Here is a 120,671-nt window from a genome sequence, read left to right on the forward strand (position 1 = left end):
TTGAAAAAAAAAATTATCTTTAAAACACTCTTAACTTCATAACGAAATTGGCACAAATTAAAAAAAACAAACCACAAAATAATCAAAAATTTATGAAAAGCAAATTAATTTAAAACACTCATATCTTTAAAAAAATTTATAAAAAAACAAAAAATTTGTGTTTGAACCACTCTTAACTTTAAAACAAAACCGGCACAAATTAAAAAAACTAACCACAAACTAATCAAAACATTATCAAATTAACTTAAAAGACACTCGTATTATTTACAAGACACTTGTATGTTTCAAATTTTATTAAAAAAAAAAAAAAAATTGTCTTTGAACCACTTTTAACTTTAAAACAAAACCGGCACAAATTAAAAAAACTAACCACAAACTAATCAATACATTATCAAAAACAAATTTCTTTACAACGGGTGAAAAAATTATTCCTTTTTTTTACACTGGTAGATTTACCATGCTCACAACACAAATTTAATGATGTCTTCAATTCATGCTACATTTTGTACAGCCATATTCGATGAGAAGCAAGAAGCAGTGTTTTCCTGACTCGTTCAAAACCTCTCATATTTGAAAGGTATTCCTCGCAATCTGTTTCCCAATGTATGGTGTAAAAATAATGCATGTTTATAACTTTTTCACCATAGGCATATATTGGAATTCTCGAATGTAATTAATTTAATTTTAAATTAAGCTGCATTACAAATTACTTGCTACTTTGAGAGTTAATTGTAATTTATCTTGTAGTCGAATTTTGTCAAAACATTTTACTAGTAGTCCCCCTCAATAGTCAATGTCCCTCGTAAATGCCAATTGTGTCTATAAAAAAAATATATATATACTTTCATAATTTGCATCTTTGTCATTAGGGGGAATATAGAAAATGAAGTGGTAGTTCGAGAGGTTATGTAAAAATTTGTCAACTTCATGTTCATTTGGTTGTGAATTTTTCCATACGTTGTTACTATATCAAATTAATGACCCTACCTTTCCTAACCATATTAGAGAAAACAAGGCGTCATGCCAAAAGGAAAGGGAATTGAATGGATTCCCGAAGAAGATGAACTTTTGCTCGAACTTCTTCTAGACTGTGTGCATAACGGTACCATTGTTAGAGGGACCGTGAACCAAAAAACATGGGTAGAGCTGACCAATAAAATGAATGCGAGGAGCGATAGGGTTTTTACTCCTAGCTAGCTATCATCAAAGTACAATAGGTTTCGAAAAGACCACAAAGACTTCTCAGGTCTGTTAAATCATGAAACCTGCTTCGGGTGGGATCCCATATTAAATACAGTCAGTGGGACCCCTACACAATGGGAGCGTGCGAAGATGGTATGCTCTATCCCCAATGATCTCGATGTGATCAATCTTTTATATAAGTCATGGAAAACAACAAATTTAGACTGATTACTTTTTTCGGGTTGTCGTAGGTGGATGACAGAATCACACGCTTCAAGGCAAGGGGGTGCCGTAACTATGAGCAACTAGGGATCCTTTTCGATCGGTCCACTGCAACTGGCATTCTCCGCCGATCCTCCGCACAGTCCCCACCTGACACCGATGAGGAAGAACGTCTGATGCACCGTATGCAGACAGAAGGCATACACGTGCACAATGGTGGGGCAGGTCGTACAGGTCGAGCAGAAGGTAATCCGTCACAGGCATTTGTTGACCTCTGCAGTCCGGATGATGATCAGGTCGGTGGACCTTCATTTGGTGGAGGTGGGCACAGGGGGAAAGAGCCGATGGTGGAGGATTCATGGGGTAACCTGGCGCGGGATATTGGACTAGGCGTCACATTGGGATCTACACGAAAAGGATCTTCAGGTAAGAAGTCATCTAGGCAAACAAAGAGCGCGATGGTGGCTTCGAAGCAGGCTTTGTACGACGAGTTAAGGGAGATGGCGAAGGCAAGGAAAGACGTCTTGTTTCGGCGGAGTCTGCCGAATATGAGTTCCACACAACAACACAGCACTGCCAAATCCGCACTCCCGATAGATCGAGCTCTCGACTTGCTGGACGAGTTGCAGCATGAGGTTAATGACGAAGTTTACGTGGCTGCAACAGTTGCCTTGATGGATGAACAACTTCAAGCCGCGTGGATCCGCATAACAAGAGAACGCAGATTGATCTGGCTAAAAAAGCAGAAGCCCCTGGACTGACAGGCAGGATGAGATTGCAATATGTTATTGTATTTTTACTTAACTTTGAGGGTAATTTATGTTTGTTTTGTATTTTAGGTATTAGGTATGAGACAATTATATTGGGATGCAATGTGTTATTTTATTTTCACTTAACTTTGAGGACCAGTTATGTTAGTTTAATGTACTTTCGGTATTAGCTATTGCAATGTGGTATGATTGGTGATATGTGTTTTACTATGTGCATATGTGACAATAATTGATTGTGTGTTTGCTGGTATTATTCATGAAATTATTTAAAGCTGTATTAAACTCAAATGTGTCCGTTGGTAGGATGGATGGATCTAACATCCCTTTCGACTCCATGGATGAGGATAGCGAGGAGGAATTTGATGACGAAATAAATTTGATATTGGTCGTGCTAGACATATCAGATGACGATGAAAACACCAAAATGCCGGCACGCAACTTGGCATTACGAGGGGCCATGTATATAACTTGCATGCTGAACGATAACCCAACGTTGTTTAAGGAAATGTTCCGTATGGAGCCACCACAGTTTTATAACTTTTTGTATTGAGTTGAGGGAGTGCCAACTCATGAGGAGTACAAAGTACCTTGATGTTGAGGAAAGTGTGGCTATATTTCTTATGATTATTGGCCACAGCCAGGGGCAGCAGGTCGCGTCATATCGCTTTCAACATTCCACTGAGACAATAAACCGCCATTTGAAGATGGTGCTTGGTGCAGTGGGTCGTCTGGCAAGGATTTACATTAAAGTTCGACACAGGACTTGGGTGCACTCACATGTAAGCGGTAATCCTAAATACTATCCTTGGTTCAAGGTGAGTTCATGTCCTTTTGTAACACAAGCCCCGATTATATTAATGACACCTTTCAAATACTATACGCAATGCCCCGATTTTAGGATTTATTATTTTTGTTATTTCTATATTTTTATAGGATTGTATTGGTGCGATCGATGGCACACACATAAAGGCGGAAGTCTCGGTCGAGCACCAACGCCTATTTTGTGGCCGAAAGAATGAGTGCACACACAATGTTATGGCAATATGCGATTTCGATATGTTATTCACGTTCGTGTACGTTGGCTGGGAGGGAACAACCAACGATAGTCGTGTATTTAAGGATGCTGTTACAGGTGACAATAGTCTTGAGTGGCCCACAGATGGTTAGTACCTTATAGTCAAAATGCCTTTAATTTATATCGGACATTTTCTCGTGTCCTTTTCTATACTGATATTTTCACTGTTTTATTTATGAAGGACACTATTATGTGGCTGATTGTGTGTACCCATGCACGCGGGGTTTTTTGCCTCCATATAAAGGGGAGGGTACCATCTCAACGCTTATCGCAACAGGCCTTTGCCACGTGGGTATAGGGAACTGTTTAACTTCATGCACTCATCGCTGCGAATGATCATCGAGAACTGCTTTGCCAGATTGAAGAGGAGATGGCGTATATTAAATGGTATCCCTGGGTACTTATTGGTGCGTCAACTTAGCATTATAATGGCATGCTGCACGCTACACAACTTCATCGGGGTACACAATCCGAATGATGAAATCTTCAACGGCACTGATGCAGCAGAACCAGAAATGGACGTCGATCAGACAGAGATGAGTGAGCAGCCAGATGAATATGGCAACAACGATGAGGCAGGCCCATCAAATTCAGGACATTATGACTTCTCCCAAGCAGCTTCCGTTGAAATAGCCCAATTTAGATAAGGCATTGCACAAGCAATGTGGGAAACCCGTCATGGACACTACAATGCAGATAATTAAAAAAATTGCAATTATGTTGAAGAAGTATTGTATTTTGTTTTGGATATGCATTACATATGGTTGTGGTTTTACGCATGTGTTTGGTTAATTTCAAATTAAATATTCTCTTATGTTAGATTTTGTTTCCGTATTTATTTTGTTTTACGAGTTTGTTTTTATTTTTTTTACCACATTACCAAGTAGACATGGACGTCAAGGTGAACTGTACATGTGGTGCTGGACCCATGAGACTCCTCGTTTCAAGAACAGAAAGGAACTACATGAGGCGTTTTTACAAGTGTCCCCTAGGCAAGGTATGAACTCGTAAAAAAACACTGGCCTCAAATTGAACCAACATTTACATGTTAATGATTTTTATGTTTAAGTGTATGTAGCAGTGGCAGTCTCATCCCGTTTTAATGTATTATTGTAGAATCATCCTGGAGGTTTCTACTGGGAAGATGAGTTGATGCAAAATTTTGCTGAACCGGTACACGAGGACCCCGCTGTGCACATACATGTGCAGGGCAACACATCGGGCATGCCGTGGATTGTCGGGGGCATTATGTGATGCTGTGATATTATATGGATTTGCGTCCTTTGTTTGTTAGGGTTATTGTTTTTGTTGTTCTCATCTCTGCCTAAAGTGGTTTGGTTTGTAACGTGAGTGGTTTATCATATTATATATTTTGCTTTTACTGGTATTGGTCTATTGTATAATATATGTCGGATATTCCTAGAGATCGCTACTTGAACCTTTTTTATTTTCAGTACCGCTCATGAACGGTAATGGAGCTATGCATTTGACTGAATGCCAACCTTTCTTCATAATGTACCTATCTGTTTCTTTTTTCCTTTCCATAGAATTTTTTGTTTGCTTTTAGTTTCTTTATTTTATGTTAGATATATATTGCTCAAATTAATTTGTGGTTGAATATGTCGATAATTACGGTTTATAATTTTGAATTAAAGCAGATAATTAATTTAATTTTAACGAGAATGAAATAGGCATTTTTCACGAGAAATGAGAAGGAAATAATTTATATTAAACTCAAAAAAATATTCGTTACTAAATAAAATTAATTAAAATTAATCATAAAATTAAAACAAAAAAACGTGTTTATCTTAGATTTAATAAAGCAAAATAAATTAAAATCATTAGTCCATAAAATTTAATACTCAATTTTTAATTAGTATACAATGAATATTTCAATCATTATCAAGATTAAAGGAAAATTACAGTTTAGTCCTCCAAATTACCTCCCGTATTGTGTCTAGCCCCATAAATTGCTAATACTCCGACTCCGGTCTCTCAAAGGCTCAAACTACCAAAACCTTTGAAAAAATACCACATTGGGCGAGATATGTCCATATTACTCATGCCACGTGTCATTATGGAATTTCTTAAAAAAAAAAATACTAAAATCCAAAAGCAAATATATATATATATATTTTTAATTTTTTTTTCAAAGAAAAATAGGAAAATGGGGGTAGCTCGTAGGCCACCCCCTCCCAAAGGGATGGCTGCCACCTATATTTTCTTTCTTTTTCTTTTTTTTTTTTTTTAAAAAAAATAAGAATAAGAATAAAAATGAAAATAAAAATATAATTTTAATTTTTTTAGTTTTTAGTTTTTAATTTTTAATTTTTTAATTTTTTTGTTTATTAATTTTATTATTTTTTACCATACCAATCATTATGCACAACTTTTCATACAAACCAATCATTTCCTACTATTAAAAAACAATTTTTTTCAATTTCTAAAAATTAACACTTCTTTTCATAACATCAATCATTATACACAACTTTTCATACAATCCAATCATTTCCAACAACTTTCTACCATTATAAAACACTTTTTTTTAATCTTCCAAATTCAACACCCAAACACATATTCGAAAAGAATCTGAATTATATTCAACATCCAAACACATTTTCATTGCCTTGAAATCCGTGATCAGATTCAGAATATTATTCATATTTGATACCCAAACACACCATTAGATATTCAAACAAAAGTTATAGAGAATAATTTATTTGATACCCATGACAAGAAAGAGTAATATTAGAAACAAGACTTTTGTCCCTCCGAAGGTGACGTGGCTTTTAAAATTATAATTGTATCAAAATTCAATAGTAATTTATTCAAAATCTAATGATAATTTTAAAAACTATATCATATTTAGAGGGACAAAAGGAGAACAAAGGTCTTCATTCTAACATTACTCCAAAAAATTATTTGTCGTTTCAAAATCTCGTGAAGCTATTTGTCACGAGCAATGGTATAAGGAGGACTAAAGTTCTCATTGTATCTTCCCAAATGTCATATGACTTTAAAATTATTATTCATCTCAATTCAATAGTACTTTTAGAAATCACATAACATTTGGAATAACACAAGTAAGACTGTTATAAATTTTAATTGTACTCGCAAATGCACGAATTGTTTGCAGTTAATGGATTACAAGTACAAGGTCAATCCCATAGGGAATTGTGTTTTTTAAATAAAAAAATTTATGTATAAACTAATTAAATCTTAACCTAGTTCCAAACAATGTTTGATTTTGGTAAATAAAATAAAACATAAATAACATAAAATAAAAAAAATAATACTAAGGTTTAGGAATCCACGCTCACCGAATCATAACAACATACTTCATGTTCATCAATATTAATCTGAAGTTCTCACAATTAAAATCTTAGGTACGTTTGACTATACTTCAAACAGTTAATCAAAATCATCCCATGTATCAATTCTTTACACAAATTACAAAATAATCAAATTCAAATCAAATTATCAATTGTATCCGTAGAACAAATCACAAGGGATATCCAATTGTTTTATAAATAAAAACCAAGCAATCAATTATGTGAAATTATCTTAAATTATCAAATGTATTCTTGAATCACAAAAAGATATCAAAGAATTATTACACACATTGAAAAGAAGTAAAATAATGGAAAAATTAAACAAAATAAAATCGGATAATAAAGACTTACATGGAAGTATTGTTGGTCTTCATCGATGATGTTTCATTCTCAACGTTAGTTGATAAATTAGCTACACATTGATTATGAAAATAAAACTTACACCTAAAGAAAAACTAAACTAAAATGGATAAAATATGTGAAATTTGTTTATGGTCTCCTACCTCATTTTCTTGAGGCTCAACAATCTATTTATAGGGAGCAAACAAACCCTAGAAGCCCTTGAGATTTCAGAAAAATTGTACTTCAATATCTTAATCAAATTTGGAAGCAATCCTAGTACAAATCAGAATAGGTTTCGTTCAAATTTGCGTTCTTATATTGCAGAACTTTTTTGGTATAGTAGACGTCTGAGTTAGGAAAATCTTATTTCACAATGATTTGTATTATTTTGAGTTAGCTACTTAGCTTTCCAATGCAGCTGATTAATCCGATATTTGAGCGGAAAGTTATAATCAAAATACTATGATACGTGCAGAATCTGAAATTTAATCCAATCAAATTTCGACTCTAACTAGAGAAATTTCGATTTAATCATTTCATTGATTTGGTTAAACATAACCACATCAACTACGTCTTATTAAAGTATGCTTTGTTCCAAACTTTGCATTTTCTTCTTAAATCTGCCGTTTTCCTTTACTAACCTACAAAACATTAAAAACACAAATCTGACACAAAACATTAGATTAAGACACAACTAAAGAATTAACTAATGTAAATTAAGGAATTTAAATATACAATATTTAGCACTCATAAAGACTCTAGTTTTTTCTTATAGAATTAATCATTTGTCACAAGATCAAATTACAAGACCAGTTTAGTAATTTTGTTTTTCTTCGAGATTTGCATATCACAATGACAAGCATTTTCAGCAATATGGCGTCGTTTTGAAGAGGCCAAAGCCGTGAAACGTTGCGTTTTAGTCCAACCCCTAGTCCCCCGACTTTCTGCAAAAGGTAAATCAAAAAGGCAAGCGGTCCGAGTTCAGTCGTCCGACTCTTTTTTAAGTTATTGAAGTAAATTAGCAAAACCTCACAGCCACCACCACTTCCCGCGCTACCATTTGAGCTTTCTAGGGTTTAAACACCCGGCGAGCTCCAACCCACGGAAATCGTTGGGAAACGACGTCGTTTCTAAGCGGAAATGGAGGTCGACATGGACACTTCTCCCAGCTACTTCGACCCCGAAGACCTCTCCGTCAGAGAGCGATTTCGCCGATACGGGTACGCTTCCACTTTTTTCTTAGTTTTTGATCCAAACAAAACTTGTTCGGGTTTCAAATGTGAGAGTCATCCTCTCAGTTCCTGAATTGGTTAAAAAGGAAAAAGATTGAGCATGCAGACTGTGATTAAATTCAGCATGCAGACTGTGATTAAATGCTTCTGGGATGTATGGGATCTGTATGCTGTACAATTTCGGGACCTGTTAGGATGTTCCATGGTTTTTTCAATAATGGCTATATATTTGTATTTTGATGGTCCTCTTTAATGCGATTCTTATTGGCCTGATGGTTTTGATTCTTGAATTGCCCCTTACTTACTGATGCACTTGTATACAATATGCTGCATAGAAGATGAATGTGGGCCATGTGGCCATTCAAATTCCGTGGGAGTTTTATCACTTTATACAAGGTCCTTATAGTTTCTCTGTGTGAGTGGCAAGGCATTTTAGGATAAGTAGTTTGAGTCCGTTTCTGTGCCTTTTTTATTTATTTATTATTTTATTTTCCTAAACTAATTTCTCGGTGCAGCTTCCTTTTGTTTTTTGATGAATAATAATAATTTTATTGAACAAAGGGAAAAGCCCTCGTACACAAAGAGTATACAAGAGAGTCGAGGCTCTATCTGGACTACAAATCTAGAAAACAAATCAGATCTACCAAATTCACCAAGGGAAAATTAGGAACATATACAATAGCTCAATCCAGAAGAGATCTCAGAAAAGAGAATTTAAGGAGAAGCGCATTGGTATTGCTATTCTCAAAGAGCCGTTGATTCATTTCTCTCCAAATGCTCTACATTAAGAAAGCAGCAATAACTTTCTATATAGCCTCTTTGGGATGTCTACGCCCTTGAAATTTCCAGCAATAGAGAAGCTGCATAATGTTACTAGGCATGACCCAAGAGATCCTGAAGTTGTTAAGAACTAAGTGCAAGATGTCAGCGGCATACTCACAATGGAGGAGAAGATGATTAATAGTTTCCTCTTCCTTCTTACAGAGGCAACACCGGTTAACCAGCTAGAACCCCTGCCTTCTGATATTATCCACTGTGAGGATTTTACCCAAAGCCGTTGCCCATAAGAAGAAAGCAATGCGAGGAGGGGCCTTCACCTTCTAAATGCTTTTCCAAGGGAAAGACTATGCTCACTTGAATGTAACATCGTATAATAGCTTTCACTACAAAACCATGGCGGCTAGAAGGAGTCTACACCATACTATCCACTTCTCCCGGATGGGGATTCATGGAGTATAAAAGAGTAGGAAAAGAATCCAGAGATTCAATTTCCGAATCATGAGCTACTCTAATGAAGTTAGGATTCCAAAGGGTGTGGGGACTGGAGAGATCCAGTGTAATCTGACACCAAAGCCTCCTTGTTACGAGCTAAGGAACAGAATTTTGGAAAATATATATATATATATATATATATATAAAATTTTATTAAAGAAAGCGTAAGATGCCCATAATTACACAGGAACAACCAAAGCTAACTCGCAAAAAACACGACAAAACCCACAAAGCCTAAACCATAGAACCCGACAAAGAACACCCAATAACAACCCACATAAAACCCAAACAAAAACACAGGGAAATAAACCCAAGGACCCGAAAGACAACCCACAAAAACCACCAAGGCTCACAACCCTACAACATGTGAGCCTTGCCTTTCCTACACTTAGGGGAAGCTTTAATAATGCCATAATTGATGGAGCTTTACTAATTCAGAAGCTCCTTCTTGTCTTTGGACTTCTGGCACGCTATCATCTTGTCTCACTGAAATTCTTCTTTCATGGCATCCCGAATTGCCAAAGCCGCCTCCCCAAAATCACCATCCACCGCCCAATCCAAGGTCAAGCCATCCCAAAAATCAACGTCCTCCCAAACCACAATCTCCCCGTTATGATCAAAACTGATAGGCCAATCTCGAGATTGTGAGAATCCATTTCTCTCAACGGATGAAGGAATGAAGCAATCTCTTGGAGGGGAGGAAGGTCCTACCACCCCAACATCGTTGACCTCTTGAGGCGAAATTGGAGTGACTATCACAGTCAGACGAGGGTTGAGGAACCCCTTCCTAAGAAGGCCCTGCTTCACTGGAGGCTCTGCAACCTTCTTCGCAGAAATCTTTTCTGGAGGCTTTGCACCCGAATCCTTTTTAAAAGAGCCGACAAACGTCTTTGAGGCTACTAGGGAGTCTGCTAGTAGCACTTCATTCCACTTCACGGAATGCCCTTTGCTGAGTTCTTTAGCCCTCCTATAATAACTCTGAAAAGGCTTAGTAGACTGCAACACGGGGAGAGGAGAGCGTAGCTTCTCTCCCAACTCAGCCGCCCCAGAGGAAGAAGGAGGAGCAAAACAGGGTTGAGAAGACCCCACGGGAGAGGATTGAGGGACCACCTGAGCTGCCAAAGTAGTAGCACTTGATCTGCTCGGCAGAGGGAAAGAACTTGGAGAAGCTGCCAGGACCACTGGAAGCAGCGACTCCGGTGTCGACGAGGGGGGAAAACCGAACGGCTTGGATGTAGGTTCCCGGCTTGGAGCCACTGGAGCCACCTGCAAACTGCTAGACCCTCCCTCGGAAGAAAACAGAACCAGAACCACCCCTAAAACCGTCGGCGACGTGGACTCCGGCTGAGGTGTTCACCCAAGAAAGACTGACGAAATGTCATGCCAGAAGCGAATGCGGAAACCATGCCCAACTTTATAGGAAACAAAATTGGAAAAATCTCCCCAATTTTTCCCTTTTGTTTGGAACAATAAAATTGACATGACACTAATTTTGTTCCTAGGAAAAGAAAAAAGAAGAAGAAGAATGGAGCTAATTTGAAAATAGACGTATTGTAAATCACTTTTCCCAAAAGCTTAAGCTAATAGGAAAAGGTAAATCTAATCACTTAATCAATACTTCAATAATCCCCCTCACGTGTGGGTTCAAACTACATTTTTAATAGGTGAAGTTCAACACGTGGAATATAATTAAAATGGGTGAATGACGGAGTCAAAGTTCGAACTTAGGACCTTTGGCTCTGATATCATGTTAAATCACCACTTGTTCCAAAAGTTTAGGTTGATAGGAAGAAGTAAATTTAATCACTTAATCAATACTTCAACACTTATATCGTAAGATTTAGATTTTGGTACATGCATCACCTGTTATTGCTCGTTGCACGAATATTTACCGGCCCTTATAAGTAGTGCCTTAAAGAGCTTCACTTTTAATGTTATATTGCATTTTTTATTTTTGATTTTATAGGTATTCTCACCTTTGTTCTTGTATTTTATGCTGCTAAATCTTGGTATTGGTACTTTCTGGTATATTCCTTTTGCTATGTTTGTCTCAGTAGTTAAAGTAAGGGGGTTTACCTTTCTGGGGTTATCAGAACTCCAAATCTCATACTTACTTTTCAGTTTCATATGATCATCCTCGATAACATATCAGTGATTTATTCTGGCATAAATTGAGCTGTGCTTTCTTTCATGCATATACCAGCATTAAAACACATAATATGTGCAGGAAAAGGCACTCAGCATCCAGCATATCGCCCGGTCAAGAAATTTCAACATCAAAGTTCAGTGAAGCCAGGCTATTGTATGATGGACAGAATATCCATAGCCCAACTAATGCTGCCCTTCTTCTTGAAAATATTAAGCAAGAGGTTGAGAGCACCGATGCTTATCGTTCAGAAAGAACACCTGCAAGGACACATCCTGCTTCTAAAAGGAAACCATCTATTGATAGTTATGGAATGGCAGATATGGATGCTGGTGTTGATTCACTTCGTTATTCACTAAAATCTTGCAAGCATGAGGAGGACTCGTTGGCAGATGGTGGAGACACTACTTTTACTCTATTTGCATCTCTACTTGATCCTGCTCTTCAAGGTGCTTGAAATAAGCTTTTTATATGATAATGCAATTGATGTAGGAGCAGAAAATTTAGAGAAAAAGGGCTACTGTCCATGTCACTGCAGTGGTATTGTTTACAATACCTCATGGCTCTGTGACAATTTTTTTTTTTTTTTTTATAATGGTTTTATGTCTTTTTGAATCCTTTTATTTAGGTTATTTTGGTTGGTTGAAATTTTATTATTTTCAAGGGCTAGGATTTATTTTTAATTGGAGTTTTTGTAAAATCACCAATTGTCCAAAAGCTTAACTTGATAAAAAAAAGTGAATTAATCATTTAATAAATTACTTCTTTATGTCTAAGCTCAAACTCTTTGACAAATGAAGCCTAACGTATGACATATTTAATTGAAATGGGAAGCCAATTGTTGAGTCAAGTTCAAATTTAGGATATTTGCTCTAATAAATCAAAATTTATCCTAAAAACTGAACCTGTAAGGAAAGAGTGAATTTAACTATTTACTTATTATTATAACATTATTTCACGTGTGAGCTTAAACTCTTTTTCAACAACAAATTGTGGAGACATAGTTAGAACTCAACACTTTTGCTCTTATACTAGTTAAATCACCAATTTGTCCTAAATTTTAAGCTGATATGAAATGGTGAATCTAATAATTTAATTAACATTTTTTTAGAAGTCATTTAATTAACATTCTAATGACTCTTGCTTGTGTGTGGCCTTAAACTCCTCTTCAATTAGTGCGGTTCAACATATGGAATATTTAACTTAAATAAGAGATATAATGTGGAGTCATGGTTTAAAATTAGTATCTTTGCTCTGATTCAAATCACTGGCCATCACAAAAGTTTAATAAGAAATGGTTAAACTTTAATTATTATTCTAGTAGTTTCTATGGTATAAAAGTGTGCTTAAGGGGTGTAATTAGACTTGATAAATTTTCAGCAATGAAAGTTATTTTCTTTTTTTTTTCCTGGCTATCTAGCCAAGAAGATCTGCCAGTTGGCGGTGATTTTGATCTCTATGCTCCCGCTTCGATCTCTTGGTATCTCTAGTAACAATCAGCTATGCTTTTGTGGGCTTTCCTATATCAGTATTATTCAAAATTATTCAATCTTATTTTGATTATATATACCTTGTACTTTTGGACTACGACTTATGTCCACCCTTTGTCTTTTAATTTTGCTGTCTTTCTCGCTTGCTTTTCTCTTTCTAATTATGTGTTTCCTTTGTATAAACCCAGTGTACCAAGTGGCGCCTTACGCTTTTTTAATGAGATTGGTTTCTTCCTTATATAAAAAAAAACTATATCATCATTTTCAACATTTTTCAATAACGTTGTTACTATTTCATGGCCCATAATTTGTTATCAGAGTTGCTATTTTATTTGGATGGTGGCCTCATCGGGGCTGGGCATGAAGTAGTTATTGATTCAGAAAGTGTTCTCAGTGTGAATTGTCATATAACTTAAAAATATTTTATTGAAGTTGATGATGTTTGAAGTACCATGTTGTACCTTTCATGTTAGTTCTATGGTGAATTTTCTTTGCAGGTTTGATGTCTATTCCTGATCTGATACTAAGATTTGAGAGATCTTGCCGAAATGTTTCAGAGTCAATTAGGTGTGTCCTCTACTATTGAGAATATTTATGAGCTACTATATGCATTTTAGTATGCCAATGCACAAAATTCACATATAGTTTGATGTCTGAAGTGTTAATTTCCTTTAATTATTAAAAATAAAAAATCATTTACCTTTTTCCATTTGTTAATGTAGTGATGTGTGCAATGACTCTGTAGTAGGTCTAAACTTTTAAGTTTGGACCAGGGTAATTTTTATTTTTTATTTTTAACTGTGGTGATCAGGCTTTTTTGAATCTAGTGTAATGTCTCTGTGATTCCTTCTTTCTCCATTCGTTTAAGGGTATGGTATAGAAGCAAATTTTGTATAATAAGAGATAGTCTTCCCATAAAATCAATAAAACAAAAGATGCACATAAAAAATGTAACATCAGAGGTGTCAAAAGGGGGAAAAAGAAAAAGAAGTTGCGGTTTTAGTAAAATTCGATTAGTGAAGCATGTAAAGAAAGAAAAAGACTAAACAGTGAGCTCAAAGCTGTCTGCGAGTTTTAGTTCCTAAATCTCTCTCTCTTTTAATAGAATTTTTTCTAAATATTCCACAAATTTTATAAGGTTTTAACATCTAAAAGTGAATCCATGCAAGTGCAATGTCTAATCTTCACAAAGTGATAGAGAACTTTTGCTCTTCTTGGCTAGATAACCCCAGATTGCAGAAGCAAACTAATTGAGGAGAAGCCATTGTTTAATATCCCTGTGATGCTTGGGCCATACCTAAATGGACACTATTCTATATCTTGGGTGATAATATGATTGTAACTTGATCTGGATATTGAATCAAGCAGCCTTGCAGTTTATCCCTACAACTGTTCTTACTGTGGTTGCTTGAGTTACCCTGTCTTGAAACAAAGGATGATACTATAAAACAATACTAGTTGGTATCAGTTATGCCTGACTTGGAGTCTTGGACATGCCATTAGAATTCTAACATATGTGCAATTTGAAAATCATAAATATTCTTTGTTCTTGGTATAATATAGGTAATATCAGTTTCTTTGGGATCTGTTTGACTTTTTTATGTGCGTTGCTTCCATAGGTATGGGTCCAGTGCATGGCACGGGGTTGTAGAGGACCAATTGATGAGGCAGAAGGCTCAGCTCCTGCTTGATGAGGCTGCTTCCTGGTCTCTTTTGTGGTACCTTTATGGGAAAGGAAATTAATCTTTAACCTCTTCTATTTCTGATGCTTCTTGGGTTCGGTTTGTCAAGAGTTTGGTAGGAAATGTCTGTACATGTCTGTGTATGTGAAATGTTGCATGTATGATAAATGTAGATTACTGAGACTGCTCCAATTTAAATATTGTTTGAGAATTAGGATATTTTGGATGTGTTTGCGACTTGAAATAGAAGGTTGTTAAACTATGGTTTTTAACAAATATTTTTTTTTTTTGAATATCTGGGCAATAATAAATATTTATTATGAGTTATACTCTTTAGATTCTAACCTTTCTATATGGATAGTGTATACATTAAAGGGGTCAAAAGAGAGGGGTGCGGCCCCAGTACACCTCAAGACACAGACAAACAACCCCTCCCTATGGTTTAGTGCATCCCACAGATGCAAAAAAGGAAGAGGAGAAGAACAGATTGAGTATCTATGTACTCTAAAGTTTCTATGATAAGCTCTGTGTGGCTATGTCCAAAGCTTTGATGTGTATGTGTGTAGCCTCTCTTCCCTATCCCCACAGGGTCACTCACCAAAACAAAAAATAGGAAATAGACCAAACCTTCATTAATTTTTTAAACTGCATGATTTAGTTCTTCTTTGTTGTTTCTAAAATTACAAAGACTGCTCCATGAGAGTGACCAATGCGTAATTCATTGTAGCAGTTGCTTTTTAATATGCTTGCCTCAACCATGATTCAAAAACAATATTATTGTCATGTGGCCTTTTTATTCTGCGGCAATTGTGTTTTTTTTTTGGTTACATTAATGGTGTTCTCCTTATCTTATCATCATGCCTTCTAGTTGGCTTTACATTTAGGATTTAATGGGAACGACATTATTTATGGTGTAGTTGTTTTGTTGTATTATTATTTTGGTTGGTTTTGGTTGTTGCCAATCTTACCCTATTAAGTTGGGTTTAGTGCTTGATGATTTTTGTTCTTCATGCAGTGTCTGAAGAACTCCCGAAAGAGTTGATCCTGGTGATGCATTTTTCTTGCATGTGCTACTTCATAGGAAAATAACCCTTTATAATTTGAACCAGAAAAATGTTCCTTTTTTTTTTTTTTTTTAAATGATGAGTTTATTCTCATTTTAAGTGATTTACTTATGACAGTCTCCCCAAACTTCGCATTTGGAGGCATGCCAGTTTGTTGCAGATGATCATACAGCACAATTATGCCTCCGGATTGTTCAATGGCTTGAAGTTTTAGCCTCCAAAGCACTTGACTTGGAAAGCAAGGTGATAAGCTTTGTGTGTGTATCATTTTTAAAATATATAAATTGGTTAAACGTGTTATTGTTGATTCATTTGTCAGTGGGCTGCTTGCTAGACAGTATTTCTTGTCTTTCTTGTTGGCTGAGTAATTTTTTTTATCGTGTCTTTAATACAAGTTTCTGCTATTATTATTAGTATTATTATCTTTTCCATTTTCTTCTTTTGATAGGCCTTCTGTTGCATCTCTAGATATTGCTAGGTTTTATAGGATTTCTGGTCCCCTGGGTAAGGACCGCCATGCTGTTGAGCGTCTCAGTTGCAGAGGCTGTGTCTGTTGTTCGGCGTGCGTGTCTGGGGCAGCCGATGTTGAGGGCGACTCTTCACTGCAAAGGGACAGCGTGTCTGGAGTGTTAAGGCAGATTGTGAAGATCCTTGGGCGCCTGTCCAAGGTTTTGCGGTGGGCTTGTGGGTCTTCGCATAGATTGGGCTTGAAATCCTCAGTTCAGCCCAAAAGTAGGTTGGGTTTTGTTGCGGGCCGGATGCTTAAGAGGTGCAAGCCTGCTTTCAAAGGGTCCCGGTTTCGGGCTGGGGCTAAGGTGCCTAAGCCATTTGAGAGGGCTGCGGATTCGGGTCGTCGAGGTCTGGTTCAGCTTTCTTCCCCACCGGAGGCGTCGAAGTCGGCGGCCATTTCCGTTGAGAGGCCTTTGGCGGCGTGTCCTGTCGTTTAGCGATCTCTCAGCCCGGAGGCTTTGGCTCCGGCGCCCTCTGTTGAGTGGCCGTCGGCGGCAGATTTTGCAGATCCCGTACAGTCGCTCTCTGCTCCGTTCTCATTTCCGGTGTCTTCTGGGCGGGTCTCTTTTTCTCCAACGCTTCCTGGTCTTGCTGCTCCGGTGTCTCCTGTGCAAGGATCCTCTTCTGTTCTGACGGAGAAGGTCTCTCAGTCTCCAGGTTCTTTGAAGGGCTCAAACCTTGCAGTGTCTAGCGAGGCTCCTCCCTTTTGGTCGGCTGTTCCAACTCCGGCTGGGATGTTAGCGAGGTCGGTTTCTTCCGGAAGCTCGTGTAGTTCAGAGCTTCCCGTCCTTGATGCTGCTGCTTCTCTCTCAAGGGCTTCTAAGTTGGGGGTGAAGATTCGTTCTTCCCCCCCCCCCTGCTGCATATCAAACCTTTCCAGCATTATATCAGGAGGGCTAGGGAGCTTAGGGTTGGTCATTCAGTGAAGTGGAATGATGGGTTATTATCGGACTCTATGGAAGCTTCGAAGTTGTCTGCTAGCCTTGCTGTCAATAAGGTATTGACGGCTGAGCCTCCTGCGATAAAGGTTGTGAAGTCTCCAGTGAAGCAGGGCATGCTCAGGAAGGGGTTTCTCAACCCTCGCCCGATTGATTCTGGCCCCTCCGCTTTGCCTCGAGAGGTCACCGATGTCGGGGTGGTAGGTGATTCCTCCCCTCCGAGCGGGTGCATCATTCCTCTTTCTGTTGAGAAAAATGGATTATCCTAATCTAAGAATTGGCCTGTAGGTTATGATCATATCGGGGAGATTGTAGGTTGGGAGGAGGAAAATGTTTTTTGGGATGGATTACCATTAGATTGGGCGTGGGATGAGGATTTTGCGTTGGCTGGGGACTTTGGGGAGGTAGCTATGGCAATTCGAGATGCCATGGAAGAAGAATTTCAGCGGGACAAGATGATTGCGCGCCAAAAGTCCAAAGGAAAGAGAGAGCTCCTGAACCTGCATAGCTCCATCAATTATGGCGATGATTTTATTCCTGCCAGGCGTAGGAAAGGCAAGGCCCACGTGAAGTAGGCTTTGGCGGGTTGTGGGTTGTTTTTCCGGTGCTTTTTGGTATTGCTTTGTAGTTCGGTTTCGGCTGGCTTGGGTTTTTGGGGTGTCTATTGTGGTTTAGGTCGTCTTCAATAGGCTTGGTCTATGGGTGTCTCTGGGTTTTGTTGTAGTGGGTGTTTTTTTTTTTTTTTGGGGGGGTGGGGGCGTTTGAGGGTTTTGTGGGTGTTGTTAGGGTGTTTTGTCTTTTGGGCTTGTTCTTGGGCTTTCCCTTTCTAGTTAGGTGTCTCCTGTTGTATACTTCTAGTGTACGTAGGGGCGCCTTACGCTTTTAATAAAACTAATCTTACTTATCAAAAAAAAAAAGTATTGGGGATGCTTACAAGTTGACACTAGTAAAAAGTGACTAATCATAGATGACTACTATCATAGAATCTGTCATGTGCTGTTTTATTTGGTGCTATCACAAATTGATTAGAACGATTGACCAGAGAATAATGCTGTCACATTTATGTCAAAGTTGTCTGTGTTGCTGTTTTAGATAAATGCTGTGACAACTTTTAGGTTGGGTTCAGGTCAGCTCTGGTCTCCTTGAAACGACATGTCTAGTCAGTGTTTTCATGCATTACAAAGTTAAAGTTTGGGTATAGGTACTGCTAATGGTCTATGTGGTTCTGGTTGAGTTTAAAGAGATCAGGATTCAGGGAGTTCTAATGTAAAGGTGGGTTTTTTTTTTTTTTTGAGCAAAAATTCAGGAGAGGGGAAAGGGGAAATGTAAATGTGGTTGAAGGCATGGAAATTAATATATTAGGTTTTGAGCCAATGGTAGAGATAATTATAGACTGAAAAGCATAAGGCCAGAAAGAATACTTGTGGTTGACCATATTAGTTTGGATAGCTGTTGAGGAAATCCTTTGATGCTATAGTGTGTGCTGGATCTCTTGTATATTGTGAATTATTTAAATTCTTTACATGAGAGTATAAATCATAGGATACAATCTGTTGGGAAACTATCACACTGGTTTTTATCTTTTCTGACTTTTACCACCGCTCGCACCTGTACTTCTATTGTCCTTTGAATTGGTATAGACCTTTGAACAAGTTTAACATATTAATTAGTCTTTTGAGCAAATGTTACTCAAGCTTAAGTTCCTATGGTGGGGCATGGAGGTGTCTTGAGAAGAAGATTTAGACTCATAAATGGATGCAGCATGGCGTAGTGGGAACTGAATCTACAAGCAGAATAACTCACAACTCTTCCACAAATCCAAGAAAAATCAAGGAATTGTAGGAAAACTGAAGAAAAATACTCTCTACTTGTTTTTTATTGAGAAAACTAAAAAAATACAAAGTTTGTTTGGCCAAACTGTCCTTATTGTGCCTAATTAAAACTAGGGTTGTAACCTTGAAAAGCAAAATACGAAACTACTCTTATCGCAAGTTCGATCAATCAAGCGAGCTAAACATCGCATTTTAGATCGATTGAACAGCGATCGAACTCGCGATCAAAGCTATTTGGAATTACTACTGAACATACCTCATCACTTCGATCGATTGAACTAGTGATTGAAGCTCTTAGTAATTAGTACTAAGCAACATCTCATCCTTTTGATAGATCGAGCCTTGACTCTTGATCGATTGAACTCTCCCTCTCAAACTTCTCCATGAAATTATTGACAAGCTAGTCTACATCATCCTCCTAGGGTTGGAGAGAATTTGCCCTCGAATTTGCATCATCATCAAAAGAATTACCAATGTAGGGAACTAGATGCTTGACATTAATTTCATCGGACGTCTTGATGTGACTCGGAAGCTTCAACAATAGGCATTGGGATTAATCTTTTGAACTATCTCCAATGGTCCAATGTTCTTGATAGCAAGCTTGTTATATTCACCCACGAGGAACCTATCCTTGGTCAACACAATCCACACAAAGTCACCCACATCAAAATCCAAAGTACGCCGCTTTTTATCCGCATTCACCTTATATTTAGCACAACCTCAGGTCTTGACGCTCTATGGCCTTTTTCCAGAAGTGTTGAAAGTTGTTGATAGAGGACATCATTGAAGTTTTCAAGGAGTTTCATAGCCGAAGGAAGTTTGAAAAGAGCATTAATGCTACTTTACAACTTCAGGCCTTGACGCTCTATGGCCTTTTTCTAGAAGTGTTGAAAGTTGTTGATAGAGGACATCATTGAAGTTTTCAAGGAGTTTCATAGCCGAAGGAAGTTTGAGAAGAGCATTAATGCTACTTTTGTGCCCCTTATCCCTCTAAGAAAACTGGTGCGGTGGACAAATTCTGGATTCAGTCTTGATAGCTAATGAATGTCTGGAGAGGTGCATTTCTTTTTTTTTTCTTTACTTTATAACTCATCAAAAGACCTCTCTTCTCTCTCGCTCTCTCCCTCTCTTGGCGCGTGAGAGCACGTCAACCAGGAGTTCGCTCTTTCCTTTCCGTCAACTAGCCTCTCGTTTGTTCTTCGGGGCTAGAACTTTGTTATGTCCCATTTTTTGGGCCGCGCTTTTCTGTAGAGGCATAAGCCAGTTACCATTCTGGTTGGATGGGTTTTTTCTTCCGGCAACAATGTGATGCCTTGACGTGGCCGTTTTGTGTTTTGGGTGTGTTGCAAGATGGATAAGCGATTTATAGTAGAAGCCAAGATTTTTGTCTTTTCGGTTTTGGATGGGGCGTCAGTGTTGAGGGTGGAGGAGAAAAGAAAAAACTTCTCTGGCGAGGTCATCTTGAGCTTCTAGTGTTCCGAGTGGCTTGTGTTGATGATGGAAGGGCTTTTGGGTTCCCCGGTAGAGCAAGATTTTGTCAAGTCATTCAGGGAAGGGCCGAAAGTCCTGATTGCTCGGATAGGTGGCAACAAAGCTGGCCGGTTTTTAGAGGCGACAGTTTTCGGGATGGGTGGCCGAAAAGGTTTCATTTTAATCCCTGAGGCTAGTGGAGGATGGGGATGGCACAAGTTCTTCGGCGAACTGAGAAAGGCGGCAGATTACCTCTCAGCCATGGTGGGATGCAGGCTCGGGTCATCGTTTGCGTTGGAACAGAAGGTTGGGAATGTAGAAGGGACAAGTTTGGGTTTGGCTACGAAGTGGATTGGGCTCTCTTTTGCGGAGGTTTTGAGGTTGAACCCGATCACTGCCGTGAAGAAGGTGTCCAACGTGGGGGTTCTTCCTTCCAGATTGAGGGATTCGCTGGCGGAGTCGTGTGATTTTCTTCCGGTGGGGAGGTTTGCAGAGGAAGACTAGAGAACGGCGGTAGACTGCTATTCCTTGGAATCTCCCCCGCTGGATCCTCTGGACAAAGACCAGAATCACAGACCGCTGGGCAAGAAGTCTCTCCCAAGTTCGAATTTGAATTTCAAATTCTCAAACTTGCGTATGTGAAAACAGCTGGTAATCAGTTTCAAATTGGCCATGGGCCAAGCTGCTGGGAAGTTTATGGGCCAGTTTTTCGGGTCTGGCCTGGGTTGGAAACACAGGTATTGGCTTGGGCCGGTTTTTGTCGAGACCCAGAGCCTCCCGTTCGAAGTCAGCCTCTGGGAAGATGTTGGGTCTGCATTTTATTGGGGGTGGGTCGACATGGCGTTTGAGGACTGGCCCAGGCTTGGATTGGAAATGCTCAGGTTGTCTTTTGGGCCGGTTTCTGCCAAACTCCAAAACTGTCCGTCCGACGAGAATCATTCCGGAGATGTCACCGGAATTAGCTTCTGGGGAGTTGTTGGGGTTGCATTTTACTGGGGGTGGGTCGACAAGGTGTTCGAGGACTGACCCAGTGGGAGTGGGTCCAGTGTTGCTGGTCCCTTTGGGGTGTTCTCTTCGGTAGATACACTCGTCGTCGACAACTAGTGGGATGGCTCCTTTTCTGTCTTCTTCCGGGGGTGGATCTAGTGGATTGCAGGTGACTCCGGTTCCTTCAAGTCCAGCCTCTACAGTCTTCAGGTTTCCTCCATCGCCGGCTCTGGATCCTAATTTTCTGGCAGTTCCGGCCCATTCTCCGGCTGCTGTCTTTAAGTTCATTCCGTTGAGGCCACTTCAGATTTCTCAACCCGGTTTTGCCCCTTCGTCTCTTGATGGAGCGGCTAGGTTGGGTGAGAAGTTGCGATCATCCCTCCCTGTGGTGGTTTCTAAGCCTTTTCAGTGTTACTACCAGAGGGCGAAGGAACTAAGGGAAGGGCATTCTATGAATTGGAATGATGAGCTATTTTCGGATTCCCTAGAAGCCATGAAGATGTCTGCTGGCTGTGCTGTTAAAAAGGTTACGGTTGCAGAGCCGCTAGGGAAGAAGGTTATAGAGCCTCTAGTGAAGCAAGGTCTAAGAACGGGATTTCTCAATCCTCGCCCGAAGGTGCCAGTTATTTTCACATCGCCGTAGAAGGTCGTCGAGGTCGGGTTGGTTGGACCTTCCTCCCCCCCGAGAGGTTGCCTATCTCCTTTTCCGCTGAAGGAAATGGATTTTCCCATTCTCCAAATTGGCCTGTTGGTTTTGATCATAATGGGGAGATTGTGGTTTGGGAGGAGGACAAAGACTATTGGGATGGTTTACCCTTGGATTGGGCTTTGGATGGTTCTTTTGAGGAGGAGGCCTTGGTTATTCGGGACGCCATGGAGGAAGATTTTTTGCGAGAGAAGATGATAATACGCCAAAAGTCAAAAGGCAAGAGGGAGCTACTGAATCTGCAAAGCTACATAAATTATGCCGACGCCTTAGTCTCCTCTCGGCGTAGTAAAGGAAAGGCCCGCATGTTGTAGGGTTGTGTGCTTTGGTGGGTTGTGGGTATTCTCTCGGGTCTGTGGGTTTTTTCTCGTGTCTGGTTGGGCTCTTTTGTGGGTTTTTTTGGGCTTTCTTTCTTGGGTTATGGGGTTCTTTTTCCGTTTTCTGTCAGTTGTTGCGGGTTAGCTTTTGTTGTTTCTTGTGTATAGTTCTTATGTACTAAGGGGCGCCTTTACGCTTTTTTAATAAATCTTTTCTTACCTATCAAAAAAAAAAATGTCTGGATAGTTGGATTAGGTCTGGGGAACTTGGAGTGTTGTATAGTTTGGATCTAAAGAAGGCTTATGATCATGTTAATTTGGAGTTTTTGTTATATTTGTTGAACGATGTGGCTTTGGGAGAGATGACGAGATTGGATAGAGCATTGTATTTCTAGGGTGCGGTTCTCCATTCTTATTAATGGTTCTCCTGGTTTCCTTAGTAGTTCACGTGATTTAAGACATGAGATCCGTTGTCTTCATGATTGTTTGTGGTTATGGAGGCACTGAGTAGGATGATATTTGTTACAGTGGATAGGAGACTCTTATAAGGATTTTAGGTAGGGTTGAGGAATAATGAAGAGATTATAGTGACGCATTTATTGTTTGCGGATGATACTTTGATCTTTTGTGAGGCAAATTGTGAACAATTCCGTCATCTACGGTGTCTATTCTTATTTTGTGAAGCGGTTTTAAGGCTAAAGTTTAATTTGGCTAAATCCGAGCTAGTTCCCATGGGCGATGTGGGTGATGTAGAAGGTTTGGCTTGTATTCTTGGGTGTAGAGTGGCATCTTTGCCGATGAAGTACTTTGGCCTTCCTTTGGGAACTTCTTAGAGCATCTTCAACAGTTGGAGTTAAAATAACTACTCAAAAAGTACAAATCTCTACTTTAACCACTGGCTATCTTAAAAACACTCCAACAATAATCTCTATTCCACTCTTCATTTTCTTAAAATATTGTTTTTTAATCTTTTTCTTTCTTTATTTATTTTTTTTCACTTCTCCCTCTCACTCTTCGGTCTCCCCCAACCCCAACCCCAACCCCAACCCCAACCCATCTCCCCCAAACACCAACTTCCGGCCAAAACACTTTTTGGTCACTCCTCCTCGCCGGTGGGTTCAGTAGAATTTCACACCCAATTAACTTCTGGCCAAAACAACAACAAACACAAATTCTTACAAGGTTGATTACATGGCCTCAGGCTGTGTGAGTTACACTGGCAACCCATTGATAGTCACGCCAAGATCGGGCTCAGCCTGAGCCTCCGACGACGCAAACACCTTGAACCCAACTCTCCTGGGCCGAGCCCAGCTCGTTCTCAGGCGAGTCCTGGCGAACTCGGGCACCGAGTTCTTGCCCCTGAGATGAGTCAAACTAAGAGACGCCATGGATCAAAAGCTCTCCGAGAAATCTTGCACTGAAGCTGGAAGAATTATTAAGAAGAAGAACAAGGAGGTGGCGATTGGTTGAATCTGAGAGAATGTGGAATTATTGAAACCGTTTGCGTCTTCAAGCATTTGGGTTAAGAAAAGCTGAAGTGAGGGAGAGGGTGAGAGAAAGAGAAAATATAATAAAAAATTAGATAACTGATGAACAGTGAATAGCCAGTAGTAGCTATTCACTGTTGATGAAGTTAAGAAAAAAGTTAAGATGACTACTCTGCTGGAGGAAGAAAAAGAGAAAAATAGCCAAATTTGACTTTTTGGCTAAAGTAGAGCATCTGCTGGAGATGCTCTTACAAGGCTACTTTTTTTTTTTTTGGATAAGTAAGCAAAATTTTATTGAAGAAAAAAACGTAAGGCACCCCTAAGTACACATGAACAATCACAGCTAATCCACAAGGGCCACAACAACCCAACAAAACCCACAAAACCTAAACCCTAGAACCTGAAAGATACACAAAAAAACAACCCGCAAAGGAACCCAAGCAAAAACGCAAGGAAAAAAACCAAGGGCCCGCAAAACAACCCACAAAACCCACCAAAGCTCACAACCCTACATCATGTGAGCCTTGCCTTTCCTACGCCTAGAAGAAGCTTCAACGTCGCCATAATTGATGGAGCTTTGCAAATTCAGGAGCTACCTCTTGCCTTTGGACTTCTGGCGCGCTATCATCTTGTTTCGCAGAAAATCTTCTTCCATGGCATCCCTGATAGCCAAGGCCTCCTACCCAAAATCATCATCTACCACCCAATCCAAGGGCAATCCATCTCAAAAATTAATGTCCTCCTCCTAGACCATAATCTCCCCGTTGGGATCAAAACTGATAAGCCAAGCACGAGATTGGGAAAAACCATTTTCCTCAACGGATGAGGGAATGATACAATCTCTCGGAGGGGAGGAAGAGCCTACCACCTCGGCATCGATGACCTCTTGAGGCGAAACGGGAGTGACTGATGCAGTCGGGCGGGGGTTGAGAAACCCCTTCTTAAATAGACCTTGCTTCACTAGAGGCTAAGGCTTTGTTGCTTTCTTCTCTGGAGGCTTAGCACCTAAATCTTTTTTATCAAAGCCGACAGACATCTTCGAGGCTACCAGAGAGTCTTCTAGTAACACATCATTCCATTTCATTGAATGCCCTTCCCTGAGTTCTTTAGCCCTCCTATAGTAAACCTGAAAAGGCTTAGAAACCTACAACACGGGGAGAGAAGAACACTGCTTCACTCCCAACTTAGCAGCCTGAGAGGGAGAAGGAGGAGCAAAACAGGGCTGAGAAAACTCCACAGGAGAGGACTGAGGGACCACCGGAGCTGCCAAAACAACACCATTACTGCTCGGCATAGGGAGATGATTCAGAGGAATAGCCAGAGACACTGGAACCAGCAACTCTGGCGCCGGCGAGGGGGGGAAGCCGAATGACTTGGAGACTGGAACCTAGCTTGACCCATCTCCCGAAGAAGACACAACTTGAACCGCCTCTGGAATTACCGGCGACATGGACTCCTGCTGAGAAGAATACCCAGGAGAAAGTCGACGGTGCCGGACCCGCAATCTCTGTAAAATCCGGCTGGAGAGAAGCTAAAGGTTTGGGTTTCGGCTAGAACCGTCCCAACCTAACCCTGCTGCGCTTAGGGCCCGAACTGGGTCCAGCAGCACGGCCCAAAATCTTCCCAATAGTCTGGCTCATAGCTAAGTTATAACCGAGAAACATCTGGAACCACGTATGCAAATTTGAATTCAAATTACCTGGAATTGCGCCTCGGATAGAGTGAGAAGCATGAGACTTCTTCCTCTTACCCAACGGATAAAGCAACGAACCCAAATCTGTGGGATTAGACGGATAGCAGCGAACTGGAGCTTGTTGCTTGCCCGGCGGAGAACGAGATTTGTCCATGACCAATGAATCAGCCAGAGGGAACTCCAAAATTGAACAGTCCACTGCCGTTCTCGGAACCTCAGGGACAACACTCCTTAGCGCCGGAAAAAGATCAAGGGCACGCGGTTCAGCCAGTGGAGCCCTCAACCTTGGGAGATGACCACCCTCAAAGGTCAACTCCTTCGCAACAGAATCCAAAGCCGACCTAAGCACTACAGCATATGACGGCCCCTTCTGCTTAACCGACGCATTTGAGGAGATGATCCCACGATCCATTGAGGCTGAGAGAGAAGTAGAAACCAATCTCAACTCGCTGGAAAACTTATGCCAAACCCATCCTCTGCGACCCTCAGGGATCAGAATGAAACCTTTTCGACCACCCAACCCATAGACTGCCGCCTCTAAGAACCGGCCAGCTTTATTTTCACCTCTACGGGCAATCACAAGTTTAGACCCTTCCTTGGAGGATTTGACGAAATCTTGAACTTCAGGGAAATCCAAGAGAGTCTCCAACGTCGACGCTAGCCAATCGGAGCACTGGGTGCTCAAGATGATCACGCCGAAGAAGTTTTTTCTCTTCTCCTCCACCCGCATAGTCGAAGCCCCCTCCAAAACCGAGATAGAAAAGGACTTCGACTCCACTGGGAAGTTCCTTTCCATCACAGACACTCCCGAACTCAGAAGACCAACCCAGAGAATGAACACATAAAGACCGGCGAAGAAGACCACCTAGACACAATACCTACCGGCAGACACCCTGGCTACATCTTTTTGGAATGACATTATTAAAAAAAAAGGAACATCTTTGGCTGGTTGGAAGAGGCTTAATTTGTCTAAGGGAGGTAGGTTGACTTTGATAAAAAGCACTATTTCTAATTTGTTGACGTATTATTTGTCTCTCTTCCCTATTCCCATAGGCGTGGTTAACAGGTTTAAAAGCTTTAAAGGATTTTTTTTTTAATTTTTTTATTTATGGTGTGGACTTGGGGATGAGTTTAAGTACCATTTAGTGAATTGATCAAAAATTTGTACTTCGATAAAATCAGGAGGTTTGGGGGTAAAAATTATGATTCAGTTTAATCGAGATCTTTTGGGAAAATGGTTATGGTGTTGCCCTATGGATAGGGAGGCTTTATGGAGATTGGTGGTGGAAACTAGGTATGATAATTTGAGGGGAGGTTGGCGTTCTAGGGAGGTTGCGGGGTGCTTTAGAGTGGGAGCGTGGAAATATATAAGGAAGAGGCGGGGAGTTTTTCAAAGTTAGGTTTTGGCATGATTTATGGTGTGGGGAACAACTCTTTGAAGATTTTTTTTCGGACTTGTTTAGTAGTGCACATTGTAAAGATGTGTAGGTGGCGAATCATATTTAGTTTTGAAATGGAAAACTTCAATGGAATGTATTCTTTACTAGACCAGTGCATGATTGGGTGGTGGAAGTGAGTAAGGCAAGGAGGAGAAGACAGAATTTGTTGGATCCATTCCCAAAGGAGAAAGTTAGAAGTGAAGTCCTACTATCATGTGTTATCCATTCTTGCAAGTTCCCCTTTTCCTTAATAGAGTATCTGGAAAGTGACGTTCTTTGTGTGGACGGTGGCATTAAGGGAAATCTTTAGTATGGATAACTTGAGGAAGTGGAACGTCATAGTGGTGGTTGATGTTGTATGTGCAAGAAGAGTGGGGAGTCAATTGATCACCTTTTGCTTTATTGTGAAATAGCAAGAGACTTATGGAGTTCGCTTTTCCATTTGGTTGGTTTTGATTAGGTTATGCCTAGAAGGATGAGAGAATTGTTGGTGAGTCGGAGTAGGGGTGTGCAACCAGTTGCGGTTGCGGTTATTCTCTCCTAACCGCAGCCGGTTTAGGCGGTTATTCATTTTTAGATAACCACAACCGCAACCGCTAGGACGGTTAGTTGTTAATCGCAACCAGCGGTTATTAATCGGTAACCGTTTTTGATAAGAGTTCAAAACTCTTATTTTTTTTTTTGCCATAAATTGTTGTACCATTTCAGTTATTTTTTATGATGAATAATAATAAGTTTAATTGAAGAAGGCGGAAAATCCTCGTACATGAAGAGTATATAAGAAAACAAGAGCACCAAAGAACTAGCTGCTATACAAGAGAAACAAGAGCACCAAGAACCAGCTGTTGTTACAATCTAGAAAAAAAATCAGATCTACCAAATTCCCTGAAGAGATGGTAGGAACATGAGTAAGAGCCCAATTCAGGAGAGATCGCAGGAAGGAAGATTTAAGAAGTAGCACATTGGACTCACTATCCTCAAAGATTCGACGGTTCCTTTCTCTCAAAATGCTCCACATTATGAGGGCTGGAATAACTTTCCAGATAGCTTCTCTAGGATGTCCATGTCCAAGGAATTTCTAACAATGGAGCAGTTGAGGCACGGTACGAGGTGTGACTCAAGAGACCCCAAAGCTAATAAGCACTAAGTGCCAGATATTCATAGAAAACTTACAATGGAGGAAAAGATGATTAATAGTTTCCTTATCCTTCTTACAAAGGCAACATCGATTAATCAGTTGAAACCCTCGCCTTCTAAGAAAAGATGATTAATAAGTTCCTCATCCTTCTTACAAAGGCAACTTCGATTAATTAGCTGAAACCCTCACCTTTTAAGATTGTCCACCACGAGGATTCTATCCAGAACTGTGGTCCATTAGAAGAAAGCAATGCGCAGAGGGGCCTTTACCTTCCAAATGCTTTTCCAGGGGAATGAACCAGGCCTTTCATTGCTATTGCAGTTATTTTTTAATTAACTTAATTTAAAATGCATGATAGCACGAGGTTCTGGTTGTCATGTTAGAGAAGTAATGGAGATGTTGAAGTGTACAAGCGCCTTGCTGAAGTATGGAGCAAAATGAAAGGGGTTAGGATTTCTGCCCGATCACGAAATATGAATCTAAAGCACATGCAGAACCAGATTTGTGGCATGGATGTCTTACAAAAGCTTGATGAAGCAAATGTGATAGGTACAAAAGATATGATGGGGATGTTGGGAGGTGGAGATAAGTAAATTTTGTACATGAATAACTTTCTCATTTCTCATCAGCCCAAAATGCACCACCCATTAGTTTAAATGGATCCAAAACATTTTAAACCTATCATACACCCCTATCGGAGAGGATAGGTGGGAAATAATGTTTTGGAAGTTTGGAAGTTGACTCCTTTGTGTTTAATGTGGTGTGTATGGAGAGAACAAAATGCAAAGAGTTTTGAAGATGGAGAGATTTTGGTGTTACAGCTGAAAAATATTATGTTTAAATCCCTTTACACGTGGATATCAACATTCAATAGTTTGCCATTTTCTTGTTTTCTCGTGTTTTTGGATTTTTGTCCTTTTTTCTCCATATTAGGTTTTTCTTATATACTTCTTATGTACTAGGGTTGTGCTCATTTATGCTTTTTTAATGAGATTGAATTATTTATATATATAAAAAAGAATCTTGCAAATGCTGAACAATAGCCTTATGAACCTCTTGAACTTGAGCAATCAAGTCTTCTACCTTAGTGCCAACCCGCTTCAAATCAAGACATGAGCCAAATCTAATGGTGCACGAGGATTATTCCCATAAACAACAAAGAACATGCTAAATCTAGCAAACTCTGCCTGAAATAACTTCTGGTCCTAAGACTTGAGATGATTACCCACCAAATCAAGAATCAAATCTCCCAAGGAACTGTTGACAACCTTTGTCTACCCGCTAGTTTGAGGATGATGAACACTACTAAAGTCAAGCTTGATATTTGATAATCGCCACAAACACCTCCAGAAGTGATTAAGAAACCTAGTATTCCGATCAGAAATAATAGATAATGGCAATCCATGAAGACAATAGACTTCACGAAAATACAGCTGAGTCGCGTTGACTGCATCTGAAGTCTTCTTACAAGCAATCAAGTGAGCCATTTCTAGAACCGATTCATCACAACAAAGATAAGAGTCATTACTCGTTGTGTCCTTGGCAACCCCAAAACAAAGTCCATGCTCACATTAGTCCAAGGCTGATAAGGAGTAGGAAGTGGCATATACAATCCTGCATTAGTAGCTATACCCTTGAACAGGTGGCAAATCCGACAACCCCTCACAAATTTAGCAACTTCATCATGCTAGGCCAGTAAAATTGAGCCAACACGAGCTTCAAAATTTTGACACGTCCCAACCTTCATTATGTAGCTCTTGAATAATCTTCAAGCGATGATTACCCTCAGGAACATATAATTGATTTCATTTGAAAAGAAATCCATCGTGCATGACATAGTCCTCCCGCTATCCTGTTGCCAAATTAATCACATTGGGACTAAAATATGGGTCAGTAGATACTGATTCTCTAAATGAATCAAACCTGAGTACCTTAGTCCCCATGGTAGCCAACAAAGATGCCTTCCTGCTAAGTGCATTTGCCACTTTATTTAAGACTCTAGACTTATGCTTGACGACAAAGGAAAATTGCTGAATGTATGCTGCCCAAATTGCATGTCGGGATAATAGTTTATCCGTGCTATGAAGATGCTTCAATGCCTCATGATCTGAGTATAAGATGAACTCATTGTGTGCCAAGTAGGAACTCCAATGTTTCAAGGCCTAGACCACCGCATAGAACTCCACATCATACATACTATAATTGAGCTTAGAACCACTCAACTTCTCACAGAAGCAAGCCACATGCCTACCTTGGCTAAGAACAACTCCAATCCCATCATTGGAAGCGTCACACTGTAACTTGAATGGTTGAGAAAAATCTGACAATGCAAGTACAAAAGAGGTAGTCAACTTTTCTTTGATCAACTTGAATGTTGTAGTCGCCTCATCAGTCCATGAAAACTTTTCAGCTCTCATACAATCTGTGATCGGTGCCATGATAGTGCTGAAGTTATGGATGAAATGCCGATAGAACGATACCAACCCATGGAAACTATGCACCTCATGAACTATAGTAGGTAATGGCCATTACTCGACAGCTGCAACCTTTGACTCATCCACTGAAAGACATTCCTTTGACACCATGTAACCCAAGAATAGACTGCATCTTTCATGAAAGAACATTTGGCCTTGGCAGCAAAGAGCTTCTCCTTGCACAAAACTATGAGCACCTCTCGCAAACTCGAAGATGCACACCAATGTCAGCACTATGAATCAGAATATCATCACTGTCAACCATGACAAACCTGCCAATGAATGGGTGGAAAATCTGGTTTATCACCCTCATGAATGTGATAGGGGCACTAGACAACCCAAATGACATCACTAACCATTCATACAACCCTTCATGCATCTTAACAACCACGATAGATTCGAATTTGATGATACCCACTCTTCAAATCCAGCTTTGTAAACACAATGGCACCACTCAACTGGTCCAACAAGTCATCCAACCAGGGACTTGGAAATCTATACCTGACTGTGGTCTTGTTGATGGCTCAACTTTCCACACACATTCTCCACGACCCATCCTTTGGCATAAGCAAAGCTAGCACTGCACATGGGCTAAGACTCTACTTGATGTGACCTTTAGATAATAAGGTCTCTACTCGATGCCTCAGTTCATACTCCTTAGGGCTCATACAGTAATGCAGCTGATTAGAAGATTAGAACCAGGCACCAAATCAATCTGATGCTGTATGTCTCTCAAATGTGGTAACCCATCTGGTAGATCCTTAGGAAGCACAAAAAAACTCCTCCAACAAACTTCTCACCGGCTTGCGTAAGAGTCCTCCCTTACTACTCTCCTTTCCCAACAACACAAACACCAGCCCAGAAAACATCTCATCCACAAACTCTTTCCTTGCCAAGAGATTTATTTTTTACCTTCCTCCTTAGAGGGTTTGGGCTCAACCTCCTTTTTCAGTAGGAGTACAATCTTTACCTTGTCAAACACGAAGTTATAGGTGTTTTTCCCATCATGAATAGTTGCCCTGTCATATTGCCACAGTCTACCCAACAAACGATGACAAACATCCATAGCAAGCACATCACACCATACCTTATCCCTATACTTTGTTCCAATAGAAAAGGACATTAAACAACATTTAGAGATTGTTATCTCGTTTCCTTTCTTTAGTCACGCCAAACAGTAAGGATTGGAGTGCTTGCTCCAACCCCAACTTTTGCATGGCCTCTTTTGACACTATGTTTTCACAACTCCCTGAGTCAATCTCAAACCTGCATACCTTACCCCCAATAGTACAAATAGACTGGAAGATATTACGACCCCAATCATCCCTTTCAGATTTATGGGGTGTAAAACATGCTCTCCTAACAATCAACAAGGGACCCTCATCACCCTGGATAAGCTCCTTCTTACCTTCCCCTCCAACATCATACTCAGGACTCTGATTAGTATCACCCACAACATCTTCAACTGACTCGCCGGATTCAATAAACAACCCCTTACCATAGCGATCACCCTTTCTACAATAAACCATCTATGTCCAGGTTCAACGCATTTTAAAAACATGTTGGGGCACTAGTCAAAGCTGCTTGTTAGGCTGCACATTTGCTTGCCCTCTATTTTGTGTAGGTGGTGGAACAACATTGCGTACAGGGGGTGTGGGATTGGGTAATTACTACCTCCAATATTCTCTCCTACTACTCCCAATGGCCTTCTAGACACCGTCTTCTCCAAATGCAAGGCCCTCTGGTGGGCTTTAGATACATTACTAGGGTCAAAGAAATTGAAAACATCCTGAAATTGTTGTCTCATATGTTCAATGTATCTCGAAACCAATTGATCATCCAACTCTACAAGATCAATGCGTGCTGCCAATCTATAGAATTCCACAGTGTAATCATCCATAGAACATGTCCCTTGCTTGAGATTTTGAAGTTGTTGATACATCGTTCTCACATAATTGTGGGGGCAAGAATGGTACTCTTATGTATTTCAACAATTTCTCCCAACTATTGATCTTGGTCTTTCAACTGCTGCCACCACACAATGGTTCTCCCCCCTTAATTTGGTTGCCATCAAATGAACTCCCCTATCATTAGGGACATCCTTGAAATCCAAGATTTCCTCCACAGCGGCTACCTAATCCAGAATTTGTTCAGGTTGCAAGTAACATTGAAACTTTGGAAGGTCAAGTTTGAACCTCGCCTCCCATTTGACAGCTTTGTTTGGAACCAAAGGATGATCCCTCCTCGCTCTATGCTTTGCAAACGTATTAATGGGCTCATCCTCAATGCTTAACTCATCATCCTCCTTCGCAAAATGCGGATTTGGTTGACGGCGACGCTCGTTAGCAATTCCCATGGCGGCAAATTGTTTAGTTAGTGCATCCATCCGGTCTCCAAACTGCTCAAATTGGTCACCAATCCGATAAAATTGCTCCTCTAATTGCTGGAAACGTGTTGTCAGTTGCTCATCATGTGCTATCTCATTGCGTTCACACATATCGCCAATAGTTGCATGCATGTCTTCTTCCACGTGCTCTTCTGCGTGCCATGGTAGCAAGGAAACCCAGGCTCTGATACCGACGCTCATTAGCAATGCCCATGGCAGCAAATTGTTCAGTTAGTGCATCCATCTGGTCTCCAAACCGCTCAAATTGGTCACCAATCCGATCAAATTGCTCCTCTAATCGCTGGAAACGTGTCATCAGTTGCTCATCATGTGCGTCTCATTGCGTTCATACACATCGCCAATAGTTGCATGAATGTCTTCTTCCACGTGCCATGGTAGCAAATAAACATGGGCTCTGATACCAACTTATGCAATGTGGCGTAGTGGGAAGCTGAATCTACGAGCACAATAATTCACAACTTTTCCATAAATCAAATCAAGGAATTGCAGAAAAGCTAAAGAAAAATCATTCTTTGAGTGTTTCTTATTGAGAAAACTGAAAAATACAAAGTCTAGTGGCCAGACCGTCCTTTTTTGAGCTTAAATAGAAGTAGGGTCGCAGCCATGGAAAACAAAATACGAAACCATCCTTTTTTTTTATAAGTAATGTTTATTCAATCAAAGCGCAAAGGGGCGCAACCTTAGTACATAGGGAGTATACAAGAGAATTCCTAAAATATAGAAAAGGAAACACATAACTCCAAAAACTCATAAAAATTAGAGACATTCACACTTTTCCAGGCCGCTTTTCATGTATATAGGGATTGTAGCATCATCTTCTTTATCTCTAGCAAACCACTCTCACGATCTTCAAAACTCCTTGTTTTCCACTCTCTCCAAAGACACCACATTAAACACAAAGGAGCCAACCTCTAGATTTGCAAAGTATGACGAGTTCCCAATTGTTCCCTCCAACTTCCCAACAAATCACTCACCCTTCGAGGCATAACCCAATCAACAACAAACAACTGAAGAATCAGAGTCCACAATTAAGTTGCAAATTCGCAATGAAGGAATAAATGATCAATAGACTCTCCATATCACTCCATTTCAATAACATTCCTCTTTCGTAAATTATCCAAAGTTAAGGTTTTCCCTAAAACCACAGTTCAAACAAAGATTGCTACTCTCGAGAGCGCCTTAACTTTCCAATTACTCTTCCAAGGGAGATTGAACCTTACATTATTAGATAATACCTGATAATACGACTTAACTTCAAATCTTTTCCTTTTAGATGGAATCCAACAAATTGTATCCTCGCCTCCATGCCTTACTCTTTGAGAATGAAACATCTCAAAGAACCCAGAAACCACTTCCGCCTCTCAATCATGCACCATTCTAGTAAATATAATATTCCAATGAATGTTTCCATTATCTAGCTGCATATCATCCGCCACCCACGCATCCTTACCACAAGCAATTGTGAATAATTCCAGAAATGAGACCTTGAAAGGTTGCGCCCCACACCAAACATCTTGCCTAAACAACACATGAGATCCATCTCCTACCTCATATCTCACATAATTAGCAAAATTGTCCCATGCCCTCCTTATACATTTCCACACGCCCATGCCATATGGCCCCCCAACCTCATATCTCACATAATTAGCAATACCCACTTCAACCTATTTACCATAACTTTTAAAATGATTTTGTACACCCCACCCACTAATTGATAGGACGAAAATCCTTAATCTTCTCTGCCCAAGCTTTCTTAGGAATAAGAGAAACAAATGTAGCATTAAAACTCTTCTCGAATTTTCCACGTCTATGGAACTCCTTAAACACCACCTTAATATCCTCTTTTAAAACCTCCAAACATTTCTGGAAAAAAGCCATGGAAAATCCATCAGGTCTTGGCGCGTAATCTCCATTATAGTTTCTCACCACCTCCATTACTTCAATTTTGTCAAATTCTCTTTCCAGCCAAGTTCTCTCCCCATCATCAATTGAAAGAAATGAAAGGTCATCCATCTTTGGTCTCCACATATACTGTTCAGAATATAATTGTTTATAGAAGTTTACAATGTGATCCTTTATTACTACTGAATCGTCAATCATATTCCCATCAACCATTAAGGATTCAGCCGAATTATTTCTCCTATGTGAATTTGCCAAACGATGAAAGAACTTCATATTGTTGTCTCCCTCTCTCAACGAAAGAGCCCTTGACTTTTGTCTCCAACTCACATATGCGAAACTACCCTTATTGCAGAATCGATCAATCGAACATTAATTTCAATCAATTAAACTAAACATCGCATTTTAGATCGATCAAACAATGATCAAACTAGCGATCGAAGCTCTCTGAATTACTATTGAACAGATCTCATCGCTTTGTCAATCGAACTAGCGATTGAGGCTCTTGGGAATTAGTACTAAGCAACATCTCATCCTTTTGATCGATTGAGCCTTGACTTTTGATTGATCAAACTCCCTTTCAAACTTCTCAATGAAATTACTAGCAAACTGGTCAACATCAGAAATGAAGGGTGGATTTTCTGTTCTTTTTTTAAAATGCAAATCTTTTAGTTAGTATGATGGGATAATGGTATGTGTTTCCACTTTTCTGTGGTAAAGAGAGTGTGCCTTTGTTTTCTTCATAAAATTCCTATTACTTATTAAAAAAAAAAGAATATGATTATAAAGCTTCACAATTGTCGCATTGATTTTTTTCACTAAGAGTACGTAGTTTTTGTATGACATGGAAATTAATCAATATTTGCAGGTGCGAGGATCTCATGTTGGTACCTATCTCCCCAGCTCTGGTGTTTGGCGTAATACTCAACGGTATCTTAAGAAAGGAGCCTCCAATACAAATACAGTTCATCACTTGGATTTTGATGCTCCAACACGCGAACATGCTCATCAGCTACCTGATGACAAAGTACTCTCTATGTGATCATATTTCGAATATCTGTAAAACCTGTTTACACTCTACACTGTCATCTTCCAATGCTAGCTATGCTTACATTTAAATTTTATTTCCTTCACAATTTATTGAATGCAAATACGAATATGTTTGAATGATACTATGGAAATTGCGTTAGGAATTGCATAATAGACCTTGTGTGATCTTTCTGTAGGGCACATGACAATTCTGAATTCTGGTGTCTACACTGACAGTAGTTATTATCTTAATACAATTTTCATGAATGCAGAATTCTTAGAAAGTATTTGAAACATACAAGTCTGAAAGTGTATTTATTTTCCTTAAATGCGCCAATAACAGTCTTAGCTAAACAGAAACAAGATGAATCTCTTTTAGAAGATGTCTGGACGCTTTTAAGGGCTGGAAGACTGGAAGAGGCATGTGATCTTTGCCGGTCTGCTGGGCAGGTAATCAGTCATCTTGATTAATTAGGTTATGGTTTATGCTTCTAGGTGCTGTTCTCATACATGTTAACATTTGGAAGCCATGGAGAGCTGCAACATTGTGCCCATTTGGAGGGTTGGACCTTTCTCCTTCTGTTGAAGCGCTGGTGAAGAATGGAAAAAAGAATAGAATTTTGCAAGCCATTGAACTGGAAAGTGGCCCAGGTCACCAATGGCGTCTTTGGAAATGGGCTTCCTATTGTGCATCAGAGGTAGGGTTGAAAGGACCCCATCAGAGAAATTTCTTGCATTTTCACGTCATGCCGATACATGTTTGATTCTGATTTCTGTGCTCTATTTCTCTTCATAAGATTATATTTTTGGCTCTAGTTTCTTTTAGAGGTAACATTCCCCGGCATCTTTTTTGAGAGTTTGAAATGGAACTACAAACATTTTGCTGGGGAAGCTGTTCAGAACGTATATGTTTTTATTATCTTTTTTGCCTCTATAACAAGAGATCCGTGCCTTCAATAGATTCAATAAATGCTTAGCTTAATAATATTAGCACTTATAAGTTCTCATATATTCAATCATTTTGTGTGATGCATGAGGTTAATGTACAATGTTTTATGAGTTAATGGATCTTGGCTTTTCTACCTTTATTTTTTTGAAGAAAATTGCAGAGCAAGATGGTGGTAAATATGAAGCAGCTGTATATGCAGCCCAGTGTAGCAACTTAAAGCGTATGCTTCCAATCTGCACAGACTGGGAGGTAGTTTTTGTCCCCTGATGAAGCTTGAATATCACTTCTTAATTGCATTATGTTTATGCATTTTAATAGGTTTTCTTCTTTTTGTTATGGCTGTGTGTGTGAGAGCATGCGAATTTGTGTTTGATAACAGCCAGCAGCTTGCTTATGTTTTCTGTTTAATGGTTCATATTTCAGCTTCTTAATTTCAAAGGGACCAATGGTTTTGTAGCCTTACAGTATTTCACTTCCCTGTTAAGGGAAAGTCTGAGGTTCGACCTACCATAAGTGTGGGATTTTTGGGATTTATTGGGTAAGGGAACTTCTACTGTTTGCAAAAAAAGAAGTAGGTAATATTTGAAACTAAGCTGAAAATTCCAAGCTGGTAGCATTGACTATTGCCTCACCGTTGAACCCTGTTAAAAGAGTTTGTTAGGGTTTGTGGGTATTTTGACGTGTGGTGTGGGGATCGGTCATTTAGCATTGCTAATATTAAGGATGCTTATGTGACAGATCACTTGGAGTTTTCTAGTAATTCTCATTAGTGGAATGTTAATTTTGTTAGAACGACACAGGACTAGGAGGTGGATCTCTTTACTTTGTTCTTCAATCTGTTTTACTCCTTCAGATTTAGATGGGGCAGCAAAGACAAGCTCAGTTAGGCCACTTCCAAAAGAGGGTTGTTTGATGTTAGATCGTTGTATGATGTCTTATCTCCCCATGATAGCACTCCTTTCCCTTGAAGGAGTATTTAGCGGGATAAGGTGCCCTTGAGAGTGGCATTATTTGCTTGGTCGGTGGCGTTAGGGAAAATCCTCATTATGGATAATCTAAAGAAGCGGCATATCATAGTGGTAGACTGGTGTTGTATGTGTATGAAGAGTGGGAAATCTGTTGATCGTCTTTTACTCCATTGTGAGGTTGCTAGTGCCTTATGGGGTTCTATTTCAGTCTTTTTGGGTTAGACTGGGTCATGCTTAGACGAGTGGTAGATCTATTTGCATGTTGGAGAGGTTAATTCGGTACTCTTCATAGTGCAATGTTGTAGAAGATGATTATGCCCTGCATAATGTAGTGTATCTGGAAAGAAAGAAATAACCGTAGCTTCAAAGGCCGCGGGAGACTGTGGTGGAATTGAAGACTTTTTTCTTTAATAGCCTGTACCATTGGGCGATTGCCTATGATTACTTTCGTTTTTCCAGTTTTTACAATTTTCTTGCTATTTTTTCTTTTTCTGGTTAGGTGTTTCACTTATATACATCCAATGTACTTGGGTTGCGCCCTTGTGCTTTTAATGAAATTTGACTACTTATAAAAAAAAATACGTTGGATGCTTTTTTGAAATTTGTCACTCAATACATTTGCAGTCAGCATGCTGGGCGATGGCAAAGTCATGTCTAGATGTTCAGGTGGATTTGGAACTAGCTCGTATACAACCAGGGAGAATGGATCAAATTAACAGTTTTGGAGATGTAATTGATGGAAGTCCTGGACATAGTGATGGCACCCTTCAGCCTTCAGATGGACCAGACAATTGGCCAGTCCATGTTCTGAACCAGCAGCCAAGACAACTTTCTGCTCTTCTTCAGAAACTTCATTCAACGTATGTTGCACTTTTCATTCAAATATTAGTTCTTTCTGTGTGGTATTGTTTGATTTGTTAAATCTTTTTTTGATGTATTCCTGATTAGGGAAACAGTACACGAAAGTGTTGCTCGGGGATGCAAGGAGCATCATCATCAAGTAGAGGTACTCCTGAAGACAAAAGTTTAGTTAATTTAGCTGCTTGGGTTTCCACATTTAATTGTTAGGCGGTTTCACAATTAAGAGAAGTGTATTGAACATTCATTTAGAATGACCTGCAGCTGGGTGTACCTGGACAACCTCTATTAGGTTGCAGCACAGAGATATATAGGAACGATCTGCCTGCTTAAGATATTTACTCATCAATTTTCTTTAATTTAAGATGTAGCACTAAAATTAGTACACAAAATGAAAAGGGAAAAGTATTGTTGTCTCCCTCATCAAGCATGAATTTATGTTAAGGTGTCTTGTAAGTAGTTGCTAAAGCAAAATAAAATAATTGAAAAATTGGTGTTTTATCCAGGATTTTACTCAAGTGAATTAGAGAAGAAATGCCAATGGAAGATAGCACTTATTACAACCTATTTTCGATGTGCTCTGTGTAGTAGCATCTTGATGCTGGTCATCTTTCCTATGTGTGGCAAATATTTATAAGATACATGTGGTTTGAAATTTGTGTCTTTCTTCGCTTCCATGGATGTCAAAGATAGCATTTAAGTCAGGAGTGCCTTAATTCTGCAACCACACATGGGCTCCTAATTGCTTAGGATAGCTCTCTCTCTCTCTCTCTCTCTCTCTCTCTCTCTCTCTCTCTCTCCCTCCCTCCCTCCCTCCCTCCCTCCCTCCCTCTCTAGCGATGGCACGTGGAGGCGTGTCACGCTAGGGCTTTGCTTCTTTCAGCCTTTTTGGCGCTCAACGTCTAGCGGTGCTTTCATCGGAGCTTCCATTAGTGCTATTCTGGGGTAAGTTTTCTTCGTCTTCACCAATGGGCTAGAGCTTTCATCGGAGCTTTTCTGGGTCAGTTTTCTTTCATCTTCTCCAACAGGCTGTTTTGCGGGTATGTCTCCGTGGTGTTTCTTTTTAAGGCTTTATAGATAAGGCAGAGACGGAGCGTCGCTTCCTTGTGGAAGCCAAAGCTTTCTCCTTTTCGGTGAAGACAGATGTGTCTGAGATTCGCTTGGAGGAAAGGAGGAAGGGGTTTTGTGGGTATATCTTTATGGGTTTCCAGTGTTCTGTGTGGTTGATGGCCACAGTTGAGGAGGCGCCAAAGGCACCAGTGAAGAAGGATTTTGTCACGTCCTACCTCGAAGATGTGAAAGCCTTGATGGTTCATGGGGGTGGTAACAAGGTCGGCCATTACCTTGAGGTGGCTGCCTATGCTGAAAGTGGTCATAAAGGGGTTATTTGGCTCTCTGAAGGCCGTGAAGGATGGGGTTGGTCTCGGGTTGTGTGTGAGCTGTGGAAGATGCTTGTGTTTCTCAAATCTAAGGCTTGATCGCTGGTTACTGAGGCGCCTTCATCGGAGGGGAAACAGAAGGGGGGTGCTTCCTCCGGCCATCTGGGTGGGGCTTTTGCATCCTTCGTGGAGGTGGTTCGTGGGGAAGTTGATTTTCCTGTCAAGCATCGTGGGCCACAGGTTTCGAAGATAGAGTTGCGGGATTTGCTTCCGAAGGTGTGGTGTAGGGTTGTCGAAGACGGGAGAATGGCGGTGAATTGTTATACTTTGGAGGAGCAGCCGCCTGGGTCGACGGAGAAGAAGAATCAAGTGGGTAGGATGGTCATCATACTAGGCTGCGGGATTGCTTCTTTACCAGTGAAGTATCTTGGTCTTCCTTTGGGAGCGTCCTATAAGTCTACTCATATTTGGGACGGGGTAATCGAGAAGATAGAGCATCGACTAGCCAGCTGGAAAAGATTATACCTCTTCAAGGGTGGAAGAGTTACCCCTATCAAGAGTACCCTAGCCAACATACCCACATATTACTTGTTTCTATTCCCTATCCTTGGGAGTGTTGCTGCTCATATTGAGAAGTTACGATGTGAGTTTCTATGGGGTGGGATTGGTGATGAGTTCAAATATCATTTGGTGAGTTGGTCGAAGGTTTGTACCCCAATTTCAGAAGGGGGTTTGGGTATAAGGAACTTGATGATGTTCAACCGCACATTGCTAGGTAAATGGTTATGGAGGTATGAAATTGAGAGAGATCTTGGTGGAGAGTCGCGGTGGATTCCAAGTTCAGTAGTTTATGGGGCGGGTGGTGCTCCCTTGAGCCTGTAGGTGCCTATGGAGTGGGGTTGTGGAAGAACATCAGGAAAGGATGGGAGACTTTCTCTGGTTTTGCTAGATTTCAGGTGGGGGATGGGGTTAGGACAAAATTTTGGTACAATCTGTGGTGTGGGGATGCGATTCTGAAGGAAGTTTATCCTGGTCTCTTTGGTATTGCTCGAGTGAAGGATGCCTTAGTTGCGGATAATATGGAGGTTTTGGGCGGTTCTACTCAGTGGAACGTGAGCTTTGTGAGAGAGGCACGTGATTGGGAAGTGGGTGTCTTTGCTTCCTTTTTTCAAGTGTTGCACTCAGTCAAGGTGAGTAGAGATCGTGCGGATAGGCTCTGGTGGGTCTCTTCCAAGAAAGGTTTGTTCAAGGTCAAGTCCTTCTTCAGATCCTTAGCTTGCTCTGATAGTAGTGGTTTCCCTTGGAAGAGTGTGTGGTGGACTCAGGCTCCTTCGATGGCGGCTTTTTTTGCGTGGTTGGCAGCCGTTGACAAGATCCTTACTGTGGACAATCTCAGGAAGTAGCATATCATCATTGTGGACAGATGTTGCTTGTGCAAGAGAGATGGGGAATCTGTGGATCATCTTCTTCTTCATTGTGATGTGGCTTACGCTTTGTGGACTAACATTTTTAATCATTTTGGTATGTCTTGGGTTATGCCGAGAAGAGTTATTGACTTGTTTGCTTGTTGGTGGAAGTCTGGAAGGCCAAGGAGTACTGCGATTTGGAAGATGGTGCCTATTTGCATCTTTTGGGGTGTTTGGAGAGAAATAAATCTCAGATGTTTCGAGAATTTGGAGAGTTTCATGGAATATATTTTAGCTTTGTTTTTTCGTACGCTGTATCTTTGGACGGTGGTGATTTTGTTCCCACTGTCTATTAGCTTTGCTGATTTCCTTGTTCGGTTTTCTATTCCTAGTTAGGTGTTTCATTTTTTATACTTCCAGTGTACTAAGGGCGCCTTATGCTTTTAATAAATCTAAATTTACTTATAAAAAAAAAGAAGAAGAAGAAGAATCTAGTATGCTTCCATGGTGGCAGCGAGGGTAGGAAGAAGAAGTTATGGTTTTCTCGTTCGTGGAAGAAGTTTCTAGAGTGGCTTTGGGCTGCTTTGGACCTGGTTTCAGTTTTCGAGTTCAAGCGTGTTGGGTTGAGTCTGAAGCCCAAACAAGGAAGTCGGGCTAGGCTTAAGCCCATGATGAAGAAAATGGATACTGTGGGCTTTGGGTTTTCTTCAGTAGACTTGGATCCTGGTTTTTTGGATACTTATGCTGGTTCGGATCCTACTCAGCCTGAGACATCTTCGGTAGCTTTTTTAGGGGCGGATTTGGGTCTGTTGGTCTCCAGGGGCTTTGCAGTTCGGCAGTTGGGGTCTTCTCATGAGTTCATGAGTCCTGTTGAATCTAGGTTTGTTTTTCCTCCCCTGCGGTCACCGTAGATGCTGTCTTTGGCGTCTCTGGATGCTTGTCCCAGGTCCAAGGGGACTTCTCTGGCACTGGTAAGCAATGTTGTTAGGTTTATTTCTTTGGGTGCCTCTCCATCGGGTGTTGCTTGTTCGGCTCCTCAGTCTAGCTTCGATGTGCTGCCTCTGCAAGAATCTACTTCTCAACCCTTCATCGCCTCTTCACAGTTTTTTTCAGGGGCGGCTGAGTGGAAAAGGCTTCGTTCCTCTTCTCCTGTGTCATTCCTCTTCTCCTGTGTCTTTAGAATCCAAGCCTTTCCAGAAGTATTACCGGAAGGCTGGGGAAGGCAGAATAGTGCATTTGGATGAGAATTTATTTCTAGAATCAGTGGAAGCTTTGAGGCCAGTTTTTGTCAGTGGGTTCTTCCAGCCTCCTCTCGCCGGTGACGCCTCCGCAACAGAGCCGACGATCCTTTCTCTGCTTCCGTCTATCAGGGCTCTAGCCGAGGAAGTGGTTGCTGTGCTTCCAGTGCTGAATTCCGCTAGTGTGGCAGTTCCTGTGAAGGATAATGTTAAGTTTCCTTCTTCGGTCAGAGGTTTTCTTCGGCGGGGGTTTCTCAATCCGAGCCAAGTTGTGCAAGTTAATCTCTCGCATAAAGTGTCGGTCGTGTCTTTGTCGACTCAAGTTGTTAAGGAAGGTGGGGTGGTAGGGGCTTTCTTACCTTTGAATGGTTGCGTCACTCCAACAGCTGTAAAGGGTGAGGATTTCAGGGTGAATGGTTTGACCCAATCTCAAAAGTGGTTAATAGGTTTTGGTTTGTCTGGGGAGGTGTTTGTGTGGGAGCAAGGTGACTAGGTATGGGATGGGGAGGATGGAGACTCCCCTTACCCTTTGGGTGTTTTATCTCCCGACTTGGCCTTGGATTGAGAGTTAGATAGTGATGAGGACGTGGATCCGTCCTTGGCAATTTTAGAAGCCATTGAAGAGAACTTCCATCGAGGAGTTAAGGCTGTGCGTCCAAAGACCAAAGGTAAGAGAGAGGTGTTGAATCTGGTAAGCTCCATCAACTACAGTGATGCTAGTGCGTCCTCCCGGCTTAGGAAAGGCAAGGCCCACGTGTAGTAGCATTGAGGGCTTGGGTTTTTGAGGGTGGTTTTTTTTTTTTTGTGGGCTGCTTTGGTTGTTTCTGTGTACTTAGGGGCGCACGTCAACCTTATTACGCATAGAATGATACAAGGTCTTATGCTTTTTCCCTATTTTCTCCATTTCTTTAAATTTTTTCTGAAAATAACTATGCACTGCTCTTTTATCATAGAAACAGGCAACGGATCCCTTCCCTTTTGTTGGGTTCTCCTTTCAAATTTATTCTAGATATTTGCACATTTTGGATGGGTCCTTAGTTATGATATTCTAATTTTCAAAGGGAAGAGACAAATTTTGTTTCTCATTTCGATTTAACTTCCATCAGCTGCTTTTTTTAACCATACAATTCTTCGCAGATGATTCTAATGTTAGGGGATATACCGCGCCTTCTGGACCTTATATGGTCATGGATAGCACCTTCAGAAGATGATCAGAATGTCTTTAGGTAATGCCATGTTAGTGGCCTTTATCTGCTAGGTTTGTGTGGAAATGGTTTGGTAATATCCCTTTGTTTTTCTCTACCTATCTATTAATATGAACCTTCAAACTTTTGGGGACTTTTTGTATTGCTACATCTGAATATGATATGGTTTGGTCTCATTACTTCCCACTACAAAGTCATATCTAATGATGGTTAAAACAAGATGAAGTGTTTTGAAGCAAATTCTTCAATAGATCATCATGATTTTGTAATGTTAAATCAATGTATATTGGTGATTTCTCTTACCTGAGGTTTTTCACAGAGTGAATTTTCTGTTTGGGTCATTGACGGGACATGATTTTATGGTGTGTGTCTGGGAACAAATCTTGTTCTTATAGACATTCCTAGAATAATCAGTAAATTTTCTGCCTGTTTAGAATAAGTTGTTTAACCAATGGGTATTGTGGTTTCTGTCAGGCACCATGGAGATCCTCAAATGATTCGTTTTGGTGCACATCTAGTGCTTGTACTCAGATATTTACTTGGCGACGAAATCAAGGATGCATTCAGAGAGAAAATAATGAGTATTGGTGATCTCATTCTACACATGTAAGTATAAATTTATGTTTCTAACTCAATTGTGTTCTGTTAACATGTATAAATTAATGATCAATCTAATAAAATGAACCTTATAAGCATGATGCTGTATCTAGGGAACATACAACCGGAAAGGAGATATATTAGCAGTAAAACAAATATGAGGTTACATGATAGTAGGACATTTTGCTAGGTTATGACAAACCAAAAATATAAAAAATGTTCTTTGTCTTGGATGAAGGGTCATTATGTTTGTGGTAATACACAATTTTGTCCTGTTCATTGATGTAATTGGCTAATCTGGTTTCAGGTATGCAATGTTTCTTTTTTCAAAGCAACATGAGGAGTTAGTGGGTATATATGCTTCTCAGCTTGCTTGTCACCGATGCATTGACCTCTTTGTGCACATGATGGAACTAAGGCTGAACAGCAGGTAGAAATAACTTGTTATTGGGTAAATGCTTCTCGTCTTTGTTCTTCTCCTTATTTTATTTCAATTTTTTTAAAATATATAATTATTGTAACGAGATTTGAATTTACAGAATGGATAATAATATTATCGAATGAAAATTTAAGGGTATTATATTGAAGAGTGTCATATATCCTTTTCTAAAGGGAGGAGATGTGCAGTGTCCTTTTCCATTCTCTACCTGTAAGTTGCTAGGGAATCTTCACTAACCAACCATAAGAACAGTTACGCAGAAGATTAAGGATATCAAATGCATCTGATACCTGTCAAGAATAGATTCTATCAGGGTTATTTGAAACCTTTTTTTCTTTTTCCAACCAGGCCATGAGGAGAATAAAGTGGGATAACTAGTCTCATCTTACATGTGAACAATTTCTGTGGTATTATGATTGTTATTCAATATTTACCCTTTCCTTTACTTTGCAAATAAGATATGTTCTGGTTTCCAAATATGAAAACATCAGATTCAATACATATTAATGGTGACAAACCTTAAGAATAGTCATGCCACATATTTGTCCCAGTTTTGGAGGTAATACACTGTGTAAAATGAGTGAATCAAGATTGTCTTCCACAGATAATGTTCTGACATGACATGGTTGACCATCACGCATATCCACCAAATAAGATGCTTGGGTCTTTGAGATTTTAGTTATATTTCTTTGTCGTGTACTTTTATGTCTGCACAAACAATATATGTTTTTTTTTTTTTTTTTTTTTTTTTTTTTTTTTTCATGTTTCTGTATAATTAAATATTAAGAAATAATAAATGTTGTGGGCATTTGGTATAATTATAATTAAATGCAAATGGAAAACTAGAATTTGTTTGATATTACTTTCACATCTTATTTTTTTCCCCCTTTGTGTGAATGATATTTTTTCCTTGCATAGAAAATAGAGAATGATGGCAAGTACAAATTAATAATAATTGTGCTTGAATTGATTTTCTGACACCTTAGTTTGTTGGATCATTGCCAGATGCCATTCAACTTCAATTAGAGTACTCTCAACAGCTTTCTTTAGTTTCACCCTAAATGTAGGGAATCAAACTATTTTTTGCTTCCGTATTCAAATACACTTCACAATAGTTTTCTTCCCATAGTTAGAGCACTATCAGCAACTTCCCTTAGATTTTCCATAAATTTAGTGAACCAAACAACTTTTTACTTCCCTATTCAAATAAACTCAACAATAGCTTTCCTTATCCTTTTCCTGTACCATTTAAAGTGTGATTCGTGGCTCTTGACAAGATCTTTACCTTGGACAACCTTAGGAAGCGGCATGTTATTGTGATAAACAAATGCTATGTGTGTAAGAAGACTAGGGAGTCCGTGGATCATCTTCTTTTCCATTGCGATGTGGCTTCTGCTTTGTGGAATTCTCTCTTTAGTTGTTTCGGGATGTCTTGGGTTTTGCCCAGACAGGTTGTCGACTTGCTTGCTTGATGGTGGTCCTTTGGAAGGTCAACGAGCGCTGCGGTTTGGAAAATGACACCTATTTGCCTCTTTTGGTGCATATAGAGGGAAAGAAACAATAGGAGCTTTAAGGATTTAGAAAGTACCTTGGAAGAGATTCTATCCTCGTTTTACCTTTGTACTTTTGGACTGCAGCTAATGTTCACCCTTTGTCTTTTACTTTTGCGGACTTTTTCGCTCGCTTTTCTCTTTCCAATTAGGTGTTTCCTTGTATACTCCCAGTGTACTAAAGGCTACTTTATATATATATATATATATATATAAATGTTAGGGGAAAGAAAGAGGAAAGATAAAGCTATTTAATAATTGTTTAGAATAAATGTTAGAGGAAAGTGAAAGCCTTTTTATATTAAAATAATGGTGAGGGTGACGTCAGCTGTTGAGGGTGACGTTTCTCTGCAAGGGGATGGCGTGTTTGGAGTGTTAGAGAAGGTTTTTGAAATTCTGGGCCGCTTCTCCAAGGCGCTAGTTTGGGCCTGTGGCTTTTCGAAAAAGGTGGGCTCTAAGTCTTTGTCTTATCAAAAAAAAAAAGTCTTTGTTTGGGTTTAAACGTAGGATGGGTTTTGTGGCGGGCCGGGTGCTTAAGAGGGTTTAGTCTGTTTTTAAAGGGTTTCGGGCTGGGGCTAAAGTGATTAAGCCCAATGCCAAGTCGGACGCTGTTTCGGGCCATAAGCTGTCTACGGTTTCTTGTGCGATTTCGGGGCGGGGATCGGGTCCGGGGTGTCTTCAGCGTTCGGCGGAGGTCCATGGGAGCAATTTTCGGCCGGACATGACGTCGGCGGCAGATCATGGGGTGGATCTGGGTCTGTCTCATTCCGGGGCTGGTTCTAGAGATCGGCAGCTCGTTCCAGTGGTCGAGTCCGTCAATCAGGCTACCGTTCTTCCCCCCGTTCCGGCGCCGGTTTTGCGTCCTCCGGTGCTTCTGAGTGATCTTACTTCTGGGGTGCGGTCTTCTTTGGTTTCAAGTTCTTCCGGTTCAGGGCTCTTCCATCGGCAGGCAGTGGTTCTTCCGTCGGCTGGCTCTGTCTTGGTGAGGTCGGGCGTTGAGGAATTTCAGTTTGGTGAGCTTGGTGCCTCGTCTGGCGGTGCTGGGCATGCTTCAGTCGGCGTTGCTTCTGGTGCTCCTTCAAGATCTCTCCTTCGGCAGGCAATGGTGCATTCGGATGCCCCTGCCTTGGTAAGGAGTTTTGGTGGGGATCCTCTTTTTGGGAAGTTTGGAGGTCCTCCCGGGGTTTCGGCTTCCATTCCCCCTTTTCAGTGGGTCTTGTTTCCTCAGTGGCCAAGGCCGTTCTCCTCTGTGTTTGGGTGCCCCCAGTTACCTGGTTTGTCGTCTGGGGTCTTTGTGGTGGGGGAATCTTCAAAGGGGATTGATCCAAAGGAAAGTGTTGTTGTTTACCCCAGGGTAATGGAAGATAGTAGGTCGTGTTTTCGCATGATGGGGGTTTCGTTCGTGGGATCTGATCAAAAGGGATTTCTAGATTTTTTGGCTTTGATTGAGGATGAGCGCTATGACTCTGATTCCCCTCCTAAGAAGGAGAAGGAGATTAAAAGGAAAAAGGGGAAAAGAGAGGTCAAGAATCTAGAATGTTCTATTAATTTCGATGCTAGGGGAGTGGGTTCTAGTCGGGTTAGGGGCAAAAAGTTGGGGGTTTGATATAGTATTTCTTCTTTTGGGTTTTTCGGGTGTTATTCCTCTGTTTTTTTTTTTTTTTTTTTTTGTGGTGTCCTTTTTGTATACTTCCTGTATGCTTAGGGGCGCCTTTTACGCTTTTTTAATGTTATTTTGTTTATTACCTATAAAAAAAAAAAAGGGAAGCAAAAGTGCTACCCTAGTTTTGGTTCCTTTGGGTTTTCCTTGGTTTAAGGAACACCTAGGGAAGCTGATACAGGGGTTTTTTTTAGGAATTTTCCCGACATTTAGGGAATGAAATGGGATTTAAGAAAGCCATTGCTAGTGCTCTTATAAAGCCCAAGTCCCCAATTGCAATTAGGAGACATTCTTCCCATAGTTAAATCGCAAAGCATTGAGAGAAACGATGGCTACAATTCAAACACCTAGTAAAGAACGTGAGATCAAAACCCTGTAAAGAACAAACGATGGCTGCGATTCAAACACAAGAAACATAATTCTCTGTGAGAAGACCAAGAACAAACACACGTAAATTTCATGACCTAGAAAGACCAAGAACAAACACACTAAAATTCCACGACCAAGAAAGGCGAAGAACTACCAAGACCAAAACCCAGTAAAGAAGAAACACAACCCAGAAAGAATTACACGTAAATTTCATGAAAATCGAATGTGTTATCGGAAAGAAAATTTGCAAACTTTGAGATCACGAGTGGGGCTTTGAGATCTGTAGCAGAGGTTGGTTTTGGGTTTGATGCAGACTCTCTCTCTCGGCCGCGAGCTCCTGCAACAACAGGTGAGTCCTTTGCTTTATGTGGGTGGAAGAGAGAGAGACAGAAATGAGTGAATAAAAAACAGAATGGCAGAAGAGAGATGAGTTTTTTTTTTATTTTTTTTATTTTAAATAAAAAATAAAATAATGGATTAGCTACAGTACTACTTCAAATCTTGGGTTGCACTGTAGCTCAAGGTTAGTTTAGGGAACCCTTAGAGAATCTACTGCAAGTCAATTTTTGGGGGTTTTCCCTACATTTAGGGAAGGGAAGAGGATTTAAAGAAGCTGCTGAGAGTGCTCTTATTGTAAAGCACCTTCAATCATATGGTACAGTGGGTTTGGATGCCAATTCTTATGGTTAAACCCAAAAAAAGGCATGGGGTCGGGGGAGGAAAAAGATGATTTGGTGTATAAATAATATATTTGATGCTAATACACTCTAGTCAACTCCCATTCCAATCGAGGTTGAGAGAGAGGGTGTGAGAGGGAGAGGAAAAAAATTCCTGAAGCAACTGTTCACCATCCATTACAATTGTTTATGTTCTGGTTAAATATGCAAATGCTTGAGTGGTCTAAGAATGAATATCACTGTACCTGTTGTTCAGTTACAAGTAAAATTGCACTAATAAATTTACTTAGCACTTATTAGTATATTCTTCAAGGGATGATATATTGTGCATATCAAAGTAAAACAGATATTAAGAGAAAATCACTTTTCAATGATTAGGATTATCATCTTATTAATGATGTATCTAGCTGCAATCTTAGATTTTATTGTATTTTTATTTTGTTTGGTGTTAATGTGTTATATTATGGTTTTTGGCCTGCCAACAGTGTCCATGTCAAATATAAGATCTTCCTTTCTGCCATGGAGTACTTACCATTTTCTCCTGGAGATGGTTCAAAAGGCAGTTTTGAGGAAATCATGGAAAGGTATTTGTATCACTTCTTCGTCATATTCTTGTAAATCTGAGGGTACTAAGAGTGCAGATTATGTTATTTCTATACAAATCTGGTTGACTTTTTAATTAACGGTTTAAACAGGGTTTTGTCAAGATCTCGGGAGATCAAAGTTGGTAAATATGAGAAATTATCAGATGTATTAGAGCAGCACCGGCTGCAGGGTCTCCAAAAAGCTATGGTTATCCAATGGCTCTGCTTTACACCTCCCTCAACAATTACTGATGTTAAGGATGTTAGCACAAAACTTCTTCTGCAAGCACTGGTACATAGGTAATTGATTTCTGCGAATATAGCCGAACTGTACAATTGCATTTTTTTGGAAAAATTTCTGATTAGCGAATGGTGAGGCCCCAGTATACAGGTTATATGCTATGATTAATAGCTGTGTGATAGAATTCGTAAATGAGCAACTTTTGTGCTGGCTGGCACACAAAAACTGATTCCTGGTGAATTGTGTGCCTTTTGTGTTAATTAAATATGAGAATACGGTAGGAGAATCACATTATTTTTGGTTTATTTCTAGAAGATAGGTCTTTCTTGCTATTTTCTAGCTTGTTTGACAAAGGTTATTGTTATTGTAGCTTTGTATTTAAACTCTATTTATGATTTATTAATCTTCTAATTCTTGACATCCCAGTTCCAGGATGTCTGTCTCTCTCTTGGTGGCATTGTTGTCATACATGATTGTTGAATTTTGTTGCAACCTTTCTTGTTATTTTGTGTTGTTTCTTTCTTGATGTGCTGAAATCTAACCTTTGGTCTTTTCAATAGCAATATATTATTCAGGGAGTTTGCTCTGATTTCTATGTGGAGAGTGCCAGCAGTTCCCATTGGTGCACACACATTGCTTAGTTTTCTTGCTGAACCTCTGAAACAGCTTTCGGAAAATCATGATACCATGGAGGATTGTAATATTTCTGAGAATCTAAGAGAGTTCCAAGACTGGGTATGCTTAGTTACATATCTATCTGGTTAACTTTTCCTTAAGCTTTTATGTTATTCAGCTTAATAATTATAGTTCCACATGATAATTTGTATTCTAATATTAATAGAGCGAGTATTACTCCTGTGACGCAACATATCGCAATTGGCTCAAAATTGAATTGGAGAATGCAGAGGTGTCTCCCCTAGAACTATCATTGGAGGAAAAACAAAGAGCAGTTTCTGCAGCTAAAGAGACACTAAATTCATCTCTGTTACTGCTACTAAGTAAGTTGAGTTGACCATCTTTTTTTTTTGTATGCAAAAGCAGAGACCAACCTACTTGTCTGGGATTAGGTAGAAGGTTCTTTGGGATTAAATTTTCATTGAGAACGGTGGGTTTAGGCCCATCATAGTTACTCTTTTTTGTGCATAATAATTTTTTTGCTCTAGCTTATAAATGATTTATCTATTTTCTCTAGGAAAAGAAAATCCTTGGTTAGCTGCAGGTGAATATCATGCATATAAATCAGAAGAACCTTTATTTCTAGAATTGCATGCCACTGCAATGCTCTGCCTACAATCTGGCGAATGTATGTCTCCAGATGCCACAGTGTGCACCACTTTGACGAGTGCCCTTTACTCTTCAGTGAGCGAGGAAGATGTGTTAAATCGGCAACTGATGGTATGCTTATTTCTTTTGCTCTGTTTGGCTGTTCAGACAATGGAGGAAAAAAAAGGTTTCCTTATAAACTTTTATTGATCATTATCAAAATCTTTTATTGAGGCATGTTTTCTTCACAATGGGGGAGACGGGCCAAGGGCCAATTCCCAAACCCCCCCCAAAAAAATAAAAATAAAAAAATAAAACAAAAAATTGAGAGAAAAAAATTAGGGCTTTCTAAACCTAAATCCCACAGATTGCAGTGTTGGTCCCCAAAAAATTTCCAAAAAAAAAAAATTACTTGTTAATGTTATTCTATTATATGAGTCACTTTCGGCTTCCACAACTCTTATTTTTCTTCCTTTTCTATCTTGTTTTGTTATTCTGGTCAATTAGGCCGAAGACTCTTCTTCTTATTATGTGATTTTGGGTCACTTAGGCCACGGCCCCACATTCCCAAGACCACTATAATGGCTTGTGTTTTCTAAAAACCAAGAGTCATGATTAGCAATATTAATTAGTACTTGGACTTTGTTATGATTAGATTGAGCTTGAATTTTGGATTGCTTAGGAGTTGGGCTCCCATGGCTACACTTTTTTTTTTGTCTCCCATTTCACTCTTTAGTTATGAATTTAGATTGAACTTACTTATGAATTTTTGGTTACTTAGCCTTGCCCCCCCAGAAAAAGGTCCTGGCTCCACCACTGCTGTTAAAATTTATTGTCATGAATATTTCTTATTGAGGTGTGATATACGACAGTCAAATTATGGCTTATTCCAATAGGTCCTATATTACAGATAGAAGGCTTGCAGCCTCGTCCTATTATAGGTGGATTTTTCAAGTGAAACTATTACTTCAAATGATAGAGCCAGGGATAAGGAGCAGAAAAGGTTTGGTTCTGGGTTAAATTTTTCGAAGTTGAAATAGTCTTCTGTAGATTGAGATGAAGTACCAATTGTATAAGAAAGACTGAGGAAAAAGAAGATCTACTTTTGAGTATAAAGAATCCATTTTGGCTTAATTTAGATATCAAATTTGTTTCTTTTATTTATCCGGTTAATTAATTACAAAATTAAAACCTTTAAAAGATGTCATGGGGGGTGCAACCAGATTGCATAAGGCGTGCACAAGGGGTGAACCATTGACCAGTGATAAAGACCGGGACCCTATACTTTCAGGTAAAGGTAGGAGAGAGTTGTTGAATCTAAAAAGCTCCATTAACTACGGTGATGCAAGCGCGTCCTCTTGGCGAGGGAAAAGTAAGGCTCATGTCCTGTAGCCTTGAGTGCTTCATGTAGGTTTCGGGTTTGAGGGCTTTAAGTCCTTGTGGGTTTGTTAGGTTTCTTTTTGTGGGCTAGTTTGGTTATTTCTATGTATTTAAGGGCGCCTTACACTTTTTTTAATAAAATATTTCTTACCTATATTAAAAAAAAAGTCTGGGACCCTATGATAGGCTTAATTGTAGTCCTGTCTATTCAACTTCATTCGCACTTTGAAGATGTTAAAACTCGTGTAATACTAAACCTCATGAATTGTAGTCTTGTTTCAGAAAAATGAAAATAGATAGTCTTTACGCTGTCAGACATTATAAATAAAACAAAGGATAGGGATCAATGCTATACTTTACCTGATATTTATAGAAATTGAATCCAAGAATCTGTTCCTGGCCCTTTATCTCTCAACTTGTAAAATGTAATCCATACTAAACCGAGACTCCACATAAATCCATATTGACCTTTGGCAACCAAATTTGTCATGCTTCAACGTTTCTATTTAAATTTCTTCCTGCCATATTTGCCTTTGCTTACATTCTGAAATTTTTTGGGCAGGTGAATGTCTCCATATCTTCAAGGGACAAGTACTGCATTGAGGTTGTACTTCGCTGCTTGTCAGTAGTGGGTGATGGAATTTGGCCACACGAACTGAATGATGGTGGTATACTTGCTACTGTTATGACCGCTGGCTTCAAAGGTGAGAGACATTATAGTAGCTACAGATATAGAAAGCTTGCATGTGGGTTGCAGTTTTGTTGGAGTGAATTCTAAAGATAGTGAATGATCAATCTTGTGTCTTTTGTGCTCAATTAAAAAATTTCATGTGTTCAAATTAACAGAAGGGTCAGTATTTACCCACATTAAATTGTATTGAGCACAAAAGACGCTAGATTTCAATTTAATGTTTGAATCTTAAGGGGATAACTTGAATATTTTCATTCTTAATTTCTTCAGTCCTTTGAGAAATCAAATATGAGCGTAGTTTGTCTTTTTACGAACAATGGCAATATAGACTTTCTGTCTTCTTGCTCTAGGGGCATCTTGAGGTTGATAACTCTGCATATATATCTCAAATCAAATCTGTAGATGTGGGAGGGTGGGAAGGATTACAATTTAAGTTTTCCTATTATTGTCAGAAGAAGTGTAGTATAAGAAACGGACAAGTTTTCTTTACAAAGAAAGAATGGGGAAAAGAACAAAAAGTGTGGAACTAAAGAGAATTTTGCTACGGAAACAGGCCTATGCTCTTTCCATTGCTAGATCAGAACATTTACTATGTAATAGAAGTGAAAAAGTTCTGCAAAGGTGTGTTAATTGAAGCAGTAGTGACTGAATGGATTGTTAGCTAATGCAGGTGAGCTTCTTCGATTTCAAGCTGGAGTTACAATGGAGATTTCTCGATTAGATGCTTGGTATTCAAGCAGCGATGGGTCGTTGGAAGGCCCAGCAACGTACATTGTGCGGGGTCTTTGTCGTAGATGCTGTCTTCCAGAAGTCATTCTTCGATGCATGCAGGTAAGCTTCTTCCCTTTAGAGAAGTCTCTACTTTGTCTGTCTTTAAATTATCCAATCATAATGCAATCGACCCCTTGCATTATTTTCATTTTAATAGGCTACTGTTTCTAATTTCCTTATATCAGCAGATTTTAGTGATCTCTTTATCTCATTTGTAGGTCTCAGTTTCGCTCATGGAGTCAGGTGATCCACCTGAAAGCCATGATGAGTTGATCGAATTAGTTGCTTGCCCTGAAACCGGGTTTCTTCATTTGTTTAGCCAGCAACAATTGCAGGTAAGCTAATACATAGTTTACTCACTCGTGCAAAGAAAAAACAATTTGTTTCTTCCTTGCTTGAGGCTATAACCATAATGACGTTTTAAACCTTTCTCCCTCTGCCTTAACTTTATTGGGTAGACCGTTCCCTTTAAAGGAGCATGACACTTGGAGGGGGTTTTTGTTTTTTATTTTTCTAGTCAGGAACGGCATATTCTTCCTCAAGTGGAGCATTTTTATCTTATTATTGTAAACAACTTAATTTTTTAACCACTAAGATGGGATTTTTCCGTGGATTAGCAATGCCCTCTACTTAATAATGTTTCTTTCTTGGCTTTCATCTTATCAAAGATGTGACTTTGCATTCTCAAGAGCATCAATATTGCGATCTTTATACGAGCGGTTTAATTTTGGTTTGTAATTCTTTCGAGGATTCTCTTATATACTCTTGGGGACTTGAGCTTCTTCTTTTCTAAATGAAACTATCTCAGAAAATAAAAGAGGGGAGTATCATTACTGGCTCAAATTTTGTCAAGATCATGTGCAATAGATCTGATAATTAGAAGCTTAAGGAATAATTATCCATGTATTTGAAGACTGCAGAACTTCCTCATTTACCTTTTTTTTTTTTCTTTCTTTTTTTAAATAATAACAATAATAATAAAAATAAAATATATTGTTGCCTTTGTGGAATTCTTTCAGCTGACATTATTTTATTGCTTTTCCATGTTCAGGAATTTTTGTTGTTTGAGAGGGAATACTCAATATTCAAAATGGAGCTTCAGGAGGAACTTTCTTCTTGATGATTGCGATGGGATAGAATCAAGGTCTCTGGTTCTTACTTGTTAGTACAAGGCTTGATAGTTTTGTAAAATGGATGTGTTTTTCTGTTTTTAATTTTATTTTTGTAAAGTGGATGACTTGATGTCTTTTTTCAGTGATGAAAGTCTTTTTGGAAACAGTACTATTGTATTGTTTTAACATTTGGATTTCTTCTCCCAATTCGTCAACTAAAAAAGGGTCATATCATCTGTAGTTTGTGCAATTGGATCCTATAAAACGATAAATTCAGGTCTTCGTCATTAAACCAGTGTCAAGTGTAGAAACTTACATTGGAGTCGAGCCTCAGCAGCTCATTTATGCTGTCAATAATAGCGAGGAAAGCTTCATTGTGGATTACAAATAAAATAAAATAAAATAAAAATTCTTTCGCACTATATCATGTCAAGAAAGTTTACAAAAGAGAGGCCTAGGATCTAGGGGTGTGCACGGGGCGGGGCGGGGCGGATTTCCGCCATTTTTGGTCCTGCCCCGCAACCTTGCGGGTTTAGTAAATCCAACCTGTGAACCGCAGTAAATGAGAAATATCCGTACGGGACGGGGGTGTGCGGTGCGGGGGGTGTGGGGCGGGGCGGGGGAAACAGAACAATACCACAAACAACAAAAGAAACCAAATCGTTAAGAAAACCCTAGATCAACCACCAATAATTGTTGATTCATAACAAAATAGAAAGCAACCAAACAAACAAACCCTAATTTCAACGCCTCAGTGTGCGGTGCGGGGGGTGCGGGGCGGGGCGGGGGAAACAGAACAATACCACAAACAACAAAAGAAACCAAATCGTTAAGAAAACCCTAGATCAACCACCAATAATTGTTGATTCATAACAAAATAGAAAGCAACCAAACAAACAAACCCTAATTTCAACGCCTTAGAATGAGACTCGTGAAGCTCTGAAAAATGGAAAATACTAGCAAACCCAAACAAAATGAAGAAAGAAGGGACTAAGGATGGAAGGACTCGGGGTTTGCACTTCGCAAGGAGGGGTTTTGTTAGGTCTTGTCATCTTGGACTCTTGGTGCAGGGAAGGCAAGACTTGGTCTGTGTGCAGCGCAGATGAAAAAGATGAAGAGCGTCATAGATGAAGAAGATGAAGAGCAGCGTAAATGAAGAAGATGAAGAAGTGTGTGGCGAGGTGAAGAACAGGGGAAGGGACGAAGGGTGAAAGAAAATTGAAAGTGAAGAACAGGGTAGGAGATGCGGCGCGAGGTAAACATTTTAGGGTTTTTTACACTTTTCTTTGTTGTGCGGGGCGGGGCGGGGCCCCGGTTTTTTTAAAACACCAACCTGCGCCCCGCCCCGCACGGATATACCCATTAAAAACCTGTACCCGCAAATTTACACTTAAAAACTGGATTCTGCGGGTCGGATCGGTGCGGTTTTGCGGGTCGGATCGGATCCTGCGGTTTTTGCCCACCCCTACTAGGATCTCTTGCTCTCTGACCCTAACAAATACCCCTAACCTTATTGATACAAATAGGTTTAGTGGGCTTAGGATTGAGAGACAAATAAGTTGATGTTATCTACCCTTGGTTACAGTTCGAATCGAAGAGGTTATCGATCCTTAGATCCTTTTTCTCATAAGGTTTGTGTCAAAAGACATGTTGTATTTATGCTCCGTTTGTTTCGGCGTAAAATGATTTCTGGAAAATAATTTCGGCATTCTCCGGTGTTTGGTGGGGGCGAAAATAATAGTCAACCGGAAAATAATTTCTGTTTGACAAAAAATGCTTAGTAAATTTCGGAAAATGATTTATGCTTTTAAAAAACGTAAATCATTTTCCGAAGACGCCAGACGCGGTCAATCTATTTTAAACGACACAGTCGACCTTCACGTTCAAGCAGCCGACCACCATCGAAATATTGCCGGTATCGGAATCCGACAACATCCGGTTAATGTCGCCGGAATCTAGCGACGGAATTCGGCCACCTTCGCCGGAATCCGGTCAGTCCAGATTCCGGCGACCAATCTGGCCGGATCTGGCCAGACCGGCCGGATTCCGGCCATCTGATCGGATCAGGCCAGAAAGGCCGTATTCCGGCCATCTAGCCAGACAGGCCGGATCCCGGCCGGCCTTGGCCAGAGACGCCAGATCCGGCCAGCCTGCCGGGATCCGGCCTCTCTGGCCAGAGCGGGCCAGATGGTCGGAATCCGGCCGTTTGTGCTGGATTCCGGCGAAACTGTTGGAAATCCAGCCACTTTCGACGGAATCCGGCTATCCCAGATTCCGACGAAACTGTCCGAATTCCAGCCTTTATTTCGAATTCTGGCTATATTAGCCGGAATCAGGTAAAAATGGTCAGAATCTTGTCGGTCAGTGACCGAATCTCGTCATCGATGATTTTTATATTATTTTATATTAATATTTTATATGTTTTGAATAAAAATTAATTTTTATAGGTTAAAATGATTGAATGAAAATATGAAAAATATTTGTGATTTTTTGTACGCGCCAAACATCGAAAAATGCTTTCGGCGAAAAATATTTTCCAGAAAAATGACTTCTTTGAAACCATTTTACGACGGAAACCATTTTACGTCGAAACAAACGGAGCATTAATGAAAAAATTTTTCCTGCAAAAGAAGGTGTACGATCGATGTCCCCTACGCCTTCCTCTGTTACAACACTCACGTTACCCACTCATCTCTTAACGTCTGCTTCATTTGATTCTCAGCTAATTGCTTCATTCCCCTCTACTTCTCTTCCTCCCTTTTGTAATTATTTCAACACTGTTTTAGTTTGGTTTGAGTTCATTATTGGGGAGCCTACTCCTTTTTTGTTTATAGGATCGTTCACTTCTTCTTTCTTTTAGATAAGGAGTGGGGAAAGATCCTCCCGAATAAGTATTTCCTTATACAGTTAAAAAAAAGAAAAAAAGAAAAAAGAATTCCATTCAGCCCTAGCGTTCCGCTTCTTCTAAGCCTTCTGCTACTACTACTACTGATTTTTCATTTGCGTCTTCTCCCTCTACACTGCCAGCTCCTCATTCATGGAACATTTCATCTAACACAGTACCTCGCCAGTACCTACCCATACCATGGTCACTCGTTCTCAGACTGGCCACTTGAAGCCTCATTCTTTTGTTGATTATAAGCTCTATTTTTCTTCGAATCATCATGTTTGTGCATTACACAGTATTTAAATTCCTACTAAATCTACGTGCTATTCCCAAGCTGTTATGTCTCCTGAATGGCGTTGATGAGAATCAACATGCATCATTAATGGATGCATTGCATGTTTCAATTGGGCTTATTACTAGAACAAGATCCAAAAAGATTAAAGAAGCACTTAATGGGCTGATTTAAGAGATTTGGAGTGATTCTAAAATGGGGCATGCATTAATACTTGTAATTTCCTAAGAAATGATGTGGATTAATTGCTGATTATGGCTTGATTGAGCGTGGAATTAGAAGGAGAAGGTGACTGATTACTCTCTCATTCCAGACTAATTAATTGGCTGATTGACTTGTCTATTTCATACTATTAATTGGCTGATTGACTTGCCAATTCTATACCAATTAATTGGCTGATTGACTTGTCTATTATTAGTGCTAAAAATTTTAGGCTCCTATGTTTCTAGTAATTTTTTTTATTTTTATTTTCGAAATACGTTAGCTTACTTTTCCTTATAGTAGGCGTGTAGGGCTGAAAATGTTATAAATAACATGCATTCATTGTAATGAAGCATCATTAAATAGAAATAAAAGAAAACGTGAGGTTTGTTTCCTCTATTGGTTCTTCAGAGAACTTGTGAACTTATAAAAGATTCTTCCTTGTGGCATTTAAATTTTATACCTTTGGTTCGTGATTCAATTATAATAATTGGGTCGGGGTTTGTTACTTTATACCTTGGTTCGCGTTTCATTTATAAACATTGAGTCGGAGTTTTCTATCAAAAATCTGAATTTTAGCTTTCTTGAGGCAAATATTCTAATATTGTTTGTTGGGTCTCAAAGCGTGTCGGTTGAGGTTCGCATCATTTGGTATTAGAGCCTGTTTTAGAATCACCCCAAATCTCTTGGATCAACCCATTAAATGCTTCTTTAATTTTCTTGGATCTTGCTCTAGTAATAAGCCCAATTGGAACATGCAATGGATCCATTAATGTAATACTCGGTATTACCACATGCTTAAGTGTTAATTTGTTAATGTGAAATTATAGCATGTGTCAAGAATGATAGTTTTTAATCTTTGACTTTATAAGTGATCTTGTTATATATATTCCTGTATTCTGAGCCAACCAATGTTGATTGAGCGACATTAGATTGAAGTCGATCAAACGGAAGTCGATCGATCGATTTAATATCGATCGAGCGAATTCACTTTCGATGTCGATCGAGCGACTAAAATGTTGATTGAGTGACTTTCTACTGCAGTGTGATGCAGTGTTCTTGTAAGCGACATATCACGATTTTAATTCTAAAATATCTTCGAACTCACTTGCTGTAACTGCATTCAGTGGATCAAAAACGTGTTAGTTAAGTTGGTTAGCAAAGTTTAGTTAGTTTATAACTAAGTTAGATTAAGATAAGATTTATAAAATCTTAAGATTAGAATTTATTCGTTTAATGATTTCAAGTGCCAATTGCTTCAAATCCAACCCTTGAGGACGTGAAATGATGGGATGATCTCAACCATTGAAGCCCTTATATAAGCCATGCATGGGTGCAACGGGAGGTGAAGAGAAAAACCAGAAAAAATGGAGGGGAAGTGCTGCTGTTTTTAGTTTATGTTCTTCTTCTTTAAGTGCTGAAACTTCAAGCTTAAAGCTTCAATACTTCTCTTTCATTTCTAGTGATCCTAGAGCTAAGTTTGAAGCTTTAAATCGTTCTTAAACCTCAGCAAAAATAAGCTTTTAAAACCATAAAACAGCCCATGTTTTTGAATCCAAAAAACAGAGGATTTATGGACAGCAACTCTCTCTTTGGTGTGGATCATTTCTGGAGTGAGTTCAAGGGTCTTCTGATTTGTAGAACAGCAAGCCAATAGGTAAGGATCTTGATTTATATTTTTACTTGATGAATAAAGCATTAGAACAACTTTTTTTTAGATAAAATATGTATATATGTGTTTATGTGTATATATATATATGTGTGTGTGTGTGTGTGTGTGTTTATCTATATAGATGTATTTATATGTATATATGTATAGATATAACTTGTTGTTGGGTGTTTGGAGTGCTGTGTGTGTGTTAAAGAAGAGAACAGATGAAGGTTAGGCTGCTGTGTGTGTCGGCTAGTGTAGGGAAGAAAAGGTTTTGGGGGCTATAAGAGAAGAAAAGAGAGGAAAGGAAGGAGAGAAGGGAGAAAATATATATGTATGTGCTTTGGACAGTGTAGGTGTGAGAAGAGGAGAGTTTTTTTTGTGCGGTGTAGTGTGTGTTTTGGAGTTGGACAACAGGGGTGCATGGTGAAGGTAACGTGTGTGTTGGATGTGAAGTGGGTGTGATGATGTTTGTGTATGTGTGTGAGTTGGCAGTGAAGGAGAAAGTGTGTGTGTTTTGTGGTATGGCAGTGAGTGAGAAGGGAGAGTTTGGTGTGGAAATGAGAAGGGAAAGAAGGAGTTAGTGCAGTGTCTGTTTCGGGTAGAGAGAGAGAAGTGTGTAAATGGTGTATAAAATTTGTATGTATGTGTGTTTAAATATGAAAGAGTATGTGTTGAAAGAGAAAAATGATATTTGAGATATTTATTAAGGAGGTATAATTGTATGTATAAATATATATGTATTTAATGGATATATGTATGAGTGTATATTCATATGTATGAATATATAATGATGCTTCAAAAATAAAAGAGAAAATATGCCTATTGGAAAAAGTATATCTTTATAGCACTATTAGGTTAAAATTAATATCTAGCATTTAAAACAATAATGCTGTTATTCTGTTTAACTCAAATAAACAGAATAATGATATTTTATACCGTTATATTTATTTATGTATAAGGTAATTTCTAAATATCAAAAGAAGTTATATTTATATCGATGACTAAATAAGACATTAGTAAATAGGTTCATTAGGTATTGCTTTAATTAGTTTATTAATGCATAAATGTAATAATGCAGTTTCTCGAACTTACTTTGCGAACAGAACTGTAAGTATTTCTATACTTACTGAGGGATGTGAACCTTTCATTGATATCATGTTTACTATGTTATTTATTTGGTTGTGCATGTGATTTTACATATTTTATATTTTAATTAAACTGCTTAATAACGAGCTGGTAGGTAGAGGGGGTTATAGGTCAGTGGTGGGACTATTAGATCCCGGTTGAACTTAATAAATAACTTGACGTTGGGACCTTTGGCTTTCAGTAACAAACAACTAAACGTTAATGAGGGGACGGTAATTCCTGGTGAACTCGCTAACGCCGGACCTATGGATTCACAAACGAGTGGTGTGTAAGAAAGATGATTATAATTAAGACACTGTATTAAAACTATCGCATTACTGTTTTATGATTATGTTTATGTACAATTTATGTCTATGCTTCGCAACGTGGATTATACATTGCATGTACATGTGATCATGAAGTTATTTATTCATTGTGCTGCATTTTATAAATAAACTAGCATTCATGTTATTAATGAAAACAGTTGACTCACTTAGTATTTTCTTCTATATTATTCTTCTCCCATGTTAAATATTAATACAGGTCTTGAGGATGAGGAATATCAGGATTTCCCTGAGGGCTGGGCTGATCTTGATAGTAGGTCTTGAGAATGTGATGTCTCCAGTTTTGTGGACTGCTAGGTGGTAGTCCATATTATACTTAAGACGGATATTATGTTCAAATTGTAATAACAATGATACTCTAGATAACTTAGTTATTTTATTCGTGTCCTGCGTGACACAAGACCTATCTTATGTGTAATGACTTAATTACACTTGCTTTTATTATATGAGGTATTTTTATTAGAAGCTCTGGTGTGTTGGCTATGTTCTTAACCTAGATGTTTTTATAATTATATTCTGCTGCTAAAATATGCTCTGATGACGTTAGTGTTGATGTCTTAACGATACGTGGAAATTCGAAATTTTTTACTTACGTCTTTTTGTAAAAGTTGGGTCGTTACAATTAATGATGCATGTTGATTCTCATCATATATGATATATATATATATATATATATATATATATATATATATATATATATATACAAAATCTGAAACACTTCTATATTTTAAGGCGTTAATGGAGAGATTGTAATGTATATATGGTTTTTTTTTTTTTTGGTATATATGGGGGTTTTTTTTTCTTCTTCTTCTATATATGGGATTCTATATTACACATATAACTCTTGATTCTATAAATGGGTTTTTAAATACCTTATTAATACATATAACTCTTGATTCCATATATGGATTTTTAAGTAAATGTATTAACATATAGTAAATAGACTGGTTTAATTTTATTTAGAAGACCGGTTCAGTATTTAAAGGACTGGTTTAGTCACTAAAAGGTATGGGGTTCATGCCACGTATCGCCATTCTATGTCATTCAAAGGAAGAACTCAGCTTTTATATATATATATACAAAATCTGAAATGCTTCTATATTTTAAGGCGTTAATGGAGAGAGAGAAAGGGAGACGTGTGTTTATTGTAACGTATATATGGGTTTGTTTTTGGTATATATGTGGGTTTTTGTTTTCCTATATATGGGATTCTATATTACACATTACTCTTGATTCTATATATGGGTTTTTAAATACCGTATTAATACATATAACTCTTGATTACATATATGGATATTTAAGTAAACGTATTAACATATATTAAATAGACCTGTTCAATTTTATTTAGAAGATCGGTTCTGTACTTAAATGACTGGTTTACATATATGAAATAGATCGGTTCAGTACTTAAAGGACCGGTTTAGTCACTAAAAAGTATGAATTCATGCCACGTGTCGATATTCTATGCCGTTCTAAAGAAGAACTCAGCTTATATATATATGATTGGTGTGTTGGACAATTGGATGTGTCTAACGCTTTTTTGCATGGACATTTATTGGAAAAGGTCTATATGGAACAACTTAGAGGTTTTATTGATCCTCAATTTCCATCACATGTTTGCATATTGCATAAATCTTTGCATGGCCTTAAACAAACACCTTGTGCTTGGTTCACACGGCTCTCTCGGTCAACTCTGGAAGTTGGGTTTGTTCCCTCTACCGTCGATAGTTCTTTATTTGTTTTTCATCATGACAATGTCCATCTCTTCTTCTTGGTTTATGCGGATGACATTCTTGTTACTCGCACGCATTCTTCCCATATATTTGTTGTTATTGCTAAGTTGCAATAGGTTTTTAAGCTCAAGGATCTCTGTGACTTGGGTTATTTTTTGGGAATACAAGCAACTTGGCCTTCCAAAGGCTTACATCAGCGGCAAGCAAAATATATTACTGATCTTCTCTCCAAAACCAAAATGTTGGGTGCAAAGCTTTATTCCTCACCATGCCTTGCAGGTTCTAAGCTTTATACTGCAGATGGTGAACCTTTATCTCCAACTGAGGTTACTACATTTCGTTAAACAGTGGGGGCTTTGCGTATTGTACATTCACGAGGCTTGATATTGCATTATCTGTAAATTAGTTGTGCCAACATATGCATAACCCTTCTACCCATCATTGGACAACAGTTAAGCATGTGCTTAGGTATCTTAAAGGGACCATTGATTATGGTTTGTGGTACATAAAAGTTCTTCTTACTCTCCAGGCTTTTTGTGATTCTGATTGGTTAGGCAATTCTGATGATCGTAGGTACCTCTACAATTGGTTTTGGGATATTTTTGGGATCTTCTCTTATTTATTGGACTACTTAGAAGCAATTTGTGGTTGCGCGCTCAACTATCGAGACTGGATATCGTGCTATGGTAGTTGCTTCTATTGATATATATATATATATATATATATATATATATATATATATATATATATATATATATTTTACAAAAGTTGTTTAAGGATCTTTGTATTCCTTTATTTTCTACTCCAATTCTCTGGTGTGATAACATTGGTGCTCTTGCTCTTATATTTAATCCTGTTTTTCATGCTAGGGCTAAGCATAGAAGTTGACTATCATTTCATTTGGAAAGAAGATGCTTAATCGTGACATCTCTATCAAATTGTTGATATCTTCACTAAGGGACTTAGTCTAGCTCGGTTTGGTTTTCTACGAGACAAGCTTATGAGCTGTTTTGCTCCCATCAGCTTGCGAATGGATGTTAATGATATATCTGCCAAGTCATCCAACTCCTCCACCTCAGCAGATAAGCCTACCACAAACTCACATTTGGTTACTTGAAGCTGTCATAGGAATTCTGTAGCAACTGTAATTCTGCAGTAGCAGAGTTCTCCATTTCCAACTCTTGAACCTAATGTGATGATGAAGAATTGTATTCAAATAATAGATAGCATTAGTTGTTACTTTACTTATAGGGGTGAAAATGTGGGCAGTTAATAACTGTTTACTAACCGCCCAACCGCTATTTTAGGGGGTTGGAAAAAATCGCTAACCGCCTAAGGCGCGGCGTTTAGCGGTTTTAGGGGTAGGCGGAGGCGGTTACTAACCGCTAATTGCCTACCCATATATATATACAAAATGATGTCGTTTTATATGGGGTTTTAAATGACACCATACATTCAAAAAAAAAAAAAAAGCCTAAAAAACATCTAAAATAAGCCCAAAAAGAGGTCAAATTAAGGCCCAACACCAAAAAATAGGCAAAAAATGCTCAAATTTAAAAGTGGTTATGCAGTGTGATTATAACTTTAAATAACCGCTAATTGCCTAAGGTAGGGCGGTTGCGGTTGTAAAAATCGAATAACCGCTTAAGGCAGTTACGATCAATAATTAAAGGCAATAATTGCTAACCGTAACCCTATTTTCACTCTATTTAGTTACGTTTATTTTATAATTCAAAGGTATAGATACATAGTCATGTTAAAGCATTTCCAAGTACATAAATTTATTTTGGGGTTTGAGAATGTTTTAAATTGAAGGTATTAAAGAGCTTTGAAAGAAGAGAGTCACACATGAAAAAAAGAGAAAGTCAAATTGGCATTTAAAAGGCCCAACCTACTTTAAGTATTTGCTTTAAAGTAATGCTTGGTTGTATGCATTTGTGTGTATACTTTAATATGATGCAAAACATCGATCATGCACGCGTGTGCATGATAGTAGGCTATACGGCGCTAGTGGTGCCTTGATGGCGCACTTGGCACTTAGCATCGGAGCTTGGAGCGATCAGATCATGATCTTTTATTTTTGGATGGTTATGATCATTTGATTTAATGGTTTGATATGGACCATAGAATGCTTTTAAGGTAGATCCAACAATTGAATTTACTGGACCGTTAGTAAAATCAACAATAAGATCAAATTAGGTTTGATCTAACAGTTAAGATTAAGTGATCGTTACTAACAATTATGATCTAACGGTTATAATTAAATACCCGTTGTTAATAATTTAATCTAATTGTCAAGATTAAGTGTCAGTTAAGATCTGATGGCTAGATTTTAATGATTGTTATGGAAGCAGTTTATTACTGTTAGAATAGCAATTTGTTACTGTTGAAGTATCAGTTAATTTCGAAAATTAGATGTTTGTTAGTGAATAGACATTGCAGACATTAATAATTGTTGTTTTAACACCATAAGTAGTCTACTGCAGATAAGTTTTGAGACACAGAAAATTCTCTTTTCTTCTGTCTCTCTAAAAACCTTGTGTACTCTTTAAAATTTAAGTCTCTCTATCTTGCTAGAGTAGAAAAATCCGAGGGTTTTCAGGTTTGGTTTTGTTTGTGCAAAACTTATCCTAACTATAGAGATCTTTTCTGGGCTCCACTGTATCGTGGATAAATATTTGTTGTAACCCTTTACATACCAATTATGATATGGACAAAATCAAGGCAGACTCGATACATTTTTAGGCCTAAGGCGACAAATTTAAGTGAGGCATTTTCTTTATTTTTCAATATTTATTTTCTATTAATATTATATTTTTATTTAAAAATGATTTCTCTCTCTTTTTGGGATGCAACATTATTGATTAAGTTTCTATATTCAATTTTTTTTTTTTTACATTTCATTTTCAATTGATAATATGACTAATCCATTAATCTTTCTTGTGACATTGTTTATTTTAGGTAGGATTTTATCAATAAAATAAATTTAAAAAATAGAACAATAAAACTTGATTTGTCAAAGGAATTATTTCAAATTCACTTTTAATACTTTTCAAATTGAATTAAATATTTTAAAAACTTTCCATTTTCTTAGCATTTAATTTGTTTTTCCATTTTATTTTGAACGTTGGACTTGTGTAGCATAATTTCTCTAATTTCTATCTTTTTAATGTTTGGAATAAATTATATATTATTAGCATTGAATGTTAAAGTAATCTATGTCTATTGCAAATGATCCAATTGGTAGTTGAAATCAAATTTTATTGCTATTCCTTTAAATTCATATTGGAATTTAGGTTGCTCAATGCTCATCACAAGGTCCAAAAATATCTCTATCTGCAACGTAATTGAATATTATTATTATTTTCAGTCTCTCCATTATTCTCAAGAATAGAACGTTTAAAGTTGGAGGATGAGTTTTATTTAAGAATGTCTTTAATATAATTTGATTATCTTATTTAATACTATTAATTTTGTAAGACTTATTTCAAGAATGGAAGGTTGGAGAATTAAGCTTTTAGGAGAATTAAATGATATTAATACTTTTTTAATTACTTATTACTATAACAAGGGGCTTAATTAAAGAATATTAACTATAATTAAGCCTTTAAATATTTTTTTAATAAAAAAATCCATAGTATCATATATATATATATAAAAGCCGAGTTCTTCTTTAGAATGACATAGAATAGTGACACGTGGCATGAACTCATATTTTTTAGTGACTAAATCGGTCCTTTAAATACTGAACCGGTCTATTTAATCTCTCTCTCTCTCTCTCTCTATTAATGATACAAGTAGCTTCTTTCTCTCAATTAATGATATAAGTATGACTCTTTGGTATTTTTATATTTTTGGTTGAAATCTAAATATGTTTCCATTTTGTTTGTGAAATTTGTGGTTGAACAATTCTTCATTTGAATATTTATGAGATTTTTTTTTGTTCATTTGCTTTTTCGAATGTTCAGAATTATATAGGATTGAAATATAATAGGTATCACATCGACATTAAAAAAAATTCTTGCTAATTTTCTATTTTATATTTTGATAATTAAAATCGTGGTTTTCTTCTTGCTATTTTTCTTCTTCATACTTATTTTCATTATAAACTACACCTATGAGAACAAATATTTTAACATGTTTTAATTTATATATGAATTAAACTAAAAATAAGGGTCTTATGTATTAATTCATTTAAATGTTTTATGGGATATTTGTTTTTTCTTTTATGTGATTTTTACGATTTTCACTTATTTTTTGTAAGTGTTATTCTACTTTTGAAAATAAAAAAGGCAAAATTTTATTTGATTATTGTGCACAAAAGGAATATAAATGCTTGTAAAACACTAAAGAGTTAATTAAGCATTAAATTTGAAATGTTTTTTTTTTTAATGCTCAAAATTATATGGATTTTATTTTTATTGAAACATATCTCATATATATATATATATATATAAACCGAGTTCCAACTTAGAGTTGGCATAGAATTAAGACACGTGGTATGAATCCATACTTTTTAAACATTGAACCGGCCATTTGAGTGAAAAACTGGTAATTTAAGTAAAACTAAACCGATATGTATATTTTAAGTAAAATAAACGGTGCATTTAATATGACTAATTAACTCTCTTATATTGAATAAAAAATGAATAGAAATGTCAATTTTTTTTTTTGTCATTTCCATTGAATAGAAAATGAATAGAAACATTTAATTTTGTTGTCATTAAATTCTCACTAATTTCTACGTCTCTCTCTTCCTTTAAGTAAAATCTTTTACTCCAACACCGCTTCCCCTCCCACTAAATATTCGTTACAAACTAAACCTCAAAGAGTCAAATGTCAGTTTTTTTTTTTCTTTAGAAAATGTCAAAAGTCACTCTAATATCTCTCGCTTTCTCAAATAAATATATGGAGAAGTAATGGTTTGTGGCTATGCAAAACTGCAATGTTGTTTACATTATCGGAGAGTGGTGCTCCAGGCAAAGAGAACAAAGTTTTTGTTATAAATGCTCAAATCAAAAAGGGTAAAATTTTATTTGATTATTGTCCACAAAAGGAATATAAATGCTTTTAAAACACTAAAGAGTTAATTAAGCATTAAATTTGAATTTTTTTTTTTAATGCTCAAAATTATATGGATTTTATTTTTATTGAAACATATCATATATATATATATATATATATATATATATATATATATAAAAGCCGAGTTCCAACTTAGAGTTGGCATAGAATTAGGACATGTGGTATGAATCCATACTTTTTAAACATTGAACCGGTCATTTGAGTAAAAAACTGGTAATTTAAGTAAAACTAAACCGGTCTGTGTATTTCAAGAAAAATAAACGGTACATTTAATATGACTAATTAACTCTCTTATATTGAATAAAAAATGAATAGAAACGTCAAATTTTTTTTTGTTATTAAATTCTCACTAATTTCTACCTCTTTCTATTCCTGTAAGTAAATCTAGAAAAAAAAAAAAAAGAATAAAAAAAGAAGGTAATATTGAATTGCTCCATGTATTTCAAATGAAATAAACGGTGCGTTTAATATTCCTAATCAAATCTCTTCCATTGAATAGAAAATGAATTGAAACATTTAATTTTGTTGTCATTAAATTCTTCCTAATTTCTACCTCTCTCTCTTCCTTTAAGTAAATTCTTTTACTCCAACACCGTTTCCCCTCCCACTAAATATCCGTTACAAACTAAACCTCAAAGAGTCAAACGTCAGTGTTTTTTTTTTTTTTTAGGAAATGTCAAAAGTCACTCTAATATATCTTGCTTTCTCAAATAAATATATGGAGAAGTAATGGTTTGTGGCTATGCAAAACTGCAATGTTGTTTACATTACTGGAGAGTGGCGCTCAAAGCAAAGAGAGCAAAGTTTTTGCTATTGTTGGAACCTTTTTGTTTGTAATATTGCTATAGCCTTTTTTTTTTTTTTTAGTTTGCCTTTCAAGTTTGTTGGGGTTGTGTTCAATCGAATTGTAAATAATATGTTTGTATTTATTTTATGTGTTTCTGTTTTTCTGATTTGATTTTCTATCCTTATTTTTACATTGATAATTTATATTATTTTTTTATTTTTGTTGAAGAAGTAGTTTCTTTTACGCTATATATAAGAATGATGGTCGAATTATAAAATATCTATCTGACCGTAGTTTCTTCCTATACCTATAAATTTCTTTGGAACTGGAAAAAATATATAAAAAAAATAGTTATTTTCTATTATATTAGTGGTTATCATTTTACATTTTTTTTTACTTTATTTTCTATGATTTTTTTTTTTCTTTACATTTTTTTTTTGTCCCTATTTCCTAATTTATATTATTTTTTTGTTTAAATTGCTTTTTTTTTTTTTTTTTTTTTTTTCTTTTCTAAATTTTACATTGAATTCAAGGAAACTATGGAGAGAGAGAGTTTACATTAATTGTTGTTTTGAGTACGAGGTATGACGATTTTTTAATTTACATTGTTCACTGAATTTTTTTTTTCTCTGTATAATGCACATTTGCTTAATTGATAGACAATATTGATTTTCAAAGTTTCATATGAACCGGAAAAGCATATGGGAAAGAAAACTCTACTTTATTCTATTAGTATTTTTTATTTTTTACTTTTTGTCTATATTTTCTATGGTTATCTTATTTTGTTTCCTCTCCTTTTTATTTTTTATTTTTTTTTTATTTTTAATGTAATTAATATATTATTTTTCATTCAAATTGGTTATTTTATCTTTTATAAATTTTACACTAAATTCAAGAAAATGATGGTGAGAGAGAGTTTCCTATGGTTGTTTTTTGTACGGGGTATGATGATTTTTTTAGCGTATTATGTTTATTGAGTAGTTTTTTTATTACTTTGTGTAATACAAAAAAGATAACACTATTATATGGATATAAATTTCGTACAAATCGGTTTGTAGGAAATTTCTTACAATCCACATATAAGATTGACATGTGTCATTTGGCATGTGAGAAGCACATGTTATTTAAATAGTACATGCTTTTTTAATAGCATTAATAAAACAACATGTGTTTCTCACATGTTTAAAGGATACATGTATTTTTTAAATGTGAATTGTAAAAAATTTCTTACAAACCAGTTTATAAGAAATTTTTGTCCCTATTATATTATATTAGTATTTTTCAGTTTTCATTTTTTATCTATATTTTCTATGATTCTCTTCTTCCTTTTTTTTTTTTTTTTTTTTTTTTTTTATTATTATAAAACTAAATTATAAGGAAGAATCCCGTGCATAGCACGGGTTATGAGCTAGTTATTTATTAATTGGGGGCCTTAGGCAACTGCCTAATTCTCCCTATGGTAGAGCCGGCTTTGGGACAAATATTTTTTTAGAGAAAGTGACTTTGTAACGCATTTTAGAAGCATTTTGATTTCTTGCTTTCTATTATTTCTCTAACAAGACAATTCCCATTTTCACAAAAAAAAAAAGAAAAAAGAAAAAAAGAAAGACAATTCCCCGTAATTTAAACTTAGTTAGAATCACCATGTGACATGTAACATTGCTTTTAAAATTATCATTGGATCAAAATATAATAATGATCAATCTCAAATCCAATGGTGATTTTAAAAGCCATGTTACATATGGGAGGATAAGAGGGGAATATGAGTCTTGCATATAGCATTACTCGTTTATTAATATGAGAGAAGGGTTTGAACCATTTTTTATTTTTCTATTTTTTATTTTGTCATTATTATTAAACAAAAAAAAAAAAAAAACAAAGCACAAGGAAGAATATGATTCGCGAAGCACCATTTTTTTTCTCCAACTTTTTAAGCTCAATAATTTTGCATTATGATAAGCTGATAGATTAGTTATAGAATGACTAGATATCAAAATATGTTTGAGCAAGGAAGTTTAGCATTTCTCTTAAGCAATACTATTCTTCACACTAATTTTTCACATTCATTTTAGAGTTAAATACTTTTTTTCCCCTTGGGTTTTAACAACTTTATTTTTTTCTACATCGATTTCACATTCGATCACATTCGATTTCATCCATTTGCCGTTAAAAAAAAAAAAAAAAAAAAAAAAAAAAAAAAAAAAAACTGACGAATTTTCACGTCAAACCAATCAAAACTTGCCACATGTCCTATACTTCATTCAAAAATAAAATCTAAAAAACTTAATTTAAAAATCAAGGAAAAAATAAAAAATATTAGAAAAAATATAAAAAAAAACTACAAAATAATAATAATAATAATTAAAAAAAAAAAAATCCAAAGGAGCCACCCTCCAGGGCCGATCTTGGGGTGGCTGAAACCACCCCCAAGGACCTTGGGGTGGCACGGAATGGGCCAAACCTCAACTTTTTATTTTTCTTTTTGGCAGCCACCCCAAGGCCCATAGGGGTGGTTTCTGCCACTCCCAACGGTTGGTCTGGGGGTAGCCGAACCACCACCATGGTCCATAGGGGTGGTTTGGTCACCCCCAAAGGATAAAGCCCTAACCTTTTATTTTTCCTTTTCGGCCACCCCCAAAAAGCCAAATCCCAACTTTTTCTTTTTCTTTCTGGCCTTTTGAGGGTGGTTCGGGTCATGGAGGTGGTTTTGGCCACCCCAAAGGGGCCAAACCCCAACTCAGCGGACAAAAAATATTTAACCCTTCATTTTATATTAGTTTATGTGTCTTTTTTTAAATAAATAATTTTTTAAATGATTGAGATGAAAAGTCAAAGGTTAATCCTAACCCTGCCCAATTAATTAAACGAGTCAAACTCCTCAACCAGAACCCTCTAATTTTATATTGGGTTCGTGTCGGATTCGCAAGTCATCTCCAAAATTGACCACCATTATGTCACTTGTCAGGTTTAAGTCATGTCAAAATATGTGTATATTATATTGGTCAATCGTAATCCGGCCCATTTAATTAAACTGGTGAGACTCTTCAACCATAACTTTTTATTTCGTGTTAAGTTTGTATTGAGTTTACGAATCATATCAAAAATTGCCGGCCCTATACACAATCCTCCAAACAACAAGTAACGTCCTTGCATCAGGCCACCCCCAAAGGGCAAAACCCTAACTTTTTATTTTTCTTTTTGGCCCCAAGGGCAATGAAGATGATTTCGACCACTCCCAAGGAGTCAAGCCCCAACTTTTTATTTTTGGTCTTTTGGAGTGGCCGAACCACTCCCAAGGGCCAAACCCCAACTTTTTTTTTTTTATTTTCTTTTATTTTCTTTCCGGCCACCTCTTAAGATTTTTTTTTTTTAAATTATTATTTTTCAGTATTTTTTAAAAATATTTTCCTTGATTTTTAATTTTTTTTTAGGTATAGGACACATGGCAAGTTTTGATTGGTTTGGTGTGGAAATCAGTTAAATTTTTTGACGACAAATGGACAGAGGTACCATTTTCGTATATGTCTATAATCGAGGAACTGCTTGTGATTAAAAGTGAAACCCATGTTGAAAAAAATAAAGTTGTTAAAACTCAGGGAGAAAAAAAATATTTAACCCTTCATTTTATATTAGTTTATCTTTTTTAAATGATTAAGATGAAAAGTCAAAGTGTGAAATGAGCGTATAAATGAATATAAAGGGTAATATTACTAAAAAAAAAAAAAAATGTATGAGGCTCATGATTTGCTTTACATTGCCACACAGCTAGGAGTGACAGTTTGTGTGTTAGGTTTAGATCGTGTCAAGACATGAGAATAAAACTATATAAGTTAATGATAATTCGACTCATTTAATTAAATGGGTCAAACTTCTCAACCTTAACCCTCTAATTTTGTATTGAGTTTGTGGGTCATATAAAAAATTGTCTGTCATTATGTCACTTGTCAGATTCAGATCATGTTGAAGCATATATATATATATATATATATATATATATATATATATATATATATATATATATATATATATAGCTCAATCCAAATTTAACCCATTTAATTAAACTGGTCAGACTCTTCAATTCGACACAGATACGATGCAGACCTATTACCGAAATTTTTTTTCCTGTTTCTGCATTTTGCTTTCTAAAGAACACAGGGAGGCAGTGAAAAATTGAAAATGGGTTTTCATGGCTTATTATAAGACAATTAAATAAAAAATTATGTTGTGAATGAAAAAATGTTACTTATATATTAATTCGATTATATGAAAATATAGGAAACAGTTAGTGATTTTCCGAATCATTTTCAGAGTTACAAACAAACAGTAGAAAAAGAGCCGGGTGCTATATACCTCACCATTATCTCCATGAGGTACATTCCAGACTGCTTTCCCTAACCTAAGAAGGCGAGAGTTCTCTTGAAACACGATTCAACTATATATGTATGTGGATGACAACGGATCTGGGGCCTAGACTATAATGCCACAAGAAGCACGGAGAAAATTCGCAACAGTTTTCAGAATGATCAGTGTGATCACCAGATCTTTGTTTTGACCCAGAAGAGGAGGAAGACAACTCCAAACACAATGGCAACAGGGGCCCACTTCCGTATTAATGCCTAAAAAAGAGATGCATAAGCAGTTAAGTAAACTTCATCTTCCAAAAATAATCAGATACACGAGAGAGACAATTCAATCTTGAAAAACACATGGCAGCCGAAAGGAGGGAGGCTAATAAAAGCAAATGTCATGACTGGTCAAAATGAGACAAACATAAATATCATAAAGAAAATTTCTGTAGTAAAGACAACTGATAGGTGTACGTACTCAAATGGAAATTACTCAACGAGTATGCATATAATTGTATAAATTTAGCGTGTAATAGATGGCTAAGACCATGGATAGTCAGACAGTCCCTTTTATTATCAGGAATCTTTATTAGGAAAGGTGGAAGTGTAGGTCTCATCTTTCCGAAAAAAAACTTAAAAATGATCTTGTCTTTATATTCACATCAAAATAAGGCAAAATGACTCAATGAAGCTGGAGGCACAAATAATCAACCAATGCCAATGCAACCATTAAGCAATGCCCATTGCCCATACTCTAGTGGGAGTCCTTACAATATCTATTAAGATTATATTTACTGCACATAAATATGTTTTCATGCTGTGAAGTACCATAAAGGGAAAAATCACATTACATAAGAAGTTTTTCTTTCGGAAAAAAGTTTCATAAGCAACACAAATGTAGCTTCACAAGCATGTCTGTGCAGCAAAGAGATTGCAACTTCAGTCAATACATTTAAGTATGCACACAAGGACTCCACATAGCAAAGAGTTTAGCTGGAGGATTCTCATGTATTTCATGCATTAATAGGATGAAACTAACCTGTCGGTTTAAATCTCTTGCCTTATCAGCATATATACGAGATTCTGATGTTAATCGACTTGACATTTCACTGACCTCTGCAAAATGGAAATTTAAAAGAGATTATATGACCTTTAATATGGACGGCATTTACTTTATGAAGGAAAAAGTAAAGGGATCTACCAGCCCGAAGAGAGAGAGAGAGAGAGAGAGAGAGAGAGACATTACAAAGTAAATTCTACTGATATTTTAGAAAAATCTAGAGACACAGAAATGTGTGGCATCTACAGAAAGAAGAAAAAAACATGTGACCTGCATAAAAATAACGAGAGGAGTGTGGCTACAATTTTGTGTTGACATCACATAATTTAATGTCACAAACACAACTTCACATTCAAGCATGTGTTTCAACCAAGTGCAAGTCTGCTACATAGCAGTTTCTTAAGAGACTGTAGCAAACAAAAAAAATTGATCATAGCTTGTAAATCCACAGACCTGCCTTACCAGAATTCTAAAGCAAGTCTGGCTTTGCTCTTGTTGGAAACGTGACTCATATTCCATCTCGAGGCTGAGGCAAACAACACAAAGTATGGGATTCCCAAGGTGCGGGAGATTGCTAGGGAGAGGACTACTAGATCCAGAAAAATGGAGTTGCTAGGCAACTAGGGAGAGCAACCCAAGCTAGGAGCTGCTCAGCAACCCAGGCAGGGGACGTTGCTTGGTAACCAGGGAAAGCTACCCAGGCAGGGAAAGTTGCCCAGAGAGCCACTCCGGCAGCGAAGTTGCCCAGTAATTAGGGGAGAGCCACCCGAGTGAGGAAGTTGTTCAGTAGACAAGTGGGTATCATGTAATAGGTTGGGTGGGGCATAGGTAGTGCGTCAAGGGTACATTGGGGATTTCTATCTACTAGATTAAGGCTTCAAGGTTGATGTGCTATAAATATGCACTGTTGTAACCCTACTTGTGGAATTTGACAAAACAATTAAAAGTTGCCGCTCTCCTGAGGATACAGGAACAGTAGCGAACCATGTAAAATTTCCATGTTTGTTCTCCCTTTACCTTCGCTTCTTTCTTTTCACCAATAACGGCTCAGTGCCTCAACGGATCAAATTAACAAGTAGTATCAAAGCTGTTGGCCGTACAATGGTGGTGAATGCTTTTGTTGCTAAATACAACGTAGTAAAGTTAGAAGGAACAGGAATCCTCAATCTGTGGTAGCAGCGAAGGGTGAAGGATCTGTTGGTACAACAAGGTTTGGGGAAAGCATTGTACAGGAAAACAAGGAAACCATACAGTATGAAGGACGACGAATGGGAAGAGCTTGAGATACCATTTGACGTCGCCTAGCGGATGAGGTGTTGTATCACGTCATGGATGAAGAGTCACTCGTAGGGATATGGGCAAAGCTGGAGAGTAGGTTCATGTCAAAAACCTTAACAAATAAGTTGTATCTGAAGCAAAAGCTATAGGGACTTACGATGGCGGAGGGTACCCATCTGTGCTGTGGACGGCGGAGGGTACCCATCTGTCACAGCACATCAACTTATTTAATCAGATTATCAGTGATCTGTTGACGATAGATGTGAAGTTTGATGAAGAGGACAAAGCATTGATGCTTCTTAACTCCCTTCCGGCTTCATATGAGCATCTAGTGACAACTCTCCCATGGGGGAAGTAGACCCTTGAAACAGAAGAGGTTACGGCGGCCCTGTTGGCTTATAACCAGTGGAAGCAGAGTACGGTAGAGTGCTCTGGGGAAGGGCTCGTAGCAAAGGGTAGCTACTAGCTAGGATCGTGGAAGGAGGAAAGAGAAAGATCTGGGAAGAAAGCGTCCAGATCTAAGTCCAGGAAGGACGTAAAGTGCTTCAAGTGCCATGAGAAGGGGCACATTAAGCGGGACTATCCAAAATGTAAGATGGGAGAGAAGAAAAAGGAGGATGGCTCAGACACGGCGAATGTAGTAGAGGAAGGTTCAGATGGGAGTGATAGTGACATGTTTTCTGTCTCATCAAGATCTGACCAATTCACCGATAGCTGAATCATGGATTCAGCATGTTCATATCGCATGTCCCCCTCATAGGGACTAATTCAACACCTATAGAACAGTAAATAGCAGATCTATTCTGATGGAGAATGATGCATCCTGCAAAGTTGCTGAGATAGGCACCATCTATATTAAAATGTTCGACAGTGTGGTGAGAACGTTGAGCGATGTGAGGCACGTGCCAGATCTAAGGAAAATTTGGTCTCACTTGGCACCTTAGACACGAATGGCTATAGCTATAAGTTTGAAGCTGGAGTGTTAAAGGTGACCAAGGGTGCCATGGTGGTGATGAATGTCAGAAGGTTGCTGGAAACATCTACAAGCTATCGTTACTACGATTATAGGTGGAGCAGCTGCAAGCACTTCATCTGAATCCGAAGTGGATAATACCCTCTTGTGGCATAAAGGGGAGTGTGGCTTGAGGGAATTGCACAGGAGAAACTTGTTGCAAGGAGTTAATTTGTGCAAGCTAGACTTTTGCAAGTAATGTATTCTTGGTAAACGGAGCAAAGTGCAATTCAAACCTGCCACCCACAAGACGGAAGGAATCCTGGACTACATTCATTCAGATGTTTGGGGGCCAATGAGAGTAGCCTCAAAGGACGGTTCTTTTTATTTTGTAAGCTTCATCGATGATTATTCTTGAAAGATTTGGGTTTACTTCATGAAGTATAGGTCCGAGGTCTTTTCTAAGTTCAAAGTGTGGAAGGCTGAAGTGGAAAACCAAACAGGGAGGAAGATAAAATGCCTCAGAACAGACAACAGTACGGAGTGCAAGGAGGTCGAGTTCTTGAGGTTCTATGAAGAACACGGTACTGTATCAGATTTCTTGGTCAGGCATACACCACAACAAAATAATGTGACCGAGAAGATGAACAGAACCATTGTTGAAAGAGCAAGGTGTATGAGATTGAATGCTGGGCTTCCCAAGATGTTTTGGGTAGAGGTGGTGAACATGGCTTGCTACATCATAAACCGTTCACCTAGGGTGGTACTGGATGGGAAGGTCGCTAAGGAAGTACGGTCGGGAAAGCAAGTTGATTACTCAATGATAAGAGTATTCGAGTACCATGCGTATGTCCATATATCAAGCGAGGAGAGGTCAAAGCTTGGCCTTAAGTCAAAGAGGTGCATCTTTCTCGGGTATGAGAAAGGGGTGAAAAGGTACAAGCTTTGGGATCTAAAGGCATAGAAGGTGGTGATAAGTAGGGACGTGGTGTTTGACGAGACGTCTATGCTGAGGAGTTTTAGGGACGACAGGGGAGGTAAAACTAGCGGGAAGCAAGAGCAAAGAATCCGTGTTGGAGATTGAGCTGGAGGAGATTGAGGATCAGTCTCAAGAAGAGGAGTCTAGCACAAGGGAGACAAAGACCAAGGCGAAACAGAAGGCCACCGCCGAGGTATGGTTTCGATGTCATACTATTTTATGCACAGATCACCAGTAAAGGGGATCCATCTACTTTTCAAGAAGCGGTTAGTAGTGTTGAAAGGGGCAAGTTGATGGAGGCTATGATGATGGAGGAGATTGAGTCCTTGCGTAAGAACAAGACTTGGAAGTTGGTGCAACTTCCCGAGGAAAAGAAGACAATAGGGTGCAAGTGGGTTTTTTGGAAGAAAGAAGCAGTATCAGAAAATGAAGGGTAAAAGTTGAAGCCTCAGTTAGCAGCAAAAGGGGTACTCACAGAAAAAATGGGTGGACTATGATGAGGTGTTATCCCTGATGGTCAAGCACACTTCCATCAAGGTAGTGTTAGCCTTGGTGGCTCATCTTGATCTGGAGTTGGAGCAGCTGGATGTAAAGACATCGTTTCTTCATGGTGATTTGGAGGAGCAGATTTACATGGAACAACCATAGGGATTTGTGGAGCCCGGTAAAGAGAACCATGTTTGTAGATTGAGGAAGTCTCTGTATGGGTTGAAGCAATCTCCGAAACAAAGGTAAAAGAAGTTTGACTCCTACATGATCGAGATAGGCTACACTCGGTGTGAGTATGATTGTTGTGCTTATGTGAAGGCCTTGAGTTTATTCTATGAGGATGATATGTTGATTGCTGCAAAGAGCATGTGGGAAGTTTACAAGATAAAGTCCTCGTTACAAAGGGGGTTCGAGATGAAGAATTTGGCGGCAGCTATGAAAAAGATACTTGGGATGGAGATATGGCAAGACAGGAAGGCTGGGAGGTTGTGGTTATCATAGAAGCAGTACATCCAAAGGGTGTTGTAGAGGTTTGGTATGGAGAATGCCAAGCCAGCTAGCACACCATTGCCAAAACACTTTTAAGTTGTCAACTAGCCAATGCCTGAGGGCCGAAGAAGAGGTCGAAGAATGTCAAAGGTCTCATATGTAAGCGCAGTTGGATGTCTGATGCTTGTAATGGTTTGTACCAGGCCAAATTTAGCTCATGCAGTGAGCATGCTAAGAAAGTATATGTCGAATCCAAGAAGAGAATACTAGCAGGCAGTGAAGTGGATTTTGAGATACTTGAGGGGTACGGTAGACCAAGGGTGCATATTTGCTCGGCAAGAGGACTGTGTATGAGTATGGGGATTCATCGATGCCGATTATGCAAGTGACTTGGATGACAAAAGGTCCACAATTGGCTATGTCTTCACTCTCTCAAGATGACCTATTTGTTGAAGATCCATGCTACAATCCCTAGTAGCAATGTCGACGACAGAAGCTGAGTACATGGCGGTAGATGAAGCTACCAAGGAAGCGTTATGGCTAAAAGGGCTAGATAAGGAGCGCGGTGTAGAGCAAGGTCTACAGATGCATTGTGGCAATCAAAGTGCAATTTATTTGGCAAAGTACCATGTATCATACTCAAAAAAGCACATAGATATGCGGTTGCACAAGATGCAAGAATTGATTGTCATAGCAAATGCAGCTGGAGAAAGTTCACCCTTCAGAAAATGCAACTGACATGTTGATGTAGCATGTTTCCATGGCCAAGTTCTAGCACTATCTGGACAAGATAAACATTTCGCAGTGTTAGAGGTAGGAGACGGTGACCCAACCTATTGGTTCCAAGTGGAGGCATAGGTTCAATTTCTTATAGGACGGAGTTCTTGCTGGCGGCAAACCAGAAATCGCTGGTTGCAAAGGCCATTCCCTTGATCTCGTTGGTATCAATTTTGGGAGCTTCTCTAAACTTGGCAACCAAGTCTGGTGTTTTTCGGGATGATGGGTCTGCTCTGACTAGGTTGAAGTTGGCAGATTTCGCCGACGGTCATATCCAGCTTTTGCCGAGGCCGGGTTCACTGGTAGGTATGTCTACCCTGAACCCGTCGACAGATCATGGACTCCCACAGAACTCTCCCAAGCCCTTGAAGTTTTATAATCGCAAGTCCAAGGTCAAGAGGGCTTCGAAGATGGATGTTGGCCTTCTTGCGGGAGAGCGTTTGCTGGGTTTCAATGCTCCGCCTGGTTTTCTGCCTTTAGCTGGTGGCCCAAGCACCGGGTGTTCTGGGCTATTTTCGGTGGTGGAGCCTATTGGCTCACAGGAGGTCACGGCAGTGGATGTTTTGGTCCCAGCGATATCGCTTGGTGTGCTCCGACATTTTGGGTCTGTTTCGGCGAGGTCGAAGTTGTCTTAAGACATCGGAGGTCATTTTCTAATCCCGCGAAGGTCGGTGTTAACAACGGTAGCACAATGCTTCCCCCAGATTTTGTCGAGTATGTTGTCAGACTTCTTTTAGCATCCATCTTCTTCTTTGGAAGTCTTTCGGTTTGATGGGCCGGCTCTAGCTAGGTTGATACAATGGCCTCCCTTCCCACACGTGGCATTTTTCCGCTGCCATTTATCCTTGATCCTACTGTGGTTTGACATTTTCATCTCTCCTCTAACTGAGTATTTAGACTTGGGTGAGACTTTGAAGGGGGATGATCAACAAGAGGGAGAGCTAGGGTTGGATGGAGAGGTGGGTGATTTCGGCTACACTAAGGTAGTGCAATGTGTGAAGGACATCTATCCCATTCTGGAGATCACTTGTGGGGGTAATGATAAAAAGCTTTTGGATCTTTTGACAGTTCTTGCATAGGAACGACATGAGGTTTTGGTTTCTCCTCCTAAACCGAAAGGTAGGAGGGAGCTTAAAAACTTGGAGTGTTCTATAAATTTTGATGCTAGAGGTGATTGCTCTAGCTGAGGTAAAGGCAAGAGAGTTCTATCAGTGTTTTGATGAAGCCCAAGGCTCTTGTGAGAGGGTTTGCTTGTGGGTGTCTTGTTGTAGTTCTGATGGGTCATAAGGGTCTTTGGGTAGTCCTTTCTTTTGGGTTTTTGCAGGTGTCCTTGGCTAGCTTTTTTTTTTTTTTTTTTTTTTTTTTTTTTTTTTTAATTTTTTATTGGTGATCCTTTTGTATACTTACTGTGTACTTAGGGGCACCTTACACTTTTTATAATATTTGTTGATTACCTATTAAAAAAAATAAAAAATCTTAAGGGTGTAGAATAATTCGCCAAGGTGGAGATTGTTGAAGATGTGGCTCATATTACATGTCGGGGCCGAGGAGAACAACATAGAGCATGGGATTCTAGAAGTATGGAAGCTCGGGAGATGGCTTGGGAAAGGACTACTTGAATCCCAGGGAAATGGAGTTGCTCGGCAACTAGGGAGAGCACCCTAAGCAAGGGAGCTAGCTAGCAGCCAAGGAGAGCAACCAATGCAGGGGATTTGTTTGGGAGAGCAAGCCAAGTAGGGGAAGTTGCTCGGTAACTTGGGAAAGCTACCCAGACAGGGGAAGTTGCCTGGGAGAGCCACTCTGGAAAGGAAGTTCCTCGGTTATAAGGAGAGAGCCATCCAAGTAGAGGAAGTTGTTCGATAGACGAGCTAGTATGCTCGGTAATAGTTATGCCACGTCATGTAATAGGTTGCATGGGGCCCAAATAATGCATCGAGGGTACATTGGGGATTTCTATGTACTAAGTTAGGGTTTCAAGGTTGATGCACTATAAATATGCACTGTTGTAACCCTACTTGTGGATTTTGACAAAACATTAAAAGTCGCTGCTCTCCTGTTAATTTAGGCACAGTGCCGAACCACGTAAGATTTATGGGTTCTTTTAACAACACTTTTTATGATAGCATTTTGCTTTTAAGCAAAAAACCAAAAACATTAACAAACATCGCAAAACATAAAACATTCACAAAACACCTAAAACTACTTTCACCTTTATGTCACATCACAACTAAAAACTATAAAAACACATTCTAAAAAGCATTGTTAAATGAATCCTATGTGTTTGTTAGCTCTTTACCTTCACTTATTTCTTTTTACCGATAAGGGCTCACTGCCTGAAGGATCAAATTCACAACAGCTCTCACAAGATGAGGACTCTACTATAGCAAGTGACATCTCTTTACAAGTGGATAAATATCTATTGCACTGTACTATTACAATGACCATGGTGAATCTTCTGTCACATCAACTTGTTTCAAGACTAATTACAATTGCCTATAAACAAAGCAACATACATGGTTTCCAAGCACACGGATACAGGCTTTCCAATACATTGAATCATGTCCTCTGAGGTGGTGCCCTATGTGCTATATATATAAAGGAAAGCAGGTCTGTTCAATAAATGAACAAGTTGATCCTAGAGACATGAATTACTGAATTTAACAATGCCTTAGCTTGAAGACTTCAATTATGTTGCATAGCTTTTAAAAAATGTAATAACAAAACAATATAACTAAATCCAAGTATTTCTTTAAAAAGGAAGGAATGTCTTACGATCCAACTTTTCACCAACACCAAGAACTTCCTGAACATTGCGGGTCATTATTTGGTGGACTTCATAGAGTTCATCATTCAACTTTGAAATATTCCGCTGAGTACGAGTGTCCTGATACAGTTTCTTTGTTTTATGTATGAATGTGTCTTTTAAACATAAAAACAAATGAGAAAATCAGATCCATCAGAAGAAGCACAAAAAACAATGCTGTAAGAATATGAAGCGCATAAAAGAACCATGTAGGAAAAAGTGAGAACTACCAAATTTAATGAAGGCATAAGGTCTGGCAGCAGTTTCAATTTGAGGCCCATTAACACGCTCGAATTCATTCTTGAGGTCTTCAAGGTATTGAAAGGCAAGTTTCTTAGGATAGGCACGGTCACACATTGTCAAGTAGCAAACGCGTTCTTCAATTATGTAACTAAGAATTTACGTCAAGGTAACCTTGAGATAGTTCCAGCATTCAGAAAAATATGTTATTTTAGTGGAGAAAAGAAAAATTGATGCCTCGACCGAATGTCATGTCAACATCTTCAATACAGCTCTTTATCATTTTTTTCTTAAATGAATTGTAAATGAATTTGCAAGCAAAGAAAAGTAAGAACTCTTCTAAAAAGTGAAAGAGAAATAAATCATATTATAAATATATCATAAATAGTTTTGGACAAAATTTTCCTCCAAAATGGATCAAAGGAAATTCCTCCAACCCAATCTTTTTTCTTTTTTGATGAATAATAATAATTTTATTGAAAGAAAAGTGCAAATCCTTAATGCATGAAAAGTATACAAGAGAACCGAATACCCTAAAGGCTACTACAATTTGAAAAACAAATGAAATCTACCAGATTCTCTGAGTCAAAATTAGGAACATTTACAATAACCCAATCCAAAAGAGGTCTAAAAAAATGAGGATTTTGGAAAAGGTGCATTGGACTTGCTATCCTCAAAGAGGCGCCGATTCCTTTATCTCCAAATGCTCCACATTAAGCGATCAGGAATAACTTTCTAGATTGCCTCTTTGGGGTGTCCTGACCCTTGAAATATCCAGCAATGAAGAAGCTCTAGGATGTTACTAGGCATGACCCACGAAACCCCGAAAATGTTAAGAACCAAATGCCAGAGATCAGCAGTATACTCACGGTGGATGAGAAGATGATTAATAATTCCCTCATTCTGTTTACAAAGGCAACACCTGTTAGTTATCCGACATGAGGATTCTACCCATTGCCCCAACCAAATCTATTAAACTGACATATGACCTTAGAGCATTTAATTCTCACATGCTTTAAGGACATATGTTAATTTAACATACTAGATTGAAGGAGTTTCCTCCACTCCAATTTGGAGAAAAACTTTGTCCAATAGTTTGTCTTTGTTATTTTCCCCCGTACCAATTGAGAAATATAACTAGTCCCCCATTTTGTCACAAGGCTAAGAGTATTTAAAAATATGTATTTTTTATTTTTGTATAATTAAAAAATGTGTTTATTAATCTAAAAAATCTTGGTCTAACAGAAGTGTAACGTAAACCTTGGACTATTTGTAGTTTGCTATACACGTTATGTGTCTTATGTATTGTACAAAAAATAGGAGGATATTTACTGGTCAATGTTTTCTTGAAAAAAATAGGACGATATTATCATTCTCCAAGATATCCTACTGCTGCTCATATATTCCCAAAGACGGAGCTATGGGGAACAATGAGGGCTTTTAGAATTATATCCCGGCCCCCTTAGATAAACACCTACACCCATCACATCTCATATATGTTAAATAGGGCAGAATCATTTGAACTGAACAACTACAGCTACAGGGAACTTAATAGCACACACTCATCTACAAGTTTCATTAACTCTCCATAATTTACATTGTGTTTGAACCCCACTCCCAATTTAATTGGGGTCAAGGCTTAGTCGAGTTAAGTTTGACAAAGAGATAAGAGATTGCATATTCCAAACCATACCAGGAACAATACTGGAAACTATTTTTCTCAAAAAGTAATACTGGAAAAATAATGACGCAAATGAAAGGAGCACCAAGCATACTTTTCTCATAAGTTAAAAAACGCCAAGGAGAATAAAAAGAAGCACATGAGAGGGAACCACCTCAGTCAAAAGAAATAGAAAAGAAAGAACAGAGGAATTAAAACGTAATGGCATGGCAACATTCATAAACGAACTCACAAGGATACTGGAAAATATAAGGGCCAGTTTCAATTGACATCCTTGAAGCCTCATTCTGGCCTCTTGAGAGGTTTTTAAACAATGCCTTGACTTGCTGTTTGTAGAATTCAGCATCGTTTAAATCGCGGCCATCATCAAGCCCCTCTGCTAGTGGAAGACCATCAGTAACGCGAGCAATCATCGTCAACTTCACCATCTTCAGTTCACAACTTCTCAGCTATACAAAAAAAAAAAAAAAATTAAAAAAAAATAACTCCAATATGTAAGCCATTTAAAGCCAGACCCAGGAGATAATGAACAAGCCAAAACTACTCAAAAAAGAGATGCTGATACACACACTAACAAATAACCTAAGAGCTCCGTTCTGTTTGGATCGCCCCTGACAACAACAATGCAAGGACCCAATTTGCAAATCCATAACATTTTCTTGCCAAAAGTTATAGAATACCATCCAGCCCAAGAGATTTGACTAAATAACTAGTGTTCCCATAATACGATTCCCAAATATTCTCTCCTCCATTAATTTCACATAATCGTAATATTCCGTAATAATTGCACAATATTGCAATCTCTGCGTTATTAGGCAATAATCTGGTTGTGCGTGTACCGTGGAGGTGTCCGCCGCACCGAACGGTGTAGTGGTGGGCTGCTCGCGGAGGCTCGAACGCGGGCAGTCTGAACGTCAATAACGTTGTGCGGTGGTGTTGAACGGCGAAGCGGCGGCGTTGGAAGTGGCCGTGCTGGGCGATGAGCTAGCCTTGCGGTGGCACGGAGCGTGGCTTAGTGATGTCTCGCTTGAACGATCGAATCCTTTATTTAATTAGGGATAAATGCATTTTTAGTCTGGTGGCTTCCGATTTTGACAAAGAGAGTCACTTTAATTAGGGTAAGCCAACAAAAACTTTGCGAATTTAAAAAAGAGAACTGTGACGTGTAGGGAGCCTTATTAGCCGGTGTGAAATTTATTCATTAGAAACGATTACAGTAATTAATAAAAAAAATGTTACGGGTACCAATAAATAAGCTTCACTTCATTTTATTAAGACTCCCTTTGTAAGTGTAAGTACATATAGCATTTCTCTTTCAAAAATGAGTTAAATATTTTATTAATATCTGAGTTTTAAGTTTTTTTAAATTTAGTATCTAAGTTTTCATTTGTTTTATAGGTTGTACCTGAGTTAGGGGTAAAAACCCATTTGGTACTTCTGTAACATTTTCCGTCCAAATATTAACGGTATGCTGCGTGACATTATATAAAAAAAATTGAAAAAAAAAATAAGAAAAGAAAGAAAGAAAGCTACCCATTGGCCGGTTTGGGGTGCTGAACCACCCCCACAGAGTGCTTCAACCCATGAAAATAAAAAAAATAAAAAAATAAAAAATTGATGGGTTTTGACTCTTAGGGGTGGCCGAACCACCTTTGTGGGCCATGGGGGTGGTTCGGCCACCCTTATAGGCAAACCCTCTAAACTTTTTTTAGAGGGTTTGAAACTGGCCTGGAGGTGGCCAAACCACCTCATGGCCAGTCACCCCAAGGGCTAAAACTCATCAATTTTTTTTTTTTTTTTTTTTTTGCCATGGGTTGGTTTTCAACCACCCCAGATTGGCCAAGGGACGGTTCGGCTAACCCCATTTTGGCCGAGGGTGGCTCCTCACTTCTTTTTTTCAATTTTATTTTTAAAAATAAAATTGTATTATTTTATTCTATTTTTAACTCTATATTATTTCTTTATTCTTTTTAATTACTTTTTTAATTATCATGTATTTTGATTGTCCTTTTTTTTTTTTTTTTTTTTTTTCCAAACGGTCATATTTGGCCATATTTGTCAACGGTCGTGTTAAAATGATCATTTTTCTAACGCAAATTTTTCAACGGTCATTTTTTCTCAAACGACCATTTTTTTAACAGTCATATTTTTCAAGAGTCGTTTTGTTAAATCTTTCATTTTTCTAACACAATAATTTTTTAAACGGTCATATTCTTCTAATGATCATATTTTTAACACTCATTTTATTAAATATTTTAAGTGTTGGGCCTCTGTTTGAGCTCACACGAGAAGAATAGCTTTAAATTTTTGATTAAATAAATTAAATTTAACTCTTTTAACTATCAAAGATTCAAAGCATACCTCCGAACAGTGTTTGTAAAAGAAATTAGATCGGCGTATGGCAAGAAGAAAAAAGAAACTAAACGTGCATCGTAGATCAAACCTGCCTCATAATGTGATATGTAAAGGAGAAGATGCACTCTCTTTGCTTAGATCTGTCTATAGCAAACAAGTCTGCTTTTTTTGAATGCTTCTAATTCTGGATTTCGTATAATTATGCTGGTTGAGTCGGCAGAGCACTTGCCACTTCTAATGCCAATGCTTTGTTCTATCTCAGGCTAACTAGATTCAGTTTGTTGGTTGCAAGGATTCTCTTTTAGCACCCCTATTTGATCTTCTTGGCAAAGTTTTCTCAGATGAGTGGATACATGACATTCTTGCACAGGATGAAAAGTTGATCCAAGTATCACCAAGCATTTCTCAGACCATGTCTAGCACCACATGATACATTCAGCAGACACTTTTAATAATCCTGGAAGACATTTGTATTTCACTCGTTAATACTGTTCTTAAGGTATGCCACCCATTTTTCTGGGTTGGGAAACATCAATTATGCTAAAAGTTACTATTTGTCTGGTTTCAGTATTTGTTCCTGTTTTTGTAATTACATGGTACTCATCTTCATGGCAAGTTGTTCTCTTCAGTTGAGTAGCTTAAAATACGAAGAACATGAATGCCAAACAAAGAGGTCAATCGAAGTAATTTAAAGTTCCACTTCATGTTAAACTATGACCACTAATAAGGTGAAAGATCATGGATCTCATAGAGTACCACATTTTCTTTACCATCATAAGTAAATTATCAAACAGTTCAATGCATTTCTGTGATACTCTATTACACTGCACCAATTTCTGCTGCAAAGAATGCGTTATGAAATTCCCCAACTTCAGAAAAATGAGCAAAGTTAAATCACATATCCGGAACAAATAAGGCAAACCAAGGCTTAGAAGCCAAAAGTGCAATGCGTATAACACCAGAAACTACAAGGAAAAGATCTGTCTATGAAAAGCAAGGAAACGATAAATACATCTTTCACTAACTAACCAAACTAACTATTGGACCATGTTCACAAACTAATTATTTAGTCTACAAAATAGACTTTTAACAAAATATATCCCACAAAATACATCAAACACATGTAAAAACTGAAAAATAAAATTGGAATCCTTTATTTTAGGGCTCCTCCTTAAGATAAACTTCACACAAACAGTTGAGCATACATTGGCAACGGCTAGAGAGCTAGCAAATCTTCAAACCTTCATAAACATCATCTCTAAGCACTATGAAATTCTATACTGAATTCTTATAAAATACAAGCCTAGAGCCATCTATTTATAGGCTTACAGAAAACCTAATTTTGAACAATTTTGGACTCTGGCAAGTAGCATCCGGATGGTCACATAGTTGCGTCCGGACAATATTCTGCAACCGCCTTTCCAGAATAGCGCAATTCTTCCAAAAACAGGATCGCGTCTGAACGGCTTGACTGAGCGTCCAGACGGTCAACACTGTCTCTCCTTTACGCATCCGTAAAGGAGACTCGGAATATTCTGGAACACTAGGTAGCGTCCGGACATGTTGCCACGTCGTTCAAATGTTTGGCAAAACCTTCCTAATTACCAATTAGTGTCTTCTGAAATCCAAATCCCTGTAGAACTCGGAGTAGCTTGACCTAGCGTCCGGACAGTCACTTAGCTCCGTCCGGACTGTCTTCAACGGCTAAAGCTTCTAGACACTGAAGGGCGTCCGGACGGTTGCACAGGAATCGGCTGTTTCTGACTTGGAAATAGCATGGAATCTTCATGGATATCTTCTAGAAGCTTGTGAACAGACACATGGCATGAATTGAGACACTGTCCATATTACTTGAAGACTCTGAATTGAAACAATATTCCTGTTAAAAATCAATCTTTACATAAAGTGTTTTTATCAACCAGTATGTTGCCAATATAAAATACTAACAAACTCCCATTTTGGCCATTCTAGGACAAAAATCACTTGACCGGTTTGGAAATACATTCCTGGTCCAAAAATAAAAAATACTCCCCATTTTTGTCTCAAAAGGACAAAGGGTAAACATAGTATTAGAGAAAAACCACAATTATTAAAATTCAAAACAACAAGAATAATAATAAAGTGTCTCATCAAAAGCTCAAATCAACATAAGAGAAAACCAAAACCTCAAGATATCACATCTCTTGAATTTGAGCCACTTTGGCTTCTTGCTCTTGAAGCCGGGAAACCATAGACTGAAAATCTTCAGCCACTTGAGTCTTCTAGCCCGAACCGTTCATCCGCAGAATGAAATCCTCTAAACAAGTGGTCTACAAGACGATAAAGAAGATTTACCACTGAATCTCTAGTTGGTGCAGATCTAGAGGAAGAAGTTACGGAAGACTCTGTATGAGTGGGGGGAATGAGCTCATCTAAAATCTGAGACCTTTGAAATTTTGAACATACGACTTCAACACTAGTCAGTTTTCCAAAGAACCCTCTGTCTGACACTATGCTGGAAGCCGCAAAACAACATATTCCTGACAAGATTAGAAAGAAATACTAATGGTTTTCCTTTATACACAAGAAAATATTAGATCTTGTTACTTCAAAAAGTATGTGGTATAAAGACGACTGTCAATTGGATGCACAAATGAATGCAAAAATAGAGTAATCCAAAAGACACATATATATCAATATCCATACAATACAAAGATAGAATAATCATGCACAATATCTCAAATCAACATCCCAAACAATGATTATTCCAATATTCTAAAAAGGACCAAAGCTTACAAGAATAAGAGAAGTGAAAGAAAATACCTGGGAATGAGAAGAGATGTGTAGAGAATGCTAACATCTCGAGATAAAACCACGAGAAAAACACAACATGAAAAAAATAAACGAACAATGCAATGTTGTGCTAAAGGCAAGAAGTAAAAGGAACGCAAATATTTACCCAGAAAAGATCCTGTCCGAACGAAACACTAACATGTCCGGACACCTGCTGTAAGAATAACATTCGGGAAAAAAAAACACGTGCGTCCGGACATAGCACAACATCGTCTGGACATGAAAGTCATACGCTTCCGCACACAGAAGAATGTCTGTTCGAACGTTTCACATAGGAAAGCTGAAACTAGAGGAAAATTTGCAGAAAAATATTTTCTCTAACATTAGCTTCAGTACATGCATGTATAAATAATTGATAAAGCAGTTCAGTAGCATTTCAAAAATATACCAAGATATAATTAAGAGTTAAGAGTCAAAAAGCACAAAAATTTCCCTGCAGATAGAAATTTTTCAATAGTAAACTTAACTCATGCTATACGTGTGTGTGTGTGTGTGTGTGTGTGTGTGTGTGTGTGTGTGTGTGTGTGTGTGTGAAAGCTTTCTCAATAAGGTATGATCTTCGATGTTATGATTTAAAGCAACTGAATTTTTTAAATAAGAGAGAAACTCATAGTTAGATCAGTCAAAAGTCAAACCTTATCTTACTAGGGCCTAGTCACCCTCATCTGATACTCTCCCCTTAAGAAGCAGCATTATTTTTCCTTTTACTTGCACTATGGAGGACAAGATTAATAGATGAGTTAGCACAGAAGTAATGAATTTATTCATATTATCAATAAGCACAGAATTATAACTGCTTGTATCACTTAATGCTGCAACCTAGAGAGAAAGCCAGAATTTATGGGGTCTAGGTTCAACTAGCAAGTTGGTTAATTTGACCATCTTAGCACACAAAAATCCCTCTTAAAAAATTTTTAAAAGCAGAAAATCAGAGATAAAAAGTGTACCTTAGGAGAGCCTTGGATAGTGCATATTTTTCATCGCATGAAAAAAGCAACTATCTAGTATGGATGCAATAGGGAAACTTTGCAGATATCAAGTATAAACTCTCAGTTATATAAAGGCAAAAATAATTAATGCATTAAGAACTGAGACATCAGTTAAACATACATAAGATATCTGAGAAGCTATATAAGGGAACAATAAAAATCTGCATCATTTTCCCCCTTTTTTTTTGTTGAAAAATAAAAGACAAAAACAACAAAGACATGCTTAAAAGGAAAAGAACATATGTCTAGACAACACATGTAGGTAAGAGCAAACCTGACCTCAGGGAGAGAGGTTTGACTATACCAAGAAAGAAAAGCAGTGACTTGCTTTCTCTGTCATCCCTAGAATGTACCTGCATAAATTTTTCAAAGCAACCAAGAGAAAATCTAAGGATAGAAAAGGTGGTTTCTCAAACAGAATGCAAGGCAAAAATAGGATATATAAGATATGACAATCAATGTAATGCAAACATACCTGATATGCACTAGGATTTATGAACCAAAATCCTAGGCATGGTGAGACTGCACCTATACTAGGTGAGTTCACTCCCCCTCAAGAGGTGAATGGTCTCATTCTTTCTGACCCATACCTGGTGTACCCGTGGTAGATGTGATCGGGTATTGCTCATACTATCCATTCTCCTCAGCATACCTTGTAACAAGCTCAGCAACCCTTTATAGGCACAGTTGCTATCGAGCTTTTACGGCTTTTTCTTGCAGTGTCTTGATGTGTTCTTCAGAACAAACAGTTGTTGTCGCCGCTGATGCCGTGGAACCTGATGTCCCGCCGAAGGTAGAGTACCTGATGTGGTCTTAGTAGGCAACTTCCTCTGAGCCTTCTTCATTTGAGCTAAGAGCTGTGGACATTTGGGTCGGATGTGACTGGTAATGTCGCAGTGATGACAGGTGGGCAGACTTCTTTTGTTGGAATGCTACTTGACTTCTTTGCAAAAATATGGTTAGGATTCTTACAAAGAATATTGCCCTTACCTTTTATATGTCTCCTATGCAGAGTGACATATTTTGATGAGGAATAATCTTCAACTTCACTTTTCCTCGGAGCATCTTGCTTAATCCAAGGCTTGTAGGATTTCAACAAATAACAATTTGGCCTAATATGACCAATCTTCTCACAGTTATGACACTTAGGAATAAACTTACCTTGTATTCCTGATTCCTTGGATTTAGTCATCACATGATTAGTTAAGCAAGAATTATCTAAGCAAGTTGTATCTTCTATCATATGCTTAATATCAATAGAATCTAATTCAAAATCAGAAGCATGTGAAGTAGAAGTACTTAAATCATCAAGAGTTAAAACAGGCTTGTTAGAAACATCTGAGTGAATACAAAACATGCTTTTCAAATTATCACTTGAGAATTTTTTCAATTTATTCTCAAGTTGATTAATAGTATTAAGCAACATGTTATTCTCAGATTTCAAAGAGTCAATCAAAACATGTGATTCAGACAATTGTATTATCAAAGACTCTTTTTTCTTGCTTTACCTTTTTGAGCTCTTTTAGAGAAACCATTTTATCCAATTTAGCAAAAACTTTAGAGAGTTCAATATCATAATTTTCTTCAGATAACTGAGAGAAATCCATGATAAAAGGTGTAATAAAAAAATAGAAGTTACAAAGAGATAAGGATCATACTTAGGAATTAAATCCTTTAAACGGAGTGTACACGCTCTGATACCAATTTAAAAATAAAATTGACTTCTAATTTACCAAGTGTTTGACAGTGTGCAACAAATATTTAAATTGCGAAATTTAAAAGAGACAAATATTTTGTTGACGAAGTGGAAACTCAGTTAAGAGAAAAAAACCACTCCAGGACAGCCAAACCCAAGATTTCCACTATTCAAAAGACAAAGGTAGTACATAGAAAGTAACAGTCACATACCCCGATGCAGCGATCATTCCTATTACTCTGACACGAATAGTTGAGCACACATTGGCAACGGCTAGAGAGCTAGCGGTTCTTCAAATCTCCCTAAACATCCTTTCTAAACACTATGGCATTCTATACTGAATTCTTACAAAATACAAGCCTAGAGCCATCTATTTATAGGCTTATAGAAACCTAATTCTGATCAATTTCGGACTCTGGCAAGTAGCATCCGGATGGTCACTTAGCTACGTCCGAACGGTCTTCTGCAAATGCCTTTCCAGAATAGCGCAATTCTTCCCAAAACAGGATCGCGTCTGAACAGCTTGATCGAGCGTCCGGACGGTCAACGTTGTTACTCCTTTACGCATCTGTAAAGGAGACCCAGAATATTCTGGAACACTGGGTAGCGTCTGGACGTGTTGCCACATCGTCTAGACATCTGGCAAAACCTTCCCAATTAGTGCCTTCTGAAATCCAAATCCGTGTAGAACTCGGAGTAGCTTGACCTAGCATCCGGATGGTCACTTAGCTGCGTCTGGACAGTTTTTCAACGGCTGAAGCTTTTAGACACTGAGGGGCGTCCAGACGCCTTCAAAGGCATGTCTGGAGGATTGCACAAGAATCGGCTGTTTCTGACTTAGAAATAGCATGGAATCTTCATGGACATCTTCTAGAAGCTTGTGAACAAACACATGGCATGAATTGAGACACTGTCCATATTACTTGAAGACTCTGAATTGAACCAATATTCATGTTAAAAAGCAACCTTTACATAAAATATCTTTGTCAACCAGAATGTTGCCAATATAAAATACTAATAAAAACATTTAGTCAATCTCAAATGGGAATGACCGTACTTTTTCAATGATTTCCATTTGACATGAACGAAAATATGATTTTTTTCATTGGAGACATGTAGCTTGTATCCATACTCATAATTTCTCTGTGCTCTCTCGATTGCTCAATCTCAAGCCTTTTTTTACTAAGAAGATTAGCATCTTGTTTCCTTATCTCTCTCGATTGCTCCATCTATAGCCTTTTCTTACTAAGGAGATCAACCTCTTTTTCCCTTTCCTCTTTCGATTGCTCAAACACAAGCATTTCTTTTGTAAGACGAATATACTCTTGTCTTTCTTCAATTCTCTGATCATGAGATTTCTTCTTTTCTTCCTTCATATCATTAACTACCTCTACAAGAATTGCAGACATATGGTCTTGCCTCCTTCGTGTTTTCTCTCTCTCTCTCTCTCTTTCTCTCTCTCTCTCTCTCTTTGGGCCTTCTTGCCATCTGGCCTCTTCAAGTCTACAACCACTGATGAAGACCCATTTTCATCCCCTACATGTATTGAATCTGGAGTATAAGAAGGTTCTTGTGCAAGTGTTTTTCTTTTCTTTTCTTTTTGACTCCTTCGGCCACAGTTTGTTTCCATTTTGGATGGAATCTCAATGTATTCCAACAATGTTCAAAATTAAATGAACCATCGTAGATGTTGTGATACTTCACCTTCACTTCCTCAATCTGAAAAATTAACAAAAATTTAATAATTAAAATATTTATACTAATTAATCATTGGCTCATTGACTTTGAGGTATAACAACTCATTCATACCTTGTCTTGTTCCATAATGCCACTTGGATGCCTTACTTCGATTTGATCTAAACATCCACAAAACTTGTTGGTGTCAACTTGGATCGTTGACTACCGATTCATGAAAGAGTTCACAGAACGTTTACAAAAGTTAGGCTTCTTATGTTCATCATACTCCACATGAACTCTCATCCAAAATTTTGAGGCTTTTTTATCGATACCATGAATTGCATCCATACTAGTAGTAAGCCAAGCTGATACTAGTACGTTGTCTTCTTCTACACCAAAGTTTCATTTCCGTGGAGGTTTTTTAGTAATGAATTCTGTTTGAGGTTAGAGTTGAGTGTCTTGGGAATCAATGTTCTCATGAAAAGAAGCTAACGTATATGCATTGTAACCATATTCTCCCTCATGTATAAGAGGGACAAAGAATGTATCGTCATTCAAATCCATCTTTCAAAAGTTGTTGCTCGAGGTGGAATCAAATTAAACTTGAGTAGTGTTAGTTTTTGTGTTGGCTACATTTTGTTGAACAAAATCACTTCTATGTAATGTTGCTGCTTTCACAGGGATGCTGCTTTATCCAGAGTCTACTCTTCAGCTATGTTCTTCAAGAAGATTCTGTGAAGTTTTGAAGGAAGTTTATTTCGGTTCCCTGTCAGCCGTCCGGACGACGTGGTATTCCGTCCAGACGCTCTTCAGTCAGCAACATCCGTCCGGACGATGAGAACTTTCCATCCGGACGCCCATCAGTGTCTTGAAGCTTCGAACAGTTCAAGGTTGCATCCATCCGGGCGTAATGGCAAATCGTCCGGATGCTCTTCAGAGTTCGAGAAGATCCAAGTGTTCCAGTGCATCCGTCCGGACGACGTGATTATACCGTCCGGACGCCATTCAGTGTTTGACAAGTATTAGGGTTTCTGCCTAAAGACACAGTTATGGAAAGATGGCTGCTACCGTCCGGACGATGTTCTCCATAAGGCAAGTCGTGCATACAAAGTTCAACCGTCCGGACGTCAACCTTCATGGTCCGGACGATCAAGCTTCATATATGGAAATTGCGTGCACCAGTTCAACCGTCTAGACGTCAGACTTCAGGGTCCGGATGCTCAAAGCCTTATTATGGTATTTACGTGCAGCCGAAGTGCAACCGTCTGGACGTTAGGGCAACACCATCCGGACACAGCCTTGTTATGGAAGCTTTCAGTGCTACTTTGGAAAGGCGGTTGCAGTTTACCGTCCGGACGCCCTCCGGTATTTTGATCATAACTTTTTACTCAAATATCGGATTGGGACGAAATTGGCGTCGTTGGAAAGCAAAGAAAAAATGATGTAAATGGAGCATCCGGATGTCCAATATAAGCATCCGGACGGAAACACCTAGCATCCGGACGGCCCCTGTGAAAATTCTTGAATAGCTTTCCAAAGTTGCCTGTCCGGACGACCAAGGCTCCCGTCCGGACGCGCATGTCACAGACTCTGTTCTTGACTCAAATTAGGCCTTCTAAAGCCTATAAATAAGGGGTTCTAGGCATGCATTCTTCACAGAATTTGGTGGTGAATTCTTTACAGCTTAGAGAGGGTTTTTAGGGAGATATTGAAGATCTGCTAGCTCTCTAGCTTTGTTAGTGTGTGATTTGATCAGCTGTGAAGTCTATCTTAGGGGTTGACTCTAAGGTAAACGATTCCATTGAAGACCCCTTCAGGTAAGAGACCTGGTTGGGAGGCGTTCATGTTGGATTACACGTTAGAGAACAATGTACGACCACTGCATCAGGGGTATGTTAGTGTTACTATCTTGTATCTGGTCTTGTCTTCTGAATAGTGGATATCCTGTGTTTGGCTGTCCCGGAGTGGTTTTTCTCTTAATTGAGTTTCCACTTCGTCAACAAAATATTTGTCTCCTTTAATTCCGCATTTAATATTTTGTTGCACACTGTTCACACACACTGTTGAATTTAGAAGTCCATTTATTTTTCAATTGGTATTAGAGCAGGTACACTATAGTTAGGATTTATTTCCTGAGTGTGATCTTCATCTCTTGTGACTTCTATTTTTTGATTACACCTTTTATTATGTATTTCTCTCAATTATCTGAAGAAAATCATGATATTGAGCTCTCTAAAGTTTTTGCTAAATTGGATAAAATTGTTTTTCCAAAAGAGCTCAAAAAGGTGAAGCAAGAAAAAGAGTCATTGATTGTTCAGTTATCTGAATCACATGCTTGGATTGACTCTTTGAGATCTGAGAATACCATGTTGTTTGACATTATTGATAAACTTGAGAATAAATTAAAAGAATCTGAAGATCTCTTGAAAAAATTCTCAAGTGATAATTTGAAAAGCATGCTTTGTATTCATTCAGATATTTCCAACAAGTCTGATTTAGTTATTGATGATTTGAGTGCTTCTACTTCACATGCTTCTGATTGTGACTTAGATTCTATTGTTATTAAGCCTGTGATAGTAGATACTGCTTGTTTGGATATTTCTGAAAATTCTTGCTTGAATAATTGTGTGAAGCCAAAATCCAAAGACACAGGTACACATGCTCAAGGTAAGTTTGTCTCTACCTGTCATAATTGTGGGAAGATTGGTCATATTAGGCCAAATTATTATTTGTTGAAATCCCACAGTCCTTGGATTAAGCAGGATACTATGAGGAAAAGTGAAGTTGATGATTCTTCCTCATCAAAATATGTCCTTCCACATGGGAGACATGTAAAAGGTAAGAGCAATATTATTTGTAAGAATGCTAACTATAATTCTGCATAGAATGTCAAGAAGCATTCAAGCAAAAGAAGCTTGCCCACCTACCATCACTGCGGCATCACCAGTCACATCCGACTCAAGCGTCCACAGCTCCAGGCTCAAAAGCCAAAGAAGCTGCCAATAAGAGCTACATCAGGGAGCACTCTACCTCCTACGGCTCTTCAGGCTCCATAGCATCAACAGAAGTTTGTTCCTGCCAATCAGAGTGGCAAACCAAAGAAGAACAAATCAAGGCACTACAAGAGAAAGCCGCAGAAACCCACTAGCAACCATGGCTATGAAGGATTGCTGAGCCTAATACAAGGTATGCTAAGGAGTATGGCCAATATGGACATGAGCCGCAAACCATCTCCATGGGTTAAATAGGTATGGGTCAAAAAGGATGAGACCATTCACCCCATGAGGGGGAATGGACGCACCTAGCAGGAGAATGTGTTCATGCCTAGGATTCGGTTCCTAATCCTAAGGCATCAGGTTTGATTGCTTGCACTTTTACTTGTTATATTTGTGTGCTTACTATGCAATCTAGGAACCAGTTTGTTTTGCCCCCTATGTCTTGTGAGAAATCTTTGCAGGTACTTATTGGTGAAGACAGAAAAGGCAGGTCGAGCGACTGTTTTTCTGTATTGGCATCATCAGGTTTGATCTTGCCTTGCATATGAGGTTAATTCCATATTACATTTTTTTTAATGAAAAAAAAAAATAAAAAAAAAATTGGGGAAGAAGATGCGGAATTTTATTTTTTTTCCTTTTGATAGCTTTTCAGATATTGCATGTGTTTTTGCCTGATATCTCAGTTCATTGTACATTGATTAGATATGCTTATATATGATTGAGAGTTTATGCATGATATCTGCTAAGTTTTCCTGTTGCATCTTAATGATAGATAATTACTTTCCTCATACGATGAAAATGTGCATTATCTAAGACTCCCCTAAGATACATCGTTTCCTTCTCTGTCTTTTTGGTTCTAGAAATTCCATATAAGGGAATAGGTTTTTGATAAGATGACCAAACTGACCAGATGCTAGTTGAACCTAGAATTTAAAAATTTTGGCACTCTCTAGGTTGCAGCATCACTAGAATCAAGCAGTAACTCTTCAGTTTTCTGTGCTATATACTTATATTCACTGTTTATGTGCTGAATTTGCAATATGCCTTGCCCTCTACGTGCAAGTAAAATTTTACCTTGTCCTTCATGGTACAAGTAAAACAATTAGGTGCTACATCTTAGGGGGAGTGTATCAGATGAAGGTGGCTAGGCCCTAGCAAGTTATAAGGTTTGACTTTTGACTAATCTTTCACTGATTTTCTCTCTTGTCTAGAGAACCTAGTTGCTTCTTGTCATATCTGTGAAAGTCATACCTTTGGGAAAAGTCTTCACACACACACACACGCGCATTGCATGAGTTGAGTAATCTATTTAAAATTTCTATCTGCTGGGAAATTTGTGCTCATTGAATACTTAACTCTCATTTATATCTTTGCAATTCTATTTGACTGTTTTATCAGTTGATTATATATGCATGTTCTGAAGCTAACTTTAGGGAAAAATACTTTTCTGCAAATTTTCCTTAAGTTTTTGATTTTCAGTGTGAAGCATTTGGACGGACCTATTCTTACGTCCAGACGAGCGCAGTCTTAAGACTTGCCTCCCTTTCTCTGCCATACACACATCTTTGCATTTTTTTTTTATTGATTTATCATGGCATATTGTGTGTTTTTTTTGTGGATTTCTCCCGAGATTTTGACATTCTTTGCACATCTCTTCTCATCCCATGATCTTCATTGTGTCTTCCGTTATTCTTTTAAGTTTTTGTGCTTTTAGAATATTGGAATATTTGTTCGGATATTTTCTTGAGATATTGTGAATGAAAATCCTATTCTGTCTGTGTGTTGTGTCATTTGGATTGTGATCTTTGCTTTTGTAATACTTGGGCATCCAATTGACAGCTGTCATAATGCCACTTTCTTTTTTGGACTAACAGGATCTAATATTTCTTTGTGGTGTTATTTTTGGAAATATTTATGTTTAAATCTTTTCAGGAATATGTCATCCAGCGGCTCCCAGCACAGTGTTTGACAGATGTATCCTTTGGAAAATTAATTTTGTTTGAGGTCATGTGTTCAAAATTTCTAAGGGTCTCAGGATTTAAGATGAGCTGTTTTCCCTAGCTCATGCAGATCCTTCCATAGCATTCCCTCAGATCTGCATCAGTTAGAGATTCAATGGTGAATCTCCTCATTTATCTTGCAGACCAGTTGCTTAGAGGATGTCAATCTACCGATAACCAGTTTCAGGCTTTGCAAAATCAAGAGATTAGTGGTTTTCAGTCCATGGTTCTCGGCTTCCTGAGCTAGAAGCCGAAGTAGTACAAATCCAGCCTTTTATACGGATTTTTCTCCGTTACTTGATTTTAGTGGATCAGCAGGATTTGATACATGGAGGATTTCTGTTTCTCTTTTGGGCCATTTGTAGACTTTTCTCTATTTTCCTATTGTTTTAGATTTTAGAAAGTTTTTGTCTGTGGATATTATTACTCTGTTTACCCTTGTACTTTTGAGACATTGAGGGGGAGTAATTTTTGATTTGGACCGGCATTGTATTATTAACTGGTCAAGTGATTTTTGTCCCAGAATGGCCAAATGGGGAGTTTGTTAGTTTTTGTGTTGGCTGCATTCTGTTGGACAAAATCACTTCTATGTAATGTTGCTGCTTTCATAGGGATGCTGCTTTATCCAAAGTCTACTCTTCAGCTATGTTCTTCAAGAAGATTCTGTGAAGTTTTTAAGGAAGTTTATTTCGGTTCCTTGTCAGCCATCCGGACGACGTGGTATTCTGTCCGGACGCTCTTCAGTCAGCAACATCCGTCCGGACGACGAGAACTTTCCATCCGGATGCCCATCAGTGTCTTGAAGCTTCAAATAGTTCAAGGTTGCATTCGTTTGGAAGTAATGGCAAATCGTCCGGATGCTTTTCAGAGTTCGAGAAGATCCCAATGTTCCAGTGCATCCGTCCGGACGTCGTGGTTATACCGTCCGGACGCCATTCAGTGTTTGACAAGTATTAGGGTTTCTGCCTAAAGACATAGTTATGGGAAGATGGATGCTACCGTCCAGACGATGTGTGATCCCGTCCGGACGATGTTCTCCATAAGGCAAGTCGTGCATACAAAGTTCAACCGTCCGGACGATCAAGCTTCATATATGGAAATTGCGTGCACCAGTTCAACCGTCCGGACATCAGACTTCAGGGTCCGGACGCTCAAAGCCTTTACGTGCAGCCGAAGTGCAACCATCCGGACGCTTGGGCAACACCGTCTGGACACAGCCTTGTTATGGAAGCTTTCAGTGCTACTTTGGAAAGGCGGTTGTAGTTTACCGTCCGGACGCTCAGTCAAGCCGTTCGGACGCCCTCTGGTATTTTGATCATAACTTTTTACTTAAATATCGGATTGGGACGAAATTGGCGTCGTTGGAAAGCAAAGAAAAAATACTATAAATGGAGCATCCGGGCGTCCAATAGAAGCGTCCGGGTGGAAACACCTAGCGTCCGGACGACCCCTGTGAAAATTCTTGAATAGCTTTCCAAAGTTGCCCGTCCGGACGGCCAAGGCTCCCGTCCGGACGCGCATGTCACAAACTCCGTTCTTGACTCAAATTAGGCCTTCTAAAGCCTATAAATAAGGGGTTCTAGGCATGCATTCTTCACAGAATTCGGTGGTGAATTCTCTACAGCTTAGAAAGGTTGTTTAGGGAGATATTGAAGATCTGCTAGCTCTCTAGCTTTGCCAGTGTGTGATTTGATCAAATGTGAAGTCTATCTTAGGGGTTGACTCTAAGGTAAACGATTCCATTGAAGACCCCTTCAGGTAGGAGACCTGGTTGGGAGGCGTTCGTATTGGGTTACACGTTAGAGAACAAGGTACGACCACTGCATTAGGGGTATGTGAGTGTTACTATTTTGTATCTAGTCTTGTCTTCTGAATAGTGGATATCCTGGATTTGGCTGCCCCGGAGTGGTTTTTCTCTTAATTGAGTTTCCACTTCGTAAATAAAATATTTGTCTCATTTAATTCCACATTTAATATTTTGTTGCACATTGTTCACACACACTGTTAAATTTAGAAGTCCATTTATTTTTCAAGTAAAACATTGACCCCTTATCTAAGGACATGCATTGATTTTGATGCAGAGAACACTACATTTATCCTTGGAAATGAAGAAACCAGTCCAGCAGGTCAAGAGTCCATTAGAAAAGAATTAATTTGAACCAATGCATGTTGCCTAAGTTGTCAATTTTTTGTAAAAGAAAACAAAAACAAAAAGTTAGGAATAAGAACTACAATGAATTAGTATAGACTGTAGAGCTTAGCCTAAGAAAAAACAAATTTCCTTTCCGCTTTGGTCGTAAGCTCAACTACATTGAAACTGTTAAAATTAAGCTCAACTAATTCAATTCCCTTTTTTGCATTAAAGGAAAACCCATAAAATTAGCTCATCGAAGATTCAAATACTAATTTCATGTCTCTTCCAGAATGCTCTGAGTGACCAAACAGAACACGAACTCATGATCAACGAGCGATGAGCAACACAAATGTAAAATCAAAACCACACTAGAACTCACAAATTGGTCACATAAATCATCCAATTTCTAAAAGTACATACACCACGCTAGAACCCAAAAACCCAATCAGCGAATTGCTAAAGTTTGATTAAATTATTGTAATTAGTTTTGTTTAGGCGCCGATTGAAGGATGATTTATGTGATTTTTAGCAACTGGCTGATTGGGTTTTTGGGTTCTAGCGTGGTTTATGTATTTTTAGAAACTGGATGATTTATGTGACTGATTTGTGAGTTCTAGTGTGGTTTTGATTTTACATTTGTGTTGCTCAACCAGTTGCTAAAAATCACACACACACACACACACATATATTATTATTATTATTAACACACTAGTCTTTATCACCACACACCCACACATTTGTCTCACACACACGCACGTTTACTCACACAGCTTCAGCACGCACATTTACACTTCACACACGTTTTTCTTTCCTTTCTTTTATAAGACACTTACTAGATTCTTCTATAATAAGTTGAATTTGTCCATTTTTCCTTGTTTTGGTGCTGGCTGAGAGTGAGGATGAATACAAATGAAGTCTTACCTTCTTACTTTTAAGAGACCCAAGGTTCCTAAGAGCTGGAGTTCACTCCTTTACAGTCCTGAGGAAGAGCAAGGTGTGCTGATTTATGGGCAACATCACAGTGAAGGTTCCCCTATTTTTTTTTTAGTTTTGTGCTAAAGAAGTGTTTTGCTGGTTTTTGGCTTTCCTTAAGAGGAAAATAAGAGAGAGTTTTAACTAAAAAGAGAGAAGCTTCAAGAGCTTTTGAGAGCAAAAAATCACAGAGAGTTGCAGAGAGAGTTTTGGTTTGATTTTCAAAGAGGGCATTGAACACTCTATATATAGCATCATTGACGGTTAGATGCATCCCAAATGTTTTAGCAATCAACGGATAGGGTCTCAACAGCTCTGTGTTGTGCTGGCTTGGAAAGACAGAAGCTTCTAAAAATATCCTAATCAAGCTTATCTCTAAGAAACCCTTCGTTAAGCCATTCTAATTTGTTCCTAACCATTTATTCTTTTAATTAGTTGGATTTAGTCGTAATTTCTATACTTTAGGTTTATTAAGACATAAAATAAATTAGACCTATATGTCTACCCCTAATAAATATTAAATCTTATTAATATTTATATCAAAATTGATGAATATTTATTCCATAAATATTCATATTTTTTATTTTTATTACTAGGCCTTAAATCATATTTGAAGATATTATATCTTATATTTTATTTCTATTGCTAGGTCTTAAATCATAATTTAAGATATTTCTATTACTATGTACATTATTTTCTTACATCATTTTTCTCTAAGAATATTTTAATCAAAAGTTAAAATGGTTTATGGTTAATAATTTGACACACTTAAAATCTGTGTCACTAAGAACTTGGAAATTAAGTTTATTTTGCGTAACATAGTTTACGAATTTTGAGGACAAAATTCTGGTAAGGGGGGAGGGATATAACGCTCAAATTTTAAGATATAAGATGTAATATCTTAAATATGATTTAAGACCTAGTAATAGAAATAAAATAAATATGAATATTTATGGAATAAATATTCATCAGTTTTGATATAAATATTAATAAGATTTAATATTTATTAGAAGTAGACTTATAGGTCTAATTTATTTAATGTCTTAATAAACCTTAAGCATAGAAAATACGACTAAATCCAAATGAATAAAACAATAACTAGTTGGGAACAAATTATAATGGCTTAACGAAAGGTTTCGTAGAGATAAGCTTGATTAGGATATTTTTAGAAGCTTCTGTCATTCCAAGCCAGCGCAATACAGAGCTGTTGAGATCCCATCCGTTGATTGCAAAAACACCTGGGATGCATCTAACTGTCAATGGTGCTATAAATAGAGTGTTTGATGCCCTCTTTGAAAATCAAACCGAAACTCTCATTCTCTGCAACTCTCTATGATTTTCTGCTCTCAAAAGCTCTCAAAGCTTCTCTCTTTTTAGTTAAAACTCTCTCTTATTTTCCTCTTAAGGAAAGCCAAAAACTAGCAAAACACTTCTTTAGCACAAAATTGAAAGAAAAAAAAAAAGAATAATAAAAAAAAGGGAACCTTCCCTGTGATGTTGCCCATAAATCAACACATCTTGCTCTTCCTCTGGACTGTAAAGGAGTGAACTCCAGCTCTTAGGAACCTTCATTTCCTCTCGAGTCTCTTAAAACCAAGAAGGCAAGACTTCATTTGTATTCCTCCTCACTCTCGGCCAGCACCAAAACAAGGAAAAAGGGACAAATTCAACTTGTTCTAGAAGAATCTAGTAAGTGTCTTACAAAAGAAAGAAAAGAAAAACGTGTGTGAAGTGTAAACGTGGGTGTGTGAACTGTGTGGGTGTGTGGTGATAAAGACTAGTGTGTGTTAATAACATATATATATATATATATATATATATATATATATATGTATATATATACATATATATTTAGTTGGGTTAAGTTGAAAGAAAGTAAAAATATGTTTATTAAGTTTTTAAATAAGCTTTATTTGTGATTTTATGAGTTTTATTATTATAAGTTATCTAATGTTTTAATATTGGTTCTAAAACAAGGTCTTCAAAACTGAGTATTTAATTAATAAATATGTTGTTGTGATGACCGAGTAAAAACGAGATATTCTATAAAAGCGCTGTTGCGCCGCCCAAATATTTTAAAGTAATATTAGACATTATTAATACTAATGCCTTTATTCTACTCAATTTTATATAATATAAAATTGAAATTATTTTATAACTATGACAATTAGTTATATTAACTGTTATATCTATTTTTATAAAAATAGGATATTATACTACTGTGATATTTATGTGATTTAATAATGTATAACTGTTATATAAATATATATATATATATATATATATATATATATATATATATATATATATATATATATATATATATATATATATATATATATATATATATATATATATGTTATACTATTGATTAAAAGTGTTTTTAAAACGATCCTTATGTAAATAACCGTTTTTAATGAAACGTGGTATTTTGATCATTTAATAATAAATGCTGTTATAATGCCCACATGAAATATGTGGCATTATAATTAATCTATTTTATATGTCGTTACTATGTTTAAATGATGTTATAGATTATGTTAAGGTTTCAAGGATAAAAATAAAAAATAGTGTTAATATGAGTTTATTAATGGATTGTAGTAATTCACTGTTATTGGTATTAAATTATATTGCAGTTAATAATTGTGTGAACACTTTTCTGAAGCAAATAAATAACTGTGAGTATTTCTTACTCACTGGGGATGATATGTGGTGGTCTTTAGTAGCGTTGTGATTTCTACTTTATCTAATTGTATGCGAGTTGTGTGTAACATGTTTTGTTTGGAATATGCCTATTTTATTGTTATATAAGATGGACATGCTGGTAAATTATCATGCATATTAGACTATTGAGGATTATGAAACTGTTAATAAGAAAGACCAAGGGTTAACGTCCTATGGCGAAGACTGCGGGTTAACGTCCCAATGCATCAATCAATCATGTAAACCGAGGGTTAACATCCCGAGGCAAAGGCCGAAGGTTGTAGTCCCAAGGCAGCACTAATTCAGACCATAGGTTTTAAATAAGTCCAAAGGTGGTTAGAGTCCCAGGCACTGTTCAGTGAATCACCAATATTAATAAGACCAGGGTTTAAGTCATGAGGCAATAAGTAAGAATAAGACTGCAGGTTTAAGTCCTAAGGCAAAGACTAAAGGTTTAAGTCCTGAGGCAAAAATGAGTATAGGAGATTATGCATACATATAACTATCATCATAGTATTGTATGGTGTACTTTTAAATGATTCAGTATTTTATTATGTTATTGGAGGATGTTGACTCACTTGACCAAAGTATGGGATTGTGGTAGTAACCATAATCACATACGAGTTTATGCAGAATGGACGGAAGGAAGGAACTACTAGTATTTATATTTAAGGATAAAACTTTTGTTATGTAATATTTTTATGTGTTGATTTGTATTAGTTAAGAACAATGGTTATTTATTAAGTGCTGCATGTGGCACATACGTTATTGCTTTGAGTGTATTCATTGTATTAGAATTCATGTTCGTGTATTATTATAATGAGGTAATTCAATCAGCTCTGAGGCATTATATTCCTAAGTTTTTTTTTAAAGAAAAAAATATATTTTGCTGATAATTATTTAACTCTGATGACGTTGTAATGCCACGTGGAAATCAAAATTTTTACTTACTTTTTTTTTTTTTTTTTTGTGAAAAGCGGGGCGTTACAGTTTGCCATTTACTTGGCATCTTCATCTTAGCAAATTTCTCACTCTATTGGCCGGCAACCTTCTAATTTGTAAAATACTGAGGTGTTTAATAGTAGAAAAGAAATAACTGTGTAAGTCCACGACTAGGTAAGCAAGTTATTACGAAACAAATTATGCATCGAGCCTTAATTGATAGCACATAACTTTGAAATATTAGACGTGAGTTTTCACAAATATAACGTGAATTGTCTCCGTTAGTATGCCATTAAAATGTAGTCTATTTTCAAGAAGGGATGAGGTATAATCCGGTTACAAGCACTAATATTTTAATGCAAGAACATCATGATATATATATATTCATTTAATCATAGCTCTCCTTCATATGTTCTATCCAAGCCCTTAACCCCTCATTGGTAAGGTTGACACTATTCTGAGAGACCTGTAATACAACATCTATGCCCCGAATATTATATGCATACCGTCATATATTAGCAGCCCGACTGAGTAAAGCTGTAATTGTGACCCTATTCGTATATGGTGTGTTCGTCATAAAACAACAATTGGATCTAAGGCTAAACATAAAAGTAAATCTCTGGTCAAGCACGTATAATAATAAGCATATGGTCGTAATACCGCACGTACCGGTGTACCATGTCATACGATGCAAATATTGTAAATTTATTTTAAGAAAAACATATATAGGAATTTATCCACTTGAAGCAATTTAAATAGGTTATAAAATTAGTAGGCTCATGACATATCATTTTGAAAAATAAAAGCATGCCTAGTCCACTGACATATCGTATGTTAAAGTGAAACTAGTTTTATAAGTATTTACTTAGCTCAAACGCTCATCCATAGATTCAGATATCTTGGATTCTCACTATTGTGAAATATACCCTAATATTAAACATAACATAACGAGAATTCTAATCCATGCACGTAAAAACTAATAACAACCTATGTATGCTAATTTATTATTAAAACCCTAATTATCAATTTTTGACCATTATCGATGAATGTTGGGGTTGAGCGTTCAATCAACAAATATCGAACGTTCAGTCATCTGTAGCGAATGTTCGAGGGGTACCAGAATGCATGAAAAACTCAAAGCTTCTACCTAGACCATTTTCTATCCTAACCAGAGCTTATAATAGCTTTATAAAATTATGTTAAACCATATCAATTTGAAGGTTTACGAAAAATGATTGTAAGTCCCCAACTTTTAGAAAACTTTCCCCTTTTAAAAGAGATAAATTATGAACTCTTCATGTCATATTTAATACTCATAAAAAGCATGGTAAATCACATGATGAGAACATGGAAAATGAGTTCAAGGATTGAAGTTTACCTCAATGAAGATGAGATAACTCCAAATCACCATATTCTCCCTTCAGGATTTCTCTTTCTTAAGAAATGGGGTGGCTAGGATGCATGGAGAAATTTGTGAAGTCTGAAGGGAGTGGGAGTGACTTTTATAAGCATGGTTTGAAGTGGATAAGGCTGGATGATGTGGATAGTAGGTTAAAATTGCTTTTCAGACATGGTTGAACGTTCATTGTACTACTTCGAACGTTCAGTGTACTGTTGGTCTAACGGTCTTAGGGTTTTTTTGAAGAGTTAGGGGTCCACTTCGAACATTCCAGAGATGCTTTGAATGTTTGGGTAGGGGTCCATTTCGAACGTTCCATAGATGATTTGAATGTTCGAGTATTGGTCCGTATCGAATGTTCAAGAGATGCTTCAAACGTGTGGGTAGGGGTCCATATTGAACGTTCCAAAGATGCTTCCAATGTTCGGTTAAGGGTTAAAATTATTTTTTATTTTTAGGAAAAATTATTTTAAGGCACTAGTTGAATAATTAGCAATACAAGTATATTTTTATAGAAATTGGATTTATAGCGGTTAGTCACTTGTTATTTTTATTTTTATTATTTTTGGTGCATTACATTCTCCCCTCCTTATAAAAATTTTGTCCTCAAAATTTCAATTTTCAACTTAAGTTTATAAAAGAAATTGTCATATAATAAACAAATTAAAATTATCCCAATTTGCAAAAAAAAAAAAAAAAAAAAAATGTTAAATGCTAAATACCATAAAGTTGCCACCCCATGGTGAAAACAAAACAAAACAAAACAAAATAAAACAAACTATTGTCTCATACACTAAAGAAAATAAATCAGCTATAGGCTACTCCATCACCCTGGAACAAGCTGGGGTCGATCACAAAGTCGTTCATGTCCAGAGGTGGGTTGCCTCTCTCCCGAATGACGGAGTTGTGGATGCCAAGAATCCTCCCAACGATAGTCCCATAGGATTGTTGCTCGGTGGCCATCCTCCCAAGCTCCTTTGCAAATGCCCCAAATTGTTGCTCCACCTCTAAGTGTAAGGTCGTCGTCTCTTGACGCAGGGCCACTAACTCTAGCTTTTACCAGTTCACTATCTCCAAGACTCGAGCGAGCATTGCTGAGTCGCTCAGACCTTCAAAGGAAACCTAAAAGTAGTAGCCAATAAATCAGAGGGCTACATCGGATTCCATAAACCTTGTAGTATCAAACCTCCAAGCTTGTAACATCTAAGATGTTAATTAAATGTTAAAAATATAAATTAGAGTAACTAAGTGATTAATTAGGTAAAATGCGGAAGAAAAACACTTAGAAAACATTTAGAATTGAGTTTCTAAGTTGTGTGTCCGGACAAGTCATGCACTAGAATCGTGTCCTTTGGCATGTCCAGATGGCTTGCGGATGGGTTGGACAGTAGGTTCACTTCTCGACACGTGTCTGGACTGGTTTGACAGAAAGTTGCATTTTTAGCGCGTGTTCGGACAGCCCACTAACGTGTCTGGACAGGCCTTGATAGAAATTGTTGGAAGGGAATTTTCATCTCATCTCTTACCCATTTCTTCCCTATTTCTTTCCTCCTAAACGAATTCTCTCCATCCTCACTCCTAGGGTTTGATAATAAACCCTAGATTTCGGTAGTTTGAAGCTTCCAAACTGTTAGGTTGAAATTGGCTACATTCTGTTTGGACAAAATCACTTGTATGTAAAGATGCTCTTTAACAGGGACTCCACTATTCAGAAGTGTTTCAGAAGATTTTGCAAGTCAAAAAAGTCGGTTCCCTGCTAGCTGTTCGGAAGCTCATCTGACCACAGTTCTAGCCGTCCGGACGACGTGCTATACCGTCCGGACGCCCAACAGACCAAGCATCATTCGTCCGGATGACGTGGATTTTCATGCGGACCCTCCACTGTATCGTGAAGCTTCGGTTCCAGCTTGCATCCGTCCGGACGTCTCAGTAGCCCATCCGGACGACGTCCAGTGATTGATCAGCTTCAGATTTTCTTTCCAAGTTCAAATAAGGGAAGATTGATGCATCCGTCCGGACGACGTGGATTCCCGTCCGGACGCGCTCATACATAAGGCAAGAATCGCAATTCAAATACAACCGTCCGGGTGTCAGTCAGCTTGGTCCGAACGTACGTTTAACAGATATGGAAATTGCATATTCAACTTCAACCGTCCGGACGCTTGCCTATCATGGTCCGGACGCGCGATAAATAGATATGGAAATTGCGTATTGAAGATCAACCGTCCGGACGGCCATCCCCCTTGGAAATTACTTGCAGCGGACGTGCGACCGTTCTGACGACAGTGCCTCACCGTCCAGACGCGGCTTTCAAACAGGAAAGATTTTCAGCTAAAATCTTGGAAATTATGTCGTACAGTTGTCCGTCCGGACGGCTCAGGTTCACCGTTCGGACAGCGTCCGTACTTATCACAGCAGTCGCTCATATTGAACGCTCGGCCTATAAATAGAGGCCCCTGGGCATTGAGAACTGCAAGAATTTGGTATTGAATTCCATCAGAGCTTAGAGAGTTATTTTGTGAGCTTATTGGACCTGATTTGTTCTCTCTCAAGCCATTGCAAGTGTGCTGTTGCTGCGCTATAACTGAAGTCTATCTTAGGGGTCGGCCCTAAGATAAAGGATTCCATTGAAGACCCCTTCAGGTGGTAGACTTGGTTGGGAGGCGTTCGTGTTGGGTTACACGTTAGAGAGTACGGTACGGCCACTGCATCAGGGTTATGTGAGTTTTATTATCTTGTATCTGGTCTTGTCTTCTGAATAGTGGATATCTTGGGTTTGGCTGCCCAGAGTAGTTTTTCTCATCTTGAGTTTCCACTTCGTTAACAAAAATTCTTGTGTTGTTTATTTTTCGCATTGTTTATTTTTGTTAACACTTTGTGCACACACTTGCTGTTTATTTTGGAAGTCAATTTCATTTTTCAATTGGTATCAGAGCTTGGTACACTTTGAGAAAATTAATTTCTTAAGTGTTATTTATTTTTGACTTCTATTTATTATAATGTCTCAAACTCTTAATTCTGTTTCTGCCTTTGATGGTACGAACTATGGCTATTGGAAGACATGTATGTATTCTTTCTGAAATCTATTGACTGTTGGAGTATTGTTGAAACTGGTTGGACTAAACCAGAGGATGCAACACTCGAACTAGTCCCTCAGAAAAATGCACGACTTTCAAATCATAAAGCCCTCCATGCTCTGTGCCAAGCACTTTCACCATCTGAATTTGCAAAAATTTCAAATTACGAATCAGTCAAAGAAGCACGACAAATTTTGGAAACAACATATGAAGACACCAAACTTGTAAAATCTGCTAAACTTCAAATGTTGATTTCAAAATTTGAAGAGATTAAGATGTTGGAAGATGAGACATTTGGAGAGTTTTACTCCAAGATGAGTGACTTGAGAAACTCCATGGTGAGTCTTGGGAAGCCTATCTCGGATGTAAAACTCATCCGAAAAATTCTAAGATCTTTGTCTGAGTGTTTCAGGATCAAGGTAACCACCATTGAAGAAAGCAAAGATCTAAAAGAGTTGAAGATTGAAGAGTTGGTGGGATCTCTTCAAACATATGAGCTGTCTCTACCCTCGGTCAAGAAGCTGAAGACCATTGCCCTAAAGGCTTCCAAAAAGAAGGTAGAAGCCTCATCTGAAGATGACTTTGATGAGGAAGAAAAAGCTGTGGCTATGTTAGCCAAGAATTTCAGAAGACTTATGAGAGACGACCGATTCAAAAAGAAGTTTTCTGAAAAAGTGAAGAAAGCTCCCAGAGAAGCTGAACCTGAGGAAGAAGAAAAGAAGGATCCCAGAGGGCCCAGATGTTTTGAATGCTCAAGTTTTGGGTATATCCGAGCCAGTTGCGGGAACCTTAAGAAAGGTAAGGGGAAGGCGTACAATGTGACTCTCAGTGATGAGTCAGAAGAATAAGCTCCAGAGTCTGAGAAATTTCTAGCCTTTGTAGCCCCACATGTTGAGGAGGAAGACTCTTATTATTTGGAGCATAGTGATAATGGGGAAGAGCTCAAGAAGGCTTATAAGACACTCTACATAGAGTATGAGAAGCTGAGGGAAGGTCGTAAGCAGCACCTTTATGATCTGAACAGTTTGCATACTGAGAAGAGTTCATTGCTGTTAAGAATACAAGAGCTCGAGGAAAAGCTACTAGAGACGCAGCTCCAGCTAGAAAGAGTCACTAATGAGAAGTTGACTCGTATGCTGTCTATCCAAAAGAGCCCAATTGACAAGACCGGTCTCGGGTATGGAGCTCCCTCTTCTGATGTTCCCTCTACTTCAAAGACTGTATTCGTGAAACCTACAGTCCTAGAGCCTCCTCCCACTACTGAAGATAAAGGGAAGGACAAGATCAATGATGATGTTCCAGGCACTCAGAAGCCTCATTCCATCAGAAGATCTCCCATATGCCATCACTGCGGTCTAAGTGGGCATGCGGTCTAAGTGGGCATGTTTGTTCTCAGTGCTCCCTCCTGAAGGCTCAAAAAGCCAAGGCCAAGAACGAAGTGCCCCGCCAGGCTAATCATGGCACTAGACCTCCGGCCCAGTTTTAGACTCTATGGTATCAGGCTCCTTATCATCAGGCACCAAGATATCAAGCTCTTTGGTCTCATGTACCACGATACCAGGCATCTCAGCATCAGCGGCCTCAGCAGCGATTTGTACCAGCCAATCACAGTGGCACCTCCAAGAACAAATCCAAGTAGTTTAGAAGGCCTCAGAAGGTGAAAGAAGAGCAATACCACAATGAGCCATCTATCTGAATACAGAGCATAATGGAGTGGATGATGAAGTCCTGCCAGCAACCACCCACATGAAGGCAGGCTTGGGTCAAGAAGGACAGTCACCCCATGAGGGGGAACAGACGCACCTAGCAGGATTAGGTGTTCATGCCTAGGATTTGGTTCCTAATCCTACGGTATCAGGTTTGATTGCTCATTTCACTTGCTATATTTTGTATGCAATCTAGGAACCAGTTGTGCTTTTGCCCCCTATTTCTCTTGAGAGAATTTTGCAGGTACTTTTTAGGGAAGACAGAAAAAGCAGGTCGAGCGACTGTTTTTCTGTATTGGCATCATCAGGTTTGATCTTGCCTTGCATATATGTCATTTCCATATTGCATTATTTTTTTAAAATTAAAAAAAAAAATGGGGGAGAATTTGCAGGATATTTTTTTTCTTGGCATATCAGATATTGCATGTGTTTTCACCTGATATCTCAATTCTTTGTGCATTAATCTACTCTGCTTAGATATAATTGAGAGTTTATGACTATAATTTGCCAAGTGTTTACCTGTATATGCAAAAATAGGATCATACGATGAAAAATGTGCACCATCCACGACTCCCCTAAAGGTACATCTTTCCTTCTCTGATTTTTTTTGTTTCTAGAAATTTTGGATAAGAGAAGAGGTCTTTGATAAGATGGACAAATTGTCCACATGCTAGTTGAACCTAGAACCTAAAAACTTTGGCATTCTCTTTAGGTTGCAGTACCATAAGAATCAAGCAGTAAATCATTTGCATTATGCGCTTTAAATTGTATATTCACTGCTTATGTGCTGAATTTGCTATATGCCTTGCCCTCTACGTGCAAGTAAATTTTTTTACTTTGTCCTTCATGGTACAAGTAAAACAATTAGGTGTTACATCTCAGGGGGAGTGTATCAGATGAGGTTGGCTAGGCCCTAGTGAGTTATAAGGTTTGACTTTTGACTAATCTTTCACTGATTTGCTTTCTTGTCTAGAAAATCTAGTTGCCATTTGTCATGTCATTAAAGTCATACCTTGTGGGTTATGCCTTCACACACACACACACGCATTGCATGAGTTGAGTTGTCTATTTAAATTTTCTATGTCCAGGAAAATATTGGTGCTGATTGTACTCTCAACTCTCTTTTATATCTCTGCCTAGTTTTGGGATGTTCTCTGATTGTGTTATCAGTAGATTATACATGCGTGTTCTGAAACTGACTTGAGAAAAATTGATTTCTGTAAATTTTCCTCAGTTTTCAGATGTTTCAATGTGGAGCGTTCGAACAGTCACTCTTGGCGTCCGAACGGGTGGAGCTTAGTTGTCCGGATGCGCGCAGCAACCAACGGCCGGACGGTAAGGATACTAGTCCGGACGCAAACGATCTGTCCGCATGGTTCCGAGGCAGCGCGCGTCCGGACGGCATTAATACACCGTCTGGACGGGGACTTCACATGCCCTATAAATAGCTGGTCGCCGCATATCCTCTCTACCCCACCAAAAAGTTTCCTTTTGGCATCTTGTGAGTAATTTCTTGCGAGCTTTTGGCTTTATCTCCCTGTTTCTTGCATTTCTCTCACATTCCAGGTACTTTTCTAGTCTTTTCCTTTTCAGTTTGTTTTTGAACTGTTGGAATATTTATGTCTTTTAGGAATGTTGTTGAAATTTTTGAGATGCATATATCTGCTGTGTTGGGACTGGTTGTATGTCTATATTTTTGGAAAAGTCTTGTTTACTGCTGTTATAATTTTTGTGTGACCTAACGAGAATATTTTTGGAGTATTTCTAGCAAATATTGTTGGTTTCTTTTTGCAGAATCATGTTTGCCGTCAGTTCCCAGTGCAGGGTCTGCCAGAGGACAGAGGAAGATATGAGAGCAATACAAGCCAAAATCATGGACCGTACAGTCATTGCCGAGCGCAATGTGGTTCACTCTGACATCATGGTGCCTCCTCTGGATAGTATTTATGACACTATCCAGACTTATCATTGGGGATATCTTTACCCCTGTGCTTGTGTTGTCCTCACTAGGCTTGTCAAACTCTTCTATGCCAACCTAGAGGTGGCACAGGATGATGACCGTGGGTTGGTACTTCAATCCACTGTTGACGGGCATATCATCACTGTTGATCCCCAGATCATCAGTCACTTTATCGGAGTACCAGTCCTTGAGTTGCCCGGCAGTCCTTATAATGAGGTGGTGCTTCCTCCCTCTATGGACGATCTCCGAGAGTTCTTCCATGCAGTTCCACAGGGAGAAGAGCGTACTACCACCATCCAGATCGGCCCATTGTCTCATTCTCATCGCTTGCTGGCCAAAATAGTTCAGCACAACCTTTGGCCAGTTGTCAGGTGCAGTGACCTGATTCTGAAGAAGGCCTAGTTCGTTTATGCCATCCACCTCCGCTTGCCTTTCTGCCTGTGCAAGCATATTTTGGGCGTTATCTTGGAGGCCCATGATGAGGGTAATACCGGTCTCCCCTTTGGCTGCCTACTCACTCATATCATTCTTCAGTCGGGAATCAACATTACTGGAGAACCTAAGATGAAGATTCAGCAGCCCATCAGCAAGCAGACTTTAATGAAGTCTAATGCGCAGCTACAGAGAGATGACTCCGATGATGAGGTGCCCATCCCTGCTGCCATGCCAGTCGGCTTTCTAGACATGGCTTCATCCTCTCAGACCGTCCCGCCTTCTGAGCCGGAAGTCAACTTTTCTCAGATAATGGAGGCCTTAGCTGCCATTCAGGAAGGAATGAGCACCATGCAGCAGTCCATCACTTCTATGCAGCAGGAGGTGCACTCCATCAACAAGCGTGTGGAGCAAAACCAGCTGGATCTCAAGGAGTACCTCAAGTATCATCATCCTGGCAGTAATGATGATGAGGATGATGCACCTAGGATTGCACCCATGGCAAAGGATGCTTGAGTTTTTCCTTTGTTTTGTTGTCTTTTTGTTGTTTGAGACATTTGATTTATATTTTGCTATGCTTTGTTAAACTCTTTGACTAATATTACTCTGTTTACCCTGGTTGTTTTGAGACCGTTAGGGGGAGTAATTTGGGATGTGTTGTAACTTTTATTACTCTGTTTTACCATTTGTCCTTTTGTGACAAAAATAGGGAGTAATTTTTATTTTTGGACCGGGAATGGATTTCCAAACCGGTCAAGTGATATTTGTCCCAGAATGGCCAAAGGGGGAGTTTGTTAGGTTGAAATTGGCTACATTTTGGTTTGGACAAAATCACTTGTATGTAAAGATGCTCTTTAACAGGGACTCCGCTATTCAGAAGTGTTTCAGAAGAATCTGTAAGTCAAAAAAGTCGGTTCCCTGCCAGCCGTCCGGACGACGTGCCATACCATCCGGACGCCCGACAGACCAAGCATCATTCGTCCGAACGACGTGGATTTCCGTGCAGACCCTCCACTGTATCGTGAAGCTTCGGTTCCACTTTTGCATCCGTTTGAACGACTCAGCAGCCCGTCCGGACGACGTCTAGTGATCGATCAGCTTCAGATTTTCTTTCCAAGTTCAAATAAGGGAAGATTGATGCAATCGTCCGGATGATGTGGATTCCCGTCCGGACGCACTCATACATAAGGCAAGAATCGCAATTCAAATACAACCGTCCGCACGTCAGTCAGCTTGGTTCGGACGCGCGATCAACAAATATGGAAATTGCGTATTCAACTTCAAAGTCCGGACGCTTGCCTATCATGGTCTGGAAGCGTGCTAAACAGATATGGAAATTGCGTATTGAAGATCAACCGTCCGGACGGCCATCCCCCTTGGTCCGGACGCACGAAGCCTTATATGGAAATTACTTGCAGCGGACGTGCGACCGTCCGTACGATAGTGCCTCACCACCCAAACGCGGCTTTCAAACAAGAAAGATTTTCCGGGAAAATCTCAAAAATTCTGTCGCACAGTTGTCCGTCCGGACGGCGTCCGTACTTATCACAGCAGTCGCCCATATTGAACCCCCAGCCTATAAATAGAGGCCATTGGGATTGAGAATTGCAAGAATTCGGTATTGAATTCCATTAGAGCTTAGAGAGTTATTTTTTGAGGTTATTGGAGCTGATTTGTTCTATCTCAAGCCATTGCAAGTGTGCTGTTGCTGCGCTATAATTAAAGTCTATCTTAGGGGTCGGCCTTAAGATAAAGGGTTCCATTGAAGATCCCTTCAGGTAAGAGACCTGGTAGGGAGGCGTTCGTGTTGGGTTACACGTTAGAGAGCAAGGTACGACCACTGCATCAGGGTTATGTGAGTGTTACTATCTTGTATCTAGTCTTGTCTTCTGAATAGTGGATATCCTGGGTTTGGCTTTCCCGGAGTGGTTTTTCTCATCTTGAGTTTCCACTTCGTTAACAAAAATTCTTGTGTTGTTTATTTTCCGCATTGTTTATTTTTGTTAACACTTTGTGCACACACTTGCTGTTTATTTTAGAAGTCAATTTCATTTTTTACAAACTCAAATCCGACACCGAAAACGTGATCCTTGCTTCAAGATCTACGTTTTCACCCTACATTTTGAAGTAACTCCGAAAATCCTAGTTCCTCTAGATTTTGTGTAGATTTTTGAGAGTTTGAGTTTGATCTCTCAATTTTCTTTAGGTATTGTATATTTTGAAGTGTTCTACACAATCTTCAAGTATTGGGTTTCACTTTTGGTGAGAAATCAAGGTAATACCCAAAACCCTAGATTTTTCTAAGTGTTGTAAAATTAGCAATTTGTGTGTCTAACCCTAAGATAATCTTATGGGTTATTGTTATTAGTTAATGGGTTGTCAAATGAAGCCCTAGAAATTTATAGGTTTTTCATGGGTCTTAGTTCTTGAGCAATTCAAGAGTTAGGTGAGAATCTAGAGTTAGAAAATATTATGTGCTAGTATTTATTGTCACTACAATGTATTGTACAGTGATACATTACGTGGCTTACAAGAAGGATTTCTTCATAGCCAGTTGACAAGTAGACTATGTGAGTATGGCATGGTACATCGGTATGTGCGGGATAATGACCATGTGCTTACTATTATAAATGCTGTTCTTTATGGTTAGCCTTGGATCCAATGGTTGTTGTGACCGGCGCATCCATGCTTGCGTGATGATTACTATAGACGCACTTCACTAGTGGCATGGCCCACCCGAGGTTAGACTCGGTCGGGCTCCTAGTGATGAATGGTAGCGTACATATTCGGAGCATCGGTGTTGTATTACAGGTTCTTCGGCACAGTGCCAATGGTAGGCTTCCAACCAATGATTAAAAATAAAGAATTTTAGTTTTGAAACTTTATCGGTTTTCACAACTACATGGATTTTAATATTTGTAACCACTCGCAATAGTACGAGACTTTGCAGAATAGGACTAAGGAGGGTATCGAACCATAAGGATTGGGGGTTGTTTGATTATGAAATATCTAAGACGTTTATCCAATTTAATTGAAAAAGATATTTTGTTTCAATTTTTATCACTAAACTAACATGAACTAAAAACAATTAAAAATGGAGAGATTTAAGAGAATGAGAAGTATAGGGAATTGATTTCACTCAGTCCTCATACACATGGCATATTATGTCTATCTCGAATTTCCTTCACATGCATAATATGAGCGCGTGATGATTGTTAATCACACGACGACCTCAACATGAAACTACTTTAGTTAAAAGGGAATAATAACCCATCTAGTTACACAATACTCATCCAACTAAAATCTACACATGAATGATTAACGCTTCCTAATATGGATTATAAGACCTCTCAATAAGCATACATATTTATGGAAAAAAGCATAAACCATCTTAGTTTCGCACATAACCTCCACATAAAATTACACTATAATTGAAAAGCATCTAAACAACAATTAAACTAAAAAAATGTCGAGTGATACATGTTCCCTAGCATGATTCATCAAGTTCACATAAATTATGTCACAAAGCACCGTTACATAACCATCTCTAAGCTATGTAATCATCACACATGTATAGAAATCCAAGAACAACACAATTAAGCCATGACAATTGGAAGGAGTTCCATCAACACCCTATAATAAATTTAGCTACTCATGAAGAAATGAGATTCTCTTATAGAAGAAGAAGAACCCATTTTCTCTAAGAGGGTTTAGAAACTTCAAATCAAACTAACAATATGTAAAGCAATTTATTTTAATAAAAGAACTAATCTAAGAACTAAGAATAATGAAGAACAAGAATTAAGGAAAGGAAAATCTAAAGAAAAACCTTTACAAGAACTAGCTAAACTCTCTGGAATTTTCGGATTTCAAGGTTGTATCAAATATAAAATGAAATAAACAAGAAAAGAAGAAGAAAGTAGTTGCTGGAAATTATAAAGAACAATTGCATCAACTAAATTCAAACTTTACTTGAATAAGAACGGAATTAAAGTGAGTTACAGAACTAAATTACACTAATCTAAGCTCTCTGGAAAACATAAAGGGAATGGTGCATCAAAAGAATGCACAAAAACTAGAAAAAAACATAAAAAATCTCTCTCTTTAACTCTCACATTTATTCTCCATTTATAGAGAATTTTGATACAACAAATATAACCCATTCAATCACTTTCAGCCGCACAAATGAAAAGTGTCGACATCCCATTACAACCGCACAACTTGAGGATGATTTTGGTTCACACAAAATAATGTAGACATCTACAAATCTTTTATGGAATATCCGAAGTCGATCGATCGAATTTATTTCAACTGATGAATCGATTGATCGCATCCTTTGGTCATAGGATTTTCGATCGATCAATTATACTTAACCGATTTTCTCTTCTTGGCAGGAGCACTTGAACCTCAAATGATCTTCAATTTGCTCTTGATGTATCTTAGGCCTAATTTTGATGATTTTGCTCTTGTTTCCAATTAGGACCTAAAAAAGAGTTAAAACACTAAAACACAATAAAATGTTATATATACAACACAAACTAAGGATAACAAATATAACTTAAGGGGTCTTGAATTGAATAATTCAAGACTTGTCAGCCAACCCTGCTGGGAAGGGGTTACAATCCTAGGTAGACTATATGGAATTGAACTATGACATGATTCTCTTATTACAACATATATTATATTTATATTGCATCCATGATCATTTTGTCATAAGAGGAACTATAATTCACATTGATTCATGTGATTTATATCTTATGATAACATGTGTATCATGCATATTATTACTCACTAAGTCATGGACTTACGCTTATATCTTTTTCGCCTATGAAACATGTTTTGTTTTATAGTCGAACCAACTTTAGATGTCAAATTTGAGATGGACCTTGAGGCAGATGTAGCCATTTGGCGTAGCGATATCGACTCGGTTATGCTTGAAGACTGATTGCAAGATTTTGAAGGCCGCTCATGGCAATTAGTACTTTTGGGTGACGTTGTAGGCTTGACATTTGAGGCTCGATTGTGTATTCAAGATTTAGTTGGGATCTTTTATATCGTTGATTTGTATAGTGTGATTTCAGTTAATGTGATGACTCTCGGTAGATACTGTGATTGTAATTAATGTTGATAGAATATTTATGTTTCCAATGTGTAGTATTCTCTTTTTGAGTTGTAGAAATCCCTGAGTCTTATTCCTGGTGAAATGAGATTGGGAAGCGAATATAAAGTTAATTAATTTATTGAGGCGTTACAAGAACCTAGCATCCAAACGACTTTGAACATCATAGATAGCTCGATACCCATACTTTTCTAGCCACACACCATTAGGATGGCATGGGTCAATCCAAAGTTGTATGTGACTGCCATTTTCCACATCAAATTTCAAGAAATTTCTGGCCTCCACTCTCAGCTTCAGCAAGTTCTGCCAGCACGAAGAATAGGATTGGGGAACTCTAATGTAACACCCCGGTCCCATATTGGGAAGAGATGAATAGTTCACAGAGTGAGTAGTTTATAAAGATACTCATGGGTGCTAAGTCCCACATTGCCTAGTTACTAGGTGAAACTGGGCTTTATAAGTAATTCTAGGGAAAGCTTCAAATTGACTAGTCCTTTTGGGGTGGTAGCGCAGATGTGGCTAGCGCTTTTCCCTGGGTCGTTACAAATGGTATCAGAGCCACCTAGTAACGCCAGGTTATGTGGTACTGGAGCACTTCATGACATGGCCCTGACGGGGACGTTAGGGATTTAAGGGTGGGGAGTTTGTAACACCCCGGTCCCATATTGGGAAGAGATGAATAGTTCACAGAGTGAGTAGTTTATAAAGATACTCATGGGTGCTAAGTCCCATATTGCCTAGTTACTAGGTGAAACTGGGCTTTATAAGTGATTCTAGGGAAAGCTTCAAATTGACTAGTCCTTTTGGGGTGGTAGCGCAGATGTGGCTAGCGCTTTTCCCTGGGTCGTTACATCTAATCTACCAGAAGCTTTGGTCTTTCAAAATTTTGTCACGCACCCAAGCAACTCATAAAGAACCTGCTTTGGCAAAAAGACCCCCTATGTGCCTCATAATAGTAGCACGGTTCCACACCTCCAATTTTTTGATACCCAAGCCCCCTTCTTTCTT

The 120,671-nt window shown here is 38.3% G+C and overlaps 2 protein-coding genes across 4 annotated transcripts; one reads left to right on the forward strand and one right to left on the reverse strand.

Annotated features, from left to right (window-relative positions):
* The first annotated feature begins 7,897 nt into the window (after positions 1-7,897).
* Positions 7,898-55,658, forward strand: LOC133863609 (nuclear pore complex protein NUP107). 2 transcript variants are annotated; one of them, XM_062299638.1, is made up of 24 exons: positions 7,898-8,143; positions 11,655-12,022; positions 13,561-13,630; positions 14,683-14,796; positions 15,759-15,792; positions 15,927-16,052; positions 35,975-36,133; positions 36,493-36,585; positions 36,663-36,833; positions 37,235-37,333; positions 38,677-38,912; positions 39,001-39,058; positions 44,071-44,159; positions 44,613-44,744; positions 45,043-45,165; positions 49,916-50,014; positions 50,126-50,314; positions 50,816-50,990; positions 51,097-51,253; positions 51,448-51,650; positions 53,461-53,602; positions 54,260-54,420; positions 54,579-54,695; positions 55,412-55,658. In XM_062299638.1, exons 1-24 carry the CDS (start codon positions 8,064-8,066, stop codon positions 55,478-55,480), a joined length of 3,264 nt encoding a protein of 1,087 aa, XP_062155622.1. In that variant the 5' UTR covers positions 7,898-8,063; the 3' UTR covers positions 55,481-55,658. The 2 variants fall into 2 exon arrangements, with proteins under 2 accessions (XP_062155622.1, XP_062155623.1); XM_062299639.1 differs by lacking the exons at positions 7,898-8,143; positions 11,655-12,022 and having other exon boundaries at positions 14,683-14,781; positions 15,761-15,792.
* An 18,151-nt stretch (positions 55,659-73,809) lies between these two features.
* On the reverse strand, positions 73,810-85,766 carry LOC133865052 (25.3 kDa vesicle transport protein SEC22-1-like). Of its 2 annotated transcripts, none has more exons than XM_062301521.1 (6): positions 85,514-85,766; positions 84,915-85,123; positions 82,984-83,144; positions 82,723-82,869; positions 74,966-75,042; positions 73,810-74,196 (listed from the first exon to the last, which is right to left on the reverse strand). In XM_062301521.1, exons 2-6 carry the CDS (start codon positions 85,100-85,102, stop codon positions 74,113-74,115), a joined length of 657 nt encoding a protein of 218 aa, XP_062157505.1. In that variant the 5' UTR covers positions 85,103-85,123; positions 85,514-85,766; the 3' UTR covers positions 73,810-74,112. The 2 variants fall into 2 exon arrangements, with proteins under 2 accessions (XP_062157505.1, XP_062157506.1); XM_062301522.1 differs by lacking the exon at positions 85,514-85,766 and adding an exon at positions 85,257-85,484.
* Positions 85,767-120,671: the final 34,905 nt, after the last annotated feature.

Source organism: Alnus glutinosa, chromosome 3 (genome assembly GCF_958979055.1).
Source record: "Alnus glutinosa chromosome 3, dhAlnGlut1.1, whole genome shotgun sequence".
Taxonomy (NCBI): domain Eukaryota; kingdom Viridiplantae; phylum Streptophyta; class Magnoliopsida; order Fagales; family Betulaceae; genus Alnus; species Alnus glutinosa.

What these genes read in the sequence shown, in the direction of transcription:
- LOC133865052 (XM_062301521.1), bottom strand. Translation starts at nt 85,102, where the DNA reads ATGGTGAAGTTGACGATGATTGCTCGCGTTACTGATGGTCTTCCACTA. An exon ending in ACTGGCCCTTATATTTTCCA is followed by an intron (nt 83,145 to 84,914) that starts GTATCCTTGTGA and finishes GTAAATTCTTAG; the next exon opens with TTACATAATTGAAGAACGCG. An exon ending in TTATGCCTTCATTAAATTTG is followed by an intron (nt 82,870 to 82,983) that starts GTAGTTCTCACT and finishes TATGTTTAAAAG; the next exon opens with ACACATTCATACATAAAACA.
- LOC133863609 (XM_062299638.1), top strand. Translation starts at nt 8,064, where the DNA reads ATGGAGGTCGACATGGACACTTCTCCCAGCTACTTCGACCCCGAAGAC. An exon ending in CAATCTGCACAGACTGGGAG is followed by an intron (nt 37,334 to 38,676) that starts GTAGTTTTTGTC and finishes ATACATTTGCAG; the next exon opens with TCAGCATGCTGGGCGATGGC. An exon ending in CTTCAGAAACTTCATTCAAC is followed by an intron (nt 38,913 to 39,000) that starts GTATGTTGCACT and finishes ATTCCTGATTAG; the next exon opens with GGAAACAGTACACGAAAGTG.